This window comes from Anoplopoma fimbria, chromosome 14 (genome assembly GCF_027596085.1).
Source record: "Anoplopoma fimbria isolate UVic2021 breed Golden Eagle Sablefish chromosome 14, Afim_UVic_2022, whole genome shotgun sequence".
NCBI lineage: Eukaryota > Metazoa > Chordata > Actinopteri > Perciformes > Anoplopomatidae > Anoplopoma > Anoplopoma fimbria.
In genome coordinates this window covers 5,517,558-5,638,919 of record NC_072462.1, presented here as the reverse complement: position 1 = coordinate 5,638,919, position 121,362 = coordinate 5,517,558, and the positions used below count along the sequence as shown (strand labels likewise).

Here is a 121,362-nt window from a genome sequence, read left to right as displayed (position 1 = left end):
TTCTAGGACAACACCAGATCACATTTCTTTCCCTCCCTCTTTAATTCCTCACAATAACAATCCAATGGAGGGATGAATGTGGATGAGATGTGAGGACGGGGGAGTCATTGGGACATGTGTTTCTCAAATGGAACAGCATCGGTCAGTTGGCCGTCGGTCCTTTTTGCTAATAACGCTAACATGTTGCACAGCTGTTGTTGTGCAAGTGTGTAGTTTCTCACAGATTTCCAAACTGATGTCATCCCACCATTTTTAAATAATCAAATGTGTTTCCAACGCTTGAATAGTTATAATGTTTCATAGCAGACTGCGGCCATTCAAAGATGAACCCTCTAGGTAGGCATGTTGTTTCATTACAATTCATGCACATAAAAATTGCCCTTGACTTCCACTGGCTCCACTTTATTCTTTTACAGTCCCATCAGATCAGCTGAAGCATCCAATTACTGAACAGACTTCAGCCCATCACGAGCCATCTGATACCTTTTTAAATGATAAATGAAGCTTGTATGCCACAGTGCTACACCATACAGGGTACAGATACATATTCACTCACAGTAAAAAAAAAAAACATAACAACAAATAAACTCCACACAGGGAGCCCATAATACTACAAATGCATGAGAGCGTGCAGCCTCTTTAAACTGAAATCTGACAAAGACAGAGGAAGGTAATATAAAACGTAACAGTGAGACATATATAAACTAGACTTTCAGTGACTCAGCACATCACAGCTGAGCACACTGATAGGGTTTATTATGAGAGTGGTGGACAGGTGGCTTAGGCAGGTCAACCTTCATAATTGTCTCAAGGACCACTGCGATCCATTGAGTCCCACTGTGTTAATAACTTTGACCTTTTGTTGGGTGACACCCGTCCTCCTCAAGTGACATAGCCTCCGTCCACACAGCATGCGGCCTATGACGCTATCTGGGATCATGGACTCATCTTAAAGCATCCGCAATTGGAAATACTCCAACTGAACAAGAATTTGATCCACGATTGTTTCAATAATATATGAATTTCATCCAAATCAGGACATGGAATAAATATCATTGCGGTCTAGTGTATGTCCGATTGCAGATACTTCTCCTGAAAAGTAATCTCCAAACATTGGCTTTTCATTTTTCAACATTTTCCTCAATCCTAACATCTGTAGAAATGTTCTGTTACATTGTAAAAGTTGTTGTGTCAGATACTATTTTTGGCTTGTAAGGCCCATTGCATTGCCCCCTGGTAAGCACACCTGACATAGTGGAGGTTTGCCTTAGCTACTGATCACTACAACACAATGGACTCCTTTTTCATGAAACAATAATAAAGGGAAAACTCGACATCTGGCTGAACCTGCAACAGATGCTTTTTTTTTTAAAGGAGAAGAAAAATGTGTTTGTGAATTCATATTATGAAGAATTTTTTTTTAGTTTTCCTTTCTTCAGCAGCAGCAGCAGCAGCAGCAGCAGCAGCAGCTGTGACAGCAGTCGCTAAATCTTTCCCACGTATGGCCTGATTTTCAAGGGAGGAATAATCTTCTCCGCAAGTGACAATGTTCAATGAGATGAATTAGGCATTAAGCTCCGGAGTCGCATTGGACATACAAAAATAAATACATTTCAATTTCGAGGTGGTATCAGGTTCTTTTTGTAAGCAACGTTTTATAAATCTCCCATCCCATCTTCACAAGGTGGCATAAACATACATATCAACAAATTATACAAACATAAATCAAAAAAAGAAAGATGGGCAAGGAGCCATCCCTTTGCCTTTTGGGCTGCTTACAAAAAGAACATTTTCTGATGTTTGAATACATTTAGAGAAGAATCCTAGTTCAACGATACAATGTTTGGGAGGCATGTCAATCACTTGGCTCAAAACTGTTTAACATGCGTACCAATACTCTTTTAGTTACACAGAAAACATATGTATGGTATATAAGAGGGGACAATGCACATATAATAAATAACATGAGCACATGAATCCATCATGTGAATGTGCCAGATTTAGCCATACATGATAATTTTCATCTGCAGACCCCATGTAGGTCATATTACAGTGATGTTTGGCTATATTGTGTTTGCATTGATTATACCCCATGTTGACATAAAGCTTCTTAGTAATACTGTGCACACAGTATCTCCTCTGGTAGAGGAACCCAGCTGTTTATGCTTAGCATTTGGCCAAAACACTCCACTCCAACTGTTTTTCTGTAAAGCATGGTCATGTTTCTGTCTTGATTATACAGTCTGTGGTGTAACAGTAAGTGGAGGCTGAATATGAAAGGTTGTCTCCACCACAGTTTCTCTTTAAGTAACAATAAAATAAACAGAACCCAGTACTTTTCTATCTGAATTAAGTGGCGTGTAAATGTGCTTCATAGCAAAATCATTATGTATCAAGGTCCAACAAAGGAGTGCATTAGGAGCAGTGCATCTTAACTGAGTCACGCTTTATTAACCAGTATCTTTCATCAGTCTTTTCTTTCATTAGAGCCATTAGCTATTTGTTAGAATTCATGAATATTTACTCTCTTTGGCATCAAATCAAATAATAGATTTTTTTCCACCACACTCCATGCCGTATAATTGCTGTAGCTTGTTAAGAATGTGCAATACCGTATCATTAATATGTCATGACATTAGACAAATGCATCTGCTGCTCCTTTCATCCCTCTATCAAATGAGAGGGCTTTTATCGTGCATTCTATTTATCATTATTATGCATGTGGTGACTCAACATACAGTGCTTCTGCAAATTCACATTGTATGGTCCTGCTGGTGCTCCTCCGTTCATTGTACACATGCAACAAGGTAATTTATAGGCTACATAAAAAAATGAAATATAAAGAAAAACGTTTGTTTTTTTCCAAACTCCTTATTCCCTGTCAGATAGTACTTATTTGCTAATGTGATTAGATGTGAGTAGAACTCATCAATCCATGAAGATAAGACAGCTGCCCCGGAGCACTGGATTACAGCCATATGAGTCAGTCTGTGGTGGAAAACAGCACAGAGTAACTCTACCCACTACCCAGCTACCACTTTGTTCTTGGCTCAGTTGCCAGCTGAGAATGAGTCATCTGGTATTGATGCTTGTGTACCCCCAGCCGGAGCTTTGTGGACAGCCACTGGACTGAGATCCTCACATGAATCAGACACAGTGTGAGCAGAGCTGTACTTGAAACACCTCCACCTTTCATCCACATTTGTCTGTCTGCAAACCAACCCAGCGCCCCGAGGAGTTATGTCCGTGTTGGACCATTTCACACGTCACGATTTACATCCAATGCCAGTGTTTAGGGGCATGTGAGAGGCAGAACGTAAGCGTGAAGGTCGATGTGTAGCTCGTCCGACTCGATTGCAGGAGGAGACTGACCTTAATCTTTTTGCCTAACCTCAAATATATATCCTGATCACATGAGTCAAAGTTACAAATCATATTTACTCTTCTTACTGTGACTAATTCATGTCTTTTTGTGTACATTTTTGAGTATTTAAAAAGAAGGCAATTTTACTTTTAACTAAGTAGGATACCTTGCATCACAAGTATTGGACTTTGCTACATTTCCAGTTGCATCCCTTAAAGAGTAAAACCAAAATTCACAAGTAAAAGTCATGATGCAATGTGTGAGAATTAAATAAAACAAAAGCGATGGTCAAGTCAAGTCAATTTACTGTATAAAGCCCAATATCATAAATCAAATTTTTTTATAAATCAGTGGCTTATTTTTTAAGACCTCTTTGTCCAGAGTGGTGAATAACGTGCACAACGATGGAATACAATGAAAGGTCACATCATTATGGATTTGTAGTTATGGTTAGCATTATTTTTTACCTTGTCATAGCATCTTCTTTAATTAATCAGATTCATTGCCCCACCCAGTGTGCATGTAAAGTGACGCAAATCGAACACACCCACATTTTTTTTGCGTCACCAACAGGTGCTGGCTGAATCCAGCTAAATTGATAAAGTGATAGCATGCTCATCCTCCAGCTTCTTGTCATAGTTCTGCTGTTTTGTACTGTTGGTGCTGGGACAGAGAGGCAGAGTGGACTGGTTATACTGGGATAGAGAGGCAGAGTGGACTGGTGACGATATGGGCCTACACTTTGAGAATGAATGGGGAGAGCAGTTGGACGTGGAGCAGAATGAGGAGGACTTTGTGGTGCCCAAGGCTTCCTTTATTGTGCTATCTGCTGTTGATCCTGTAAGAAGTGACCAGTTATTTAATTAATGTGACTTAATAGTGCTTATTGCTTTTTATTTATTCTTTTTTTTAATTATTAGTTCTATTTCGGGTTGACTCTACAAGGTGACACTGATGATGGCTGTTGTATATTAATAATAATAATTAGTTGAATGCACAGCCTGCAAAATGCCATCTATATAAATGGAATTTACTGCTTGTCTGGATGTTTTAGGGCTCATGTTGTTTGTGTTGCCGACACGCTGACATTTCTTTTCTAGCCGACTGTTTCCATCCCTGCCTATTCTTAAAGGAACCCTGGTCTCGATCATATGCAGCACTATGGAGCAATGTTTACAAGAGTGGGTCCCCGTTTTGTTTGTTCAGAGCAATTTGATCCAGATTGCTGCCAATGGTTTTACACTATTTAATTCAGCTACATGTGATGGTGTCATGCCAAATAATGCAACAATGTGCCAGCAAAGGAAGGGAAGGGCAGCAAGTATAATAAGTGAAGGTTTCAAAACAAAATAAAGAAAAAATGATCTGCCTATCAAATGTTTTATGTGACAGAAAATATATTCTATACGTTTGTTAACCCTTGAGGATGCACAATATGCATTTTGTGAGTCATGCTGAATATGCTGACACTATAGGTCACTTCATATCTCGATTATAGATCATAATATAGCATATTTCTGTAAATAAACAGTCTATATAAAATAACCACATGGATTGCTATACTTAATTTTATCAAAAAATGATTCCATTAAGAGACAATACAATTATCATATTGAATCATCGCCAGTCCTATACACAGGGCAAATTTAACCAAGTGTTATGTTTCCTAACTCTTACCCTACCTTAGCTGTAGTTTATTTGCCATAACCACAACCTTTTATTTTACCTAAACCAAGCAAGAATATAAAATTTGTTTGCAATGGACATAATCAGAGGTTTTGCGGAATTGGTCAACATTGACATTATTAGAATAGGCCTTGCACCTTGATTTGTAATGCCCTATACGTACCCAGCTACTTAGTTGATTGTGTTTTGATTCGGCCTTACAGTCACTCTCACTCTCCACCGTTTCCTGTGTCCCATGGGGAATGCAATCATCTGACCGTAACATATCATTTTAATCATGAATACTATATGTGACTGGACTATGCCTTCACATAAAGGGCTGGCTTCCTAGAAGAACTCTAAGAGTTACCACACAACTCCACTTCCTGCTTTGAAAAGCCCTCGCTTTAGTTTAGATTCAGCACCATGTCTTGGGGAGAAAATAGAGCCCAGACGTGGAACCCAAGGGGTCCACACAGTGTGGATTGATTGCTTTTAACATACCTCATCTTGCTTTAACCTCTCCGCAATGTTGGGGAAAGTCAAGGGCTTTCCACATGTCGAATAGACATAGCCTTCACAGCGGAAATTTACGGACATAATTTAGTTTAATATGTTTTTTTCCGGATGATATAAGGCTGTTTTTAAGGCACACTACTTTGGAGAAATTAGGATCGGAAGTGTATACGTTTGCAGGTCTGCAGCTTTCAGAGATATGATTCATTTCATATTATAAAGAAGGATATCTTTTGTTTTCCCTGCTTTTATATTAAATCTGTTTTTTATGAAATTCAACCTTGAAGTCTTTTCACTCCAAGTTTTTTAATAGTAAACATGCACTGAGTCTTGACAAATGCTGAATTGGGTTTACAATACGACAGATTCCCTTTTTTCACAGTAGAGAAGCTGGATTATAATCATTTACTCCAACACTGCACTTTAAAGGGCATCCCAACCATTTTAAATATCAAGACCTGTTTACTCTTCATGAGAAGTACTATTCAGCTGGTGAAAAGAGTATAACTTTGTCTCCTTTGTAAATGTTGGTAAATTCATGGAGCTAAAGGCTACACGTTTTTGATAGAAAGGCTACGGTCAAACTGTGGGTGTGAAGTTTGAAATAAATGGTGTTTACCCTGCAGGCAGTCTCTCTTCTCTGCCGGATAAAAGCATTTCAGTACATTTAAGTGTAGAATGAACACAGCCTTTTTAATGTAAATCAATTTGTTGAAGTATTTTTTTTAAATTACATTTAATATTTGTTCATCATGTTAGTGCAGGAATCCGCCACATTGCTTCTTTTTCAAAATATCCTTTTTTTCCTTTTTTTTTTTACATTGGTTCCAATTTAAAACTGGTTTAAATATTTTTTTTTCACTTCTCTGTGACAAAAGTTAAACATTTTTAATACTGAATAATATCACAGTGAATGAAGGAGGAAAAAACAACAGAAAAAAGGAATTTATTGTTATTCTTTTGTTTTATTTCTCTGTTCTATGTTTTGTCAGCTTGTTTCTTTTTTTTATGTTTTTACTTCACGTGTTTTTGTTTGTGTCCTTTGTGACTCTTTAGTGCTTTTCTGTTGCATGTTCGATATCTCGTCAAGTTGGACAGCCTGTTCGTCCCTTCTGTCTTCTCTTTCCTTTCTTCTCTTTGCAAATTGTTATTATTATCTATCATTAGCAACTAATTTGCAACATAATAAAAACTAAATCAAGTTAGTTTAGTTCTCCAAGGAAGAAAAAGAAGACGTACAGGGTTGAGTACTTTACTTACTTAATATTTTAATAAAGTACATTTTGCTCATAATATTTTTGCACTTTTACTTCAGGAATATTTTGAATACAGGATGTTTACTGGGAATGAAGGGTTTTTACATAAATTTAGGATTGATATACTTCTACCGCAACTGATAATAAGTACTGCAATTTTTCACTTTTGCATGCTTTGAGTACCCTTCTACCAAAATGACTACATACAATGCCTATAAAAAGTATTCACCCCACTTGGATATTTTCCCCTTTTGTTGCTTTTATACATGAAATCATGGTCAATATAATTTTGCAAAAAGGTCCAGCTAGTTGATGCCAGCAGTGTCACAATTAGTGAAATGGAGATCACCTGAGTGCAGTTGATGTGTGTTAAGTGATTGCAGTATAAAACCACCTGTGTCTGGGAGGTCCAGTCACTGGTTCATCAGTATTCCTGCTTCAATTGCAACATGAAGACAAAAGAATGCTCCAAGCAACTCAGAGAAAAGATCATTGAAAAGTATAAGTCAGGAGATGGCTACAAAAAGATTTCCAACTCACTGGACGTCCCGCAGAGTTCAGTTAAATCCATCATTAAGAAATGGAAGGAGTATGGCACTGGTTTAAATCTGCCTAGAGCTGGCCGTCCTCACAAACGGAGTGACCGGACAGGAAGAAGACTGGTGAGGGAGGCTCAACAAGCTGGACCTCTGTTGAATTAGGTCAGTCACTTTAAAGGGGGTGAATATTTATGCAAACACTTATTTTACACTATATATTTTAAATTAATTGACATTAGTTTGTAAAAATCTTTTCACTTTGACATGAAAGAAGCTTTTTTTTTTGCAAATTCTTGTCAAAAAAGCCAAATTATATTGACCATGATTTCATGTATAAAAGCAACAAAAGGGGAAAATATCCAAGGGGGGGGTGAATAATTTTTATGTGCATTGTATGTCCATGTTTTACTACTTTAACCATTAACTCTTTTCATAGAGTCTGCTCTATGAAAAGCGAAGGAAAAACAGAATATATGTAAGCGAAGGAAAAACAGAATAGAGACAGTGAGGTAAAGAAAGCAAGAGGAAGAAATAGTGAGCCAGTGATTATTACCTTCACTGACAGGTGTCATTTCATTCTCTTATCGTTCTTCCCCACTGGAGGGTTATGGGTCATAGTTCTATGGCTCAATCACATAGCATCAGCTGTATATCTCCCATTGCTCATCGTTTCTGTCCTCATCCCCATCCATCAATCCTGATTACACCTCTAATGGTTCCTCTTCACAGCAGCCACCAACTGTAATGGAATTATGCTCCAATGAACAGCCGCATCTCTCCCCTTTTCTCTCATTCTGTCTTTTTTTTCTATCTTAACACACACACACACACACACTCTCACTTCTTCCAATATTCATTTACAGAAAGCTGTTTGCACTTTGAATACAATGCATTCAACACCATTGAGGCACATGTGGAAAAAAAAAAGAGAAAGCATTACTGTCAAATGTTGAGATTTAGAGTATTTATTCAAAGTGCTTCAGACAGATGAGGGGAGAGAGCAAACACTGTGTGAAGCTCCTCACATAAATATCCAGTTTGTGAAACACTCCATTCAACTGGGAAGATAGTTCATCCTCTCTAACTTTGCCCTCCGTTTCCACAAGAAACCGCTTTTGTAATCGCTCACATTTAGCGTCATTCTTTGATTTTTCCACCCCCACCCTTGCACTCCCTGTGTGTGTCTGTATTGTGGCGCTGTAGTGCAGCCTCTCTCTATCCTCAGGGAAAATCATCCCTCCATCGTCCAACCCCGCCAGCCTTATCGGTGACAGAGGAGAGATGAATAAGGGATCAAAAGAGCCTTTTCTCTCCCTTTTTTCACACTGTCAGGTTCTATTTACTCTGGGTCCCAGTGGCTCAGCGCAGTGTCACACACACCAATTACACATGACAGGCTTTTTTTTTTTTTTTTTTTTTTTTTTTTCATTTCTGGGACCTGGGGTGATGCAGTTGTGTCGTTATTGAAACCTTTCTAAACATGTTCAAGGGCAAAACCAGGAATCCCCACACCTACGGGGATACAACATGAGCATTCCCCTAATGTTGCTTAAAAGTTGTTTTTAATTATAAATATATATATAAAAATAATATAATTTGATTTATATCGGGTTTAAAGATTAGGTTTTTTTAAGGCTTTAGTCGAAGTTTGCAAAGTCTGTTTCCCACTGTGTCCCTTTTTGAGTGTATTTTTACAGCACACTAGGACCAAAATGTGTTAACATGAAATGATATAATTGACAGACAAGTATCACTAAGCTAGTGTGGCCTCATGCGAGACCAATTATCATCTTGAACCACAAATGGACAGCTTGTTTGGCGGTGCAGTTCATCCGTGGATTCTCTGCTGGTTCAAACAAAACCCGGCTACTGCTGCGAGGAAAAAAAGAATCTCACAAATCATTTAAAAGGAAACAGTAGATAGCAGCAGTAGGGAAGCCACATTAATGACCCATGTCTCCTTCTTTTAAAGGATAAGCAGATGCCTACTCTCAGTCTTTTGTAAAAAAAAAAAAAAAAATACATGCCTACACTGCAGCATTACCACATGTCCCACCAGTAAACATCAGACAAAGTACCTCCACCATTAAAATGGGATCAAGGTTAATAACTTATCCCTTACAAAACAGGCAATTTAGTTTAGCAAAACTAAAGCAGGACAAGATTCCCCAGAGTGTTTTGAGTGTTTACCGAGCCCCCATTACAATGTACTGAAACCTTGGCTCTGGTGTTGAGGACTGGCAATAACCCACTACTTAATGAGTAAGGCCTACTGCTGCTCCTGCCAGGCAATAATCTTCTCTTGGCATAACCAAAACCAAGCACAGAAATGTTCTTATCAGTCAGGAACAGCAGACGTCCTCCCCCCCCCCCCAAAAAAAAAACCACCCGATGGACCCGCGACTTAATTGATTTCCACCGTCCCAAGGCAGCTCAGTCCGTGCGTCAGACTATTTTATTTACTGGACTGCTTGTTTGGGTGTGAGACTTTTTTTTTTTTTTTTTTTTTTTGCCCGTTACATTTGATACTGCGATTCAGGCCTTGGTGGTGGCTGTGCAGAAATAGCCTTTACGTGGGTGTTCTTTGTGATATTCACTTAGGTTTTCAACAGGTCCCTCAACTTTTTCTTCAAGTATGTTTTAATTAAACTGGTGGATAGATTACATATCAAACGGCTGTACAATGAAATCATAATGGAATCTTTGTTCAGGTAGGCGTCCATGTGGAATAATTTCTTACATATTTTACACTGTATTTAAATCATATTTGGAGTGATGTAAGTGGATTTAAATAAGTTACAGATTTCGTTGTGTATATTTCTAAAAGGCTCCTTTATGATACATTTGGGACACTGTAATACATCATGACAATAAATAAGACATAGATGATATTTACAGGTTGTATGGACTTAACCATGTTAATATAGTTAAAGCATTTCAGAAAAGATGGATAAAGAACTTCTCACAAAGTCATTTGACCATTTGTTTTGGCCTATTACAGTGAAACCACGGACTGTTAAGTGTTTATTGAGATGCAGCCACTCTGTTCGGAAATTATAAGATAACAGCAGGAAAACTAGTCAGATTCTTCATCCCATTTATTTGTCTTATTTGCCAATTCATTCCTTGTGCCAGCATTAATCTCATTATGTTAAGCCATCTCCTTATTCTTTTTATTAAAATATTGTATTTTCATTTGGAGGAGGCAGCTGGGGAATAGGTCCTTCGTTTTAAAATAATGAAAATTATATCTGCTAGAGCAATCAGTTTCTAATTGAGTTGACAGAATCATTTTCACTGAGCTTCTGCTGCGCTTGTGAAAAACGTCAACAATGTGACAAGGGATGGACTGTTGGTGCAATTCAGTATCGATACAAAGTAGTTTGGAATAATGAGGCAGCCCTGCCATTGAACGGGATTTGGGACAAGTATGCTCATACACTGATGAAAGTCGAATTCTCTGCATTTAGAATTATGAAAAATTGTATGGAACAATCATAAAAAAATCAATTAAAACATTTTCTCAAAATAAAGGGGTTATTATCCACACAGTTGAGTTAATCTGTGGCGTTTTTTGTTTTTATGTCATGTAAATGCTCTAGTATCGGAGGATGTTTTTTTTCAGTTGGCTCATAATTTTAGGGATTTAAAATCTCATGTCTGCCATAGTTTTGGATCATCCAAAACCAAAGCCTAAAGCCTTTGCACATTTGTCTCCCCATTTGTAATTGCTTGGGGATTGATCCATTACTGTTGCGATCACACAAAACAGGGCCTGCAAGAGGCATTTGCCAATTTCCATGCAAAAACTGTGATCTATTAAAACAAAGAGACCTATGCATACGCAGGTTAGACGGGGGAAATGATGATGCAGATAGTGAGATGGTGAACTGCTTTTGAGGAGAACCATTAAACTTGTTATGATTTAGTTGCACTTTGGTTCACACACTTTTTTTTTTTTTTTTTTTTTTTTTTTTTTTTTTTTTTAAATCTGATTTATCCGATGATCCAAATCATCAGTGTTATTTGTGCTTGTGAGAGTGAACCATAACTATTCCATAGCACTTTTCAATTGTAAAAGTTATAAACCAATTTAAATATCAAATCAAATTTTTTGCAATCTTTGCATCAGCACTGGCAGCTCCTCTCAGCGCAAAGGAGAGGGCGGGACTAACGACCTCAAATAGCATTAAAGAGCTCCAATAGTATTCAGTAGTACCTGTTAATACTGTGTATATACCACCAAATAGGATTGTAATTTTCAAAAGTTTTTTTGTGTGTAAACACAACTTTATTCATGAATTCATGTTATTTTGGATAGGGACGGATGCAGTCTACTGTATACATAGACAGACTGACAACATCTGTTCAGTTTAACTATCAGAGCTCACTGGAGACACCACGGTGACTGTCACACACTCTGCTTTCTCCAGTCACATGCCCTGTCACTGCACGTATGGATTATGTAAATGATCAACGTCTGGAAAATAAAGCAATAGAGAGAGCTCTTGCACAATCATTACACTCCATATCCTCATGATGAGTTCTAATCAAAATGCAGGCCAAGGTCACCATAACAAAATTGAAATAAATAAATACATTTGTTCCAGTATCAAACTTCCATTTTTCAAATGATACCCCGGGGTGATGGATTCCACTGATTGTCGCAACCATTTTGGAAGCAATCAGTGTGATTGCTGTAAACGTATACATATTGCAGTGAGACCAATCATGTAATGCTGTATGATGGATGCACTAGCACTGCTAGAGGAAGAAGTGAATAGAAGAATTAGGATGGAGCGAGTGTTCAGAGACTACCTCACCCACAAGCACCTCCATTTCTGTCTTGGTAGTTGCCATCATTCACTTTAGAGAACCGTTGATCACCAGGCATATTTCTATGAATTGATGAGATGCTTTGTATTGACCATTTATGGTTGAATGTGTGCGTGTAGAGGGCGTCATAGGAGGTGGATCCATGTGCGCAAATTTCCATGTTGATTTGGAATTTATAAAAGGAAATTACGCATGAATATTTTTTGTTCGTACGCAAATATTAAATGTGGATCCTACGCACTGTTTTATAAATGACAACCTAGTTCCCCTTTAATGTGCAGGTATCACTGCAAACTATCACTTTTGGCCTGAGGACAGTCACCTCGTAGAGTCACCAATGTGGAGGCCAGAGCAGAACCCAGAGGCAATGGAGCTTTCTAGCATTAGAAGAATGATATGGTCTCCTCAGTTTCAGAGAAGTTCCAAAAACTTAACTAGTACTGTAAGACATGAAACTTAAAGTTGTAAGCCTTTTTTCTAATGTAGAGAACTTAGTGGTCGACGGATAATCGGATCGGGCCGATTAATACCATTTTTGAGATAATTGGCAGCGGCCAATGCCTGCGCTCAACAGGATGATAACAAAATAATTGTCTGCAATACAACCCCAGGCAACTTTGTCATTGTTGCTGCTGTGGAATGAAGTTGGTGCTCCCACTTGTGTCAATTTCGCATTTTATACGGTTAAAGGTCAGTGGGTGTTGTGAAACAGTAGGAAACCTGCAAATACTGGATGTAAGGTTACCTGAGAGAAAAGACTTGGACTTAAAGGGACAGTTTGGGTGTTTTTGAACTGGGGTTGTGTGAGGTACCTAAAGTCAGTAGATGACAGTTGGAAAGCCACCAGTTTGGAGAAACAATAAGGAGTCATCGCACAGAAGAAAAGTAATGTCTTGCTGTGGTTGGGGGCAGCAGCCAAACCCAATTCAGCCACCCAAAAAATAAATAACCTAAAATAAATCAATGTCCGTTTAAGTGTACATTTATTTGAAATATTTTCCGTCATGTAAATGAACTGAAAGACAAACTTATTCATACTAGAACACATGGAGATTGGGGGCTTTGAACAAGTTTTACTTTCAGTTTCGGATCCACGTCAAAAAGCACTTTCTGACTGCAGAGTAAAGCGGTGAAATAATTGTTTCTACCGCACTAAAAATATCATAATGATGATACTTTTAAACAAATTTAAAATAGATGCTCTGCAGAGAGAATGCAGATGTTCTCAAGCAGACAGAGACAATACTGAGAATAACAATGTTTAATAAATGTTTATTTAAATTCAGCCTTTTTAGTCTCACTTGATATTATTATAAGGTCAAACCCTGTTATTAAAAGAAATGCAATTACTTTAATTTACCAAATTAGCAGTGTTCAAATTAAATATGTATTTCCTTCCAGGCTTAAAGGCAAGCTGATATCTTATTTGGTCTCTTTCTACAAACTGCTCTGTACTCTGTATAGCAGATTCTCACTAGACATTTGTTCGAATAGAGAGAACATAATTAGTGTAGAACATCTCAACACATTTACAAACTGTTCAGATGTCTGCAGTGGCCCGTTTAGTTGATTTAACTTTCAACAGGTGAGTGTAGAAGTTGGATAATTGTTTCATTACTCCATAGTCAGTGTTTTTTTATTAGTTCAGTTACTTGGCTGCTCAAGACCATCTGTCTCCTGGAAGTTGTTATTTATGTTCTTTAACTTCACTTCCCTGTTAGAAGTCCTGTCAGACTGACAGTACATTAAAGCAATTTGGCTGAGCAACAGCGTTGTCAGCAGTAAACCATCGGCCCCCTGCCCTCCTCTACCTCTCTTTCCCCACTGTGGAACGATAGGGATAAAAAGTTGGAGAACAGGGGGGGGGATTCAGTTTGGCATTCTGTTGTTTAACTCAATTAAATTTGCATACGCAGGGATTAAGATTTTCTGTCTATACTGCTGATTCTGGACCAGGTAGTGTTATCCATATAAACTGTCAAGGCATACCCGTATCCGCTCCAATCCAAAATACTAAAGCAGCTATAATCAACATTTTTTTGTAACGTGAAAGCTGTTGCCTGTAGTTACAATCCAACAAATAATTGTCCATTGATTTTGTAGTTCCTCTAACCTCTACAGAGCATTACAGTCTTTCAGTTCTTTGTTTGCTGTTTTCGTTCACTGTCACTGCTCTCGTAGGATTGTCAGCTCAATGATTCTTAATCAGGTGCTGTTGTGTGAGGGTAAAAAAAATCACCACCACTGTGCTGCTGGTCCAATCCATTCTCCCTCCCAACTTTTCTAATACTGACGCCTGGTCATTGCCCCGACACACTGAGGCCCACTTTAGCATCTGTATGAGACGCACCGGACTTCCAACTAACTCCAATGTAGTTTTATTGCGAAAGTAAACATGAAAACTAAGTAAACCGACGTTATGCATGTAGTGAGCAGACTGACTAAGCATTGGTATTTGATTAGTTGGGAGTAAAAATGTGTTGTCTGGTCAAACACCAGACTTCCATTGGTTTGCTTATCACCGGCCCCCTTGGGTTATGTGCTGAGAGAGTGTCGTCTGCATATAAACTTTAAACCAACTTTACTCGCTCCCTTGTGATCTTACAGACGAGCTAAATCGCCAAGAAAAAAAAGTTAGCTCATCAACTACTTAAAGGATTACTTTGCCAATTTCCACCTGGCTTTGTACAAAAGCAGTCTGGGTGGTATTCCCAATTGAACAATGTTGAGCTTCCCTCTGGCTCACCAATGCCCGGAGCTCCAAGCTCACCAAATGGTGAGGGTCCGCTGGGTAACGTGAGTGTGTCGTTTCACACAACATTTATTTTTGGAACATTCAAACAACAACACAAAGCTGTAATATAGTAATAATACTTTTTTTTGAATTTGCATATAGTACACTCATGTTATTCCCCTGTAGCTCACGCACATTCAAGTCTATGTCATAAAGGAAACATTTATGTTAATATTTATAACTTGCTGCTGTCTTACAGATATCAAATATCATTCCATCTTGTAATGTAAAATGACAGTGCACTTCTTTTGTACGCAGAAGGTCTGACTGATTAAGGGAAAAGCGATTGCTATGGAAATTGTGTTTTTTTTCATCAGTCATCTGATCTCCTTGGGCTTATGTCTGTAACTGGAGGGATACCGTTTTGCTATAATTTGCTCTCATGGAGAAAAAAAAAAAAATCACAGTACTTGAAAGTCAAAAAAGCAAAACAGAGATGATACAAGATGGCGTGTGCTCATTCTGTCTCTCTGAAAAAGCATTTAACTAGGGGACAGAGCTGTTTGTAACTTTACCTGTGATGAAATGAGCGCTGCCAAACGACAGTTTATGAAAGCCCCCCCCCCCCATCTGCTCTTGATACTTGAAATGCATCTTTTGTCTTCCATAAGCATCGTAATCACCGCTATATTTAGAAGGCCGTTTTTCTGTTTTCCATATTCTGTAATGGAAGTAATCTTCCATTACTTTGTTTAATTGTAGAAAACATGTTTTCACTCGTCAGCAGGCAACATAAAAACACTTTAATACAATTATGTATAATAAATCATTTCTGTTTGTTTAATTTAATTTACAGCAATTACATCCCTACTGCATTCATCTTATTTCAGTCCTGTCAACAGCTTTTCATTGTTATTTTTTCACCAGCATTGACTCACCACACTTGGTACGGATACACATTGTTGTATGAATGTTCAGCTTGTTAAAGCTGCTTTAAATAAACGCATATCTTGGGTCATGGACAATTGTACTCTCTTCCTCCACAGATTTATTAGTATTACTCAGTTTGCAGATACTCAGTTTTAGCCACATAGGACTAGGAACACAATAATAATACCTGACTACCTGACAGATCCGGGTTTCTGCAGCTGTGGCACTGTGTGCGTGAACAGCTGGTAAGTAGCTCTGCAGGGAACAGTCCTGTCCCCCTTTCATGTTTGCACTGTACACTGAAGACTTCAAATGCAACCTGGAGTCGTACCTTCTGCAGAACGCCTCAGATGACTCTGCATTTGAGTCAAAGCAAAGCAGGAGTCTGAGCACAGGGACCCGGTGGACTACTTGGTTGAGTAATGTTTATGTGAACTATATACAGCGCATTGTAGTAAAGACAAAGAACATAGTGGAAAGTGGACTGTGGCTTGGAGAACTATGACCCTATAAACGCACGTCTTCATTTTTAAAGTCTGAGCCCTGTTTTCAAATGGTGCTGAACTAATTCTTGCTGATATGCCGTTGTCAGGCTAAATCCATTTTATTCTTATCCAGCTAATTTAGTTAAAGCAATTGGAGGATTGATTTGCTAATCCTGGATAAAGTTATCTTGAATACCAGTGCACCATATGTTCTGGCTCCATTGGCCTTTGAACAGGGAGTATCTCAAATTGAATTTGGCTTTGTTCTTTTTTTTAAACGTACAACCTTTTTATTTTACTTTATAGTTGATCATGTAAGGAATACATATAGATTACTCTGGATTATGGAAATCAAATAGGATTGTATCTACTCACTTCTGCACGGTTTGAATGTACTGGATGTCACAATACAGCTAACAAGCTACGATAGCTTCCTCCACTTTGGACTCTCTGTTCCCTCAAAGGTCAGCACTGTCAAGACTGTTTGCTAATTGGTCAATGGTGCAACTTTTCCATTGGAATTCATTTATGTTGCTGTATATGTTCACTTTTGTAAATGCTGGTGTGGCCCAGCCTTCAGAGAGACTGTGGAGGTTATGGGGTTTGAAAATACCTGAGGGCCAGTGGTGTAGTTTAGCCGGAGGTAGAGATCATGATGACGGTCTACTAACCCAATGTATTCCCATGGTTTGCCCTGTCATTCTAATTATGGCATGTGCTTACACTTCAAAGCCTGACAGAGTGCAGAAGAATATCATGTAAAACAGGTGAACTAAATTAATGTCATTACATCTAAACAGCATAACATGATATTAGCTTCAAAAAGAAAGGGGTGTTCTTTTTATTTTGTACACGGTAATGTTGTGTTTATTGGTTTGGTCATTGCAACAACACCCCTCAAATGCAGGCTAACAAAGGGGCATGGCAATACATTAACCCAAACGAAGGAGTTAATTGGATGACTGCCAGGAGCTGGCACGTAGCCAGTTTTGAATTCCTGCATCTTCATTATGCCTATGTTCATTCCTCAGGAAAAAAAATGGATGTGAGGGGGAAAACTTTTTAATTGTTTATTTAAATGGCCTCATTAAAAGATATTTCTCTTTTTATAATGTTTTTTTGCTAAAGTTATATTTAAGTTTTTCTAATTCCATTATATAGGAAACTCTAAACGATGCCAAAGACCTTTCACGATGAGGAATCTTTTGAAGTACCAACACATACGTCATTCAGTTAAGCTATAGCTATAGATTCAATGTTCTTTTGATTACAAGCATACAGCTGGGTTATCTTTATCTCTATGTAGTATAGATTGTAACCAGTGAGTTTATTCAGTCTACGGGTAGGGTTCACTTTTGCAATCAGAGTTTTTTGTCATTTCCTTGCATGCCTTTGTATTGATCCTTGTTAATCTATCATTTCTTGAATAGGCCAGGACCTTGGTTGATTATTGTCCACTTCTTGTAGGCTGTGCTATTATGCTCTAATGGGCCTCTTTAATTGAGGATGGGTCCTTGGTCCTAATGCATTTACCACTCGGAAGTCCTTTTCAGTCAAAGAGAATGCTTTTCATTTTGAGCTATAAATGATTGTCTACGGCGTTTTCCATTTTTTACCTAGACTTCTGCCACAGTTTCATAATGGACCGAAAATATTTTTACACCTATCAACAGGTGGGCGGGCTGGCATCCTCCATGTGTCTCTCTTCCGCTCTAGATTGGCTCAGAAAGTGAAAGTGGCTCGCAGTTCCAACATCAATTGATCGGTTTGCCCTCTCTTTCTGTGGGGAGTGACGTAGTTCTCGGCGTGATTGTTAACTTGTTGGCAACCAACCCGAATGTTAAGCCTGGTAAAGGTGGAGCTAGTTTAAACCTTAACTACTACTTAATAATACATAAACGTTTTGTTAATTGATTTAGATTTTGTATTAAGAATCTGAATCTGCAAAGAAACCTCCCTAGTAACAAATACTGTCAAATAAATGTAGTGTAGATAAAAGTACTATATTTCCCTTTTGAAATAAGTGGACTAGAAGTATAAAGTTACATAAAATGGAATTACTCAAGTACCTCAAATTTTTGTCCACCGCTGCTAAGGTCTCACAAAATCCTGTAGGAAACAATGATCTATATGCTCGGTCTTTGTTGTTTGTCATCAATTTAATGAATGCCGCTAGTTGAAAGGTCATGTTTTGATTAATAGATTTTTCAATTTTTGGAAGAAACAATTGCTCCAAGTTGTGAAAGTCATCGCTGACTGACTGATGGCAGGGTTTAGCGACGAAGAAATATTAACAGCATCCAGTCTGTTTACCCAAGTATCAATTATTCAAACAGTTGATATATATTTTGTTGGCATTGTATGTTGTTAGATTGAGATTGAGGCAATGCTTTCTGGAGAGCAGATCCTGTCACCTTTGGCTGCCTCCCCAACTCAGCACTTTAAGTTATTTGTACACTGATTGATTTTAGATTGTCTTTTTTTTTTAACTTGACACAAAGATGAAAGGGTTCGCGTCTCTTTCATCCATGCACACTTGCCCTACACACCCTTCTATCAAGATATCATTTTCTCTCTATTCCGGAATGGATTCGATGGGTTCACATCGGCCCTGCCTATCCGCCATCAGCTCCAATAAGATACATTATTTCAAGCTGCAGGACTGTGATATTTTGTGATTATTATATATATCATTTCCATTCATCTCTTTGGTTTCCCTCTCTTCGGTTTCACCTGAAAGTGCACAGACAGACAGCCAGACTGGGTGGAGGAGTAGAATTTCATCTCCGTGAGTCTGACACATATCATTGCATAGCACCGCAGATGAGACTCTCTCTCCCTCTCACTCTCCCAACTGATCATTTTTACCAGAGCTCTGGGGTCACACAGTGCAGTCACATAACATTTTGTGAAATGATCACAAAACTTGCAAATGCAGATTATATGCTCGAGACCCAAATTATGTACAAATTACATTCCTCCTCCACCTTTTGAAGGCTGATCATAGGCAGGCCACCGAATATCATTTTCGAGACCAGTGTTCCCACACAGAATACACTATATATGAGGTCCACAGGTGCAAATAATGTGATGACAGCACTGTCATTGGCTGGTGGTGACTCTTACCCAAGAGCTACCTACAGCTTCCGAATTATGACGGGCCTTATTTGCAGTTTAAAACCAGGTGTCATCCCAACTTTTGTAAGATGTCAATAAACTTCAAGCTACAATCGCATATGTGAAATGTGACTATAAGAGCGAAGAAGGAATCTGGTTTACAAGACTTTCCACTTCCTTAATGACGTCTTTATAGTATATAGTCACGGCCAAAGAGGGGAACAGCCAAACACGCGTAGATTGGAACTGCGGAGAGAATTTAATGGAAAGGGTTGGGCTACACCACAGGAAGAAAGATGTCCCAGTGGGGGGTAAGGAGTCTTAATGGAATTATAAGACTTTACAAGAACAAGTATTTTGGGATTACCGCCTGCCTAATTCCCAATCCCCCCCAAAAAGGTACAGATTGGACTCGGGACTTCAGCCCTTACATAAAACACTGCATTAACGATGTTCCTTGAGAGGGCAATAGGATCAAATACTTGTCTTCTTCGTAGGTAAGCTTATTTGAGGTGATGCAGTACAATAGGAACAGAAACAGAGAGGCGGAAGTGGAAATACTTGAAAAAGGCTGAGAGGAGGTGTTGATTGCAGATGATGATTAGGTTGCAGGTAAACAGTCCTCAGAGAAGGTTGATTTCTTCAGCTCACATGTTTTTATAAGCCCCTTATTCATACTTTTTTTTTTTTTTTATGATGCGCGCGTTCCTAGTCCTCCCGCTGCTCTCATAGCTCCAAAAGAAAGGTTTCATTGGTGGGTGGAGCACTATATACTTGCAGAAGAGCCCCAGGAGCATTGCCCAAGGGAGGCCCACGGATAATTACAAACCATTCAGCAAACACAGCTCGGCGGCTCGCGGAGACATCCTGACGGTGAGCCAAGAGACAAACGGAACTCGTAACGAGGCAGACGAGGCAAAACATGGAGCTATCTGATCAGAAAACACATGGATCGAGGTTGCAACAGGAACACCTGACTCACGTGGGAGGGGAGGGAGAGAGAGAGAGAGAGAGAGAGAGGAGAGAGAGGGAGGGGAGGGAGAGAGAGAGAGAGAGAGAGAGATATCCAGCCTATAAATGCTGCAAACTATCTCACATAGAGAACATAATCGCCCTTAGTAGCTTGGAGACGGTAATGAAGACAGTAAAAATGAGGCTGCGCTGCTCATAAAGAGTTTGAAACACCCACCATATTTCCAAGCTCATTATCATTACAATCACTTTTGTGATCGTCAGCACCGCCACCACTTATGGAATTCCATCTTCCAGATTTACGTCCAATTACCCTCATTAGTAAATGTCACCTCTACGGGTCGGCAACCAGACTCTCGGTGTACTCACTGGACCCTCGCTGCTCAGGCACGTGAATTTGCAAGTGTGTGTGTGTGTGTGTGCAGTGTGTTTGATGAAGCAGCTTCGCCCCACAGGGTTGGAAATTCTAACCGAAAAAGAGGAGAGGGCCAAGCAAAGAGCCCTGCAAAAAAAAACAAAAAAACCTCAATCATGTCCCACACCTATGGATAACCTCGGGCTAAGTTAGGGAATTAACAGAGCAGCCAGGGAGACATGCAACGCTGCCTTTGACTTTGCACTTCAGAGGTGCGAGCGCTTTGCCCCTCCTCTGGAGATTCTTGAGAAAGACCCATCATTATACATTAATAGTAGCAGAGACTTCTCCCCTCAGTCTGCACAGCCTCTGTTTGTGTCCCCCATTGATTTTTCACTGAAAGTCCTTTGAGAGTATAGGGACTGCCACTTTGATTACGTTTACCCGTTATTCTGGTGTGTTGTTTTGTTGTGCACTTTGTGTGTGCAGATGTCAGTTTGTGCATGTGTGCATATTCTGTAACTTCCTACTAGATTTAAACAGCTGTTAATTTGCTAAACCTCTGCGATATTGTTTTATCATAACTCAGTGGCATTCTGTACTGTTCTTACTCGTATCATTTTCCAAACTTTCTTCCTTTTTTTCCATGTTTTCATTTTTTTTTTTTGCAACTCTGTGGTTTTGCAAATTATAGGCTTGGCATTTTGGGAAGGGCAGTTCATTCAGTTGGTTCTTCACAGTTCTGTGCATTTGTACTGCTGCCACTCCATGTGTGAAAAATTCAAAAAAACACAGCCAAGGGGAAAAAAATCTCAGACAGCAACATTGAACCAAGAGCAGAGCTTGAGCAAAACACACACACACACACACACACACAAACACACACAAACACACACACACACACACACACACACACACACACACACACACACACACACACACACACACACACACATGCTTGTTTGGATATTGGACACATCAAAAAACAAAGCCAATAAAAGACTGTATTGTCTGGGTTAATTGTATAGATAAACAGCTCTTCCTTGGAGACTTCTCCTTTTTCTCTGAATGTCTTTGGCTGATCAGGTTTCAGTGACATTCAAACATGGAGCCAGAACTGAGCGCACACACATACACACACGCACGCACGCACCTCTGCAGCCACACACATTATCATACAAAGACATGATCACCAGCTGGTGTGACCAAGGTTTTACCTACAGTGGTTTGCCCCACTGTGTATTTGGCAGTCCTCCTTTATACCTCCTCCTTTAGATATTAAAGTCATGGCTCATTCATTGTTAAGGAAATTGCTGTATTATGACAATATTTGCCAAAAGCCCGGAAGGAAATAGACTAAATTCAATACCCCTGCAGTTCGTCAGCAAATGTGTAATGTTTGCAGTTTTTTTTTTTTTTTTTTTTTTTTTTTTTTTCATTAAATAGGAACCACAACCTCGAGGCGTTAAGACATTTGATGTTAACTGCCTTTTGTTCCAGTGGGCATAAGTCAAAGTCTCTGCTTTTACATATTGATCAATGACGTGTCACCTTACTTTGATTCACAACAAATACTATCCATGCAAATGGAAATCACTAACATTGGTGATAAATGCAATGTCGAGAATCTACAATTTACCATGTCGTGAAAACTTTTTTCTGAATTTGATCTTTATGTTTTGATGAGCAGTCGAAACAGTTAGAAAAACCTGTTGAAAAATGTGACTATTAAAATAATAATAAAAAAAAGATTATGCACATATAACATGTACATAAAAATAAATACTAACTTAATACCTTGTATTATAAAACTGATAATACAAGTTTTATTCATTTATCCATCTTCTGTATTTATATATTTTTGTTTGTGCAACTCTCACTGGAATAATGTGTGCAGGACTTGGGAACATGATATCACACACTCTCCTGTTCCAAACAGGATTAAGCATACCCATGCACAATTTTTCATTTGTATTATGGGTTGTGTATTTATAATGTTTTATGGTCTGTGTTTAATTTGGCTGCAATATAGATTAAGTTGACAGTTGACAGGGTTGTTCACTTATGTTGCCAAGCCGCTGTCACCAAAAAATCTGCTCAAACCACACGATCACTTTCTTGATGAAACAAATGCTGAGTTCATAATAATGTGTTAAACCTTAAAAAAAAAATATATATGATTTTACTCATTGAGTTTTAAAGAATACCTGTGCAGTATCATTATCCCTGAGGTTCATAATAATAATAATAGTAATCACATCTCGGCCACCCCTGCTCCTTCAACAGCTTCCTGTGTGCCGGCTGTGAACCAGAGCCCAGTTATTCATGGAATCTAACAATATGTCATAACTCTAAACTTGCGTACCCTCAATCCACTGGTGGATGTCAGACCTGCTGATGAGGCACATTCTGCGCCAGTGTCCCCATTTTTGCATCATCCCACCCTTACCCCCCGTGGGTGCAGGTTCATCACAGGGATGAGTAATCTTACGTGTGCCCTGGTCCCTGCACCAATGATTAGACCTCTAATCATCTGTCTATCAAAGCACCTTGACTGAACAAAACCACGGCCTCTCTGTGAGTGAGTGAGAGAGAGAGAGAGAGAAATTGATTTCTGTACAGACCTGTTGATTAATTTACTGTGTGCCTGGAGTTCAAACGTTGGAGCTCTTATGTTAACCCAGCTGAGTTATTAAAGTGCCCCATAATAAGGCTTTAGAATAATAGTCAATACACAGTGAGAGCATTTCCTGTTTGGAAATCCTACTTCTGAGACCAAGACCTCTAAAAACTTAACCACTGCCTTTTCCTTTCCATTATTTAGCTCATTATTTTCAGTCATGTGCTGTATACGATGCTGAGCCGTGCTTAGATGAAGCTATACGTTTGCACTCTGGTGGTTTTAAATTATATAATGTGGATACATAATAAATAAGTTTATTATTCTGTTCAATCTTTTTCTTTTTCTAGTGAGGTCCCGCTGCATGCTTAAAACTCCCAAACAAGCAGAGCTGGGCTACTTCCAAAGGCTGTCACTCAAATAAAGCAGCAGTGCTGGGTGATGTCACAGCCACAGTCATTAATAAGACTTTGAGTTAATCACTAACCCTAACCACGTCTCCTTGTCTAGCAATGTGCACACTGTTGTTAGAAGAGCTTAAAAAATGTGTTTCCACCTAAAGTAGATTTGGGAGGATTTCATCACCAATCTGCTTTCCGGAGATTATAATAATAATAATAATAATAATGGATTTTATTTATATAGCACACTTTAAAATACAAAGAAATCTCAAGGTGCTGCACAGGGTAGAACAATCACAATAATCAAATATAATAATAAAACACTAAAAACATTTATGTTCCATTAACCCATTAGGCAGTGTGTAGTCTGCGCATCCACAAGCATCCATGTGCCCCAAATCTGCTGCCCCTTCTTGGGTTGCGGTGGTGCTGTGGGAGTGAGGCAGCAGTCGGGTGCGGATCTCGGCGTGTGTAACCGAAGGGGACACGCGCTGACTGACACACAACCGGAGCGCACTAATCTCTCTCTCTCTCTCTCTCTCTCTCTCTCTCTCTCTCTCTCTCTCTCTCTCTCTCTCTCTCTCTCTCTCTCCCTCCCCGGTCTGTCAAAGGCATCTCTGTGAAACACCAGCCAGATCAGCCTGGCGCAACCCTTAGAGGAGGCTCCATCCATCCATCCCCCCCCACCCCACCTTTTGGCTCTGTATTTGGAGACTTCTGTTCTGTCATAACTGGACACAGTGTGGGCTAACACTGGCGTCTCCAAGTGTCCTGGAAACCGGGAGTGGATGGACAGAAAGGTCAGACTGCACTTCGCATAGCTCTCTCTAGAGTCCCAAGAAGATTTTTGTCGGTGCGTTTTTATGGAGTAAAAAAAAAAACTGCGACCTGCTTTCGGGATCATTTTTTGGGGGGATTTGCTAGTCAAGTTCCACACCCTGGAGCCTGCGAACTCTCCTCTTCATCCTTTCTAATTGGAATAACGGGAAGATAACCGGGAGACTCTCTTGGGGGGGGGGATTTTGGTGCGTAATTTGGTGCGGTGTTTGCGGTTTGCTGAGAAGTATAGTTGTGCCTCCCTTCATTTTTTTTTTTTTTTTTTTAACGTTAAATAGCCATTTTTTTCCCCCCTCCCTTTTCATGGAGTAAGCTTAAAATCACAGGTAAAGACTTAAAAAAAAAAAAAAAAAAAAAAAAAAAAAAAAAAAGAGCAAGTGGGGGTGGGGTGGGGGTGGTGGGGGGATTATTCTCTGTCGCCTGGGACCATCGGGCGGATCGGATGCGCAGATTCTCCGTATAGTAGTGTGGCGGATGACCAATGGGGAATCATGAACAGCTCTTCTGAACTCGAGGATGGGACTCGGCATAAAAACCAGGTATGTGAGGAGCGGTGGCGTCCCGGTGGTACCCGGGGTTGGTTAATGTGTGGCTCTCGGGCGAATCTGGAGACGGTAGGTGTGCACTGCTTCTCCTCCCCCCCCACCACCACCCACCACCACCCCGACTCCCCCGGGGCTCTGGCACTTCTGTCCCTGTCATAATGTATGAACCCACCAAGCAGATCACGCAGTTCCCCGTGGCTACTTTTGTGTTTAAGCGTGTGGAGAAAAAAAAAAAAAAAAAAAAAAACCCCGAAGCTCCAGAGTGTTTAGAAACAGGCTATACTCTGGATCCAAATCGATGATCTGGAGCAGAACTGAATAATGATGGAATCACAGCGGGAGATGGCGAGGGAGGACTTAGGCGGAGGATAGTTGTGTTTACGCACCTTCAGCTGCATCTTCTCTAAATATTCCTAATTGTCCCCTCCCATGTAAACCCCCCACCCCACCACCACACCTCTGGGCTGTGTTTGAGCTGAATGTCTGGATATCGTATTTGTGCTGTTTGGAGTTTTTCTTTTGGAACGCACACATCCTCTTATAGTCCGCTCGGATGGATTGAGACAGGAGCGGACGTGCGTTGTGTTGCAGGCAGGCAGGCAGGCAGGCAGGCAGGCAGGCAGGCAGGCTCACTTTGGGGAATAGTCAATGTTCCACAAGGTCAGTGGAGGGCTATTGACGGTCCTTGAGGTAGAGGTGCTCCCCATGGAACCCGGAGTCGGATTTCGGGGGCAGTGAGAAAGCCTGGCGCCTTTTTGGAAAACCCATAATGATTTTACCCTTCCTATCCTCTTACCTCCTCCTGAGGATGGGATTAGTTATGATGTGGCATCACTGGAAAAAGAGGAAAAAACTTCCTGGGATGACACTGGAAAAAAAAAAAAAAAAAAAATGTTTGCCACAGAGGAGCAGTAGAAGTGTTGGCATATATAAGTACCTTGCAAATAAATAAGACCATGTTTGCTTCCTCACCCCTTCCAGCAAGATGGCTCACTTTGACAAAACATTTCCCTTTTCTCTGAGTTGTTCTTTGACTTCAAACTAATTATAAGCATTGTGTCATTCAGAAGCGAAAGTTTGGAAGGAAACACTTGTGGCACATGTCTCGTGATTTACAAAGCTTGACAGGTGTCATAGGATATGTGGCTTCCTGTCATGTGCTTCAGTGGATTTGGTAGATCAGTCGGATGTATTTACATGGTGGCACTCTGAACTGGGCCTGTGGTTGAGTCCTCTTTAGGTATAGTCCCATCAGTATCCTCTAATACAAGGCTGTAGTTAATGTTTCATATATTACAGTTGGCTGATGTAACCTTTGTATTCTGAGGTGGAGCTGATCAATGACTAAGTGGCTATGACCAATGTTTTGCTGCCTTGTCACTTTTTTTTTTTTTTTTTTTTTTATCCACTTAAAGGTCATGCAAATAGCAAATATGCCTGCTCTGGCTTTTAATTTGATGAGTTTGTGTCTTATAATACCCACATATCTGTCTCCCATCTGTAACCTTTGCAAAGGAAATATATCTGTGCAAGGAAAAGTGATACCCGATGTTATTTTGATTCCTATAATTGCCTTGTTCTTGAAGCAAATAATAAAAAAAAATCCGAATGACTAAACGGAGCTCTGATATATTGAATGGTAAGCCGAGAGGGATGAAAATGCAAAGCATGTCCCACAACCCCAACGCTCTCCCCGGATCGGTCGGCATCGGGGAGTGTTGGATGAGATGAGAGCTTGTGTGGAATGGGGATGGCTAATGCTGCTATCTGTCCCTCTCTCCTCCCTACATCTATCCGTCTCCATCTTGGGCACTTGTTATTTTGCTATCACACACAGATGCACATAAATACTCGTCTCTCTCTCTCCCTCTCTCCCTGTGTCAGCCTGTCTCGCTCTGTAATCTAAAGCAGTAACACCAAACCTTCATCTCCAGCCTTGGCGCTATTGACACAGTCATTTCAGACCCAGTGGGGAGGGGGTGGCGTAATAAAGATCTCTTGCGGTCTCTATTTGTTTTGATATCACAAAACATGGCCGAGGATTAGCGTGGTAACTCTGCATATTTGATTTGTGGCTGTAGGTGTGCTGTCACCCGGTGCCCTTTTACAACAGATGGAGGCCAGTTAGAGTAAAATGGAGATTAGAGTGCAATTTAACATTGGCCTTGAAATCTTATTCACTGGATAATAAGAAACAGTGGCCCAGGCTTCATGGTCATATACGCTCTTAAGTCGTTTAAAGGAAATAAGACACAAAATGGCTACCATGACTTCCATTATAATGAGTGGATCATTACCAGAAACACTTCCATGTAACCCAGGAAAGCTGGGATAAGTCAAGGATGCTGCTTTCCAATATCGACAAATGAATGAGAGAAATATGAAACTTAAGGATGTGAACATTTTTTTCTCATAAAAAGTTCTTGATACTTGCTGCTTATTTATTTATTTTTTTCTCCCAAGATTGCTCTGAAAAATGAAATGTAATTCCACACAAGAAACACAAACAACAAGGGGATGCAATATTGTGCTGTAGAAACACCAATATTGATTTTTATTTTTTTACTCTTCTAGATTTCTTATCTGTTTCCATGGCATCATTCTCAAATGACACATGAGCTAAGTTTGTCACACACGCCCTAGCCATACAGTCTGTTTCTTTCTCTTGTTAACCACACATGGCCCCATGCATGCACATACACCCCCCACCCCCCACATACACAAAGTATAGCTGAGACTTCTATTAGGCCCAATGGGGCTGCCGAGTCGGATTGTAGGCAATCAATAGCACTTTGAGAGCTCCGAACTTTCCAAAGCACTGAAAGGATTGTTTGTATATGAGTAGAATACCATAAAGTATATCTGTGCCTTTCCAGATACACAAACACACACACACACATTGCACTAAAGAGGTATATATTTTACAGACAATATGTTGGATTTTTATAGCCCAAAGTCCACTTTTGTGCCATGAACAAAACACAATCGGATCAAAACCACCACATCAGTAAGTTAGCAAATCACCCAACCGTTAGGATGTTTATGTATCTCCAACGCATCCGACACGAAGCTGTAAAACAGGTGGAAGGTTTGCTTTGACAGCTCACCCACTGCAGGCCCACATCTATCAAAAACACACTCGGCAGAGACCCAGCTCAGAAATGATATCAGGCTTGCATGACAGCCATGACACACAGACACACATACACTAACACACACACACATCATCTCTGCCAGGATTTATCACTAACTCACTTTAATACTCCTGGCTCTCATTCATGGTAACTGTGGCACATCAGGGAGAACCGAGACAGCTTGACCATCCTTCATGGCATACATCTTTCTTCGTATCTTGTAATAAGACCTGAAAAAAATATGGAAACTGTTGTCTTATTGCACCAAGCATAATCACAAACTTATATTGTTTCTATATTAATAGATTCACAAACAATAATGCAGTTGTTTGATGTTAAGGAAGTTGTTTTCTTGGAAACAAGTCAGAGAAGTAAACGTGCAGTTTGTTATTGAAAAAATGACAAAATGTTCTTAATTTAATTACTTAAGTAAAATGTTACATGTGGTATATTTGATGTTATATATGACATTGTTAGTTAGTATTCATATCTACTGTAACCATGATGTTCAAAGTGGCTTTCACGTTTGCTTAACAGACTGAGGCAACCAGTCTGAATCCTGGAGGTCCAGGTTTTTAACTAAAAAAATAATATAAAATTAATCCTAACTCAGTAAGTTTGCATGTTGTCATTATAGCCAATGAAATAAAAAAAAAAACTGCCTGCTTGAACTGAAGAGACTTTTATGTAAATTCAGATTAATACGGGCGCTGTCGCAATTTGAAAATTACCACCTTTCAAATTGAGGTTCTCATTAATTATACAGCCCTATTTATACTGCGGTATTTATTTTCAATATAAGCCGATACATGTGAAGTGTAGACTTGTACCACTCGCATTACAAGTATGTAAGACATGTTCTTATTGCATGGCACAGCTAGAAATGTGAGAAGACGTCACAGTCAGTGTAACAGTAAGTAAAGAGGTGAAGTCTGTAGGTTTGTACCGTATGTGTGAGATGATGGGCCGACCGGTTTTTGTGGGTATCCTTGTTCAAACTAATGAACCTGCTGAGCTGGCTGGAGGTATTGGAGGCAGTGTGGACTGGAGCAGAGCAAAGCGATAGAGAGTTCCCTGGTTCAGTGGGCCTGTGATTTCCCTGTGGGGGAGGGGTGGGTGGGCAATGCAACTCTAACAAACCTTCAGCTTCTGTCTCGTCCTTCCCCTGCTCAGGGTGGCCTCGAGGAAACACCAGCCCCCCCCACCCCAATCCATTTGTCAGATCACTTACCGGAACACACGGCCGGCAGATGCATTGATATGTTCAAATCCTGCACTCGGACAAGTTCAGCATGTGGAAATTGGGGCATTTCAACCTCTTTGCACTGTTTGCCTCTCTCACTGTCACTTTTTGCGCACTCGTCTGTACAGATGAAAACTCCTCACAAGAAAAAGACTTGTAGAGTGAGGTGTTTTCTCAATAGGTGTGATGTGACAGCTTGACAGCATTGCACGGATTTGTGTTTGCCTATGTGTGTGCTTATATTGTTTCATTTGCGCATCCAGTTAAACATACAGTAAATGGCTTTTGAAAGAGGAGAGATTGATCAAATTAGGTCGTGTCAGTCTGTGTGTCTACAGTACGTGTTTAACAGCTTTGCAGAATATTAAAAAATGACATTTTTGATATATTTGTGCGAGTCTGTGCATGCTGTACTTTTGTGATCTCGTCCTTGCATCAATCCATTGATCCTTTTTAAACAACAGTATGGGGGAGGTAGGGATGGGAGAGTTATTCAATTTATCAAGAAAAAAAACCCAACAATCTCTCGGTTTCATTGATTTCACTTTGGTACTGTTCTTCATAACAACACCGCCTTTTCTATTGGCATGAACTATAATGAATTTCAGAGCTTCAATGTTGCAGAGTGTGTTTTTTTTTTTTTAACTTCCAGTGGGCTTGTTCTCCTCAAACACGAATTCCTTTTCTAATCGCCTCTCTTCTTTTGATAATCTTTTCATCATTGCAACATTATCTCCCTTTTTAGCTTTGGACACATCTATACACTGCATTTGAAGCCCATTGCTGGAATTGTGGTATCAAAGCCTAAGTGGCTAGAAGGAGTGTGGGCCTATTGTTAGAATGAATGTGTGAGAGGAGTGTGTGTGTTGGTGGATCAAAGCGGTAACGAGCCATTACTGTCAAGCCGTTACGTAAGCGAAGAGTGCTTTTTGCATAGGAAGGGATTTAGTGCCTTAATGGCCTCAACAGCGTGTTCACTTGCTTAGTTTTCTGCCGCAGACAGATGGAGCCATTCTGGGTAACGTGCGTGTACGGTGGCCCTGTGAAACCAGGAGCTTTACTAGTGTGAAGGTTATAAATGACGGCTACTGTCCCAATGCGCTCTTGGCCTCGCTCTCCCCTTCCATCCGCCCTTTTTGTTATCTGACCCTCATGTTCCTCAATGTCTTTTTTTTTTCTTTTTCTCATTTTCTCCCTTTCGATATCTCTTGCTGACGCGAAGGCACAGGACATTTTAATATTAGATTTCTTGTGCTGCAAGGTGGCCAGGAGGCCTTGAGAGAGAGAAAAAAAAAGAAAAAGAGGGCGAGGCAAGGACGGCAAAAAGAATGAAAAGTGGAGGGTCGATGAAAAGCAGAAGAATAAAAATAAGAGCTGGAGTAGAGAAACAAACGAGTAACCCAGAGTAGAGATGAAAGGACACTGGGGGGGGGGGGGCTCGGTAAGTATGAATCACAGTAGGTCCCAGATCAGTGTTCAGCAGGCAGCAGGCTAGCTGGGGGCACATGTACCTTTTTTGCAAGATGACGCAGATATATTCCAGCTGCTCAAAACCCCACATACCTACAACAAAGGACTGTTATCAGATATACCACACGGTGCTGTCGGAGGGAAGACAGTCTTTTTTTTTTTTTTTTTTTTTTCAGTCGGCTCTTGGATCAGTTATAAGGCTCATCACGGAAAGCCCCAAAGCATCACCTAGGGCTCACTCGCATCCAACACAACAGCTGCAATAGGCAGTAATTGCACCTAATTCATTCGTGATTTTTGGTAATTGTGTTGATTTAATGCACTGCACATGCTTTGTGTGTAGGTATTTTTTTTGCCTTTTTTCCTTTTGAAGGGATGTGAAGAAAGCAATGCTGAGTAGGACACATTAGGAAGGCACCGCAGGGCAAGGTTATACTCTACCTCCCAGAGTATGTATTGACAGATGTGTCAGCAGGCTGACCTGATGGGCAGGGTTTCACAGTAGAGGAGCTAAAAGTGTGAGAGAGAGGGAGAGAGAGAGAGAGAGGGAGAGAGTGAGGGAGGGAGACGAGGCAGGCGGAGGCATTAGATTTCCATCTGCACGATTTAGCCCCTCGTGCATGTTTGTGTGTGCCAAGAAGGCTCATTAAAGTAGGCGGGAAAAAAAAAAAAAAAAAAACACTCAAAAGGAAAGATAAATGTGTATATTCACCCCATTATTTTTACTCTGGAAGACCGTAATATCGCTATTCTGAAATTTATCATTCACTTCCCCGCTAAATCATCATTAAAAATGCATTTGAAATCACCGGCAAGAAGGCGTGCAGGTGGAGGAGGGAAAAGGAGTGGGCTGGGGATGAGGCAGAGTGGTCGAGTGAGGGATGAGAGAGGCGCAGCGTGTGCACGTGTTACGGTGTTCAGTCATCGAGGTGGACAACTAGCCGGGCCTGTTCCACTGGCGGATAGGGCTCTAACTCCATATTTGCAGTGAGAAGTGTCCAATTTCCTCCCGCCGATCTCAATCAGGGAGTTAAAGAGCTGTGTACGTGTGGCGCTCCGGTCTTGATCAAATAGAGATTTGAGATTAGAGGAACATAATTCCTACAATATAATGGCCTTTTTTTTTGTCTTTCTGTTCCCTCGGCTCGTCATTAATCAGCGACGTGAGCACGCAGAGCAAACCACGTGCGCGCTCGAGCGCAGTTCCTTTTTTTTAATGTGATGTGATGGGTAACGTGTCTGACGAAGAATGCGGGCGGAACAGTAAATAATAAGGGAATTAATTAGACTCTGGAAAATCCAGTGAATAATTTATTATAAATAAATGGAGAAGTTTAATCAAGCAATCAATCTACTCCGGCCACCGCATCTGGAGCAGAAAAAATATTACAGGAGGGAGGGCCGAGGATGAGAAGTCAGTTTTAACTCAACATAAAGCAGTTGAGCACACAATCGGTGAAAACTGCTAGAATGCGTGGCGGCTTGCCAGAGCTGATAAAATAGTGGTGCTATAGTGTGACACCTGTTCCACTGTTAGCATACAGAGGACTTTTTTACCTTGGTCTTTGGATGCCATCGTGCCTGTGATTGAGCTGCATTGCTCTCTTTCGCCTTCATACTCCGTTGTCTTTCCAAAATCACATTATTGGGTTCACCTCTGAGCCAAATGGACTCATTTCCTTTGCAAACTGACTTCATATATCCACCTGCTAATGACTTGCTTAAGTTAACGTTGAAACATAATAGCATCATTACGGGCCGGGCACCATCAAGTGTCGCAGGCATTAATTGACTAGAAGGATGAAGGCTGAGAAATCCGTGTTGCCCCTATTAAGTCGTTCCCTTGTTCTGTGGATGCAGAAAAGGAAGAAAGATTGCCTCGTTACCCAATGCCAGAAAAACCTCAACGACATCATTATCACAGATATATTTTTATCCTCAGGGGAAGGTGCTTTGCTTTTAACAAGCCAAACATAAAATGTGTTGATGCGATCTTAAACAAAGTAAATAAAGGGTTATTCCTTCTTATAGGATTACTTCACATTGTGTCTAGGGATAATACTGACCATATGTATTGCCAAGTGATATAGAACTTTGCGATATTTTTTCTCTATCGTTTCTATTATGACCTCCTGATGAACAAGCGGTACATTGCAATGACACTGAATGTAAACAAAGCAGGTCTCAAACCAGTACAGAAAATATACTCTGTACAGCCAAGCTAGGTTATTCTAACAAAGTAATAATCAGTCTTTACATGCAGTTTACTTAGACCGAGATGTGCATGTATATATTATTATGGCCCTTAATGTCTGCCACCCATGCATTTGCTGTCCACTTTGTTCATGAACAATATAGATGAGGCTTGAATTTATTAGCCTTTGCTCTATAGTTTCACTTGAAACGGCTCAATTTGCGCTAAAGTTGAGCTTAGAAAATAGTTACTAGTAATTTTAATTTGTCAACTATATAATTCACATAGGAGTGATTATTTCATCTAGTTTTTTTGAATTAACAGAAAAAGTGCTATATGATGATATAAATCGTTATTATGGAATGACCTACTGTATATCAGGATTAGATGATTCTGGCCACATCGCCCAGCCCTGTAGACAAAAAGACATCTGTGGTCAGCATATCTTCACTATCATCTGTGCAAAGGTAAACGGAGGACATACCCACTGAAAGATGCAGGATGTTCACTTTAACTGAAACATAAACATGATTTTATTTTAAATCTGTGAATTGAGTGAGAAGGAAACTTTATGAAACGGGTTAGGTGCCTGATACGAGGATGAGAAAAGCATTTGAAGTAAGGTGAGTTTGAGGGGAGAGATAAAAAATTGAGTGATGCCTTAAAAAATATACAGAACTACACAGACGGAGAGGGAGGCACAAAGAGACACTGAGATGTATTCATTGCAGCTATCGTATTAAACAGTTATGACAAACTCATGGCTAATATATTAACTGACTTACCCACCAACATCCATTATTTATTCATCATCAAAAATTCAATCTGGCAGGCTCTGTGCCATCATTCAGATGTGTTTGGGGAAAGTGGCACATTTGAATGGATGAGGAATTGTAGGACTCACTCCCATTGCTTGTTTTTGTACCAAATCCCTCCCCTTCAATTATTCAAACGTTAAATCAATCAAAGAAAGCCAGGAGATGGTTTGATATTTTAAAAAAAGAAATTCTCTTTCTAGCCCACAAAGCTCATATCATTGAAAAAAACAAACCATTTTATTCTTTTTGGCCATTTCAACCAGAATCAGACTCATCAGACTGTTGTAGGTGGTGGCTCTGTCACACACCATCTGGCTTTAGTGTTTCATTAAGCTGAAGAGGAAACCTTATGTTTTCTGCATGTTTCAACTTGCATCTCATTTCACGGCAGTTGCTGACCCCCTGCTACGGCTGAAGAAGACAAGCTCATATTTACTACATTTCCGGTGAAATTTCTGCACCTCTCGGCAATACCTAAGTCTGAATGAGATTGGATATGGAAATGTAGAGTACTGCAGACCAGTAGTTTCTGCTGATGTTGTGGAACTTGACAGCCTGGCGAACGGGACACATTCCTCTGAGAAACAAACACTCGCACATCCAGACGGCCCTGTGCAAGCGGACACATGACACCTGACACACATGCATTCTTCATTTAATGTAGTACACAGTAAAATGGTGCAGTATGTATTTAAAGTGTGTCAAGTGACATTTGGGGAAAATGTACAAGCAACAGTTTAGCTAAGTAGATAAGCTATATTTAACCTCATTGCAGCTAAACCTAGTACTTTTTCCATGTCCATAACGCATACATTATATCATGTGATGACATGACTAACAATGATAAGTCTCATGCTAGAGTCTGCAGCCACGCTAGCGGCTCCGTGAGGCGCATACCAGTGGGCTAAATGCTAACGTTAGCATGCTGACATGCTCTCAGCGACAATGCCAACATGCTAATGTTTAGCCGGTATAACTTTGTTTACTATGAGTGATAGAATATCATTACACAACACAGGCGGTATTCATAATGACCACTTATACATTGCCGTTCAATTTAATACCCCAGATAGTGTCATCAATTACCAGGCTTTTAATGCTAATGTTTTGTTGAGATTGTGTCACAGGGGTGCTTATTAAACTCTATAGCATTAGTTAAAGCCTTAGTTCTCTCGTTGTAATGCGCTGCAGGTTAATGCTATAATCCACTGAAGGACTTGGCCGACATATCGCTCAAACTCTGGAGTGTTCAGTCACTTGGCTTACTGTCCGTGGCAAAGTCTAGCGCTGCAATTGGATCTGTGCAATACAGTGGCATCCAATACATTTCAGCGGGGCCTAAACGGAAGCTCAAGTCTCTCTGAACTTTAGAAAAAATTGGCCAATAATGGTATCTCGACAATCCCAAGCATTCGGTCTGACTTCCCTGTTTTCCAAGGCTATGCTGTGTCGTAAGGGGGGTGAAGATAAAGGTTAGAAGATCAAGTGTAGTGAGTGTATCATTTATCTAAAGCAATGAATAGCCCCACTAGTTCCACTATTTCCTGTTCACTTATATATATATATATATCTACTTGGTTTGGAAGAATGTGTTTAAAACATTAAGGTATCAGATTAGATTTAATGAAGTCTAGAATAGTACAAGTTTTATTAAATCTTGGCTGATATGTCATCATATATAAAGTTTGACCATCAATCACTGGACGATTATTAAATCATGGCATGCCATGTCAATAGGAGCTCCCATTCAGTATTCTCTCATGCTGTTACAACCAGAGTCATTATTTTTCCTCCATCTGTGCCTCCTTGTGTTTTTGGAATATCTTTCAGTTGATGAGATATTATGTAAAATCTTTTGGATGCACACTGAGAGCAACAGTTAGAATATAGCATAAAACCTTTTATTCTTTCAATAATGAACTGCCTCGCTTTCATCTTCACTTTCCATCAGAAATCTTGAATGGAAAATTGTCTGGCTGCGTTGTTCAGATAATCAGATACTTGTAGTTGCAGTCTAAGTTAGTCTGGTATTGTAAAAAGCCCTTCTACTGTAGAGCCTGTCAGCATGGCACAGCCTCAGCCATTTGTCTGCCACCTTTAGTCAAATCTCCCTTACAGATGCAATGACTAATAGATGAAGTTTGCAAGAGATGGGGATGGACTACAGAGAGTGTGAGAACTTATTTGGAAAGGAGAAAAAAAAAAGTGTGATGTCCGGAGATTTTTGTGAGAAGTCGAGCTTGGAGAAAAGTTAAAAAGTAAAACTGAGCTGTCTCAGATGGGCTTTTTTTCCCCCAACATTAAATCTGTGACAAGACAGAAGCAATAATTATCGCCCAAAATATCTTGAAAACTCTTTTGGTTCATACAGTGTCTGCATGTTAAACTTATGCTCTCTCTCTCTCTCTCTCTCTCTCTCTCTCTCTCTCTCTCTCTCTCTCTCTCTCTCTCTCTCTCTCTCTCTCTCTCTCTCTCTCTCTCTCTCTCTCTCTCAGCCTCTCTCACTTGGGCAATAGAATCTGGCAGGCTCCTCACAGGCTTCTGTAATGTGCTAACATAAGAAATCAATCAGACTCACAGTATTTCTACAGCCCCTCAGCTCACATTGATTTATTGCAAATGTGTTGAAGATGGAGAGAGAAACTCTTTAGCACTGTGGGGCACGCTGGTCGAGGGGAGTGGATTGTAGGGGAGAAGGATGAGGGGACGATGACAGGTTTGGGATGAGGGGTGATGTGGGAGGAGCGAGGGGAAGAGGAGGGATCATGGTCTGCTGACCTTTGTTTTGATAGGCTGACCTCGTTCACCTCAGGGTCATCGCACTGTCTGTCATCAGCCAGCCCGGGAAGAGAAAAACGATGATAATGGGCTTTTTCTTTCTTTTTTTTTTTTTTTTTTTTTTTTTTTTTTTTTTTTTTAATAGATGGCTGTGATGTGTTTGCTGTGTGCTGTGGTTTTCCAGTATGTGGAGCGTGACAGCTGCTGTCAGCCCTGTAGCAGGAGAGGTCAGGGGTCACAGAGATGGTGGTTGCTTGGATTTCCATTATATCCTATCAGTAAACTCACCTGACAAACAGAAAGACAACTTTCTCCATGTATTTTGCATTGTTACTTTCTCATCTGTGTTGATACTACTGGTAGATATTTGGTCAAAAGTATACTGGAGCACACAGGTTTAAAGACAAAGACTATAGTATTAGTAAATCATGAATCATTTGGAAAACATCAACTCAAGCACTCCATTGTGCTCGGAGACTCTATTTTATACAGAAGAGCAAAGTGCCAATTTTGTACTTTAAACATTCTGTTCCAAGAAATTGCTAAGTTATCAGAAAATTGTACTTTTTCTAAGTAGAGATCATGAAGATGACTTCATGCTATTGCTTTATCTGAATACTGTGGAGTGGAGAGAAGTTCTGGCAGGCTTCTCTTCAATAAAGTCCCATTATTTGCTCCTGATGATAGATTACATGCAGGAAAAAGAAATCCAGAGAACAAAGACGGGAAGATATATATAGAAAAAAATATATAAATTAAACAATAAATCCTCACCAGATGCTTTCTATACCTTCTCCAACAAAATCAGTACATCTTTAAATGCCTTCTAAAAACAATGGCAGACTTACAACCTCGATAAATATGAAAGAGACACACAAAGGACAATGCTGAAGTCGAGGGGTATAACTTGACATTCACGTCGATCACACCCAACTACATGCTTAAAAACGGCATACTTTGGACCAAATTTCTGAAGACTCTCCTGATACAAGACATTAACAATTGGACATAGTCACCATGACCTCACCCAGATTTCCACAAACCAAGCCTGGAAGCCTTGAAGCCTTAAATTCCGCATTTTGGCCGTAGCCATTTTCTGAATCAGAACTGGAATCTGCTTTATTTGGCAAAGTATGCGTGCACATAAAAGGAGTAGTTCTTTGACATCCCTCACAATGTACTTACAAAGAAAAGTTAATAATAGCTCACAGCTGGACAATATTGTTTTGTCTTTTTTACTTTGATTAAGAGAATACTATTTTTTGTGTGTTAAAATTTCACTTCACTGTTGAATTATGGCATCTTTTAAAAAAATGTCAGCGGTTTTCTAAAATAAATTATTACCATATTAAAGTATTAATTTGTACCTAATGCACTTTGTAATGGCTTTTTGACTGTCGTTATTTATTTGAGTCGCTTTCAATCTTAACATTTTTTTTTTCAACTCAAAACAAATTATCTTGCCGTCGCCACTAAATTATGACTCAGAGCAATTTTGTATTTCATGCTCACACAGCTCAGAGGGGATATCTGGAGGGATGCCTCGACGGTAAATTTTGTTTTTCTATTTTATATATCTCAAGAGTGAAAGGCTTGTTTATCCATTTTGGAGAAGATGACTGTCGGAGGGGGAGTCGGAGTAAATAAGAGCTCGACAGTAGCTTGGTGTATTTATATCATGGGCATACACTAAGAGACACTGAAGGGGGCTGATGGAGATGAGGATTGAAGTGGATTACTGAGATAGGGCCATGCCACAGAGAGAATGAAATCTTATTTATATTAGGCTTTCATAAACATACACAAGCAATGAAACATACGGCTCTCCGCGGCCATATGCAGCTCAGCGGAGTGCTCGTGTCCCTTCTCTCTGCGGGGGCCGCGAGGCTCGTCGAAGGGGTTAAAGAGGAGATTAAAGTGATAATGTACATCTCTAATCCCCAGCACTTAAAGAGGGCAAAAGAGGGGAAAAACTTCCTCCAACCAGAGAGCCGGACATGAAGAGGGTACATCACTGGCCATCAGGGTCAGCCATCACCATGGAAACAGATTATTCCGAATAATTATCTGCCATATGTGCCTTGTCACAATTAGAAGTTGGCTGTGAGCTGGGTCACGGGTCAAACGCTGATCCGTGACCCCTGATCCAGTATTGGGGAGGGTGGCCAACGAAACCCCCCCCGACCCGGTTTATTAGAAAATATTTACGCACACTTATCGCATCTGTCACAAGAGCTCCAGTCACACAACCTGCACTCACACATTCTCAGATATCTGATGCTACCGGCAACAGTGATGGTAGCATCACTAAATGTCACTGCATACTTTGCGTTTTGAGCTTTCAATAGCCCTTTTCTTCCATTATAGATCTTACAAAATGAAAATCTGGAAATGAATAAAAATGGATTTAGGATTTCAATCAGAATACAAAGCTTTCTGAATCGACGTTTTGGCTGAGTAGCTAAAAAAAAAAAGGGAACGACTGGGTGAGGAGAGTGCGCAAGTGTGAGCTGACAGAGGCTCAAATTAGAGAAACCTTTGTGGTTTGTTCTCAGGACCAAGCCTTCCATTAGGAGTCCAGCCGTTTTAACTCATCACTGCAGCTCTCCCGCAGGAGTTACACAGAGAATGTTTCATTTCCCATAAAGTCGTGTTCACACCAGCACCCTGGGAACAGCAGCAACAAGGTGCAAAGTGGTTTACCCATTATAGTGGATAATTTATTCTGTCACTTTTGCCCATGTGAGAAAAGTCATTTGGAGTGAACTTCCTCTCTTCAGTATTAACCGTCTTGTAAAGGAGAAATGCAAAAACCATCTTTCAAAAATCACAGCTGATTAGTCTGGAAAGTCACCCATGGCAATCTCTATTCAGATTGCGTCTCTCCCTTTTTTTTAATTTTGGGTTTGGTATGAAACGGTGTGAGAATCCCTGCGGGGGTGTGAAACGTGACAGTTTTTAAAAGACCTGCGATACCTTAGGCTTATTACTGCAAGCCGTCAGATTTTGTGAGATGCGCAGTGACGCCGCTTTTCTCTGATCAAATTTGTCACATCACGCCAGGCAGGATCACAGGGTGGAGAGACCACCGACACATTTAGGAGAGAGAGCCGGGAGGTGTTCAGACAAGCTACGTTTAAACACCAATTAAGCCCCAATACACTACCTCCATCTCTGGTCTATTAGATTGTCACCCATCACTATTAGGAGACACTTGGAGGCCTCTGGCATTCTGGGAAAAATAATTACATTCTTTCGGGCGTCATAATTACTGCCTTGAAAGTGTCTCTTTCGAAACACTAACAAAGCAGGCTCTTACTCTTTCTCCGTCTCCCCGCTCCTCTCTCCCCAAGCTCTGCCTTTCTCATCTCATGTCTGTTGTCTCTAGACACTAATGAAGTGGTTTAATCTCGTAACTCCAGAGAGGACTGCATTAATTAAGTTCCTGCGTGTGTTCGTTTTTAAAGTTTCCACATTTCCAGAGCGGGCCTACCATATAAACACGTTTGCCATCGTCACTTACTGTTGCTTTGTGACTCGTGTATAAATGGGATAGTGTCTGGATTTGCATGTGTTTTGGGGGAAAAGTGCCGATTAGTCCGATTGAAACGAATGCGGTTTTGTCGCTCTGAAAAGTTTGATAGCGGATTGATTTCCCATTTGCAACTGTGTGATTCCACACAAATCTAATCTTTCACCATCTTGAATCTATTATTGTGTAATCTCTGGGAGCTCGCACTAAGACTGTTTTGCTTAGCTGCTCATCAGACGCTGTTTTTTTTTTAATTTCTTATTACAGAACACGTGCTCGAATTTACCCCCTTAACTTCTGAATCTGCACATTGTGGCATGTTGGTATGAAAACCTGTCAGACGTGATGTGAGTTTGAGATATAATATAGTTCCAGTTGGGTAAACACGGTGAATCGTTTGTCTGTTACTTCCAGAGCGTGACTGATATTTAGCACCGGCTAACCACACTCAACTGGTCTATTTATGCAGTCAATCCACTTTGATTTAGTTCTTGCCATCTTCAGAGTGTTCATTTGGATTACAATTTTTTTGACATTGCCTTACTGCATTCACGAAGGGGATAAAAAAGTGACAGTTGTGGCAGTTCCTTTTTTACAAACAGCCAGAGAGCAAGCCACTGCTTCTGCTCTCATATTTGCCAGCTCCTGAGTCCCGAGGATTCAGACTGTTGACTAAGGATCTCAGCTTTTCAGAATAAAGTGTACCTCCGTCTTACATCTCTCTCTCTCTCCCCTACACCCCTCTCGTATTTCACCAAAGCTGTCACAGTTCTTTTCTTCATTCAACAGTAGTGTTAAAGTAAAGTACGACGGTTTATGCAAGGTTACAGTTTTGATACATGAAGTATTAAATGGCTGCTTCATTTCTGGATTTTTCACTTTATTTTTTTGCAGTTGCTCAGAAATTGGTTGTGAATTTCTGATGGGAAAAATCTTCACATTTCCTCAAAATTGGTTAATGCTACAATGTAATCTAATGTGGTTATTTTATATATATATATATATATATATATATATATATATATATATATAGTAACTAAGTTGACTTTGTACATTTTATTAAATGTATTATCAACAGTTCATTATTAGCTTGTTAAATTTTGCGAAAAGAATAGAATAGAAAATTCAATATATACATCAAACGTGTCTAGAATGTGTATCTGTCAGGTACTTCACACTCTGCCAGGTATCCACAAAGGAGGCTTATTGTTGCCTTTCTAATGGAATTTGATTTAACTAGGGCATGTCCTTACCATGTGTAATGGTTATCTGGCAGTTAGTAAGAATTAAATTCAGTTAAATTCAATGTGACTTTATTGGCACACGAGTATTAGAAAAAAACAATGTTCCCAAAGCAAAATGTCTTCTATATTAATACTTTTCTGAGACTAAAACTATCTAGTTTTCAACAAGTTACACAATTCCATGAACATATCCCTGTTGGTGATACCTACCCTTGAAAAGGCAGTGATCAAACCCCCACACTCTGCATCAAGGGGCCCCTTCACGTGGCGCTCAAACCCCCATTCTACAGTACGTACTGCTCCCATTGAACATAGGGTTATTTTGCACAGCAATGTAGAATGCTTCCATTATAGTGAAAGCCCTGTTGAGAAAATTGCTTTTGTATTTACGAGTAGTGCCACTACAAGTTGTAGCACTAAACTGATTGCGTGCTGGTTACCTTTGTAACTGCTAGCTAAACTCCATCCAGAAACAGAGGATTTCTACATTCACTTTTAAGGATAGGAATTCAGGTTTACGACCTTAGGGAGAAAACATGGCTTCCCATTGACCTTAATGAACATGTTAGAGCCTTCTTAACCTGCTGGGTAGGGAGCGAGTACAAATCTGTGTTTGTATTATTGAATCTTCATTTCCTATTTCATGCTCCATCTTTCTCAGTATAGAAAGCACAGAAAGGTGAACTCTTGCACTTGACATGTTAAGGGGAACTGCTATGTTTGTCTGTTTGTGATCCCATGACTTGGGTGCATGATAGGAAAGTTGATTTCATACAGAAACCCATGACCTACAAAGACCAACATCCACTGCAGCACGACCTCCCCTCAGGGAGAGAATGAACACGCAGCACTTACCACCCGATAGCACTCACACCAACATATCCTTTAGTCACGCAGTGCCACACACACACCAATACGAATACCTGTTTGTTTTTTTACATAAATAAGTACTACAGAACATCCACAAACCCTGTGAGTAAAGGAGCAAACACCACCTTTGGCACGCACCTTCAGAATCTAAATCTGATCTCATTGCCAAGGTCAAACTCCCAAGTTTTAGGGTATCCCCTAACTTACAAACACAGTCACAGACATGGACATACACAAAGAGAGCAATTGACACAAAGACACAGAGAAAAAAAAAAAAAAGGCGCACACACTCAGTGTAAGGCCAGCTTTTTGTGCTACTTGAGCCACAACCATCAGTCATTCTGCAAGGTAGCTGTACCATGAAGTGTCGACACCAGTATCCATAACACGCATGTATTATTTATGAGCGCGTATACAGCTGGCACATAGCGATGTATTCAAATGTATACATTAGGGAGAGGAGGCTCTTCATACCTGCCTTTTGGAAGAAGTGTCTGCCTTCTTATCACCACTTCTATTGAAATAGTAAGGCTGTGGGGCGCAGATCCATCTTGTCTTTTAATAGCATGTCTGTCTGTCTGTGTGTGTGTGTGTGTGTGTGTGTGTGTGTGTGTGTGTGTGTGTGTTTGTGTGCATGCAGCGCAAGAATTTGTGTAAATGTGTTTTCGTGTCAAGCTATGTGTGGCTCTTGTGCATGCGTGATTGTGGCGGTGCACTTAACTGCGCTTGCAACTGCAATCAAGACTGTAAGTGGCCAGCAATTTCTAAAAAGAGATATTGAAGTGTGGACTGGAAAGGAGGTAGAAAGAGGTGCGAGCCTGTGAAGTTAAAATGTGAGGCATCCTTGATGAGAATCATTTTGATTATTCCTGACAAAGGTAAAGCGAATAGCGGCGTAATTACACTCCTTGCTATTTTCTGTAACAATGAGTGTGCTCCTTTTAATGAAGATTCCTCAGTGTTCGTGTCTTGGAGCAGCATTAGCAAGGTGGCCATTCTATTGTTAAGCACCTTCGCAGTGCAATAAGAATGTTTTTACTGTCACGGAAATGCTGCTTTTTGCATTCATTAACCCACATTAAAACACATTTGTGTATGTGGTGGTCACATGGTGTGTACTGCAGTCGTCCTTGTTTCTTGGCCTGCATTAAGTCAACTTTAGTAGTACAGCCCAGTCTGGCATTCAGTGTCACAGTGAGCCATACAAGCCCACTGAAACAGTAGTTCAAGCCTAAGCTCTCTATGAAAGCAGAGAAAAATGCAACAAAAATGAAAAAAGAAAAGAAAATGGAGTGAAAAGAAATCTTCAGGACAGGAAATTAAAAGAGAGATCCTCCGTCTTTAGATGATCGGGGATGGCAGGACTAGTAACTTGGGGAAAAGGCAATAAAATGTATTGAAAATAAAGTTTTACCATACAATCACTAGAAATGTGTAGATGTTGTGCTAGTTTACCTTCGAGGAGCTCTGTCCAAACATGTATTTAGGTTCTTAGTAAATGAATAAGCAGATAAGGGAGCATAAGCAAGAGCAGTTTGGGCTCATCTGTGTCCTGAGAGAAGAGAGGTGACAACTTAAGCCCATTAACGCCCAATGCGAAATTGAAAGCCCTCGTTCCATCATGCCGTTTCACTTCACGCTCACAAAGCAGCCATTCTGACCTCACGGTGATTGTGTGCTTTATAATAGCAGCTGCACTGATATGTTTTTTGCATTCCAGTGTGTGCGTGCGCTTCAGGGACGGTGGGTGACAGACTCGCTCCCCGTGTGGGGGCCGATTGCGGTGCGAGCGCCAAGGACAAGCAGTGGAGGGTAGAGCGGGTGATTTGTCTCTTAGGATTGAAGTCATCTTGCCCTGGTCTCCTGCGGGCCTCCCCTCCCTCTTCTTTCTCTGCATGCTGTCTTATTTTGAAGGTGAAGAGCATTTCTCTCAGTGTTTGCGTGCATACGTTTTAGCTGATGCAGTTGATTGTGTTTTGAGAGTTTACACAGTATATGTTGTACTCAAGCTCACGTCTACACACAGAAGATCCAAATATAGATATAACTTGATCCATGGGATTTTTTCTTTCGCTTTTTCAGCCAATGGAGCTACATTGTAGACGTACACTTCCTGTATAATTCTTTCAAGAATGAGTCCTAGAACCCCAACATGTGTTACTTCTTCTCAAAGTCACTGTATACTCTGAATGGGTGTTTTGTAAAACGGCCAAAATAATGTCTGAAAAAAATTATTTCTATTGCAATATATTATATGCCAGTAAATATCCCTCTCGTGGATTTTTAGGCTTTCACCAGTCCTAAAAAAGGTTGTTGCTAACAAGTCGCTATGTGGAACTACTAATTTACAAAATGCCAAACAGGAGACCGCCTTTACAGCCTTGTTGTGTATACTCGCTCTGATACGATAATGGTGGCTGTTAGCTTTTTAATTTAGCCAAATGTGATAATGTTCTTGCTGAATAAAACAACAAACATAAATACCATAAACTTTGCAATAATCAAAGTTTATGGTTTTTAATCCTATTGGCTTTTTTCTTCTGAGTTTAGCTTTTAAAAAAAGACGTCATCCCTTTTGGGTTTTTAGATTTATTTAGCAAAAACACACAACCCCTTCATTCTAAACAATAGGACGCTTTAGTTTACAACTACAACATTAAAAGGACAAGCAATGTAAACGAAGCACAGAGAATCTCAGATCACAGCACACACAGAGGGGGTATGACTTTTTCTCTCTGCTCAGGTAGACATTACTTCAATATGTCTTTACATAGCAATTCATGACATTTTGAGCTTCAGCTCACTCAAAAAAAAATTCTCCAATTGAGTTCTCTTAATTATCTGTCTGTTCCAACTACGGCTTGTCTAGATGTGTTTGTTTTCATTTGGCCAGTCTTGATAACTTGTCTTAAAATAATATTTTGTTTGCACCTCTGAAATAGCTTATTTCTGAGCAGATGCAGCCAAAAGAAGAAATCCACTGAATGTAGAAACAAACGAAACAGCCTCATAAAAACATGGAGAGCTCTTTCCTAGTTATTCACTCTATTTAGCCAGAAATCAACTGAAAAGAAAGTATGAATAAAATTCTAACAGAGGGCAGGAAAAATAAACCAATGATTTATCTGCCATTATAATGTCCTGATGTTTCACATCGACTCACATGCAGTGCTTAGTATTGCTACCAAATCCCAGCAGTGTCCATCCGTATACCATGTAAAGCCATTATTTATGTACTAGTGGCAAAGATTGATCCACAAAAAGTGTCCAGCACTGTCATCAGCCATCAGTTGTACAGGGTCCCTTTGAAGTCTGTAAAAGCCTCTATGCCGGCCATCACATCCTCTACGGCAGTGTCCTCTAAAATATCCAGTCCCAAATCTCTGTAGTCTGCAGAATAGAATACAGGCTCTGGCAAGGTAAACACCTCTCTCATCATATTCAGCAGTCCATGCGACAATCTTCTGTTTGCCACTTTATTTTCCATTTTGTTTTCTGAAGGAGGTGGGAGAGGTAATGAAAATATTATGTCTAAGCTGTGTGGTCCTGAATCGTCTGTATGCATCAGTTTATGAAAAAACATATCGGCTGCAACTTTTCTTTTTTTTTTTTTTTTTGGTAAAGATTAGGAAAATATTGTGATCGTGGGTAAATGAAAGAAATGTTAATTGTGAATCATCCTCCAACCTCCACACCTAACAATATAACGGCTCTTTTGCAACGTAGTTTGGTATTAAGAATATATTACTTGGAAAAAGAACAAAACTGCTTTTTCTTTCAGTGCTTCAGACTATGAGGTCGCCCCACCAATTGTACATCAGACGTACAAACATCAGATTTGCAGCAATTCTTTTTTTTTTTTATATCAAGTTTTGGAAATGTGCTTGGATCAATAGATTAGATTGGATGCCATTAAGGTCTCCAAAATCTGTTATCCTACTTCCTCTTCAGGCAGAATGTGTGTGTGTGTGTGTGAGAGTTGATACAGTGCAGTTGCTGTGCAAAACGAGCCTGTTCAGGATGGGCTGAATGCTTTGCCTGTTGTATTGCTTCTTGCAGGTCTTAAATTACAGTGTGGTTTAATAGGAAATCACGCAAAAGTCCGGATATCCACGGTCCGAAACTGTGAAATACACTTAGTGGATGTATAGGCATATTAATCACTTGCTTTGACATAACCAACACGGTTTTAAAGTAGAGCATGCATTTAATAAGTGATGTTTTTTTGCCGGTGGTATCATTATTATAAGTTACTATGGCATAAACGTTCACAATTTGAATTGCAATGTCAGAGTGGCATTGTTCCTGTAGGCTTCCTCATTTCCTCATGCTCATTGACTCCAGGAAAGTGAAGATAAATTTGGATTTTATCCCCCTCTCCTGCTGCATTGAGAGCTGCTTGTTTGTTAAGTCAAAGTTTATTAATATTGAATGTGTCCAAAGTACTCCAAAGTCGACACTGCACATCCTTGGGTCCTCAGCAACGTACCCGCCAAGTGTGAAGCAGAACGGATGAACCGTTCTCGAGATATTCAAAGAACACACACACAGACAGAGATTCTTATAATTAGTTGTTGGTGTGTGCTGGAAAAACACAGTTTTCTTGTAATAACACTTCATATTCATCTCATTGCTAAATGGTTTAAGAAGTACACAAAATCTAGTCATTATCAAGTAAGAAACACATCAGGGTCTAACTGCACATCAATATGTAGCAAATAAGTGGCTCTTGAATAAGAGTTCTAGTAATGATAATGACACGTTACATTATTGCAATGATCCAGTATTTAATGAGTTTCTGAATCTCGTTTCTAAATATAAGTCAAATCATTCCATAATAACCATCAGCTGCTTAATAGCACATAACCGATAACTAATTATTACTTCCTGATTACATACATTTCATGGTGTCCTTGTGTTCCCTCAAGTAAAATAGCACATCATCTGACTCAGCTTTCAGTCGCCACTGAAGTTTTATTAGGAGTGTGTCATTAGTTTACGATTTATTAGGTCATTATATAGTAGTTCATTAGTTCGTGAATAATGTACCGTAGAGAGAATGCAGAATTTTTTTTTTTTTTTTTTTTTTTTTTTTTTTTTTTTTTTTTTTTTTAAATCAATGAACATCTACATTAACACCCCCTGTAAAAAAAACACATCTTTATTTACTATGTAGTCCTCAATTGGAGTCACCCAAGAACTTGGACTCATTGTATTGTACTGTATGAATGCATTTCAAATAGATGGGTTGGATTTTTTTTACATGTATGTGTTGAGTAATCGCAAGTCAATGTCAGCGCACAATGGAGCCTTGTCGTGTTTCTTATAGTGGCTGTGAGAAGGCATAGCAATATCTACAGACAATACATATTTAGCAAGATAATCTCCTATAGGTACCACTGATGAACTGTGCACACCGTGAGCTTATTATTCTGCTCCCCCTTTTCCCTCCTTTTTCCTCCATCATTCTGTCAGTCCCTTCATTTAGCAGTCTGCAAGTCCCGTTAAATGATTAGTAAGCCCACCAGTGAATATATGCAAATCCTCTTCCACTCCATCGGCTTAGTAAGCAGCAAGGTTTAAACACACCTTGCTAAAGTCCCTGACACACACACACACACACACACACACACACACACACACACACACACACACACACACACACACACACACACACACACACACAGACGTTAAGTTGTTCAGCAAATTGAGCAGGTATTGAAGAATGAGTTCAAACAACCCAAACATTCTTAGGTAGTTTGCTGGGATTCTTGCGTCTGAGATGTATGGCCTCATGTACTCTCAATGCGAACACATAGGCACCCTCATTCTAAAAGAGCGCACGTACCCGTTCAGTCACACTCAGGATAAGTCTGAGCCTTCTGTCTTCTAAGACTTGGCCCATCAGATAGGATTCTGCGTGTAAGGTCCAACCAATAAAAATAAAATAAAAAAAAGCCCAAATATTCTATTAAGTGTAAATCCTCTCCGCTTGTGGAGTCAGATTAGGACTAGACAAACACTGCCAAGCAGTCATGCCCACACCGGGACCACTGCCAACAAGAAGCCCCACAGATATTGCCGTGTCACTGTGTGTGTGTGTGTGCATGTGTGTGCATGTGTTGTTGTTTTTTTTGTGCACAGACTGCACAGAACCCCAATGTGAGCATTAGCAGGCAGGGGGATGAACAAACTAAAGCTTTGATACGTGCTGCTCGGAGTAATAGGAAGACTGTGTCAGGGATCTAGTGGGTTGCAGCTGCAACACACAACCTTTGTTCTGTATGAATGTGTTCATACGTGTGTGCATGTTTTTTTTTTTTTTAATCTCCTGCAGCGAAGTGGTAGTATGCCTTTTATGTCCATATTTTGTACTGGTGCACCGTGAACTTGTGCAACAGCATTAAACACGCATATCTTTTTTTTATTTTGGGGGGTTTTAACACATAAATCCATTCAAATTGTGGTCACTCTGTAGCTGACTTGTTAGTTTGTTCACTGTGGGGTCTGTGTTTGTTTAGTAATGGTAGCTGTGTAGCTCCTCTGTGTACTGCAAGCACAGACAGCTGCGATGTTTTAGACAGAACAGACAGATTTTTATCGCTTACCCTAAGGCTGCTCATTAGAATTCAGCACACCTTTCCCAAATATCCCTCCATCACTTTCTCTATTGCTGCCTTCTTCTTTTTTCCCCCTCCCTCGCGCTGTCGTACACATTGGAAGAGAATGCTTCGAGCTAAGGGGTGAACTATTGGTCAGCCATCATAACAATGACTGTGTGAGCCGCATACACAGCCAGGCACACTGACGCCTGCCAAACATACACAAAGAGAACCAGTGCTATACTCCTGCATGCATAAACACACACATACCCACAAATGTGTATGTCCAAAGTTAAATCTGCAATATATTTCCAGGCAGTTGTTTCCATATACAAAAAAGATCTGCTTTACTCAATCCATACAGCACAGGGGTGCACTGACCTGAACTGATATCTTGTATCCGGCCGATATTGACTCAAATAGCTGAAAAATAATAAGAATTGATTGTTTATATCTGATGAGACCTGCTAACACTGCAAGTGTAATCAGACTATACAGGAAGTTGACATTGCTTTGTGGACTGACGTTTTGAAGCCTAGAGTTTGGTGTCTTGGCCACCGCCATCTTGGATTACTGCTGTTGTCATCTTGGCTTTTTGCAACCAGTGAACAGAAATGACCATATTTGGAATGCAGAAGAGTGATGTAGGGATGCCGTATCCAGCTCTGGCAGTCGCAGCGACCTGTCAATCACAAGGTAGCCACCCTAAAGCATACGGTGCTAACTGTTTTACCCTAATGGGACCATAATTAATAAATGAACATCATACTGTATTGAAGAAGACTTGAAGCTTGCGAATGAGACCATAAACTCTTGTTTACAATGTTTACTGTGGTAAAAAATACAATGAGAAGTAGGGTTAAGACCTCAATACAATAGGACTTATTTTTGCAACCAGAGGAGTCGCCCCCTGCTGGCCAGTAGAGAGAATGCAAGTTTAAGACACTTCCACATTTGCTTCACTCTTCAGAACTGGAGGTTAACGCCTGGTCTTAAATTAAACGTCTACTTTTGTTTTACGAAGTTAGGAATGTTCAAGTCAAGCCTGACGTTGCAATACACATCAAAGAATGATCACTTCCACAGAGTAATACCTTCACACCACGGTGGCATTTTTTTTCTTTCTTCGTGAGATTGATTCGCACGTCAATGTGTATTTTTTTTTTAGCTGTTTTTTACCTTTTTTTTAAAAAAAAGTGCTGCAACTGTCAGAAATTAGCATTTTATCACTGCCGATAGGAGTAGTTTTGGTGCGAAATATTAATCAGCGAGTATTTCAAATTTTCATGTTTGTTCATTTTCGTGTTATTCGTCATGCCCTAAGTGTGTTAAATGGCAGCTTTTAATTAAACACTTGTATCGGATCGCTGCTCTTGCCACCAGCAAATGACGAAAGTGGCTAATTGGGTGAAGAATGCTGAGCAATTAACAGCTAAAAAGCCATATATTTTCCTCAAGCGACAGAAACACTGGTGAAAGGAGAGTAAATACTGAACTTTTTCAAATATTTGCTTAATTGTTAACCAAACCAAAGTTAGTCTTTGCCAAATTGAGCTTTTTTTATATGATTTTTTTCCCCCTCTATGGGTTAAAAATGTATTAATGAAGCTTTAAAGTAATTTTCTCACGTTCCAGTTGATGGTATTAAAACACACAGCGTCATAACATGTGTGAAGAGCATATTTAGTCTCAGTCACGTATACATTCTCATACACAGGCTTATAACACCTTGCTCCGATAGAGAACACATTCTGATACATTAATTGCTAATGTTTGCTGCATCTGTTCCTAAGTTGGCATTTGTGTGTGTGTGTGTGTGTGTGTTTGTGTCGATTTTGTTGTCCCAGGCTAATTAAACAATTCCACAGTGGGAGCAGCGGGGATTTACGGTCATGGAACGACGTGCTCTCCTGGAGCAGTTAGAAAGCCCCCTACTTTCATAATTACTCTGCTTTTATCTGTGCAGCAGCTAGAAGTAATCCCAGACGCACATGATCACAAGAAGGCACACATGCTGAAGCATGTTATGTTCAGCCCCTTCTCCACAAACACCCACATTCAACTGAATATGTGAATGCCTGCTTCTATGCACATGCTGCACCCACTCACATTTGATGAAATTGTCCTTTTTATTGCTTTTTTTATTTTTTCTGTATTTGGAGTAGGAGGGAACTCTGTGTCCTGAGGATCTTGCAATGCTATCTCAGGGAAGACGCATTGAGCCTGTCATAATCTATTGAATTCAGTGATACCTTTGAGATGTACAGATGCCTGTTCAGATCCGTCTATGTCACTGTGCAGTTATGTGTGTAGGTGGTTGTAGTTTATCAGCGCCGACACCATTTATCTCAACAATGATTTTATATTAGATTTCAGGGCTTAGAAAATGTGCTGCACACTCTATTTAGATTTCTCTGTTATGTAAATGCAGATCAAAAACTGATGTCTCCCTTTGCGTATTTGTGCGTGTGTGTGTGTGTGTTTGTGCGCATGTGCTTGCATGCTTGATTGCACATGTGACTTGAACAAACGCCAACACTGGTGGCCCTGTCTGTTTGTCCCATGCAGACGTTCTGTGAGTGTGTGCCCAGCTCCTCCCAGCTCAAACATCGCTGGTCAGACTCAGAAACTGCCAGGGAGACTCCTGCCAAGGTAAGGGCCTGTCAGCCACGGCGTACTGTGCACACGAACACGCAGGCAGATCTGCATGCACACACACACACACACACACACACACACACACACACACACACACACACACACACACACACACACACACACACACACACACACACACACACACACACACACCACCACACTGCTGTCGTGTCCTGGGTTTTATCAGAAGGACATAATTAGTGATGGCTAAATTAGAGGTGTCATCCTGTGTTTTATTAATGAAATTATGTTGTATTATGATTTTTTTCTTTTATGACCGACTAAATCAAGGTTTTCACCATTTGTTAGCCAACCTTTTGTTCAATCAGAGTAGTTCTGCAACAGATAATTATTTTCATTATCAATTCATTTGCTGATTATTTTCTAAATTATTCTTATGGTCTATACCGTGACAGAAATTAGTAAAAAAAAAATCATATTTTCTCATCTCCCAGAGCCCAAGGTGACATCTTGACATTGCTTCTTTTTAGAGCGTCTGGAACAGGGACATTTATAATCGACTTATTGTTTCAGCTTTATATATATGAGTTTGGATTTGCTTTTCCTGGAACAACTGATATTGCAGGTTGATACAGCTTACCACTTAACATTAAATAGGATATAAGCCGATGATTCAAACTAATAATAAGCAGTGTCCTTTGTCCAAAATCCCTTTATTGGTTCATGTATATCCTATAGGTCCTCCTGTATAAACATCCCACCACCTTCCTTCCAATACAAGCCGGGGCACGTAATGAATAGTGACCTTCTCAACTGTGGATGGGATTAGGTTTCATTGATGAAGATTTTCCTAGCAATCGGCTTTCTCCCCGCTTTGATGATGGCAGTGCGAAGGATTATTGCACATTACGCACTACATGTTGCCAAAGTGCGGCAGTGACACAACTTCAGTTTATGTACCAAAACACACAAATTCTAGACGGGATTAGGCCCTGCAGATTCTTTTAACATCGGCGGAGCTGCCATGGCATGATTGCATGGCAGAGATTCGGAGGTATCTGCAGCATGCATTGGATACCGATGTGAAAGTGTTATTCAAGACGGGTGAAAATCCTTCTTTTTTTCATCATGCATATACAGTATGTGTGCCAATTCAGCATTTAAAGGTGTTTGTGCCTTTTTATGTGTTCCAGTCCGGTAGCATCATTGTGAAATTTTCCCTTTTTTATACGTCTGCATATATGTGTGCGTATATTTGCGTTCGAAGGGGGAGAAAGGGAGGGAGAGAGAGAGACAGAGACCGAGAGAGAGAGAGACACAGAGAGAGAGAGAGAGACAGAGAGGCAGACAGACACAGAGAGAGAGAGAGAGAGAGACAGACAGAGAGACTCCTGCCTCCTTGTTTCCTGCTTATCTAATGAGCATACAAAGCCTTTCGTCCAACAACTGTCTGCCAATGTTCCTGTGTGGGTGGACGACATCATTTTTTTATAGAGAAGAATTCTCTCTCATTCTCTTCCTCTCCTTTTTAATCCATCCATCAGGATTCCCCCGTTGTCCTAAATCCCCACGATGTGGCACGAGTAGAGACACGAGAGCATCCTGAAGTCAGCCACTAATTACAGAGAGGGCTCCCGCTGCAAGATGGAGAGACTCATTTACTAAAAAAAGATAACCGTGTTTAGAGGCTGCATGCGCACCACTCTGTGTCATTACCCCACTGCAGCCCTTGAGCTGAGATTACATTTTTTTAATTCCTTGAGACATAAAACAGGTTTTGATTTTCATTGACTATCTTAATGGACTCTCGTCTTTGTCATGCTGACTTTTTTTCCCTTCAAGTCATTCCCTCTAACCTCATGTCAGTCTGACCTAAAAAAAAAAAAGTAGAATTGTATAAAGCTTGTCGCTGTGTCAAGTCCATTAATGCATCCCGTGAATAGTTTTTTTAGCCAGTGTTCTTTTTCCCTGCGCTTAGTTACCTTTTACTTCTGTCCGTATTATTGGTCCAAATTTGTACCTTAAACTCTCCGAAACTTCACACCTCAAATGTTAAATTCTTTGGATCATTATGTGCCCGTTATAGTGTATCTGCAAAATGTTTCATTACATGCCCGGCTGCTCTAGGTATATTTTTTGGAGTGTGTAAATGTCAGCTCTGTGTGTGTCTCGCTGTCTCGCTGTCAGCACAACGGGCGGTCACCATATATCTTCTCTATGTTAAGTCAACAATCGGTGTGCTAGCAGTGAATATTTAGCACAGTGCCAATGATGGTTTCCACTGATGTCTTGGCCCGCTGGCGATGGAGCTCAGTGATAATGTTCTAATGTTACATTTGCAGCCATTCTGCAGCGTGAGGCCATTATGCATATTACGTACAGCACAGACACCCTGCCGCGCACACATCCACACACGTAGCCAAGACCTCGTCATAATCACTCAGCTGCACCTGCACTCAAACACACAGGGCGAAAAAAACACACACAAGGTTTGACTTGCAAGGAGAGATTTCATCAGGCCGTCACGGTCTACATCTTAAGTTAGAGCAAGGAGACAAAATAAATAATGTTACGTACGGCAATACTTCCCTGGAGCTGTTTTTCTGTGATGATGTATTTGGGTGAAAAAATAACAGAAAGAAATGGGAAAGTTCTGACAAAGTAATCCTTTTATGTTTCATGTGCAATATGTGTATGTGCTTGCCTGTCTATTACAAGTATTTGTCAGAAGGGGCTGTGTGCAAATAGTGTGTGTGTGTGTGTGTGTGTGTGTGTGTGTGTGTGTGTGTGTGTGTGTGTGTGTGTGTGTGTGTGTGTGTGTGTGTGTGTGTGTGTGTGTGTGTGTGTGTGTGTGTGTGTGTGTGTGTGTGTGTGTGTGTGTGTGTGTGTGTGTGTGTGTGTGTGTGTGTATATACGCAGTTTCCAACTCATTCGGACGAATAGAGCCTAGAGGCGGTTTGCAGTGACAGTGCTGATAGGCCAGCGGTGTCCGGAAAACAGCGGTCACAGAAGTTAGCCCTGCAGACAAACAATAATGCATTCATTTAATCAATGTACTAAGTAGATTCTACCAGATGGACTTGTATATGACAGGAATAAGAAAAAAAAAATATATATTAATACATTGAACATGCTAAAATAAGTCATTTTCAAATCACTTTCGGAAAAATGGTTGTGTTCCCCTCCAGAATAAAGTAATGAAGTATTCTAAGGCTTTAGTGTAGGTGCTTATACAGCTTGTCTTCTCATTCATTTCCCAGATATACATTTGTCTTCATTAAAAATGCAAAAATCAAAAAATGTACATTTGTGTTACTCACCAAGTCCACGTTTGCTTCTTGTTTGTCTTGTGGGTTAGATTTTTTTTTTTTTTTTTGTTCTGTGAATCATAGACACATAAGATTGCAGCAGGGACTCACAAGGCCTAGCAACATTTGCTCCCTGGCTCCGGGGCCCCATATGTGTCTGCCCATGTGAGTTGTGAATGAAGCCAGGGGGTTACAAATGGGACCCATGTGAGAACAACCATCCTCAGGCTCCACATGAACCCCTTTTGTGAGCATTTACTTTGGCTCATGATTAGAGTAAGGAGGGCTACAATTGAGGCCTCAAATAGAACCCTTTCTTTTGCGCCATGACTATGTGGGCTAATATTTGGGAGCTCATCTGGTTCCCACAAAGTTTGTTCCGCGCACACTTGTTATCCACAGAGCCAATATTTCAGCCCATACTCGGACAAGTTGCAGGGGGAAGTCACAACTTTTTTTCATTGTGGGTAAACAGAGTGGATAGGAGTATTTCCCGGACAACAAAATTGATTTTCTTCACATTAAAGAAACCATAAACCTCTCTCGTAAAGCAGACCATTAGCTGTCTATTAGTGCGCTTCACTGTGCTTGTGCAGCCAATTTACATATTAATTAGCTTGCACTCATTCACACTTCCACATACAAAACAGACAACAAACACTCATACACACACCTGCCCACATATTTTCACAGAGAACATCCTCCAGTGCAAAAAAAATCAGTAAGAGATCAGTTGCTGATTCATTTGGAGGAAGATATGGGGAGCCAGGATTTTTTAATCATCCATAGGTGGGCCATATTGCTCTCCTCGCCTACCTTTTGCTAGTTCTCTGGACCTGAGTGGGAGAATTGAGACTGATCATAAAAAGGCCATCATACAGGCCTTTATAGTCCACTTAATGGAGCCCATGTTACTGGTAGAAGTCTGCCTTTGTCCTCTAAGAGGATTCTACTTTCTGCTCGTTCATTTAAATTCTATTGGCTGTCTGAGTCTCTTTTTTTTTCTTTTTACTTGCTCTTCCTGGCTGCTGTTGTTTCAAGTCTCTGAAATGGAAATATGGAACATCGGTGCTTAGACCAGAGGTGTCTCAGGCTAGCATCCTCCCTCCACCGCACCACCACCACTATTGACAGACGGGGAGTTTTACAGAGTTTTGATTCCCGAGACAACTGGCAGTTGTTATGTTGCTACATAAATCATTCCCAACTACATTCTCGCAAATTGGAATATGTGCATCTGGCATTCAAAATATACCCAGTGATGGATGAAAGTCATTTATTTTTGAATAAGGAAAGTTTTCTTGCCTTAACTTTAATTTTCTTTAGCAACTGTGATCCTAACACCTGCTTTTTCTCTTCTTTCCTCCCTTCTTTATTCCCCTTTCTTTCCTACTTCCCTCTTTCCTTCCTCCTTACAGAGGATGAGCTGCAGCTACCTGCTGTGCACCATCCTGCTCTTCGTGGCTGTATTGTTGGCTGTCACTGTCACCGGCACCATCCTTTTTATGAATCACTACCAGGCCCCACCCATGTCTGACGGCCTACCCCACATCTCCACCAATCAGGATGAAGCCAATGCCCTGGTCACCGTTGAGAGAGGCGATGGCTCTCGTATCAACATCTTCATCGACCCCAATTGTCCCGACTACAACAGTAACTTTTTGCGCCTGGAGGGAGTGCAGACGTCACTGCTCCACTCGCTGACCGACCACGACTCTGACCTGAAGTCAGTGAAAGGCCAGGATCGAGCTCTTCTCGTCAGTCTGGCTGAAGAGGTGGCCAAGCTGTCAGCCCATGCGGGGCAGCTGAAAATGGACTATGAATCTTTACGCAGGGGCCAGGGCAGTCTGGGGCAAGACCTGAACACACTGCAGACGGAGCAGGGACGCCTCATACAGGTGAGACACGCACACACAAGCCTATAAAAGTATAAATGCCAGAGACACAGAAGATATGCAAAGTTGTAAAAGGTCATAGAGAATACACCACCCTGTTCAGAGTGGTAATTTAGCCACCAATATAACACAAAAAAAGACATTGATTATGGAATTCCAGCTATATTTTTCCTTAAATTGGTATTATATAATAATTGTTTCATATAATCATAATCATGAAAATGAAACTGCTTAATAAGGTATGAATTTTATTGCTCAGTACTGGCGAAATAGATCTTGTTTCTGCAGAAGCGGAGCCCTGATATATACAAGGAAAATATATTAGATGCATATTACAGACAGAATACCAAAAGCAAAGATATAGGGCCAAAATGGTGATCATTGAATACATAAAAGGTGGTACTTTTATGATTTTATGAATTAGAAGCCATAACAAGCCTTCTCGTTATGCCTTATAAAGTCATATAATATAATACTCGATTTCTACTGTGATCAAAAATATGCAAGGGTTTGATTATCCCATGCACATTAAATGTTCTGGAATGGTGAACATCTATAATCTTTTTGTTCCATCCAGGCACATGCTGTTCTTTTGCTTTCTAGTGTAATAGATGCTGAACTATAGCTTGCAGCCATTCGTTTTTGCATAACTAGATTTGCTAAGAAATGTGCATTATGTTTATTTGTTTATTTTTTAGATTTGTTTATGATTGAACATAATACGAATGATTGGTTGCGCGTAAAAAAGGGATGAACTGAATCCAGTGTACTGAAGTCATTACTGTAAGTACTATACAGAGGCGCTCAAGGACTGGATTGTGAACCCCCTATCAATATGTATTGATTGTGAAACCACCTTAAGATGTGTGACAGCTCATTGGACTTGAAGTCGGTCTCATTAAGTCCCTTCCTTTTTCCTGACTGCAAAAATCCGAACACCATCATTCACTAAGCCAATGCCAACCCAAGCATGTTAATATCTCTTTGCACTTTACGAACCCAATAGCGGCCAGATTGAAGTGCAAATAAGGCTCATGTTCCGCTGAGCAGAGCTCACTCAGTCTAGTGTTTGAAGATGAGGTCACAGGGGAAGAAATGCCCATCGTGATTCAAGAAACGGAACAACTTGCACATTAATTCAATGCGATAACCTAATGTGTCCCTAGATGTGCAAGACGGACTACACATTGGATGAAAACACGAGTAGACCCCCTTTAGTTTCGCGCTGTCTACATTGATTTATTGACGATGCGTTTCCTAAATGCGCGTAGAAAATCTTCACACTACATGCTCTTTTAATTTTGGCCCATCAGGCTCATTCTCTCTATTCTGCAGTAAATAGATTTCATAGCTGCCAGCCATACAGCTGAATGCTTTCTTGCTCTGCCAACCCTTTCTTTAAAACCAGATCTCTTTAGCTCATGGTTCAATATTGTTTAGAAATCACTCAAAAACTCACTGGATTGGTTTTTACTGCCTCTCTGGGCTGAGAAACCATAGGAGCTGATCGGTAGTCCAATGGAGGCAGAAAGAGGGCTTGTCCCCACCGCTGTTAATGTGGTGTAGGTGGCATAGCGCAGTGGCCACTGGGGCTAAGTGGAGGTGGTGCGTAGCGGCCCAGACACTCAAGGTGATTGATTTCCTCTTTGGAGGCGAGGCATGTGGTGCGCACATCCGCTGTTTTTTCCCCTGACACGATGGTGTGACTGTGTGATCTATGGGCCACCTGTGGCCCGGATTTCTGATTCATACGACGACACAGAGCTGACTGTGCCAGTGTTAGTAACGGCTCTGTGTAACGGCTCTGTGGGGCCCCTGAAGAACAGTCTCACCCTGCCATATAGAGAGAAACCTCTTTCACATGCGCCCGAGGAGGTTAGCAGTAGAGAATCTAATTGCGGTTGGTTTAAGAGCGATGCATTTTGATTTTTCACAAACCGACGTATTCATTTTTCACAGTGACTGCTTGCAGCCTCAAATAGAAAGACACAAATTTGCATTCAACCACACCGATGGCTGCAGTGACTATATAGGAAGATGGCAACACATTTAAACAGGCCCTTTTATGCTATTTTCCGGGTGCATATTTTTATCTCAAGTTACAGTTACAACATGTTTACATGTGTTAATGCTCATAATCCGCCTTGTTTTTCTCATCCTGGCTGTCTTGCAGCCCCTCTTCTCACCCTCTCTCTGAAACGCTCCGTTGTACCTCCCTCCAGAAAGCAAAGTCTGCCCTGATTGGTCAGGTAACCTGCTCTGTTGTGATTGGTCAACGTTTCACATTTCAAAAAACTTTTCCTCTGGAGCTTCAGCTCCATCTCTCTCTTTTGATGTTTGATGGCCAAACTAGCTGGACAGAGTTGTACGTCACTTCCGTAACATTGTGACCTCATAAGGTTACGTAAGTGAAGGAGAGAATTCAATCGAGCCATTTCAGGCAGCTCAGGAGCTTCTGAGGGGGAGGGTAACTCATTTTAGGCGTGGACTTCAGGTTTTACACTCTACGGATCTTTTACATGTACAAAAATATATATAACACACTAAAGAAGAAGGAAAAAGTGGAAAAGCATAATAGGGTCACTTTAAACTGATGGTTAGGCTGTAGAGCATTTGACATGTTGCTAGTGTTTGCTCTAAGTCAAAACTCTCACATAATACTGACGGTGTATTTCCTCCTCCTCCTTCAGTTACCCCCTGAATATTACAGGCCTCAGGAATGGAGCCCTTGGGGGCCCTTCATGGCTTAATCTCCTCACAACATTGCCCATGATTTCTAGATACAACCTGAAACTGAGGACCAAACCAGATGGCCTGGTATTTTTTTCCTGAATCAGCATTATTTAGTGCCTTCATTTATTGCTGTCTCTGTGCTATGATTTTGTCATGAGCCAGATTGAATATTGTCAAAAAATCTATTGACATTTAGTAAGTAATTAGTAGAATTACCCCACAAACACATACACACACATACACACACACACAGACAGTCATCCTGACACCTCTCTGTAGTCATCACTTCTAGATAGCTAATGAAGCAAAAACAGTGATTATCCTGCCACCACTTAACAAAGCAACTCCCTGACATTTGTCTTTCCTCACTGACAGTTGTTTGTCAAATTCTAAAAATAGAATGAAGTGTTTGCTGTTTGCCGTTTGTTGACAGTAACAGACCAGTGTCGCTCTATTTACAAAAGTGACGTCAACCTCACAGTTGAAGTAAACCTAAGAAAAATCCAGTGACCCTAGTCCAAAAAGTAAAAACATCCTCACATTTCTGTGAAGCGTACCATCAAATCTTACAAAGTGTATCCTCAACGGCATAACAAGTACAAACCTTTGGAAGTGGTATGTATTTCATAAAAAAGAGGTAATGTATTTGTTTAACTCTGACCAGCAGTGGCAGCCCTGAGCACAAGCAGGCAACCATGTATAATAGCCATTCTGACCCACACCCTGTCAGCATTTAATGGAAGGGCAGGATCCCACATAGCAGAAGTCCAACAGACATAAAATGTAGTTCACATATTCATCTGACTTGACATTCAGTTTTGCACTGTCTGACTGCAAAAAAAAAAAAAGACTGCAAGGGCTGCAAGGAAGAGCATGACTTACTGATTTCCTTGAACCGCAGGTCACAGTTTAAGCTGAATTTTGTGCCTGTGGAATATTAATGGGTTTGACTAGTGGCACCCATAACCTCTGGTACGGATCTAGGGGCCAACCTTTTGCTGCTGCAGAATAGAAAAACCATATTGCCTCAAGATGTTCACTCTGGTGGACACACAGCCCTTTGAAGACTTGGAAAAAGTTTAATTCAACAGAGTGCTTGGTGCAGCATTCCAGCCAGGGATGTGCTACAAATAACCTCAACTCCCCAATAAGAGTGGATAATGATAAAAGTCACATACAATACACATATATATACACATACACATATATATATATGTTTATTGTGAAATATAATGGTATAGGAGGCAAAAAAATTATGTGTAATATCATCTGGTACAACATACCGTATTTTCCGCACTATAGGGCGCACTGGATTATAAGGCGCACTGTCAATGAATGGTCTATTTTCGATCTTTTTTCATATATAAGGCGCACCGGACTATAAGGCGCATTAAGCGAAACAAAACAGTCAGTCAAACTTCCTCCACTTCCTACCATTGATTCATTAATGTTGAATTCTCTCGCAGCTGCTCTATTCCCATGTTCTACTGCGTGACTGACAGCCTTGAGTTTGAAGTCCGCGTCGTAAGCGTGTCTCTTGACAGGAGCCATGTTGGGGTCCTTATACACACACACTGTAATATGATGGTGAAGCACAGTATGTATTACTCCGCGACGCTCCTGACTACGGTAGCCGTGATGCTGCTGCGGCTTTGTAGTTTACTAAGTCTACTAAAACATGTTGACAGAGCGCCGTGTACCACACAAAATCGCTTCGAGGTCAGTAAGCACAACCAGAATTAATCCATATATAAGGCGCTCCGGATTATAAGGCGCACTGTCGTTTTTTGAGAAAATTAAAGGCTTTTAAGTGCGCCTTATAGTGCGGAAAATACGGTACTCTTATTGCAAAACTGTGACAGCAAATTGTGAGACAAAAATGCAATACAGTTCATATTGATGAGACACGATTGCCCCAAGAGAAAGACTGTATGGCCACATAGTGCACAGAAACATTAAGGGGTTTACTTAATTCATAAATAATGGTTTAATTGCACAACTGGACACTTTGCCCCACCCGACCCCTACAACAAACCACACATGGACAGAATCAAAAGCCTGATCAAAGACTAGACACTTTATGTATGATATGAACCGGATTTGCTATGAAAACATTCCCTCTATGTGTGAAGGTTCTGTCAATCATCGTTGAAATGATTTATTCATTGTTGCTATGCTTCAGAGACCTCTTATGTGTCCAGCATTTCTGATTTCTGTTAAGTCAGAAGGATACAGTAAGTGAGGCAGAGGTTGTGACGCGTTCATACAGTAGGTCAAGTCATTAATTACTGATTGTAAACTTACATCTATTAGCAAGGGAGGAACCAAAAATATGTGAATAGAGGTCTTACATAACACTTTGTCCAAAAAGCTCCAGCTGTAGCTCATTGGCATCAGAGAAACGACACACATAGACAACAATTACCCACCCAGATGTTCTTGAACACAAAGTGTAGTCAAATGAACAAAGCTTCCAATAGATGATAAAGATGGGGTGCTCTCGAATATGTAGGATGAAGGGACATCCGGGCGGAGAGGTGGCTGAGAGCAACACAGCTGGGAAACACAATAACAAAAGAATGGGGTTGACGATATGCACCCTCTGGACATCTGATGTTCATATGTACTTCATTAATATTTATTTCTGTATCTCAGCATTTGGCACAATTCATTTTGGAGATACAGGGCTCCAAGAAATGAATTTCAACAAAACATCAAATGTTCTTTTTATATAGAACGTTATAGAATATGTTTTTATTTATTTAGTTATATATATGTGTATTTATTTATTTAGTCATAAATATATATATATATTTATTTATTTATTTATAACTAAATAAATAAATACACATATATATAACTAACTAAATAAAAACATATTCTATGTGTATATTTATTAATAAAAATAATAGTTTTTACACTGATTGGTAGGTTTCCAGTAAAGTAGATTTGTTTGAAATGTTCTCATTTTCCTCAACCTCAACCTCACTTTATAAGTGAATTAATAGAATAGCTCTTATGTGCTTGAGGCTTTAAATTATTTTCAACTTGCAAGAGCTACGACACTCAAGAGGAAAGAGTGGGCGACACCTTTATGGCTCCTCTCACTTCTCCCGTTTGCTCCTCCAGGCTCCAGTCGACTGGACAGCCACCGTCTGTGAGGTGAAGATGTGGTATTAGGCAGATGGCGGCTGAATTACTTTCTTTAACCCGCCAGTTCCAGCGTAGCACCTCCTCACTGTTCTGCGACTTTACCCAACGGGGAATTGTCTCCGCCACGTGCAACATCTGCTTAAGGCCAACAAAAGCACACTTTTTTTTGCGTGTGTTTTAAATGATTCAATCATTTTTAATGCACTTAAGTTTAGACTCATTAGACAAACATTCAAGCAAACCGGATTTAAACTACAGTAACGACCAAAGAGCTTGATTTTGAGTGCAGGTGCACCACATGTTTTTGTGCTGTTGTGTAAAGCAGTTTTTTCACACAAAAACTGTGACTGATTTTGTGAGCCAATGGGAAGGCTGCCTAATGAGAGCTAATTACATCATGATGCTAATTGATGTGTCAGCGAAGGCTCGAAATTAAGACTGTAGACAATCCCCTGCTTTTGTTTCTGCATTCTATAATGAAATCCCAACACTGAGAATTAGAGGCAAACTCATTAATCAAATAATGATAAAGCCTTTTTAATAAATCTACTATTAAAAAAACAACACCTTTGCTTTACCCCTCCACACATTCACAGAAACAACAACACATAAACAAAGCAGATAACCCAGTTTCTTTTGCCGCATCCAGCCTATAGCTTCTGAGCGCAGTGGGTCATCTCCGTAGAGTGTGAATGCATGTGGTTTCCTTTTGTACCTGCATGTGGGTACCAAAATGTGCTGTTGTTGTTTATGACTGTGTGTGGGTTAAAGCCCCAGTGCCCATGTAATATGATTGTTGTGCAGCTCGCTGTGCCCCAGAGGTATGTTGCATAGTTATTGAGGCCAGGGAGAGGCCACCGGGGTTTCTGTCTAATGCAGTTTTAACACCTGAATATAGCTGCACTGACACACCTTTAATAGGACACTCTGAACCCCTTTTATATATGACTTTCAACATTGCATGCCTTTGTGTGCGCGTGTGTGTTTGTTTGTGAGTGTGCATGTGTGTATGTGGATGATGGAGTGGAGGGAAAAGGAAAGAAAGGGAGTGAGAGCAAGAACATTTCTCATAGCAGCCAAAGTATAGTGTGGGTATACATGTGGGGCCTCAACACCTGGCTGTGCATAGATGTTGGCCAACAAGGGCGATATGTGAAAAAGGACCTTTCGGCAGTGAACAGAGCACAAAGGGCTGCGGGTAAGAAAGTGACCACAGTAGATCAGAGAGGTTGCCCTGCTCTCTGCTAGGCCTAGCACATACATTCATCACCAGGCTTCCCATAGGGCACTTTGTATTTCACAGCATTCACCAGGGTGCATTATGGGATAGGGTACCATGTGGCGTCTTTGCCACTCTTTGCACTTTGGTATTTCTAAAGATCATATAAGGACTTTGCTGTACCAGTGGTTAAATACTGAGTAAGTATACTATACATTAGTGTAATCTTCTCATGAATACTTAAAATTTGTAGATAGACTTATCTCTTTTCAAAGTCACATTGTCATCATATGGCCATGCAGTTGAAGTTAATGTGAAAACTGTCCTTGCTGGTGTGTTCAAGGATGCACCGACATCTCAGTTGGCTGTTGAAAATTGCTGCATCCCCAAGCCATTAACATGGAATCAAATCCAGAAAACATACATTATGCAAAAATGGCAAAATTGTAATAAAGATCTAAGGGAGAATTATCTACGTTTCCCTCTTGCAGGTGCATTACTATGCCTATGTGATGTAACTCTGACAAAATCAGAAGCAATAAAAAAAAAAATGTTTTGGTTTGCTTATCTTAAAAGTCATAATCCGTAAGCTTCCCGTTCTGGTTGATTTGGCGACACCTGTGCTCACTGGTGATAACACGAAGAAGCTCTTAACAATACCAAGTCCCAGACTTTCGTTCCAAATGACTGTGGGCAAGAATTGTACCTTGTGAGAAATACTACTGAGGTAGACAAACAACTCATGTTTTTCCTTATTTGTTCAGCCATGATCCAAAATGTCTTCATACGTCTTCTTTATTGCGCTGTACTTGTGGCGATGCAAATATGATTCCTCTTGGAAAATGCTCCTCTAAATTACAACATTACAAGAATTATGCAAAAATGTACATTTGTTATGGCAAATGCATGCATGCATTGTTTTTCTGTAAATCAAACACCATTCAAATCCATCGTAGGAATGTTGGGCTATAGATTTAATGACAAAATAGTATTGCAAATTTGGTTTGATAGGATTGGAATCTTAAGGATTTTTGCTATATTACACATCTTTTATAATAATGTAGTAAAATATATGGTATTCACTTACTGTGTGGAAGGTTGTTAAAGTTCATATTTATATCTATTAACAACAGTTTACTGAGGTAAATGGCAGTAGCAATATGAGGTTTATACAGCTTCTAGCACCTTGCATAATTATATTGTTAATAAATGTAATGCGTATACATGTGTTTGTGTTTTGCAGCTGCTGTCAGACAGCCAGATCAACATGGTGAAGGTAGTGAACTCGGTGAGTGATGCTCTCAACGCCATGCAGAAGGAGAACGTGGGCCTGAAGGCGCGCGTCAAGGCCGACTTGCAGAGGGCGCCAGTCAGAGGGGCCCGCTTCAAGGGCTGCGCCAACGGTAAGAGAAATGAGGCGTGGTTGGACGATCTGTACCTGTCTGTCTAGATTGGATTTGTTCTTTTGTATAAATCCGTCTGTTTGATTTTTCTCCATTTGTCCCTCTGTCTCTGTGTATATTATTCATACACCACTGGCCACCTATATTTTTGACCTTCTGCCACCGTATTCCGCTCTGTGTCGTGATCCCTGCCGCTGTCAGCCCGACTCCACTATTTCTTTAAAATTGAATTCCAGTGTGGTCTGTCATCCATCTCACCACATATTCATTCAACTCAACATCTGCTGGTGATATCAGTATGTTTCCCCAGGCTGCATCTCATCCACATTATCCAGTGGCCTTGGTTTAGATGTGGATTTTTTTTTTTTTTTTTTTTTTTTTTTTTTTTTTTTTTAAACACTGTACATGAGAAATGACTTGCATGTCCACTGGGCTGTGTTGCTGAGAGGTAGAGAAAGGCCCGAGGCATCATCCCATTGGAAGGCTTTTAACCAGGCCCAGTATACCCAATGGCATTCCCCTGTTGGATTTCCCTTGCAAAGGTAGCCAAGGAGCACAGAGCCAAGAATGCCCATGTATAGCAAATGGTGAGACACAGTGAGAGAGATATTTACATTTTTGTGAGAGCAGCATGTGGAAGATGTCTTATAAATCTGCAAACATAAGGGTGAAGGCATGTACTTGTTTTTGCGCTAAGGAACTGAAGTGCTTCACATGACTCTTTGGGTGTTTTATTAATTATTATGCTATAAACCCTTTTGGACTTTGATATCATCAGTCTAATATTTGGGTGCTGAATGAGCTCACATGTCTGCTATCTATCAGCAATATATCACCTGAAATTTTTACCTGCAGCTGATGATGGTTTGAAAGGTAATCTGAAAGCTTGAATCTGCACTTTTTTGGAATGACTTTACTCTTAAAGATGTTCTGGGTACAGGAATGTGACAATACACACATTTTCAAAACAATTCTTTTTTAAATTATATTTAGATGTATTTTCATCAAGATGGCAGCCTTCATGTTTAATGCTCTCATAGATAATGACAAAGTCCAGATTTTTAGTTTTTCTGTTTATTATTGTTGCTATATTGAATAAAATGACAGATCTGGTGGGGATTTAAATGTGTTGTGGTTGTCAGTTAAACTTATTGTGTACTATAAAGTAATGCATACTTTTATCCTAAGTGTACCTAAAAGCTGATCAACACCAAACAAAACTTTACACCAAAAATGAACATTGCATTTCCCTCAAATCTGCTTATCTCTAATTTAGGTTATTATGCATTGGAAAATCTCCTTAAGCAATATAAACCTCTCAAAAAACCTACTGAATATTAGAAAAATCTGAAAAACAAGCCTGTCTTTGTTGACATTTTGGAGATACATGGCTTTGATAGGCCAGCGTTCATGGTTTGGTTGAAACTGTCCATGGTGCTGAACTTCTGCTTCACACAGTTTTATGCCTCACACCCCCTTTCCAGATTTTTCTCGCCTCAACCAGATTATCTGAATCAATCAGTAAAAAGTAACTTGAAACATATCAGAATCCAGGGTGGGAATACATTTTCAGATGTCGGCAGACTGTTTTCTCACAGCAGGTTTTATAACTGAAATCATTTCTTTGAGCTTTATTTTAATCTGTTGTCTCCTAGTTCTAATTGAATGGCATCAGCGACACAATTTTAAATTATTATTAACATTATTGAGTCAATTTATCAGCAGCGTAGCGGCTTCCCTTTTGTGAATTGCATGAGTTTCATGAGGAGTACAATAATGATTCACAATATGATGCAACAGGATGTGAAGTATCATCACTGCTCTAAAAAACTCAGAGGAAAGAGTCAATATAATGAGGTAATAGTTTTGCATTGCATTTGATAAAAACAATGATGTGTTTGTGTTTTACAGTATGTCATATAGGGAAATATCTGTTAGTGTTCATAATCAGGGATGATTATGCATTAGCTCGGTGTTATTTTTGCCAGTACAAGGTTGTAAAGACGATTGCATCAGTCCTGCTCCTGTTGTCATCATTTCATACCGACAACCTTGGAAAGAGCGGTCCAGTTCAGTCAGCGCCTCATTATTATAAAAATTTCACCCACATGAGGAGTTCCCTCATTTTGCAGCTAATTAATTTGGGAAAGATGTTGTTTACTAAAACCAATGCATTTTTTAAAAAACCCTTTTTTCAGTTTTACTTTTAAGGTCTGAAACAAGATAAAAATGTACATAAATTATTTGGCTAAAAAAAAAAGAAAGTTTTTCTGTTTTGGGATTTTGGGGTTACTGAAATATGCAGACCTGTTCGTAAAAAGCAGATCCACCAACAGCACACTGGACTTAATGCTGAAGGCTTGAATTTGCTATTTTTTTGTGACACAAAAGATATTAGCTCAATTAATATATCCTTGTTTACTTTGTCTATGATTTGACGTGTTCCATTTCTAGAGAATTACCAGAATTTCAATATCTGTATCTGGAAGGCAGCATACAAAAAAAAAATATTTAGTGTGAAAGCAGTTTTTTTTCTTCTCCTGTCCTCATAGCAGAAATACCTGACCTGACATTATTCTGTCCTGGGCTCTTTACTGGCAAAGGAAGGAAAGAACATCCTAATATTAAGCAAAAACAGCTCTCATTCTCCCTTTAGTATATTGTTTTGTAGATTCTGCCTTTTATCATAGAGGCAGGAGGTAATCTGGTGCCCATGTAAGATATAATGACTAATTTGCTTTGACAAAACAAAAAGGTTTTAGGGGATCTTTCTCCGTTATTTTATTTATCATTTATAATTGCCACATGTTCCATGTAATAGTTCCCAGACTGCTTCACATTGACCTATTTAAAACATAGATATCCTAAAGCTACGCAAATGTCAGGAGTAAAATTGTACAACATTCATAGTAATCGACCAACCTGCACCAAGGTTCAGCACCATGGAGAGCGCCTCACATATTCTCTGCTCAAGGCTCACGGTGCAGGATTCTTTGAAAGCACTCTTACATACAATACATAAAACACATGTATATAGTATGTGAAGTATTTGTGTTTTGTATCGGTTTATATACTTCCACATCCTACTTCAAATGTAGTTCTTGCTCCTTTTTGCTCCTCAGAGCTACAGTCAGGACAAACTACAAGAAGGCAGCCAGCGGCCAGTCTGTGTTTTAGTGGAGCGCAGCCTTGACATTTCATCAAGGACGTCTGCACTGAACTAGAGAACGGCTTTAAGAAGAACTGAAACATCAGTACTGTTTTAATCTGATATACAACATATATAATCTCTTAACAGTCATGTTTATTTATTATGCAATATATCCTTGTTCTTATTATCAGGGCATTCTTGTGTGGGTTAGCTATTTCTATATCTGTAGCTGTAAGAAATTAAATTAAGAAATACATTTTTGATACCTGATCTATAAGCTACATTAAATAACAGATACTATGTCAATAAGAAATATGTATCCAGTTGTAATTATATATGAATTCTGACTGGGTCAGTGTACATGTAGCAGGCATGGATCATCTTATATATAAACTGGTCTTACTAAGGTACAAATAGGGAAACATATAAAAACTGTATGCACATACACTCAACAGCACATTTTCAATATTCCATGTTTGATTCTTTACAGCCGTGTGAATAAGTGTTTAAGTTTGGGGCAAATTCATATATACACATATCTTTGGCTGCCTGTCTGTCCCACTGTGCCTGTGGATATTTGAAGTATTCATCTCTGTACTGTTTGCATTGGATTCCCATAAGAGCATATTAGATTTTCAAAGTTATATGAATCCAAACCTGACAGCAGTGGAGCCTCTCTCAGCTCTGACGGTAGAAGGGTTTCTGAGTTTTAGGAATCCACTGTAGGAGTCCTACTTTTCTGTTCATGGACTCCCTGACTTCGCAGTGCTGCTGCACAGCTGCTTTACCACAGATTTACATGTGAGAAAGCCCATTGCTCTTATTGTTGCTGTTGCTGCCACATTAATTATTCCATGTTATGAGTAGTGGGCATTTTAAAACGAAGGAGAGAAAGAAAAAGCATATATAAAAAGGTTGGATTCAGGACATGAGCACGGTTGGAAACGAGTATCGTGGCTGCCACAGATGAGCAGTGTTAGCTGTGTTAGAGACAGGAGTACGGGGTGCATTTAAATGAGTTCAGCTCCCACTGTGCAGTGCCTGTGATGTCAGAGTGACTTACTTTGAAGGGTTTATGCAACTGAGGATTTTGTCACCAAACCGATGAGATTCAGAGCCGATACTCTCCTATGGAGGAAAAAAATGTAGGCATTGTACGTTTTTTGCAAACCAATGCGATAGGTTGAATGTCAACATTTTCTGAAGCCAAAATATGCTTCATGAATATGTTTCATATCAGCCTCGTGTCACACTTGCAGAAAAACACAATGCATTTGTGAAATGATTTGTTAGGTTAGGGCAAAGAAACAAACTTTGCAAACTTTCTTATGCAACATTACTTAACAAGTACAACAATGTAAAGTCACAATACTTTATGTTTCATATGGGACACAAACGTCGGTCTTCTGGGGGGAAAAGTCCTGTGTTTGTTTGACTCTACACACCCCATCCACCTACCCTTAGTGGACTTTCTCGCCTATAATGCCACAGAACTTTCCATAACGATCTCTCGATTTACTACATCCCCTGATCTGCACGTTGCTCGATTTATTAGTTTATTTGGTAGAGACAGTGCACATTAATGAAACATTTCTGTAAATGCGCCAGAGTTAGCCAAGAGGCTATTTTTCATCTGTAGTCTGTAGACGGGTGTTAAAAAGTCACCCTGAAAACAGAATATAACAATAAAATTACAAAGTTATGCACTATTTAGCCTTTACAAAGCTAAATACCATTAAGACATGCAACGCTCATAAAACAACACATACATAGCAAATAAATGAGGGACAATTATGTTAAATAGAAACATTGACTAGAGACATGATTATGTTGCATTGTTAGACATTAAAAAAACAACATATCATAGGCACAAAACATAAAAGCATGCAGAGTATGTTAAATATATAAGATAAGATAAGATAATCCTTTATTAGTCCCGCAGCAGGGAAATTTGCAGGCTTACAGCAGCATAGAGTAAAGTGCACACAAGAGACATAGTAGAAGAAAGACATGATAAAAATAAAAAATGAAAATAAAAAAAACAAGTATTATAAATAAGCAATAAGAAACAGTAGAAAAACAACAATAACTGAAATATTATATTTACAGACAGAAAAAAACTATTTTAACTATTATTGCACAGTGTAATGTATTGCACAGGTTTTTATTGTCATGTGTCATGTGGTCTGCTGGGAGCAGAGTTGGTTGTGCAACCTGACAGCAGCAGGAAGGAAGGACCTGTACCTCTCCTTCACACACCGGGGGTGAAGTACCTCCCTGCATGGGGTGAGAGGTGTTGTTCATCAGGGATGACAGCTTGGCCATCACCCTCCTGTCTCCCACCACCTCCACCGTATCCAGTGGACACCCCAGCACACTGCTGGCCTTCCTGACAAGCTTGTTCAGTCTCTTCTTGTCTGCTGCTGAGATGCTGCTGCTCCAGCAGACCACTGCATAAAAAATGGCTGATGCCACCACAGAGTTGAAAAAGGTCCTCAGGAGTGCTCCCTGCACTCCAAAGGACCTCAGTCTCCTCAGCAGATAGAGTCTGCTCTGACCCTTTTTATAAAGTGCCTTTGAATGATTAGTCCAGTCCAGTTTATTGTTCAGGTGAACACCCAGGTACTTATAAGATTGCACAATCTCAATGTCCTGTCCCTGGATGTTCACTGGTTCCGGAGGACAGTGTTTACCCCGGCGGAAGTCCACCACCAGCTCTTTGGTTTTAGTAAGTCAGACTGACACAGCTAAACATCATTAAAATGCATGCATGCAGAGTACGCGCACATCCACCCAAACTATACACGCATCAGTAGAATGATCTATATCAACATCTGGTTATATTCTACATTTTTATAATTGTCAACAAATCCTACATTATGATCCTGCTAACGAGTATCGTATGTCCATCCGAAGCCTGGTAAACTGTAGCTTATTACTCGGTGCTATAGACCTCAATTATCGTCCAAAAACGCCAGTTATTGTCCAAATACTATTAAAAAAATCAGTGAGCCACATCTTTGCACTGACTGACATTTCCTTTATTGCCAAAACTAGCACTCTCTTGAGTCGATCCCACATCAGTCTGCCATAAATGTTCAATAGTGCTTCAAATCCACAGCTGATAATAGATCCCAGATGCACTCCTGTTGGAGTCACGTTTGCTCCAAAACTAATGAGCCCAGCTGTTATAGATTGTCAGAAAGTATTGAGAGACGGACATATTGTTGGCTGTGGTCTTTTTATTGGATTTGTTAACAGTAAAAACAATAAAGAATACATGGGACCATAAAGTCCACAACGGTTACAACAGGCAAGAGGACGATTGGACACACAAGGATGGGACACATCGTGCCAGTTTGGTAGAAAGGTTGCATGTTGTCACTGGAATAGAAAAGTATGCAATGTGAATAAATTGGTGCAAAATACAAGACCAAAAATCTTCATATGTGTTAAATGATGCGTTCACAAAATTGTGGACCTGGAGTATCAGTGCGATCATGAGGTGGGTTCCTTGCAAGAAAAGAAAATCTCTGCGGTAATGGACCATTTAACTGAAAAAAAGTTCTTGTTACAGAAGACCAAATTCTTAAATAATGACAGTCTTTTTTTAATGTCCCATGGAACCCAGGCAGCTTCGGTTTCCTGTAATGAAAAAAAAAATTACTGGGAAATGTTACCATTCATGTGTGATGATTCTGAAAGTCGGAGCGCGGTAGTTGAGGCTTAACACGGAGAAACGGGAAAGCTTCGGGGAGACAAAAAAAAAAACATTGTGTAGTGACGTTATAAAAAAAAAAGTCTTGTATGGCCTTTTCAAGAACTCTCCCGGCTGTTTTAAACTTAGGGGGTTTGACCCTGCGAAGGCTGGCATGCATAATCTATGACATTGTCCCTGCTGGGGAATAGATTTTTCTATCCCTTGTGTAAAAGTGAATTCTCAGTCACAGACGAGGGTGCTGCTGTTCTGCTCTGCTGTATCGCTCACAAGTTCCCTGACGGCGTCTCTGCACTAACTTCTCCTCGGCTCTCTTTTTTTTCTCCTGTCTGTCTCTTCATATTCTCTCTTCACTCTCCCCGTCTCTTTGCCTGTGTGACATCGCTCAAATCTATACATCTCTCTGAGTCATACTTCTTCCTCTCCAACTTCTATAACGTCTTTTTGTTTCATCCTCTTCCCTACACCCTTGTTTTATCTAAACTCTATTTCTCTGTGCGATATATCTGCATCTTCTCCGTGTCATCACGTCGGCGCTCAGCCCTTGTGCCTTTCTGTCTTCATTTCGACCTACCTGCGTTCCGTCTTTTTTGTCTCGTTTTTTATCTCCGCTGCACTTAGACTCCATTGTCCCACCGTGTCATCTATCACCCCATCTCGCCATCTATCTTTTTCTTGTGTCTCCCATCTCCGCACAGCCATTCTCTGCCTCCTCATTGCCCGTTATATCCTTTTCAAGAGCAGAGAGCTCTCCATCCTTTTTGAAAATTGTTGAGATAGCCAACACTTTGAGGCTTCATTTTGACAGAAAGACTACAGAACCAGAACTGATCCTTCATGTTATCTGTACACTTATGTGACTCTCTCTCTATGGCTGTAGTAGACCGAGGACAAAGTGTGACAAGTTTGATCTCATGTTTTACCTCGTTTCCTCTTTATTACTGATTTCTCTTTACTGCTCCAAGCGATCGTTCCCTTTTGCAAAGCCATATTGTATCTCATTTATTTCATGTCCTCGGCTACTTTCACCTCTCCCTAGGCTCGCGTCCCCGTGACTGCGGTGATCTGTACGCCAGTGGTCAGAGAGAGGACGGCATCTACTCTGTGTTTCCCGTTCACCACCCCGCAGGCTTCCAGGTCTACTGCGACATGACAACAGACGGAGGAGGCTGGACGGTGAGTCAGAGGGAAACACACATGTAGGACACACACACACACACACACACACACACACACACACACACACACACACACACACACACACACACACACACACACACACACACACACACACACACACACACACACACACACACAGGCTCATAAGCTGTATATGTATCTACCTAAAATAGAAACATTCACTCAGTCGCTTCATTCTCGCCAGGGTTATAATCAACATTAAAATGAAGGCTGATTCTCTATGTCTGCTATTATTTACTTCATAACCACAACGTAAAAATGATTCACTGAGCATGAAATGTTCTAACTGCAACACCAGTTCCGTAGACATCATATACAGGTTAGTTTTTTTTCTGGGCACCTGCTGTGATTTTAGTTGTACTGCTTTTATGAATCTCATGTATAAATCCCCAAAAGGTATTTTATCAAAGTTTTATCACAAAACAGCGACGAGATCTTTTTGAAAGCAGTACATTCCTATTCATGTTTTTGTTTTTCGTTTAGAAAAGGGAATACTAATTATCACATTTAAGTGAGAATGTCATCAGGTAGCGTGTTGAAAAGGAAAATTAATAAAGAGGAGAGAGACAAAGAAAGGCCAACAAAACGAGGTTCTGAGAGACGCGAAAGAAACCAAAGTACATCTGATGAATCATTGTGTGTTCTCGTAGGACAAGTAAATGGTGCCAGAGTAGAGATTTCAGTGTAAGCTGTTACCGTGACAACTGATCTCATAACATAAGTAAATCATGAAAATCTAACATATGCTCTGTTGCTGGGGCGTGTACAGCCAGGATAAGATAAGAAAAGATAAGATAATCATTTTTAAGGATCATGTAAAGACAGCTTCCATTTTTAGCACAACCACAGAATGTCTGACCTGTTTATGTTTTGGCTTTTGTAAATCTTGCGTTCTCGCCTTAGTGTAATGATATATTGAGGGGATTTTTGGATTCATAAAAGGTGACATGGAAATAGATACTTTGAGTTTCTTTAAGTGTTTTTATTTTATTTTTCCTTGATCAAACATCTGTCAGTTGTCTGGCCTTGCTAAAGTACACATAGCTGTTTAAGTGAGACTGTATACTGGAAGAGCTGGGTCTTCTGGGAATGACAGACAGCGAGGTGAACAAACATTGACACTGAGCTGTTTGAAGTTATATTTGGAAGTTTGGTTTAGATGTATTTTACTGTGCGTGTGTGCTCAAACACACACACACACACACACACACACACACACACACACACACACACACACACACACACACACACCATCCTACTGGTTAGAGCCATTTATTTCCTTTTGTTCTGAAGTATACTGTAGCAGTCCTCTGGGAAAGAAGAGTAGTTCTTAATAGAGAACTCAGGCCTTGTAACACTTTAACAGTTTGAAATTTCAGCTACATGAATCCATCACAACTTTTTACTGGTTGTGATGCATTTATTAAGGCCTCCAGGGGCTGTGGAGTCTGTCCAAAAGTATTCAGGGATTGATTTGCAAGATCTGAACAATGAATTGTTCTCGAAATAATTTCTCTTTCTGCTATGTCATGCAAAGTGCTGCAAGCTGCAAGAAAAAATGCTTAAAAGGAATAAATACAAACTGCATTTAGTTATAAAAGTAAAATCTGCTATCTTCTTCCAGCTTGTGGGTGTGTCTTGTTGACATCATCTTTTTATGGATGTTTTAAAAACTTCTTAGGATGGACATTGTGATACTTCCTCCCTTGAACGTGTGAAAATGTTACAAGGGTGTAAAACTGTCTCCATATTTTCAATATGTATAATTTCCTTTTAACAGCTTTGCTAAAAAAAATCTCTGGCTGAAAATTCATGCAAATGTATTCATCTGTTCTTCCTACTGTTCCGAGCTGTTAACACTAGAGCTACCTGCTTCTACAAAAATAAATGTCAAGTATAATAACTAATACTTAGAAGAACTTTACAAAAGCTTATTATGTTCTAATTCCACTCTGCCCACTTTTTATTGCACTCCAGCTACAAACACACACAGCACGTGTCAAACTCCACCTTAAAGTCACGACGGTGAATTGTGTTTGTGTGTGTGTGTTGTGTGTGTGTGTGTGTGCGCGCTTGTGAGTCGGTGACTAACTGTGCGGGTCGGGCAAGGTCATCCCCTGCTATCATCAAATAAAACAAGAGTGTCAGATTGACAGAGTGCTTAGCACAGCATGATGGACCAGAGCTACAGGGTAAATGCTCGTGCTTGTGCTTAAGCATGAATTAATGGTTGTGCCAAACTGTTTGCATCTCTACCGAAATAGCTTGCGAGTGCGATCCCGCTTCCAGCTTTGCTCCCTTTCCACACAATGCTAAGTAAGTGTTAAGTAATGATTCTTCGCATATTGTTCCGTAACAAAAAGGATTTGCGTAGCAGCTCAGATTGAAGTGACAACGTTGCAGTTGCTGGTCGTGCCCTGTGTGTTGAGCTGATCGCGATCACGCTTGAGCCTCATTAAGAGATCAGCGAGGTGTGAGCCAACAGGGGGCCGGCAGGGAGAAGCATGGTGAGTTGAGTGGCTTACTGTCTGTTTGACGGCTGAGCTTAAATAAGGGATGAGCCATATGCCGCCACCAACCATTAGCATACTTTGACATAGCGTTGCACACAGGGAGATGAGCAGGAAGATGGAAAAAAAAAAAAAAAAAAAAAAAAAAGGAGAGCAAGGAGAGTGTGACGCGGAAGAGACAAAGAAGAGGAGGCCTGATGAGAAAACATATCAGAATCTGATGTGGAGAGAGAGAGAGAAAGTGAGACATATGGATAAAAATAAATTAAACACAATAAGGGAAAAGCAATTAAATTTGTTCTCCCCATACTCTGAAATTCAGTCAGATGTAGCCTTCGTTCAAATCCTTATGTTCTATTGTATCTGCAGTAAAAAGGTATTCCTTAGGGAGCCTCTGGGATAATGCATATGTCTAAAGTGATGGTGACAGAAGGAAGCAGCCAGGACTACTGTAGATACCAATCAGCAGAACTCTAACATTAGTCCATGAGTATCATTATGAGGATATTTGCTCATATGTCTGTTTGTATATCCAAAGATTGTTTTAACATGTGTGGGTTTGTTAATGTGTGGGAGCACATGCAGGGTTTGTGGTCTATTGTCATGATGCCCAACAAGGTTTTCTTTACTTCTAAGGAAATGTCCCCCCCCCCCCCCCCCAAAAAAAAAAAAAAAAAAAAAAAAAAACCCCCATCAGACGCGCTATCATCATTGTTATCATAGAGACTATTAACCATAATACTCCGCATGATGCACAATCAAACAGTCCAAATCACACCAACCAGGCCATCCACGAGTGTGTTTTTAACTTTATAAATGAGAAAGTAGCTTTTAAAAACAGCCGATTTGGGTATGAAAACTACACACTAAATGATAACAATAAAGCCTCAGAAGAAAAATAAAAATAAATGGCCATCTGCTATGCCTGTCAGGTCTTTTAGAGAGAGAATACAAGAGACAGGGAAAGAATATAAAAGGAAACTATATGTTTTAAGTGCTCTGAGGTGTTGTACAGTAGAGGTATACAACAGACAAATGTACAGTAATGAGTATAGCATGCTACTGTATGAATACAATGGTAATATAGAATAGGTACTGCTGACATCTTTGAAATCACAGTAACATACCAAATAGAATGCTCTAGGGCATAGTGACTCATAGATCACATGTTATTGCCTGTCTATTTTTTTTCCCCTTTTTGGATGTGAAGAACCCAAACAAAAATAAACGCAGGGAAGCAGCGGATGTTTCCTAAGAAACTGTAAGCTACTACAAACCCAGAGCCAAGTGTTTATTATAGACCCAAGCCAAGTGTGCCATGTTTAGCGCATAGCGTTTGCTCTATGGAGTTGTCAATTATACCAACACAGAGTGGAAGAATACTGTAGCATGTGCTCAAATATGCAGACTAAGTTTTAGTTAACAGTCATTTTGTCGGCCAAAAATTCAGTTTCGGGCACAAACTGCTAAAAGCTGGAGAGCTGGTATCACTGTAGCTATCAAGGCAAACATTACCTTAAACAAAACCAAACAAAAGGAATATTTTTAATCCATTTCTGTTAAAGTCAAATAATCAAGTAGTGCAATATTTTCATTCTCTTGCAGTGTCATTTAGTCAGTGTTTAACCATAGAGGATGCAATCACACACACAGGACCATGGGTAGCGCCACTCTGCCAGACGTCTCAAAACACTTGTGTGTGTGAAATTTAATATTTCATAGAAAATCTGTAGCACAACGTGCTGTCAAAATATAATTAATATGCTACAGAACAAACCTAATGTCAAACTAAGAACATTTTCTTCCTTTGATGACTGTCTTGGTTTTCTGCTCTCCTGTGGAGGGGCCATTTGCGTGGAGACGTTCATCGCATATCCTCAGCTTGGCGTTATCTCTATAATCTAACAAGCACCAATGCTGACAGTGAAAGTCCATTTCTGATTTTATGGTTGTTTGGCACTTAAGACTGTTCCCAGGTTGCAGCATTTAACTTAGATATATTTAAAAAGTCTATTTTCATTGTTGGTATTAACATAGTCTATTGGTGAAGTAGCATTAATCACTATGAGGGGGGTATTTCTAAATCTCTGATATATAGCAAATTGCACCCATACTGTACATACAGTATATTTACAGTACTTACGGTTTATGTTCTGTGAATTTTGTGAGAGAGGGTGAGGGGGTTCGTTTCATTAATACAGTCAAAGTCACTATACAACTATGTCCTTTAGTGTCCACTGGAAGAACTAATAGGAACAGTGGAGACAATAGTACAGGGTGATGTGGATGGTTATCAGAGGAAATTGGTCAGTTTTTCACCACCGCCATAACTCAGGACCTGGAGACTGTATGTCCACAGAGATAGGAGGGATGATGGCAGTTAGGACGCAAAAGCAAAAACTTCCATTATGAGGCCCCAAGCTCCTCAAAACACAAATACAAACACACACGAAAGACCTTATTGTACCATACCACAAAAAAACATCCATATAATCAAAGAAGCGTACATATGCCATGTCTACTTACAGTAAATGTGTTCATATGTGCTTACAGAGCCATGCGTTCACACACACACACACACACACACACACATATACTAAAATATGTATACACACAAGCCCCTCACTCAGATAGAGTAATCCTTTGGGCATGCGGTATACCTGTTTCGTCAAAGAGAGATTTCAAATGCCATTTAAACACAGCCTCGCGGCTTAGGGTAATGTCTTCTATTATTACTATTTTATTTGTTAAAAGGAAAGGACTAAAAATGACCACCGCATTAATAATGAATGAGAGTAGATATATCGGAGTGCAGTGTGGGGCTGCATTATCAAATGGTGCTTTTATCAGAAGTACTGCAATCACTCTCAAATATTCAATTCAGCTAAGAACTGAAAAGTAAAAGTTTCAGATTGAATGTACGATTGTGTGCATGTTGTTTCACTCCTTTAGAGGCTGGGAGTGCCTTTTGAGCCTTTCAGAGGGAACCGTATAGGCTTTTCTGTATCTCTATCTGGCTCACAGGCTCTTCAATATTTAATCTCTGTTAGTTTACTGGTTTGGAAAAAAAGAAAATCCAGGATGGATGTTTATTTATTTTTTTGCAGTTGTGTCTTATCTGTTAATGTTTTGGTATGGAAGGGAAATTGAAAAAAACTTCAGAGTACAATCTAACTTTTGCTCAGAACATAATTGTTTTCGTAATGTTTAAATTCCGTGTGAGTTTATTTAGATGTGTACTGACGTTTCATTTTACACTCCTGGACAAGCAAGTTCTTGTGTCTTCATTAGCTAGCATGAAGGTGGTGCTGAGAGAAAATATGCAGCTGTCTAAGAGAAGCGTCATCAAAGGCGGTGTAAGACATGTTCTACATGATATTAATGTCATAGCTTATGTGACAAAACCTTCGGGAACATTGACTGATGTATGTATTTCCTCCCAGTTACATGTGCAGGCACACGAATAGATTCCCCGTTATGTCGTTGCTAATGGACCTACTGTATGTGTGTTTGTATCTTTTTATGCATCATTATAATTGTTTTCCCATAAAAGTTAAAGCAGTCTGAATCACTGCAGTCACATGCAAAATAAACACTGTGAAACAAGAACTGGAAGATATTTCCAGACTCTTCTATTCATCTCATACCTCAATAACGATATTGTGATATGTTTTCTGGTAATTGAAAAGAATTAATAGTCAAAATGAAATAAACACATGTTGTAGCATTTAGGTACAGCCTCAAAGTACAGCATTTTTTTTAATAGCCTGCTTTCAGTTATGTAGAGTGAATTATTTTGTGGCTAAATTGTTTTCATTTTTAGTTGAAGATTTGACTGATTTTGGGATATCAGAAGCCTATCCTATCATGTTGTGATCTTTTTTGTTTTTGTCTTGCCGCACTGCTACCAGTGTGATACTAAATCTTCCCCTGCACTGGTCCTTGATTTAAAAAAGAAAAAAGAAAAAAAAAAAGAAGTTTAAAAAGCCTTAGCAGATATCTACCTGTGTTAATCTGGTTTCTGTTAATCCCTTAACCCAATCAGGAAAACCTGGTTTCCTGTTTATGTGGTGTTTGAAGAATCAGGTTACTGCTGAAAGCCAGGAATAATCTTTTTACTTACAGTAAGTACATGTAAATGCAAAAAAAAAAAAAAAAGAGAAAGAGTTTCTGTGGATGACTGTGTTCCTCCTTCTGTTCCCGTTTGCTGCTGCTGTGTTCAGAACACATCTGTCTTTCTGATAGGATTATAAAACATTCACCAACAGATGTTTGCAGTCCCCTTTGAAGATAGCAATTGTTCAGACTGCTGTGGATTTATGAGCGCTTTTTTCGTCAGACAGTGCTGAATTTATAACCTTATCATCAATATTCTTAACAATGTAATCAAATTGTTTGCAATTCCTCTGTCTGTTTTGATCCATCTTAAATCTAGGGAGGCAGCTCACAATTTTTCCCCCCCCCACCTCTATTTCTGTATTTTTCCATTTTTTTTCTCTGTGCTGTAATTGAGGATGCATTAATCACTCTCTGGAGATGTTACACATTATCTTCAGTTAGTCAGTATAGAGCAGCCGTACCAAGTGACATCTGCTGCCAAAGCACCAAACATATAAACATAGTGTGCTCACAGTGTGCACATGCCAGGAGCTAACAAGCTATTGGCACATTTCCTATTTTCCACGCGGTCACATGCCAGATTGTAAATCTCCCCCAATCAGCTTCCGAGTGCCCGTGTTGATTCTTCCCCCAGTGTTCTGGTCTGTCAGTCAGGGTGTCCGTCTGTGCATGCTGAGGCCTCCCAGTAGGTGACAGAAAGCCTGCTGAAGAGCTTAAGGCAGCTTGTTAAGTAGCCTTCATCTACTGCAGAGATTACACAGAGCTTAATGTGATCATGCCAATGCAACAACCCTTTAGCAAGTGCTCGGTGAGATGGTTAAGGAGCAGAGATTTTCCTGTTAAAACTGTTTTGGGGTTTGACTTGTTTGCGGGTTGAAATAGTTCTCCCATAACTCAAACTTTTGCAAACCCATTTGCAGTGTTGAGTACTGCGATTTTTCTCTTATTTTCTACATTTAATTATTTATCTTTTTCTTTGACGAGCTGTATTTGGGTTGCAGTCCTGGAACACAGGTCTGTCTTTTCTGAGGAACTGTCACAGAGTTTCCCTTGACTGGGGAGGAAGAGTGCATGAGACTTTTAACTGTCAATACTTCCTTTATGGCGACTTGCTGACACAGACACTCTGACAAAACATGTTAAAGCAACCATTCTCCCCCTCAAAGGTACTTCCCTTCATCTGTGTAGCACCGCTGCCTTTGTGCAGGAATTATGGTGGAGAGGAAGACAGCTAACAGATTCTTCAGTAAGAGAAAAAGAGTTCAATAAGTCAATAAAAGTTTTATATTTCTATGATTAGAGATAATTGGCGAATCAATTAACATCATCAGAAAACAGAAACAAGGGGTCTACCCAGTATAATGTGTTTGGATATTCATAAATGATAAGGAAAGAAAAGACGGCAAAACTATAGTATATTTTGTAATTACTGGTTTTCCAGCTACTTCTTCGAGATTGATTTCTCTACTAACTTGTAAACAACACTCACCATATTGGGAGATGGTGGAGGTAATACTAGAGTAAAAAAAGTTGCCTCTGAGAGATGGGTTGTTTAGGTTTTGTGGGGCATGTAGAACAGCATGTATAAAGAATTAATTACCTTCGAGCTGCAAAGAGCTGCAAGAAAAAAAGGATAAAATAAAAAACACTGCAATATGGAAAAAGACTGATGGGGGGAGTGCCAGAGCTACAAGATGAGAGGAAGCGGAAAGTATAACTGTCCCAGAATCATCCTTTATTTTTAACATACAGATGGCACACACACACACACACACACACACACACACACACACACACACACACACACACACACACACACACACACACACACACACACACACACACACACACACACGTGCGCAAAAAATTCAATACAATACAAACGCAATAAATAAGACCTTTATGAAGCAGCAAATCCTGCATGTTTGTTCAGATTTTGGCCAAGTCCTTTAATAGTGATCCCTACAGTATGTTTACGTAAATGTTGATTATTCTAATACATTTAAAAAAAAAAAAAAAAAAAAAGAGCTTTTATGAGCTACCTGATCCAAATACTGAAGCTCCTGGTTCCAAACTATTACATTTATGAGCTTAAATTATTTATTTGATATGAATGAAAATTTAACTGGAAGAATGCAACTCCTGTAATTGACGTGACGGAAGCCGCTAGAGAGCAGACGTCCGTTGCATTTGTCGGAAGTGCATAAACACTCAGTCCACTCACTCTTGTACAGTGCTGTTTCAAACTGAAGGTCCTCTCCCGTAAAGATCTGTGGCCGAGCAGAAACACAAACCCGACAACAGAAAAATGTATACATAAAAAAAAGCTGTTCCCTGAATGTTTTGTGTTCTTTGCTAATGATAATTTGCTCTGTGTCTTAGTGAATCGCTGCATTTTGCCTACCTCACTGTCAGAACTCAGTTATTCATTGATGTGGCTAGATGCCTTAAGTTCAGCATTTTTTTGACTGTCGCCATCTTGGTTTTCTGCAACCAATAGTTACATGAGAGGGTCGAGCTCAGTACAACTGAACCCTGAAGGCTTTTTTTAGGTGACTAAAATGTTAAAATGAACTGCCATGAACTGAAAACACACCGTGAAAGGGTTAAAGTTATAACACAAATCCCAGAATGGGCAACGCTGTGGTAGCAACCTGTCATTACAAGGTAGCCACATCCTACTTCATCGTCTATTTTACTCTTAATTGGACCATGATTTGCTAAATGAACATTATGCTGTATTGAAAAAGACTTGAAACTAGCAACTTAGACCATTCAATCATGTTTACAATGTTTACTTGGGTAATGAATCAAGTGAGAAAAGGGTCATTTTCTCATAGACTTCTGTGCAACTGGACTTTTTCCTACAATCATAGGAGTCGCCCCTTACTGGCAATGTTAAAGAATGCAAGTTAAAGGCACTTTTAATTGGCTGCACTTTTCAGAACCCGAGGTAGCCGCCTGACTTTAAAACATGTTTCACTCCCATGTGCAGTGGAATGCAGAGATAACTTACATAATGAAGGTGTAAAAGCATGCTTTTAATGTTTTTTCTCTCGAACCCAATACATCTTAAAGCATAGCGTTCAATAAGCTATTATTATTGTATTTTGCTACCAGTATACTAAGATGAATACAGGCTGCAGTCACTATTGATCTTGTAGGTCTGTATTGCGACGGTTCCGTACTGGATCATGTGAAACACTGAGGCCTTGCTCAGTCTTTTTAATAAAATGTCTGCTGTGTCACAACTGCAGTTCTCAGTGTGTGTATGACTAGAACATCATCTACCCTACACCCAAATTGAACAATTCTGTCAGCTTCTGACCTTGACGGAAACAACTTTGATGTCGGGCTCTGCCCGCCAGCCAGACATTGTGTGTAAGGATTTGTCAGTGGGGACGTTAAGCTGCGTCACAGAGGATACTGTTTTTTTTGTGGCCGTGTGTTGGGGGGGTGTGGTGAGGTGCCATAGTAGCCATGGCTCTATAAAACCAAAGCATTTGAGCCACATTATGACCGTGAGCGAATGTGCAAGTGCACTTGTGCACATTTATACACTCTGAAATGGTCCGCTGACTTTTGTTTCTTTGAAGGTGAAATTGAAAAGCTGGTGTGTGTGGCGCTAACGGTCTTTTAAATTCCTAGTTGCCCTTTTGTCTCTGCAGCTGTGTTGACCAGTGTTTGGAGCAAGTGCTTTATGAGCCAACCGTAATGTAAGAGCCAGAGACATTGTACTGTCTGCTTATCTGCCTCTCGGCTGCATATTTCTGCATGTTCTTCACTCGCATGTTATCAGTAATAAAACAGGCCAGGAGCAACAAAACTTTTTCATAGTGCCCACAAACTTCAACATTAATATTAACACCCACATGCTTATACAACCCTGAATACAATTACACACACACACAAGCAACGGTGCATGCTCTAACATGTAGACCTAAAACACATTTATTGAGCAGCTTTTAAAAAGGAACATACAGAAATTGAGTTGAATTTAACCTTTTTTATGCTCTCCATACAACACATGCAGCATCACTACAAACGTAGACATCTACTGTAGATGAACGCACATACATATGTATCGCACGTATATTGTCTCTCCAATAACAATGTCACCCACTCCCAGAAATCCCATGTGTCCCTCCACACTGCAATTTCGGATTGGAGATCTCTGTGAGCTCTATGTCTCCAGGGACCATATTTACACACACACACACACACACACACACACACACACACACACACACACACACACACACACACACACACACACACACACACACACACACACACAGAACACACACACACAGAAACTGGCCTTCAGGGTCAACACTGCAATTAAATCTCAGAGGGGCTCTCCAGACTTACAAGGATGCTAGACATGGAAGGACGCAGGGCCAGAAAGACAAGAGCGTTAACCCTTATCTGAACTGAACTGCATGCTGGTTAACCCTGCATGCTGTAGCGTACTGCTTCATGTGACCACTGGTCAATTCCTCACTGCCGCAGTGATTCATTGTAGCAGATGCTGTTGGTAGTCTAGTGTCTCAGGTTTTCTATCAAAGCAACGCTACGGGGAGACCTCAGCTGAGGCACTGAAGCCATATTCACTAACTGTTCTTAAATGCTACTAAAACACCTCACCGAAATTGAACGTAAGGGATTGTCTCCTTATTGTGCTGTTTGTAAAATCGTCCATGGGGTCCAGCTGGAAAAATAATAGTATGACGTCATACTGTTTTTCAGTCTCTATTCTCTCCGTCTACAGACAAGCAGACATATTTGTCAGTGGCTCTAATCTATTTATGCTTCCAGACTGGCTTGCTGTGATAATGTGAGCGTTACATTGTTCTGAAAGGCCACAGGGGACTGACTGTAGTCTGGCACAAATGTTGGCTTTCTTTGGGGTACATTTGCAAAAAAAAAAGAGACGTCTGTGTGATTCATTGAGTTGAGGGGGCTACTTTTTGCAATTCTCTTGCCACCATAAACTACTGCTTTTACAGTGAGTGTCAGGGGAGAGAGAAGAAACAAGAATTAGGGATGGATGAAAAGGAAAACCCCTACCTCATTTTTAACACGGCATTATCATGTCTTTTCCAGCTGATTTGGAGATAAGGAGGATGATATGAGTGACATGAGTGTTGTCATTTCCTCAACTAGCTTTTGGCCTCTGCATTCGAGACGGTTGATGTTTTACTGCAGTGCCTTTGCCAGAGAGGTTGACATAAATCTCACCCGTTAACCCAGGCAATCAGTAGAAAACACAACAGGGTCCGGCACCTTGACATATCACTAACATGATGACGGTGCATTGTTTGCACCGTCAAAATCCACTGCCTTTCCAAAATCCACAGCCTTTTCCCCAAGGTCTTATGATGTGTCTAATCATTGCAGTACCAGCCTTATAGTGCACTTGCTGCCATGTGTTATATTAACACTGACACATTCCTTACAATATGAGTATACAACACTTCCTTTTTTATTTAGCTCAATTACAGTGGAGTTGACACCTCTCCATCTGTGCATTAAGCTGCTCTGTACTGTTACACTTGGAATGTGAACATGAACTACCCTCCAGCCCTCTGTATGAATGATTAATGCCATTATTTACAGTATATACACTGTATACCATACAATTAATGTAGCAGTAATATACCTATCCAGTAGATAGACAAATACATTACTGTGCTGCAGTCTGAAATCCGAAACCACCCAATGCTTTCTTACTACTCAGGGGATACCGGTTATTAAAAAAATAAAAAATGTAAATGTGTAACACAGGACTACAGCAAATAATTACTCGTGTTGATAACAGTTATTGGTTTGACCTCAGATTAAGATTTAATATAAGAGGTCAAATTCTGTAGATCGAGTGTCGAGTTGGATTTCCTTGTCAGCTTAAGGAAGTTAAGAGGTATAATCACTGACAGCGCTTAAGATAAATGGGACACTAGATTCATAGTCTAATGCTCCGTGACTGGGGAAAAGCCTGTGAGAGTCTTGTGCAACAGCTGATGCAAATCCCTTCTTTTATTTTTATGCTGAGCAGACGGCCTCATGCAAACTATGACCTCCCTACAGGCGGGACTTTAAATGTCATAGGGTTACAGTATAAGCATGGAGGGAAGACACAATTGACAATTGTATGTCTCTGTTGCATTAAAAAGGAACTGTATTAGGGTAAACAGATTTACCAATGAGCGGTGATATCTTTTTTTCTTTTTATTGTGAGCAAATCTAATGGAAAGCAAAGTATTGCCTGTGAAGCCAATGCTGCATATGGATATTTTTCCACATCATTGAAGCAACGTTACACTGCCATGATCTGTTATAATTACCATGAACAAGTCCCCTTGAGAGTCTATGTATTATATACTACTATATATGTATATACTACTATATATGTGCCCATCTGAGTAATCATTTGTTAAAAAACTACAGAGACCAGCTGCTCAATCACTTACTCATTCCTTTTTTCTTTCATTGGTTTGTGACCCATTTTTAACGAGTTTTCTTGATACAATGGCCAATATTAATCTATTGCAGATATATCGCTATCTGTGTATGTGTTGTATCATGAGAAGAAGACATTGTTGTAGTGCCTCACTAGGTTTAAAGTATTAGTAGTAGTTTAGAAACAGTGTCACCATCTCATAGTTTGTCTACGTACAATCACTAACAAGTTTTCTATTTTTACACTGTTAAATGCCATGCTTAATATATGTATGTATATATATATATATTGAAGTATTGAAAGTTAAAAAAAAGTTAAAAAAATCAGATATTATGTATTGGCAGATATTATCATTTTACAATGAACACACTCACTCACTCACTCACTCACTCACTCACTCACTCACTCACTCACTCACTCACTCACTCACACTCTCTCTCTCTCTCATATTGTCTCGCCATGGTTCACAGTCTGAAAAAAATAAATATATATATACATATATATATATATATATATTTATATATATATTTATTTTTTTCAGACTGTGAACCATGGCGAGACAATTTGAGAGAGAGAGAGAGAGTGTGAGTGAGTGAGTGAGTGGCATGTGTTCATTGTAAAATGATAATATCTGCCAATACATAATATCTGATTTTTTTAACTTTCAATACTTCAATACTTTCTGCAATGGATGAAGCTCATGCATATCTTTGGAAACTTTTATTTTGGAAATGCAGGAGAGTTGAGGTTTCTGAACAAGATGCTGAACTGATGAGAGGGAGGAGCTTGAATCCGTCACCAGAATTTGGGTTTGAAGATGATCATATCTCTGGAATAAAAGAGGGAAAACCAGTCTTTGGAATTATTGTGTACATTATGTTGGAGGACTTCAGAGAGCTCTGAATGGGAAGATGAGAAAGGATAAGGAGGAAAAGCCCTCCAATCCCTGGATGGTGTTGATAACTGATGATGACACAGTAATGATGATTAAGATGATCCCAATGAAGACAATTACCAGGATGAAAATGATGAGGATGAAGATTTTTGCCATTGCTCTGCAGGATTTAGTTCTTTGTCTGCACTGACGTTAAAAGCAAATATGTCTGTTGGTGCCATCTGGTACCGTATGGTATGTTAAGGGATTAGTCACGCTGAATATAAACTGTCTCAGGGAATTTTGCTTTGTCATTTCAACATTAACACAGCCTTCCCACTGTGAGTCCTTGGCTATTTTCCATCTGCATGCATTTCCTCTTCAGGAGCAGATTTCCAATTTCCCTTCATCCTCAACCTGGCACTTTGAATGTCAGCACTTTTAATGGATAGAGAATTTCATCGGGCGGTACAGATGCTGCACCATCACGTCACGAATGTGTGCGCAACACACACACACACACACACACACACACACACACACACACACACACACACACACACACACACACACACACACACACACACACAGCAGAGCTACTTTTCTAAATATCTGCTAATATTTCCTTTATTTCGCTTACTGAAATAATTGCTTTATAAATGAAGAAACGAAAAAAAAACTACAACTCGTTTTTTTCTCCACACACCATTGCCTAATATAATTTCATGATTCACAGTCCAGAAAAAGAAGAGAACTGTCCCTCTCTGTGTATTTAAGATTATTGTTTTATGAATACCATCTCTTTCCTGGGACCTCAATTAAGGATGCAGAATCCATGGCGATTTGATTCAAAGTCAGTCAAAGATTTAATGGATTCCTTTTATTAGCTTCCGACAAATTGCCTTTTTAGAGGAAAGAACATTTGCATTATTCATTTGTGAAAGAGCAAGTTGATTTAGTTTAGTTCTAGATGAGCTCAGCGACCAACAGTGGGACTTTGGAATGACTCATCACAGAGGAGGATGACACACTCTGTGTAAGATGAATCTCATCTGACCCCCTGACCTCTTTGTCTTGCTGTTTTGGCTGTGTAGGTGATCCAGCGCAGGGAGGATGGCTCGGTCAACTTCTTCAGAGCATGGGAGTCCTATCGGGAGGGATTTGGCAAGATCACTGGTGAACACTGGCTCGGTAAGTGCCTCAGCTGTGAGAGGTTTTTTTGTTCGTCTGTTTGGCAATGTATGAAACCCTGGAAAGGAGACTTTTACCCAGTGTCGTCAACTTTGGTCTATTCGCCTTGATAAAACACTTTATAATTATCATCATGAATAAATGGTAAATTGATAGTTAAAGGAACAGAGTGTAGAGGATCTCTTGGCGGAATATTGTATTGAACTGTGATATTAATAAGTATAGTTATATGGTGTCAATTCACAGAACAATAAGAATCGTTGTAGTTTTTTTGTTACCTTACAACGAGCCATATTATATCTACATACGGAGCAGGTCCTCCTCACGGAGCCTGCGTTTGTCCAGAACAGTCAAACTAATCACTAGCTCTAGATAGGACCATTGGTGTTTTAGTTTCATCCGCCGTAGTTCTCCTACTCTATGGGAGACGTTCCAGGCGTGGCATTCTACAGCCTCACTGCCAAAATCTTTCACCTTTAATGAAACTTTGGTTAAATAATTTTATGGTTAACAACCGATTTATTGATAGTCAATAATGTTTACTAATTATAGCAGTGCTATAATTTGTTATTTCAACCGTTAATTGTTGCAAATATTATAACATTGTATACACTATACTAAGTGGTTGTTAATTGATACCAATAATTTGTAAAGATTTTTTTGTAAAACATCTATAAACATGACAAAGATATAGGGACCAGATATATGTAAAAAAAAAAAAAAAAAAAAAAAAAAAATGTTATCGGTTGATCATTGGTTCATAAACTGTCTAAAGACATTATTTAAATGACTCTTAAAGAGTTGCTACTGCTGTTTAAAAAGGAATTGTTAAAAAGTTAATAACTGGTTTCTGCTCCATCTATCTATGTAATGTTTTAGATATTTTCCAAATCATTTGGTTGTATTTAACATATACATAATAAAGTATTAAACATGTTATAATGTGTACACTAATAGAATCATCTATATTTCTATTAATAAACAGTTTACTAATACAGTAAAACAAACTAAATGTTATATTCTGCTATGATATGTGATAGATTATTTAGTTTATGATGCTAATTATTTTATATTACACAAACAAATGTTAAAATAACATGAATTCTAGCATTACTGATAATTATGAAACATTATTAGTAAAGTGAAGTTCAATTGACATTCAATCTACCATTTGTTAATGATGGACATTATAAAGTGTAAAAAGCACTTATCAATAAAACAAGGCAGACATTGGGAGATGAAGTAAAGCACTCAAACTGAAAACAGAAAAAAAGAAAGAAACTTACTCAGTCTGAAATAGCTGCAGCAGTCGTGGCAAATGAGGGAGAAAAAATATAGAGACTGCCAAAGAGAGGCAGACGGAGAGAAATTGGATGACTTTGGGTCTTCATATCATCAAGAATTCAGTAAATGAAAACCACTTCAGTGAAATCGACAAAGCAAAATCAAAATATGTATTTAAACTGCACTTTATGAGAGGAGTCTGTTCGGCACCACAATATCACAACACAAGCCAAAAGACCAGCAATTCAATTACAATATGTACTTTTTATTTTCACATGTCAAACACATGTTTTTTTGTCAAAACATCACAGCTTTTCAACGGTCGCCTTCTGCTTATGATTTACATTTTTCAGATTGTGCTTGTCCAAATCCTTTTATTTCTTGCTGGCAGCATGACACATTAGTCCATGCCTCCCCTCAAATTTGACAGGAAAAGAATGCCAACAAAGAATGAATTCGAGTGTGAAATTATCAACTTTTCCAAAGCCAAGTTCCTCTTCTTCACACCACTTCTCATTAAATAGACTAAAATATTTCTTGTTTTGGGCCGGAAGCTCTATCGTGGTCATTCTTCATGGCTCAAAGTTATCTGCTTTAACTTTTACACCAAATGTTGAATTTGTGTTTTATTCATTTACATTCATACTCCAACATGTTGTTAACACTGTATGGAAATAGACAGCCAGCTCTTTCCATCAGAGACTGGCCTTTGCGGCTTCTTTTTTAATTGGCCTGACATTTGTTCAAGAAGCGGGAGAGCATGATGAGACGGAGCCTTAAAAACAATTCTCTCACATCAGGTGTTAAATAGGAAAATTGACTACCAATGAAGCTCATATGCGGTTGAAAAGAAGACGTGACTTTATTAGAAACAACTGCAGCTGCGGAGTGTGACCCTGTGGGAACATCTGATCAACATCTCTCTGGGGGTCTCTATGGCGACATCATTTCAGCCATTGTCCCTGTATATGTAAACATCCCTGGTGGCATGACTCTATGCACTGTTGTTATTTTGTGTTTAACACGCCATCAGTCAGGTCACCATAGTTACCTTGCAGTCTACAAATAGAGGTGAACTGGGGAAACAAAACCAGCGAGAATCTTGAAAAGGTGGCTTTTTCATAGGTGAGAGAGAGCTTGGTTCTTCAAACACTGTTGTTGATAACGTGACCTTGGGCAGGCTTGTACTTGAATGCCGCATTTCTGAACCATTAGCCACCGCTCAAGCACACTCTTTTAGTCCTGATCCCAGAACCTTCAGGGCTACCGCTCCCCCACTTAACACACATCGTACACACTCTGACTGCTCTGAAACAGTGGAATTGTGATGGTTACAACACTCTGAAGCTGGCCAGATGCCCACCAGGGATTCATCACGTCATACAAAGTTGATGTGAAAACAACTTAGCTTATAATTGCGTCATTGAACAAAACACTTCATTGCCAAACCAGCATCTATGGGGAACATTCTGGGATACTAAGCTGTTTCGATGTTCTTATGAGTGCATTACTGATCTACCAAATCTGGTCCATGTACAAATAAAAAATCCGGTCCCAAAAGCGCTGAACATTTGCAGAAATGTAGTTTCCTGAGGAAATGTGGGGTTGAGAAACAGTTTTAATGAGATATCACCGTGCCTGTGTGTGTCTTTTAAAAACCTTTCATCGCTGTGCGCACAAGCTCAGACTGGTGGAGTAAGTGGAGCTTGAAGAAGTCTATTTCTGTAAAAAAACATGAGCTTGTCATGGTCAAGGTTATGAACGTGCGTGCCATACCACAGCTGAGATACTCTCCCATCAGCACTCCAGATTAAAGCACACTTATATTGGGGGTGCATTAGCAGGCAGTGGAATATCATTTTTGGAAATTATGTCTAACTATATTGCAGGGGTTTTATTGGCTAAATTACAAATGTAAGAGCATGTTAAAGAATGTAAGAATTGAGATTAAATCACATCACATAAAAAAAAATCTGCCTCAAAGAAATGTAAAGAATTCCTCCATGAATTCTGTCCAATAGGATGTATAAAAGCTAATATATGAAATGTAAATATAGACAATATTTCCATAATTTCTCATCATCTATCATCATCATCAATGATAAACACAGTTGCCTCTGGTTTCTGGACTGCCTAAATTAATGATGACACGTGTTAAATGATTTGTTTAATTCTGTTTAATTTCTGTTTATCCCTTTCATTCCAATCAAACCAAGAACAAGTGTCACTCAGCCAATTTCAGAAATGACAAATTAAGAAAACTTGCAAGTATATATGCGTATATGCAAGTATACGTATATGCTTTTAAGATGGCGATGCACTCACACTACACCGACTAATCTGCGCCACATTCGTGTAAGGAAACGAACACTAACAGATGCTGCAAATGTAACATTTGTGCCACCGTTAGGCAAAGGGTGGAACAGCTTTAATTACAAGTTAGTGCTATTTTATGAGTTTGTTTTCCATTTTCTACTAATTTCAAATTAAATAATGAATAGATCAGAACATTAACATTAATTTCAGGCGCTTGTCCATCAGACATTAACCGTAAGTAATTCAAAATGTATATTATGTAAATAGGTTGGACTGCAGGTCTAGAACAGCAGGTCAGCAGAAAACATTTGGGACTCCCACTCTGTAATTGTATCACATTAGGTGAGCCTGCACAGTTTAGGGTTCTTCGCCACCTTCACCACTCTGCATCCTTGCTAGATATAGGAGTGCTTGCATGTACTGTATAGCGTTTGCAGAGGTTATGTGAATTAATGGACATCTAGGTCTCTTTGCTGACCTGAGGCCATTACAGAGTGCACCCTTAATAAAAAATTAAATAAAAACGTGGTGAGAGTGCCAGCTGGAGCTCCCTATGGTGCGCTGTAGGAAAATGGTGTGAATATGGAAAGCTGGGGGTTTGAGCAGACTGAATTTCAATGAGCCAGCAGGCTACTGTAAGCCTTTCAGAGAACCCTTTCAGGGTGTGCTGTTGTCTCGTCACCCCCCCCCCCCCCCCCATCATCGATTACCCTCAGGGCAAAAAATGAAAAATGGATCAGTGCTTGCCTGCAGCCTACAGAGAGAAATTGCAGTTACCTCCACCAGACAAGTATTGCTCACTAATGCCAGCCGCCACCTCTGAAGATCTTTACCTATCTTATTATCTTAATATGCAGCTGGATTCTGATTTCATTAAGGAATTTTGCTACATGTCTTAAACGTCTTATAGTGTGATGATAGCGGCAATAAAACTCATCCGAAAGAAGAGCAGTTGTGAGAAAATGAAGAATAAGAGAGCCAGTCAAGGGTTAACAAATCATGCGTCCTGTGTTTTCACATTTTTTATAAATGGCCTCCTCCACTGCATGTATTAGTTTGTCTATGCAGGATGACACAATCACACTTGTGAGAAAATTCTAACACATTCAGTACCACATACAGGAAGCAAATGATATAAACTTTATTTAGCTTCCCTATTTTTCTGAACCGGATGTCTGTTCCTTCAGCCATTTGGCAGCTTAGGTGTTAATTAGTTGAAAAACCTAAAGATTTCACTCGGTGCGTCAAGAGCAATTGCAGTAATCTTTGATTTAAAACAGCGTGAAGTTGTTTTTTTCACGCTGAAGGTATAGATGTATAGTGAGTCAAGGATAATGATTTGTTCTGCAACTTCAGTTTCTGTTTGTAATTGGTGGATGCTTGCATAGACGTTAAGCAAAGAGTCTTTGATTTGGTACCTGTTTTTTTTTCTTTTCCTTTTTTTTATTGTAGGACATCATGGATTAGCAGTTTTTTGGATACAGTGTTTGTCAGGCATGCAGACAGCAAATATAATTTGGGTCCCCTATGGCTCAGATATAACTCACCATGCTGTGAAAACTAATATATTGCTGAATAATCTTTCCTAAAGGACCATGAATAAAAAGCATAAAACTGGGTCAAGGCAATTCCATTGCTGCCATCAAATCTTTTAGACACCTGGTCTCGGAGGCTGATGTAGACTTGTCTACCTGTAATGTAGGTCCTGAAACAGTTTAATGCTGTCCCAAAGAGACTAACCTAGTTTTCCAAATGGCCTATTACAATAACACACTTCGGTCTGTATAGTGTTGAAAGCAGCACTTAAATCCAGCAGAAAGAGGATAGACAAATTGTTTATTGTCATAATCACGTCCTCTTTTGTGGCTTTCAGTCCATTAACTGCAGCTATAATTTATACTTGCATACAATTGTGTAAACAAGACATAACAACAAAAAACTCAAAGCTGTCACTTAAACCAGTGTGTTGTGTAGAATTATGGAATATCAGTCTAAAGTTGACACAACCAATTCCCTGTGACATTTTGAACTTTTCTCTTTGTGAAACCTGTCGTCAGGGGAGTGACATTAAGAGGAAATGTTTCCAAAGTGATCTGGAGGCCATTCGTCACAAAGTTTGGTTGTTAGTTTAGTTGTCATTTCAGCTCATACTGTCGAGTGTTTGATGGTATAACTGTAGCAATACCTCTGAAGTTTGAAATTCTACTTAGATATTATTCCAACATTTATATCAAAGTGATTCGTTTAACTCAAACAAAAATGATTCAAGTATTGTCATATTATATTCATACTGCGTCAAAGATTTTTGGTTTTTCCATAAAAAGACAAACGGAAATATTTGACATTCTCGAGCAGTACTCAATTTTATCAATCAGTGGAGCATTAACAGCTTAATCAATACCTCTAAATGGAATTCTAGTTTTTTGCTAGCTCCAAGTAATGGGAATTAATATTAATCTGTTTTCATAACAGCTTCCGAATTGGAATCCTGTCATCCGTTTATTTATTTACAATAGAGGGAAAATGCCATCCTTTTTTTCTGTGCAGTTTTTTTTTTTTTTAGATCTTTGTCATACCGCAGTCATTTTCCAATGAACATTTTTTTCTTTAATCAATACACATGTACAATAATTATGTGAATAATCTAAGAGAGATAACCCTAAAGTTATAGGAAAAGTCAAGATTCTCTTTTTTTTTTTTTTTTTTAAGCAAAATGAAAGTACAGACACTTCACTTGAGGCATTTCGGGGAGGAAAAACTGCTGATCCCTTATTAGAATTCTGACACTATATATCTCACACACAGGGATTTCTGCAGATTGCATATTTTGTGGGGCAGCCATCCTCTGAAGCAACAGGGGAAATATGCTATTACTGCGTAAGCTCTGATCGTTGGGTTTTCAGTGTACGCCTGATGAATCTTTGCTCTCTGGGCAATACGATAGACAAACTGTTACTCTGCGACAGAACCAGCAAGAACGGCTCACTCTCTGTTGCACTTTGAAAACCTGGCGATGTGAATCCACCAAGGACATTGCATTGTATCTGCCTGGTTTTCTACTCGGAGGAGTGGACCTCCTATTTAGAGCATTTCAGGTGTATCTGATATGCTCTAGTAGTGTATCAGGGAAAATTAGGGGAGATAGAATCGGCTTTTATATCAGTGAAGGTTGGTGTATTGATGCCACGGTGGTACAGAAAATCTGTTGCCCTCACCTTCAAGCTCTTTTTATCAACGGTCACCATTTTATTCGCCACAGGAGTTGTTTTCCTTTTATTCTGGCCAGTGTTTGCATCCTGCCTCAAGCCTGTATGTGATTGCAACGCTTGGCTAACCAGATAACCAGTACGGAGCAAGAATGCTGAACTTACTACTTGTTAATTTGGGGAGTTTCAGCAAACCTCAGTCATTAGGGACACAGATAAAGACAGTTCAGCAAGTATCCCACAGGGAACAGAAAACAGGATGCTTACTATTGTGCACACCATTCTAACAACTCATCTTCTCCCGATTTACAAAAACTAAAATCTAGAAAGCTTGGGATAAAAATTGTAGAAGCCATGAGCCTGCGATCTTATTGGGATTACTTTGAGGTGCAGATGGACGGGACATGTGTTCCCTCAGGTTCAAAATACATAATTAGAAACAGTTTTGCAGCCAAAGTCAGGCAGCTTCATCAGGCCAACGAATGAGGTCCACAGCAGTGGCAAATAAATTTGAGCAGAGACAAAAGAAGAAACACTGGAAAAACCCCAGAAGAAATCATTCTGGCCTCCACTCACTCCCAACACCAGACCACAATTCCTAATGACTTCCCATCACTCCCGGCAGTCAACCAGCATGCTGCATCTGTGAGGAGGATGTCTTGCGACTCTTTGTCAGACACAAGACCAGGAAAGCCCCAGGCACAGATGGCGTCTCTCACTTCTGTCTGAAGGCTTGTGGTGACCAACTGGCTCCTGTCTTCGCACAGATCTTAAGCAGATCATTCACATTGTGTGAGCTTCTCTCTTCTTTCAAATGATCCATAACCATAGTGTTGCCCCGTAAAGCTTGCAAGACAGGAGCGATGGCTACGGGCATGTTTCCTCCACATCCCCCGGGGCACTAAGTCTTTTGAAAAACTAGTGTTGGCCCACCTGAAGCACATCACATACCCCCTGCTGGATCCCCTGCAGTTTGTCTAGCAGGCAAACACGTTGGTTAATGAAGCAGTCATTATGGCACTGCACGTATCCTGCAAAGCCTTAAGTGGAATCTTACTGTATGCGAATATCTTGTTTTTTGTCCTTCAACTCCTCAGTCCATGAATTCACTCACTCAAATGAAATACAGCAATGTATCTTCATAAAATGGTGCATATGAATCACTGGTGGACATTTTTGTGCGTTTTCCTGCAAAACTCCAGCGACACGTGGCAATTTCAGCTCATTTCATGCATACAGTCTTTTAAAAGTAAACTTCTGTCTTCACCGGAAACCACAACAAAACTACTAAGTAATGTTTAAGAAGAGATTGTGTTTGGGATAATATAACAACGGAAATGGTGTTACTTAGGTTAGGCCACTAAGTGACAAGTAAATCAACGCTGACTACTCGTTTCACTCAGGGCATGAACAGCTGTCTTCTGGGTGAAAGACAGGTTTTTGTTTGACCCATCCACCTCCAATCCCCCCAGCCCTGTATGGGTCTTTATACTGTCTTAAGACTTCATGGTTCATAATTATGTGGATTTCATACGAACTGATTTCGTAGGACATCTATTTTTCGTAGGTATATCTAAGAACGTGGTATCAGAGCAGCCTGTATACAGGGGATTCTGTTCTACCAGTGAGATGCTGGAGAAACACGCCTTCCTGTTCTGGCATTCCAGGGGTGTGTGTTAGTGTGTGTGTGTGTGTGTTCATCTCACTTCTCTTTTCCCCCCTACACAAATGACTGTACCTCTGGGGAAAGCTGTCTTTATTGAGACTCAGCTGCCCATACAACCTCATCATCACCACTCAACACTGCTGCAACATGGAAGCGTTCAGGTTTACACCGGGCTTCATAAAAAGGCCCAGAAGAGGTTGCGTTTCTTGTGCCAGCTGAGAAAAATTGCTACTGGAGGTGTTACTTCAATTGCACACACCAACTGTAGGTTGGGTGTTTTGTTGGTTGTGTGCTTTGGTTTGGCCACAAAACGGGAAAAGAGCAGGCTACAACAGATGGTCCAAACTGATGAAAAGATCATTGGCACGGACCGGCCCACCCTCCAGAACTGAGTCAGCAAACATGTTTTGCAGACCCCCTTAACCCTGGCCTGGATTTATTCGACTCCACCCTTGTGCCAGGTTTTCTCATCCTGATCGCTGTCGCCCACAATCTGTTGGGAAAGCTCTGGTTGAATTCTGGTGAAAGTCTGTCTGGAACATCCCTCGGGGTAAACAGGAGATGTGAAGCCCCCGTGGATTGTTCTAATCTTAAACAAACATGCTAATACAGTCATTCAACTGTTTAATAAGCCAGCTGTAGAAGATGTGAACTGAAAATAAGCCTGATTTAAACAACTTCATCCTGAGGCGGTAGGGACTTAAAAGTAAATGAAAATGTTGTGGATCGTGTCCTTGTTTGGCACTTTGAGATGCAACCAGATGCTGTAATGTCAGACTTCAGATGTGGTTTTGTTTCAGATCAGATTTGGCTTCGGCTTACTAAAAAGACATGCATGTATCCAACTGCACAACCAGCGTACAAAGGGAGAGTAGGTAAACAAAAGAGAAACTAAAGTGAAACTTTATTTGATGCCATATTTGAAGGCTTTAACAGCTTGACTCATCCTATGGTCACGATGACGGGGTACATGGATCTGCTTGTGTTTCTGTCGCAGCCCTCTAATTTGGATCAGTGTGCACCAAAATGATCGGCCTCAGAAACAATTTCTCTCCAGGCGTCTGTACAATAATGAACAGATAACTCAGCCACATGATGTCTCAAAAACAATATCTGCCCAATAGCTGTGCAGTTCCATCTACCCCTGTACATAACATACAGCTTGCTGTGCAGCTGTAAGCCATTGTCCTAAACCTACAGCTGCATACAATACCCAACACTACCATATTATGGATTACATATAATTATTTATTTAGACCCCTTTTGCACTCATACTTTGTGTACAAACAGTTTTGAACAAAACCAGAACCCTGTATTCACAGTGTCCTTGATATAGTACATGTTTCACTCTTTATATTGAATAGCTTCGTATTTTTTGGTGTGGCTCCAACATTGAAATGAAAATGTATTTTACACATGGGTATGCGCTAAAAACCAGAGTTAAATTCCTTATATGTCCGAGCATGAAAGCATACTTCGGCAATAAACTTAGTTCTGATTCTTGTTGGTCATTAGCATATGAATTACATTACAGAAAAGTGATCGCCCACAAGGCAAAACAGCTGACATTATTTCTCTGTTATTACATTCCAGCACCACCAAAAATACGACATTTCCACGTCAAGTATTTTAGTGATTCTCTTTTTAGTGAGGTCGCTCAGAGCGTGTCACACCATCATATTTTGTGATGGTCCCCAGCAGTACGAGAACGGGAACAATGTAATAAGACCCATGTGTCTTGACTGCTGTGCCTGGAAGTTGTCCTCGCTCTCTGACGGGGGCCTCGTTGGTTGTGATCTTACATTCTTCGGCTGACTGCCTCATTAAAGATACACTTACAGCTGCCTCTGAGAAGAGAAAGAAAAGCAAACCCCTTGTTTTCCTCCTCTACAGTCTTTTCTCCTGCCTGCCTGTCAAAAATTGCACAGGATTCTGCGGAAATTGCAGTGTTAGCCACTTAACATACAGCTCACCTTTAAACAAGTGGGGCCATGTACGAGAGCTATAATTGAGCTCTTAGCCGGACCTGGGTAGTGTAAGCACATGTGATTACAGCGAGATGAGCCCCAAAGAACAAGACATTTGCGTGTTTTGTTGGTGTTTATGTGGAAGCGATGTTTGCAGACAAGAGGATAGTTAGGCAGGGGGATGACTATAATTTGGAGATGGGCGTTTGCTTGGCTGTCTGTTGCAGTCCTAAGTGTGTGAGGGCCACTTCACATCAAAAGGGCAGCCTTAAAAGAATGGGGAGATTAAAAAAAAAAAAGAAACCTGCATGGCGACAATCTGAAGAAAGTCAAGCAAAGCGTTTAGTAAAGAAAATGTAACAACATCTTTTCTTTTTTGTAGTAAACACTTTAAAATGCAGCGAAAGACACACACACACACACACGTCATCTGCACTTACACACAACTACACAAGGTAAACCTGTAGATATACTGTGAAATTGCCAACAATGTCTCTTGTCTTTCTTTTTGCCCTTTAATTCCCCTTCGTCTCTTTCCTATCCTAAGTATATTTGTCTCTTTTTCTGTGCAAGGAATCCTTACCGTGTTTCTCAGATCAATGTGAAACAGCACAGAGTCCATAGCAATTAACTCCCGGCCTGTATAACTATTCAGAGCTGAGAGAAGCAGAGGAGCCACACACAGCAGGGAGAGTCTGGCTAGAACATACTGTCTGTACACATCCTACATGAGGAAACACGCGTAATGGGACTGATAGTATACCGTAATAGAATATTTTAAGATATAATTTATTTACTTCAATCATACAATGTTCTCTGTCTGGATGCAATATGTAGAGCAACTATTTTTGGTTAGCTTGTTATTCTGTTGAATAGTTGGTACAGCCGAGTGTTGTTGAACCACCAAGAAAAGAGAATAATCTTGTGATTTTGTTGCCATTGTTGGAAAAGTTTTTCAAACCATCAGTGTGAAGGTTGTTGGTTTGACTTTGGCCACACTGCATGGTGCACAACCACATTCTCTCTCACGAAAGGGCTCTAAAAGAGTAACTTTGGTGTTTTTCAGGCCCAATTTTTCCATGTTTTTGTGTCTATTGATTAAAAGGGACAACAGTTTCTGAAATTGTTCCAGTATAGAATGAGAGCAGCCGCTCACAGTAATCCCTTTTGAGTCAAGCTGACACCATCATCTACGTCCACTAAAATTGCTTGTCATTGCCAATGACAGGCTCTGATTGTTGTTATGAGTGTTTGACAACATTAGGAGAAGAACATAGGAGAAGTCTCGTTGTGAAATATCGTGTCCAGGCAGAGTTTGTTGTGTTGGACTAAAAAAAGCATAACATATTTTCTGGAATATTTGAATATTCGGATGATTTTAACAATGTGGATGATGTCTTTAAATTCAATGATCTCCAGTATTCATTTGAGCCAGAGTATAAGAGCTCCATTGTTTGGTGCTTTAATTATATTTAGAATGTTAACTACAGCTCCTTTAAGGTTGTACACCACCATATCGAACAGAGGGACTCCACATGTTTACTTTTGCAGCCATTTTTCTGTTTTTCTTTTCTTAAATCATTCCATTCCTAATCTTTTTCTTTCCCAGGGACCAGCATAAATACATCCTTACACACATTTTATCCTCCACAGCTTGCCTCCACCACAATGCAGCATCCTGAGGCTTGTATTTATATTCTTGTCACGCAGTGGAAAATCTAAAGAGGACTGTATCTACAAAAGAGAGCACAAATCAAAGAACATCACAATTCCTGTGAGGATGACGGCCCATTTTGCCTTTCTTTGTGTATCTTTTTTTTTTCAATTATTCTGTTTGTGGACACTTGGGGGCAAATACACAAAAGGATTGTGCGGCTTCTGCTGCACAAATAAGACAAAACCAACCCATGTAATTCTCAAAGCACCCGCAAGGGGTGAAATGCACCGCTGAAGTAGCGTTTCTTGGTGCTCCTGTGTTATTTACACATATTTAATGAAGGTAACGGGCCCCTTTTTACACATATGAGTCTAATTGCACCTGCTAATAGACACATGCAGTTACAGCGAGGTTCTAGGCGTCTTCAGAGAGATATTTGACCGACTGGGATTATATTATATTATTTATTCATTGCCTGAAGTTTTTAAGAAAAGCCTCACCACCTCGTCAGTCAGGACCTGTAGCTTACGGTCTGAAAGTGTAATTCCTCTTTTTCTTATTGCCGTTGTTCTGCCTACTCTGTGCAACTTTTATATTTTGCCACATGGCTAATTGCAACCGCAGGCAAAACAAAAAAGGGCAAATTGCACTCAGCTGCAAAACTTTCTGCCCGCGTTTGCATTGTAAACATTAGAGCAATATCTTCTGTGAATCGGACCTTGAGATGGGGCAGATAACGGGTGCAAGTGATGCACAATTCATGGTGCTATCAGTGGCTGCAATCCAATTTTTTGTGAATTTCCCCTTAATTAATTATTATATTCCTTTATTGAGGACCAGCAGTTTGAATAAACATTTGATTCTACTCATATGGACCATTCCTAAACTCCCTCCCTCCCTCCTGCCTTTACTTTTATATCCCCTGAAGTCAAACATGGAATTGCGTCACAAACCCTCCGAAACATCTATGGTAGACAGCAGCTGCTAAAACAATTAGCTAGACATGCCTTGACACTGTCAATGGATTATCTGTGAAAGTCTTCCAAACACCCCAATCATGTGTTGCTGCGTCTTCTCTCAGCTTGACAGCAGCACTACTGGCAGCAGCCAGGTCAAGGGTCAGTAAGGCTCACACCTCTCGCAGGTTAGTGAGAGAGGGGGGGGGGTGGAGTACTGATCGATTGTTCTCTGGGAGATTTATTACTCCTGTCTTGGTGATGCTTCTGCCTCATTCGAAGGCAGCTGCACAGCTTGCCAATGTCCAGCCCATAGAGTTTGTGAAAATGCATTATAAATGAATACATTAAGGGAGTCTGACAGAGAGGAGAAGAAAAAAAGTGGGAGAGATGTGTGCAGGAAGTTGGTGAGGTACCTGGAAATAGATAAGCAACCTTAGCAAAGATTTGTTCGCGATGTAACAGAAGTGGAGTAACAGAAGTGGAGTAACAGAAGTGGAGAAACAGAAGTGGAGAAACAGAAGTGGAGAAACAGTGGTTAATTAGGAGGAAAAAAAACTAAAGGTTGTTTGGAGGGAAGGTTGTTTGATATTTTTATCCATAACAATCTTATGAAACTACCTCAGATTAGCAAGATACTTCAAATGTTTCTCAGTTCCCTTTTATAAATAGCATTTTGCAATTCAACCATATTCCTGCCGTGAGTATTATTTTTCACATGAATGAATGCACAGAGCCTAATTATGCACAAGCTAATATACATGCACAGCCACAATGTGCATAAGGGGCTGATTTGAAACTGGTGTAGAGTCAATAAAGGCCCCTACCTTGCAGGAAGGTCACAGCTTAGAGAAAACTCTCCACAAGGCTTTACGCAGTTTCCACCTGAACTCTCTCCGTTCCCGTTTGAGGGAATAAATAGCCTCATTATTCCTCCAGGTGCTCACCATTCAACCCCTTGTGTCGCTTCCATTGTTTCTGCTCCTACCATGTTGCTACCTCAACTATTCATTATGTCTGCTTCTCACAAAAGTCCCCATTACCATATATGTGAGAATTATTGGACATTTTACATTATTCTCACAATATAATTTGCAGTCTGTCTACGGTGCAGTTTAGAAACGGTCCTTATGGTGCTTTGTTCTGCCTGAGGAAGCAAATACAAACTTCTAAATCCTGTGAAGTGTTTAGAGCAGGTGACATAAGATCCCCCAAGACTCCACTAGAGAAACAAGTTGTCAGTTTACATATCCTACAACACATCAGGTTGCTCTTTCAACGCAATGACGAGGTTGGTACTCTTTTTACGACTCATTAAGCGCTCACGTTTTCATGTCACGGCTGTATCCACGAAGTGTTGACAGAATTACTCCTGATGTACACAAGAAATCAGCTGCGTCTCTTTATGGGGTTTATAAATAGGATGGCAAGACACTGTAGAGGAGCCAATGTATTCCACCATCTCATACTTATATATGTATTATATACAGTGCAGAAGAGTAAATATTCTTTAGCATGTTTGGGCTCCATTTGAGCATTTTGCAGTTATAAATGCAGCAGGTAAACAGTGATAAGCATGGTGATATGTCATTATAGTGTATCATCAAGTATAAAGCATCTAGCCTGTATTATCCTCCAAAAAATATAAAAACACTGATGCTATTGTAAGAAATTAACAAAAGGAGAAATATTACCAAAACATGCACTATTTCACCAGAGATTTCATTTTCAGTAGACCAGTAAATCAGTTATTATTTGGCTGAATAATACAAGTAGATAATCTAATTGACTTGGGGAATTCCTTGGACAGCTTGATAAATAATCATCCAAGCCACTTAATTCTACAGGACCATTATATTTTCATTGTAGTTCCGTTGCAATTATACTGTATCTTCAATACAATTTACAGCCACTGTGAATATATATATATATTTTTAGTGATACTATAATTCCATATGTGTCGAACCTTTCACAACCAAATTACAACTTCAAACAATGCTTATTGTGATCACCTCAAGATGACCCCCAACATCAAGAGAATAATTGTTTTTTAGTGCTTTATGCAGCTCTTTACAGTCACTGTCTGCCCGCGCACTGTACCCAAGAGGCTCATACTGCCTGTTGGCTTTCTAGCCTGCAAACTTCCCTCCGGCCGTACCCACTGATGATTATAATCCAGAAAAAGCCATTTCATGGGGTAGCACAACCACAGCAGTTTGCTAACACTATGCTTAATTCCTCCCTATGACACAGTGTAAAATTCTAGGAGCATTTCAGCGAGAGTGTTTTATACAATTGCTGCCACAATAAGTGGCTCGACATGAAAATGGCTTCATGAAGCTTATGCGTTACATAAGTCCCTGGCTATTCAGTTAATACTTGGAAAGAAGAGCAAAATCCTCGGAAATGTACAATACCAATACTACTCCTCTATAAATGCATGTGACTGATAAACGATGTGTCTCTGAGGTCAATGAGTTGCTCTCAATGTGGTTGCTATGCTTTGTACAATAAAGCCGTCTGTGTGCTCATTGAAGTGACTTACGTTAAAGTTTCTGAGAAAATATTTTTCATTCAAGAATCTTTTTTTTCTCCCGACATCAAAGCATTTTATCTCATTTCAAGTTCACCCTTTATGATTCATACTTTAAAAACACTATATTTAACATACAAATGAATAATTAAAAATGAATAATAAAAAATTCAAGTATGTCTTGCATATGACTACACGTTTACTTTATGAACTCTTCTCCACCTGTATCAACTGTATCTCCAGAACAAAAGCTTGAGAGATCTCTTAACTCTACAAGGACACCTTAGTTAACACTACTAAATATAGGGGCAATTCAAGTGGGAGTACATGTGCACATGTGAATTAAATGTACTTGATATGTTGATTAAAGTACAAGCACAAGCTACCTGGGGAAATTACTGAGATGTGTTGAACCCAGCTGTCAGGAAATGCAAGAATATATGCTATGATACCATATCCTGCATTACAAAGACAAATATAAACTACAATATCTCCCAGGACTTGAAACCCCCCCTGCAATCTATTATTTAGAGCGCATGCAAGTGTTTTCAGTTAAAGCTCCTCCAATACTGCATTCATATCCAATCAATTATTCAACAGTGTGATTCCTCCTCAGTCAGTCCGACACACTGATGCTGGCTGTTCCGGGATCCAGTCAGCCGGCCAGCTGAGGTCTTGCCAATCAGCCCCGATGCTGTTACAATGATGCCTCAGCCTGCAGCTCTGCCTCGGTTTCCTTCAGGAGGGTATGCTGTCTCTGATTGGTGTGGCTGTACCCTGGCAGACACTCCATCTGCACTAGATTGCACTGCTGGAGTGGAGATAGCTGCAATTTGCAGCAATTCTGCCAGTAATTTCGATATGTATGAGAACCAGAGCAATTCGTAGCCCTCTCCACAAGGCCCGGGGAGGTACTTTATTTGATGCCTCTCATCCCCGGCCTACAGGTATATTCCAACACCTCTCCACTTTTGCTGGCACCAAAGTCTGGTTTGCTCATGCCACAGAAAAGGCTCTTTAAAAGGGGGAAGGGATTACATTTTCCTGAAGATGTAAAAATTTACAAGCAGAATCTTCTCACAAAGGAATGCTGAACGAGCACAGATTGGGCGATTTCAATTTATATTTTCAGATTGATTGACTGATCTCCTAATGACGCTGTCAGAAATGTCTCTATGGCATAGTTCTGTTTCAGTTTTGTTTCACGTAATAATTCATTTCATCATGGTTTTTCTTAAATAATAATAATAACTTTATTTATATAGCACCTTTTAAAAACAAGGTTTACAAAGTGCTTCGACAGACCAGCCAGCAAGACAGTGCATAAGAAACAAAATGAAATAACAAGTGATAAAGAAACAAAATAAATAAAATAATGAAATAAATAAAATCAAGTGATATTGGTAAAATATAGTAAACAAATATAAGATAAAATACCAAGACCAAATGAAAATGAACCAATAAAACGACGACATCACATGAAAGCCAATCTATAAAAATGCGTTTTAAGAAGTGATTTAAAAGAGATTACTGATTCTGCAAGCCTTATCTCCTCCGGAAGGTCATTCCAAAGCAGAGGGGCCCTTATGGCAAAAGCACGGTCGCCTTTGGTTTTCAGTTTCGACTTTGGAACAACCAGAAGGGCCCCACCTGAGGATCTAAGGCTGCGAGCTGATACGGGGTCAACATTTCTCCTATGTATGTCGGGGCCAGACCCAGACGTGCTTTAAAAGTGATCAGCAAAATCTTAAAATCAATTCTAAAACGAACAGGGAGCCAGTGAAGAGAAGCCAGGATTGGGGTGGTGTGATGTCGTCTGTTACAACCAGTAAGAAGCCTAGCTGCGGAGTTCTGAACCAGTTGGAGGCGAGAGAGTGACTTGTGGTTAATGCCAGAGAGGAGGGAGTTACAGTAGTCGGCCTTCGTTAAAGGCATTCAATTAAAAAACACGTATAACCTTTTCAGTACTTTGTACATAGCAGTACCACATAGATTCATGTCTGGTTGGTCGTCAGAGACCCGAACAACATAGATTAACAATTCATCATTTCTAACGCTCTCCTGACTCCTTTGCGCTAAGATAAGCACATATAACTGCAGGATGGCGTCCCTGTGCTACTGCATTGTGAATAAGACTGTGGAAGGCATGTTTCTGTCACTAGCCTGGTGCTACTTTACAATGTTTTTTTTAATTATCACTACATTTATCGAAAGCTTTATATAGAAATTTGCTATTAATTTCAATCTTGAGATCAGACAGGGACATTTGTGTACCCATGAACTTTGGAAGGCTTTGTAAATAGGATTTCATTTCATTTTATTTTTAAGGAATGCTATCTGGCTTCTATTTCAACCACATTGTATTCCATCAGTCAGGGAATTTGTAATTTGTGATTTTAAATTAGTATTCATGGAATGCAAAAAAAACAAACCACAAATGCAAAAAGGGAAGTGTCAAACAAATTTAAAAAATCCCAACACAAATGTAAGATCCACAATGCAAATACAAAAGCAGCCCAATACTTGTTTGTGTCCGGCATGCTCTGATGTCACGCACACAATGGGCAACAATCACCTGATGAAATCGTGGCGGGTTTGTATTTGCTTTGTGGTTTTTGGCGTTCAATCAACACTTCTCGGCCAACGTACTGAATGGTAAGCAAAACCCTTTCTGTTGAGAATACTAATATTTGAAGGAGTGTCATGACTGAAAAGAAAAAAATAATTGAATTCTAATGATGCCTTGTGCTTAATTAGTGGTGAACTCCTAGCAACCTCATTACAGACACACAGCGCTGAAGGGTCTAAAGATGTGAAGCCCTTCGGACACTCTCTCTCACTCTCTCTCTCAAGCCCCTCATCACTTTGACCCTGGAATAGGAGATGGGGTTTAGCAAGACCATCACACTGCCCTTGCCCGACTTTAATGGAGTCACGTGCCCATGATCAAAGTCTTCGTGGCATTTCTATGTTCCACTCCATGCTCATCATGCCTTGCTCCAGGTCGACTCTCTCCTTTTATTTTCCCTCTCTGTGGGAGTCTTTCCTTCTCACCAACACATCCTCTCTGCTCACTTAGATTTGCTGCTCAGCAATCCTCTTAATGTATTTTCACATTTTTACCAGTCCCTCCCAAGGACTGAACCCATCAGGGCAGATCAAGAAATGACAGCAGAGGTCTTTACACATACCCTCGATTTCTATCAAGACTCGAACCAGTACCAAATTCTGTTAGTCAGGTCCAGTTCTGTTGCCATGGGTCTGGGGTCCATGTGTAAATATGTCCAAAACCCAAGTGGAACGAAGTGGATTCGCCATCTGCTCTGTTCATGTGGTATGTTAAAATAATTGGAAGGGGCGAATTTGAATTTTTTCGGCACCAAGAAGTTTGGCTGAACGGGAACTCCAGCATGCAGATATTTTTGTCTTTATTAAAAAGCTGATAGGACAGAGGCAGACAGGAAATGAGGGGCATGACACGGATCAAAGGTCCCATCTGATATTGAACTATGTATTTGAAGTGGCTACAAGAAAGCACAACAGCAGATGTTCCCATCTTAGCCTGCTAACATTTATGTATTACCACAAAACACAAAGTGAAGCTAAGGCTGATCAGAAAGTCAATGGTTTTGTAGGTATTTGGTCTTAAACTAAAGTTTTGGAAATGATAAGGGCACTAGAAGTAAAGGGACCGCCAACATTGTAATTCATCCTGAGAGGAATATGAATTTGTGCACCAAACTTCATGGACATTTTAAGACATTTTACTAAAAATCCCAAATGGCAACCTCAAGTCATAGGATCACCATCCTCTCCGACTATATATGTCATGCCAATCCTAGCAGATGTATTTCAGTCTGGACCAAAATGGTGCATCGACGACCACCTCATAAAAATGACATGCATTGCTTCTTATATCAACCACAGCTGATTATAAATTAATGGTGAATCTTGCTGCTTTCACTTTTGGTGTCCTCTCTATTTTATTTCGATTTTTGTGTTGAAAAATATTTTTGAATTATCTGTAGGCTTTTTTTTGGATCAGTTCTGTCTGTTTTAAGGTACCTTTTTGGATTTTTTAAAAATGTTTTATTTACCTTGGGTTCAGGTAGGTTTTCCATTGGCCTGGTTCACATCAGGTTTTAAATTGTATAAACATGAAGACATCTTGTGGATTTCTGTACCTGTCTTGTTCTATGTGATGTTGCCTGTTATTGTTAAGTTAACATTCTTTTGAAGCAAATTTACTTACCTAAGAAAACTGTGTCTTCTACCACTGAACCTTGAAGCTGTGTGTCTGTTTGACTGCGGCATTCCATCTGGATCTTTATGCCCTGACTGTATGCCAGTTCTTCCTGTCAAGCTGGGCCTGCTCTGCTCATTTTGTTTTACCTGAGAGCACCTCTAAATATTAATGTGCTCTTCTCCCTGAATTACAGCCTTACAGGCCTGCCAACTCTCTCAGCATTTGTCTACCTGCCTCTCTTTCTCTCCTCCACTTTCCCTCTGTATCTCCCTTCACCACTCTTGGCTCAGTCTTTCCACCCCGAAGGTTAATTTCTGATGATATCAGATGTGATGGGTTGTTGGCTCTCATTCTTCTCTCTCACGATTTTATGAGTCACATCCTGCCACTTGTGCAAAATCGCCTCCTTTATTTTGCCCGGTGGATGGCATTTGGAAGCATTTAGTTTCACAAAGGTGAGAGGTTCAATGCAAACCTGAAATCAAATACTGACATCAATCTGAGCGATCTGGCATCACAGAGATTAATCTTGCATCACAGAGATTAATCTTATGTGACGTTAGCCAACATTCAAATCTGCACGACCTCAGAGATTTAAATTTGTTGTGTCACCCGTGTTTTACCTGCTGCTATCATCACTAACAATCCAGTTCAAATGGAATAAACAAGCTAGCTGGCTTGGCTGTGGCTGTGACTTGAGCAGCAATTTAGATGATTTCTAACTTTGGCACTTTGCGGTTTTTGAAGAGCATCTGGAGTGGACCAGTAGGACAACATCCAGCCCACTTACATTGTGATTAGGTGCATCAGTGAAGTGCTCTGAGAAATCAAAGTAAATAGACAATGTTTAAACAGTCTCAAGACTTCAAAATCAGCCTGTTTAAAAAGAGACAGCATCAGGACGATGGGCTGACGATCTAATTGTGTCGCTGTTATTGGATAGAAGAGACCAGCTGATCAGAACAGTGATATCATGACGGGAGTGATTGGCAGATGTATGAGAAATAAACTACAAGTCTAAGCATGCAAAAGTATAGTCGTCATTACTGCAAAACCTCACCTAATGACTCCCCAACACGTTTGTAATGACTATAGTTACAATGGCAACGGTACATAGAAAAATGGCCGCCACTCTGACCACCTTGCTATGAGTTGAATGGGAATATCCACTCTACTTCTATGTTTAGAAACATCCGTAATCACTGTCAACTGCATAGTCACAGCAGACATGTTGATATCCTCTTCTGTGCTCAATTATGTCTCCATGAATTATTCTTGGAGCAAAGGTAATGTTTTATGCATAATATATCATAACAGGCCCACGAGGAAATTCCACGTGGATCTTACCGGTGAAATGATGAGATGATGAGAAGGAAATAAACATGGAGGGAGTCAGCGATGAAGTGAAATGTGTGTGTGTGTGTGTGTGTGTGTGTTCTTAATGTATTATTAGTTGCTATAGTACTTTTGTAGAAATGTAAGTTGGACGGGTAAATGAATCAGTTTCTAATCAAGCCTCGTCGCTCCTATTCATCATTGTAAACTGCCAATTAGCTTTGCATCTTGCATGTTACAATAACATCTGCCTGTCCCCATCAATTAAAATAATATACCCGCTCATCAATTATTGCCATGACAGTGAAATGCAAGATGGTGGATGAAAGACGAAGAGGTTTTCAAATTAGCAGATGAGTGTCTTCGTGGAAGGAGCTCCGAAATAAGCTACAGTACGAACGTGAGAAAAGAAAAACTGTTCAAGCTGTATCACAAGCAACATGAGCAGACTTGTCATCTCCTCTGTGTCTTACTGTGAGCTCACACTGGCAGCAGCTACAAGAGACAAAGTGACCGGCACTCATTCATTGCAAATCAGTGCTGGGAGACGTGGTGCGACAGAGAGCGGCGTGACAGCTGGCCGAGAGATTTCAGCAACAGGAGGAAGTTGAGCAGAGAGTTCAATTTTAAATGAGCAGAGCTGAGTTGAAGTCAAAGTCGCCTCATAGTTTGCATAGTTCACTGAAAGTAACATTAACACAGAGAGCAGTGACTCCCAAACAGAGGTACTTTCAACCAGAGGGGCTACATAATTATATAAAATATGCAGGATGAATGGAAAGATTGTGGCGTAGCTGAACTAATTTGAAAAAAATATGATTTGACTTAGAAATATATCGACATGCAAATGGAGAAGAGACGTCTAAAAGTTAATAGATAAAAGGTTGAAAGATAAATACAAGTAATGAATTGAAAGCTTGATAAATATTTGAAATAGTAAGCTAACAGAGATGTATAAATGGTTGATATATTAAAAGTAGCAGATAAAGGGTTAGAATGTAGTAAACAGGGATGAATAAACAGTTGAGAAAGTTAGCTAGCTTAAAGGTAACTACTCAATGGTGAAAAAGCTAACTGATAAATGTTTAAGATAGTTAGCTAAAAGTAACAGCCATTAAGTGGCACAAAGTGGTAGTATAAATGTTTATAATAATAGGAAAATACATTTTATTTTTACTATTTAAATGTATATTTCTCAATTGTATGGAACTCCATGCTTTTACAACCACATGCTTCAGGGGGAGTTTGGAAGCGCATGAGATCACTTCTGCCAGTAGAGACCATATTTAAAAAGCTTGAAAGCAATTAATATTGATCACTACCTCTACCAAAGCCCCGCTATTTTGTATTGCCTTCACTTTATGTAATGATGCGGCTAAAATATTGTATGTTGTTGCCCAAAACAGATAAAAACCACCAAACTACTTCCTGCCACTTAGAATAATTGCATTACAGTTGGAGCTGTCCCTGATGGAGAAAGAGAATTTTAAAGCACAGTGAACACGTGTTTTGTGGTGGATTAACATTTAATTATACCTTGCATTAGAACACCAATATAATAACTGTCTCTCTGTCTCCCGCTGTCACTTAAAAGCTCAACCAGACTGCCGCAAAAAAACAGCTTTGCTTTCAGTCGGCGTCTGCCTTTGTGGTCCTATATTGCTCGGTGTGCAAACACTGTCCACTTAAATATAGCCCTTGGACTTGAATGTAAAAAGTAATGAACAGAAGCCCAAAAATGTTATACTGCTCTCATGATTATTGTATTAACATATCTGTCTGGTTGCAAAATACAAAAGTCGTATAATTCCTTCTTCTTACTGTCATCCTATACACCATTCATGGCACATCTTCACACCTGCTGTCATGCTGAGCCACCTCCATCTATGCCACCGTGAGACAACTCCCATTAAAGCTGCTGGATTTAATTCAGTGACGATGCTGCAGGTCTGAAAACTGCGGCTCGGCGAGCTTTTAGTCTAGTCAGAAACCCATAAGGATTCAAAGGAAACAATGTGTATTAATAATATATTGCTAAATGTATCTATCTTCAAAGATGAAGCAAGTGAGTCCTGAAAGCAGTAATGAGGGCGCTGTGGGCAAAGTGAACAAACATTCCCAAGATCATTATTCCCAAATTAGACTCAGCCTGGGGAACGGCACCGTGTGTTCGCTGCTGAGCAAATAGTGCCGCCAAAATGTTCATTCAGTTAAAGAATATTCTGTAGCTCAACGCTTTTGAATGTAGTGGAATCGGCCTCTTGTGCACTTGTTCTATCAGTCGAATGAAGGGCGCTTGAGTGTGCATGAGGGCGACCAACAAACAAACCAGCCAAGCAAAAAAAAAAAGTGCGGCCCCCACACTTTTTTTTCTTCTATTCCTCAACAAGCGTGAAAGAATTTGGACCTTGTTAGCGCCCATATCTCGTTTGATCTATAGCCAGTCTGAGCGTTCGCCATTCAAAGTGAAAAGTGAGTGGGTAAGGATTTGTTCTTTTCAAATTCTGGAGGTTTGTACGAGGCGGATCAGGAGCTTACACTTCAAAGCTTACAGTGGAAAAAAAATGCTTTAAAACCAGTATATATATAAATCAAAGTTCCTCACCTGGACTTAAAGAAAATCTGACCAATAATATTTTCCTTTATGATAAATAACAAAGGTTTCCAAAGGGGAAAATGGAAATTTGCAAAAGGAAGGTAGACATGTCGGAGCTGAGTCAGTTAATCTTAAAATAATTTTACTTTTTTGTCCCACAAAATGTCATTGTTGGCTCCTGGGGAGCAGCAAGGGTTCAGCACACACCTGTCACTGTTTTTCTCCCTGCGCTCCTATCTTTTCATGACAAGGGGAGTGCCGGCTAAAGCGAGCCTGTTCTATTCCCTAAGAGCCGACGACGGCAAGCCTTTCAGCAGACGTGTGTTCACAGACCTCCATGGCAAAGGGCACGGCGACTGTCCTTGTGGCTATGGAAATAGCCCGTCCCTTTTCTAAGTCGTCCCCTTCAACAATCTGTGAGTAAAAACAGCTTGACAGGAAGATTAAGCAAGAGGGAGAGACGGAGAGGAAAAAGAGAAAGACAAAACGAGGGAGGGGCTGAGCTATGGTCGGGGGAGGCGGGTAGGAGGAGACGGAAGAGTGCTGCTCCTTTTCTCCTTTTCAGCTGAAACAGTCTCAGGAGCTGCCCCCCAGCAACAGAGGGGAGAAAAGCATGATGAATAATTAACTTTGAGAAATGTCACAAGCGGCAGAGAGAAGTGTAATCATTTCTCTGTTGGGTTTAGAGATTTTTTTTTTTTTTATTCTTTTCCTTTATGCCCTGTAGTGCTGCACTACGCTGAGACTGTAAGACGTCCCCTAAAAGCATCCGATACATTCCCTTACATACTTTTCAAATAAAAGCAAATAAATCATTAACATTTGGGCCTTTTAGCGGGATCACAGACATGTCGCAGAGGTCTTCTCCATTTTTAATCGAGTCATTGATGTCAGTCTCATTAACTGTAAAATCACGTTTAAGGAGCAGGAATCTCTTGTGGTAATGGTTTAATCAATGGAAGGCTTGAGCTTTGTTTTCTTCCTAATTTCCGAGAACACAGCATGCCCTCATAGAATGAATAAAAGACAAATTACTCTAGTTATAAACAAGCTAAATTTGTCCCCTTTCCCATGAATCTCAGAGCTGGGAAAATGACTTATGGATTACCATGGTCTAGTTTAATGAGGTAATGGCAGATGTATATCATTTGTATTGTAATTCTTCCTATATTTATTACCAAAGAGGTCCAATACTTGGATTCAAAATTCAATAGTGTGTTCTTAATTTAAGGTTTGCCTGCTTGTGTGTAGAAGAGAGGATGCTCTTTGTATTTTTGACATCTAAAGTGCTTCATATATATCACAATGGACATGGTTAAGATTGTGTTTAGCTTTTAGTGGACACCATGGAAGGCACTGCTCTATATAACCTCAGCTCTGTTGTATCTGTATACACACTGTAAAGGGAGGATGTAATGACATGGATGATTTAATGCCAAAGAACACTTAAAGATTTTTGTCCCATCGACGTGTTTGTTAATCAGGCACATTCTAAATTAGATTCTTTATCAGTAAACACATTGATTGTTCAGAATGAGATGCTGATTTTTCTAGTGTTATTAATCTTCTTTTTAGATGACATTGAGTTATTCTTCCTGTATGGTGCTGGTGCTGCTTGTGTTATATGGAGATTTATCCAGAAAGAAGTTCAGAGAAGATTACCACTCATTCATTATTTTGTTATTTGAAGTGCTGGATCGCATGACCAACAATGAGCCATGGGCCCATTCTGGTACTTGTCCTTTGAATTTTCATCTCGCACCATCACCAGGTCAAATTTTTGATCAGTCCAATACTTTGGTTTTACATCGAAAAACATCCCCAGCTGTATTTTGTGTTTAATGCTTATTAGCAAATGTTAGCATGCCAACACGCCAGACTTAGACAGTGATATTGGTAAAAGTTATCATCATCACTGTCAGTGTCTCTGTGTTAGCATGCTAAATTTAGCATTTATCAAGTGCAGCCTCACCTAGCCGCTAGCATGGATGTAAACTCTCGGCCTGGTTATGTATGCAGGAAACAGACACACACATCAGCAAAATGCAGGGAAACAAAAATGGCTAATTTGCGGAATAATTTCTTGTTTCCTGCCCCTCTGAGAAAAAGTATTTATCCACACAAACGCCTCAGGGAACATGCTAATAATAATAGAAATCATCATATGCATTATCATATCATAATTGCAATATGATTATCAGCATGATTATGATAATTACTGACATTATTATCTTGATTATGGCTATTGTTATTGTTATTTATTATTATTATTATTATTATTATTATTATTATCATTATTATTATGTCCTAGAGAGTTAAAAACAAAGTACGCCGTACAATCAAAACAAACAGCAATTAAAAATAATCTGCCTTTATATGACCACCCTAATTGCTCATCTAAAGCGCATAGGAGGACAGAAGTTTTTGGACTCTCTGCTAAGCTTTCCCATTAACGGCAAATCAGTGAGAAGTGAGAAGAGAGAAGAGTCCCTCGCCAGCGGAGCAATTGGCATGTTAATTCTGAAGCAAAACACCTCAAAATCCTCCCTTGTATTAGAACCCATTTTAAATAACCTAACAATAGCATTTAATTAACAGGGAGGTACACCTGAGCATTTAGATTTTAACCAAAGAAGTTTCCGTTGTTTTTTTTCCACTTGTCTTCCGCTTTAATTATTCTGAATTAGAGTCTCGCTGAGATTCTCTGGGGCTTTAATTAGCGACTGAATAAGAGTTATGTAAATACAGTTGGAAGCTGCAGAGTCTTTAAATAGAGTTGTGTTGCATCTGGTATTTTATTTTCTTTCTTTTTTCCTGAAAGAAAACATCCTAAGTCTTTCTTTTGAAGTTTGTCAAATCACTCCAGGGTTCTTTTCCCTTCGGTGTTTGTGTCGATTGATACTTTTCCTCAAAGGGCGAGGACACACAAAAAAAAATATTTCAAAAAAAATGAGCCATTTTTGTTTCCCTGAGTGCATGTGAAAATGGGTTTGAATCGTGTGTTTCTGTCCGTGTCTGTATCTCCCATATTTATATTCTTGTGTAAGAAAGAAGCGAAAGCCGACTTGCGTGAAGTTACCTGCCCGTGAATGTCTGAATGACTGATCTTCCGCCTCCAATTCTCTGATCCACTGTGAAAATGAAAAGAGCTGGATCAAGCTCCCGTTGGGCTAGATTAAACCCAAACTAAGTGCCTGGGCCTCAGACTGCAAGCTTCTGTCTCTGAATAATAATGGGGTTCTTTCAGCTGTGTTTGTCATCAAATTAGCCCTCTACTTCAGACGAGGCGCTCTCTGAGTGCAATTCTCGACAACGACGGAATTCAAATTAGGTGATGTCAGTTCTACGATTGCAAACTTTAAAAGGGGGAGAATGGCTTTCATTTGTGGAAGTGATGATTGCAGTAGGAGGTAAAATGACAGTGTTCAGGTTCATAAAGAAACACCGTCCGTCCTGTGGTGCGGCTGTTTTCAGTAACATGACAGTAGTGCCGGTAAAACAAACCTTAAACCAGCAATTGCAGCCTGTAGCTTCTTCTCCATGCTCTAAATCCAACCTCCGGTCTCAACCATGAAGCCTTTGAAGCCCCTCCATCAGTGTATTACTTCAAATGTTATTTATTTTTCTTCTTTTTTTTTTTTTTTTTTTAGTCTCCCAAATAAACACTGCAACCGTATAGAGTGCACTCGTAAGCATGGAGGGGAAGGCTGTTTAACAGAGTCTCGAGGCTGAGTTCACTTTTTGTTTGTCTTCCTGCCTTGAACCCCGGCATCACCCAGGTTGAGTTCCTCCTGCTCCTCACTGCCTGACACACTATCCCTCTTCTGCCTTTGATCAGCTCGGGAAAGTGAAACTTGCCCTGGGACGCTCCATCAGTCCAACGCAGCGGGGGGGGGGAAACATAGAGCAGCGGGAGGCAAGGAAGAAGGGATGGAAACCATTTTTCCTTCTGGCGCTTTCTGTCTCAAACATTCTCAACAAAGGATTGAGCAACGATTAAAAAGATCTGTTCGAGGGATCCGATAAAACTACGGCAAAGTTGGATCTGAAATAGCTGAGACGGGTGGATGTGAACTAGATGTTTGTCTTTGGTTGATGGAAGGGATTTGATCATAAATGATGACTCAAAGCATAGACCCACAATCAAGGGATCATCAAAACATACTTTTCCTGAAACAAAAAGATATTCATTTAAGATACAGGGACAATGTTATGACACATACATTAATATGAAAATCAGTTCAAGAATTTGTATTACATTCATAGCTAATGATGGGCATAAATGAGCCAAACACCTGATGCTTGATCATATACGTGCAATCAAAAGTTAAGATTTATATATTATTACATAATGTAATATATATTTATTCATTTTTCTATAAAGCAAATTAGTGTTTCCTTAAAAACTAGGAAACTCTTTAGCACAATAAAACCAATACCTTTTCCCTGTTAAAGAAGACTCTAAACAAACGCTACACCTCATTTTTGGTAACGTCTCCTCTAGCAGTACATCACATTAGCCTATTACGCCTTAATGTCATTGCTTTAATAAATACACAATGTAAGAGCACAGCAGTTTTTTTTTTTTTAGAGCTGACCTAAAGGGAACTGGAATGATTGCATGATTAGTTCTGTATTGATAGCTGAGATACTCATCCCTCATCAGTGTGTTTTTGAAAGAAGAAAGAAGCTTGAGTCCATTTAAAACCCACATAATTAATGCGACCACAAACTACACTTGACTTAAAAATACCGTGCATGTTTCATTACCGAGAGGCCAAAGATGTCGTTGACCCTTCTGTTAATTTTCCATCTTCGATATTATAACTTTTATATCGAGCCAAGTATCCTTGTAAGTGTTCGGGGACTGGCTTTGATGTTCTGAGACAGAGCGGGGGACGACGTTGCTTTTACATTTGAATGATGAATACTTTTTCACTTGAATGAATGAGATTCAGTTGGTTGAAAAAGCAAATCACCTTCCTGGATGAGTCTGTGAAGACTTGCTTGCCAATGCTACTATTCTTTCCCTAGTTGAAGAAATATATTTTTTTTCTTTTTTTGAATATATTTCAAATAACTATTTTTGAACTTTAACTAAACAACACAAACCATTAAAAAAAAGAAAAAGAAAACATCTCCTTGCTCCAGCATTTAATGGAGAGTTCAGAGCAAATACAGACAAATTCACATTTTTTTTTACAGTCAGGGAAGGCAATGGATGAGCTTTAACACAGAAGTACTGAGGCTGAGGTGGGCGAGAGAGAATTAAGCTATTCCTGTGAGATTTAGATGAAAATATATCTGTAGAACATACTAAACATAAAAAGAGACATGTTGCAATGTTGATGCAAATGTCCTAATACTAACTTTCTGCTGGGAAAGATTGCTGAGTTGTAACTTTGCATCTGCATGTCATTGTTAAGAAGCTGGTGTCACAACTTCATTTAACATCCCATACCTAGTTTGAGGGGATTCAGCCGGTCTCTCCGTCCTCATGGCAAACAGTTCTCTGAGCATTAGACGGTCTGTGCATTTTTGCAAAGAAACTCTAATCTTGTTTTCGAATGAAAGCAAATTTCAGCGGGAGACTCTAAATGGGCCAAAAACCATGTTACATCTTATTTCCAGAAAATGTACGCCGTTGAGAGGGCTGCTGAGAAGGCTTTAAATTGTTTGCTGAGAACAATGGTAGTACTTTGTAATGGATTGTTTTGGTCTGTGTCTCAATCTTTTTCCCTGCAGGGCTGAAGCAGATCCATGCCCTGTCCATCCAGGGGAACTATGAGCTGCGTATCGACTTGGAGGACTTTGAAAATAGCACCGCTTATGCCCAGTATGGAACCTTTGGAGTGGGCCTCTTCTCAGTAGACCCTGATGATGATGGATATCCTTTGACTGTGGGCGACTATTCTGGCAATGCAGGTATGTAAGCTCAGTTAGATAGTCAGACTTTTGCTTGCAAGATTTCCTGTGCATGTACTCTGATTGTAATTCTATGTTTGTATGTTTTTTTTTTGTTTTTTTTCTATTACCGTTCCTGTGAATACATAAGTCACAGCAGTGGCTGACACCTCCAGCCAACGTCCAGTGCATGCTGCCTCAGAGAGGAATAATAATTAGATTTTTACAGTGCAGTAGATGTGCACACTTTTTAAACCATGCAGACAGTTGCACATGGAGAGTGGCTCCCCAACCATCAGATCCAAGCCAGCCACCTGTCACCTTGATTAAATTACTGCCAATTAATTGCACTGCGTGACCTGCAGCGTAAACAAAAAAAAAAAAAAAAACAGCCGTTGAAATGAGGAAGCAATTTAAAGAACCTTTGGGGAGCGTTGCTTTCGAGAACACAGAGAGAGAATGGGGACAGATATGAGAAATGGTGCAAAGTAAAAGAAGTGGAGAAGAGGGAGGGAGGGAGGGTTTGGAGGAACCGGAATAGAGGTCCGAAGGGGGACAGGTGTGTAAAAAAACAAAAAAAAAGAGGAGAGTAACAGGAGGGCGGTAAATAAAAATGAGGATACGGGTATTTAAGGGACAAAGAGTGAGAAAGGTAAAAAAGGTGTTGTGTGTGTAACGGCTTTTTTCCCCAGACATAATGTCCCTGGTCCGATGGCCGCAGCGTGGCCTGACCTTGAACTCATCTTGCCTGTTGGACATTTGAGTCCAGTCAAATTAAGGGGTACTCAAACTCTCTCAGGATGCTCACGCTCTGACCTTGGCCTCCCTCAAAGGCAGAGTGCTGTTATTATTAGTAGTATTTTGCTCTGCCGGTGCTGCTTTCTGATCAGCTGACAGGTGCTCATTTGGGCTGAGAGCAGCTGGATCTTAATGGACATCAGAGGAGGCTGCCGGCCCCCCCAAGCCACCAAGGTGACATCCAGCGTGTTCCAAATGAGCCTTTAAGTGCTTGTGTTTTAGTTGGTTTTTTTGGTTTTTTTTTCTTGTCCTCTCTTTAATACAACCCCTCTGGACATCAGACCATTGTCGCTGCCATTGAGATGCTGCTTCTTCTTCTCTTCTCTTCACTGTCTAATGTCGAGCAGCACACAACGTTAATATCAGCTGTCAGATTACTTCTCCGGCTGACTTGTTACCATGGTAATGCCACATGGAGAGCAGAGTATAGGGCAGAGTGAGAGGGTAAGAAGCTGGGCGGCCACATCCTGAGCAATTAAGGGTTGTTTGATGACCTGACGAGCTGTTAGCCATCACCTGATTGCTGGCGAGCCGTCTTTCATTCTGCTCTCAGTTTTGTCCTTCAATCCACTTCTGATCGCAGTGTGAGGCCTGCTTTGGAAAGAAATGGAAGGACAGAGAGTGCAGTGGCGGTATGGGGAGTTCAATGAACATTATGTGCTGTTTGAACATCCATTTGCAGAAAACTTAAGATCTACCGCAGTGACTGCGAGGGCGTTGCTTTCATTTCACGTGTAAGCCTCTCAGAGTGGTGTCTTGCAAAGCAGTTATCGATTCAGAGAATTTGCCAGGGATAAATCTTTATATAGTGAGGAGATATTTTCAGCTCGGCAATTTAATTGTGTGGATCAGACCTACCATGCAGATGATGATTAAGGGGAACTTAGGTGATCCGATTTGCCTGCAGTATTCTTACGTTATATTATTCACAATAACAGGTTGCAGGAAAGAATGCCCTCATCATTCACTGTTATTTACGCTTTTCATGCCAAAGAACAAACCCAGCAGTCGTCAAAGAACTATTCAGATCCTTCACATAGGTAAAAGTACTAATACCACACTGTGAAAATACTCCCCTACAAGTAAAAGTCCTGCATTTAAAACCCTACTTAAGTAATAGTATTACTAGCTATATTTACTGAGGAACTTTCATATTGTGTTGATTTTGGCGGCCCCTGTGGACAACAGTGGTAGTGTTTCCGAGAACCAGAGACCCTTTAGAAAAGAAATGTGATGGAGTCCATTAACTATGTCTTTTTCCTCTCTTTCTACATTTCTATCCCTTTACTGACAGACATCCTGATGAAATCCTTGGGTTTGTGCCATTAAAAAGTGGAAGATTAAAAAGGTCACCACAGAACCTTTGATAAATTGGCTACAAAGCCGTCTGACCTCCTGCTTCGGATAATGAGAAGCAATACGCTGGAGAACTGTGGAGCCCAATTTTTCATTCTATCATCTCCCTCTGTTTATAGAAATGATTAATTAAAATGTCCTATCCTATTTTGAAGTTGATCACCTGTGGATTCATCTAATTACTGGTTTCTCATTGCAGATCCAAGAATATGTTGGTGAAAGACACAAATGTAGTTTTTTGCCTATTTGTATTCATCGAAATAAATCTCAAATTCAAAGAAGATGCAAAAAGGATGTGCTGTCTTACTGCTGCACTTCAATTCAAGGAAACCTACATCTTTATTTATTCGTTTTTATATATGTACTTACACATTCAATCTTTTTCCCCGCCCTAGGTGACTCTCTGCTGAAGCACAACGGGATGAAGTTCACCACCAAAGACCGGGACAACGACCACTCGGAGAACAACTGCGCCTCCTTCTATCACGGTGCCTGGTGGTACCGCAACTGCCACACCTCCAACCTTAACGGCCAGTACCTGCGCGGCCAGCACACCTCCTATGCCGATGGCATCGAGTGGTCCTCCTGGACCGGCTGGCAGTACTCCCTCAAGTTCTCCGAGATGAAAATACGGCCAACCCGCGACCAAGAGAACAAATGAGTCAAACGTCTAAAAGGAAAAAGGATTTAAAAAGAGTTTCGAACATTACAGACCACAATTTCTGACAGCTAGGCGGAGTTACGAGTCTCGATATTGTTTATTCACTAAAACATACCTCTTTGAGTTCAGTTGCCTCTGCTGTTTGCCTCCTGATATCTCCCTTTTTGCTCCTCTTCCTCCATCACTCACCTGCTCGTGTCATGGCTGGCTACCATCATCCTATCCCCTGATCCCTTTGTTGAAAGAAAATAACGCAGGCATCATGCATATG

At 40.0% G+C, this 121,362-nt stretch overlaps 1 protein-coding gene across 1 annotated transcript; it reads left to right on the top strand.

The window, feature by feature from the left end:
* The first annotated feature begins 4,093 nt into the window (after nt 1-4,093).
* On the top strand, nt 4,094-121,091 carry fibcd1b (fibrinogen C domain containing 1b). Its single transcript, XM_054613027.1, has 9 exons — nt 4,094-4,211; nt 25,078-25,166; nt 51,626-51,709; nt 56,403-56,882; nt 65,228-65,387; nt 73,296-73,432; nt 88,514-88,610; nt 118,118-118,297; nt 120,826-121,091. The coding sequence occupies exons 1-9, from the start codon at nt 4,094-4,096 to the stop codon at nt 121,089-121,091; spliced, it is 1,611 nt and encodes a 536-aa protein (XP_054469002.1).
* The last annotated feature ends 271 nt before the right edge of the window (nt 121,092-121,362 follow it).

Excerpts from the sequence above, each read along its gene's own strand:
- fibcd1b (XM_054613027.1), top strand. The coding sequence starts at position 4,094 with ATGGGCCTACACTTTGAGAATGAATGGGGAGAGCAGTTGGACGTGGAG. Across the intron at positions 51,710-56,402 it reads CCAGGGAGACTCCTGCCAAG|AGGATGAGCTGCAGCTACCT; the intron begins GTAAGGGCCTGT and ends TCCTCCTTACAG. Across the intron at positions 88,611-118,117 it reads CACTGGTGAACACTGGCTCG|GGCTGAAGCAGATCCATGCC; the intron begins GTAAGTGCCTCA and ends TTTTCCCTGCAG.